Below are 109,394 nucleotides of genomic sequence, written 5' to 3'. Positions count from 1 at the left end.
AACTAATATGTACGGATCAATGCTTTAAACTACAGACACTTTGAGTGCAGAGGATTTTTTAAAATCTATCTAATTATCTGTGAATATGCAAAGTTTGGGAATTTGGACACATACAGTTTTTTTCTGTCAAGACAATAGACAGACTTTAAACCCCTGTCTTAAATGTAATGCCACAGTTACTTAACTTAATGTTCTGTATTTGCAAAACTTTATTGAAAGCCTAGTTCTGTTAAGTAAGCATTAAAGTCAAGTATATTGAGCAACACATCCAACGGCCTCCTCCCAACCAGAGTTCAGCCGCGGTGTTGAAACGTTATTTCTCTGTGTGAGCACGTCCAACACAATCTCAGTTTCCTACACGTAAGTTCCCCACTGTGCCTGTGTGTGTGTGTGTGTGTGTGTGTGTGTGTGTGTGTGCGGGTGTGTGTGTGTGTGTGTGTGTGTGTGTGTGTGTGCGAGTGTGTGTGTGGACTTTATCTGAATGTATGCATGTGTGTTAATACCAGTGTGTGTTGTTACTTTAAACAGAAAGCCAACTTCCTCACTTCTGTTCTCATTCTGCTAGTTGTCTGTAACTGACTTCAGCTCTCTCTGTCTCTCTCTCTCTCTCTCCCGTTCCTCGCTCTCTCTTTGTCCCCATGACAACTGGCTGTCACAAAGACGTCGCACCTGAGATCAGGAAGAAGGAAGTGCTTGGTCCCGCCCACACAAAACTCTTCAAGGAATTCAGGTAAGCACACGCACACACACACACATATCGGTGAATGAGAAGTGAATACAGGAGGTCTGGTCTTGAAACTGCACTGCATGATCAAACAAGTAGGATATTGTCAAAAAGAAAAGGAAATAATAAAAGTGTGTAGGGTGGAAAAGTGAAGCATTAGAAACACAGCTTTACCCAGTGTGTGTTTTAGTTTCAGTTCAGCTTTAAAGCCTCTTGAAGTTATATTATTTGACGTTCAAGTATCATATTTCATGCCTATGTCATCCTCATGCTGACAGCTAAACACAAGACTGCGTGAGTTAGTGGTTATTACTGAAAGTTGTCATTACAGAGGGATCTGTAGCTCGTACGTCAAGGCAGGGAAGACTAAAGCAAAGATGGGATGTCATCGTGACCTCAGGGATGTGTGTATTTGTGAATGAATGAAGGCTAGTGATGTGTGTGATCATCAGTAATAAGCAAGCGGTGGATGTGAATGATCATGTGGTGTGAGGTTTTGGACTAGGTGTGCAGGAAACTCCTTTAGAGGAATGTTGCTCTGGCTGCTACGATTCAGGTCTGTCTGTTTGTGCATACACACACACATTGGAGAGGGCCACAGGAGGATAGCATTTCCCATCCGGAATGATAGGAGGGAGGAGGGAGGGAGGGAGGAGGTGTGTTGGGGGTTTGGGCAGTCGGATTCTGGTTTGGTGAGTTTTAGGAGCAGGCAGGCAGTGTGTACACCATATACAGATCAAGAGGGAAAGAGAAAGAGACACAAACAAGAAGAGAGATTGACTGAAGAGGAGTCTGAACACTTGTGAGAGAAAGAGTTTGGAGTGGTCAGGTGTCGGACGGTGAAGCTCTAGCCGCAACAGCACCCGCACCTTCACTTTACATCATGCATCCTTGACTTGAGGTCCTCGTCAGCTATGATGTGCTGTAAGGAAGATTTTTATTAGGATGAATCTGTGATGTGTTTCCTGGGGTAATTAGTGTGTTGGTGTGTGCTCGGAACTTTTTTTCTTTTTTTCTCCCTCCCTCGTCTCTCTACCCCTTCTCGGTTCTGAGGAATGTGGAGCTTATGTCAGTGAGTCAGGTACAGGCTCACTAATTACCACTGCCCTCCCTCCCGCTTTACTCTCTCTCCCTCTCTAGCTCTTTCCTTCAACTCCGTCACCTCCTGCTCTCTCCTCCACTTCGAGACCTTGTGCGCTCCCCCTACTTCTCCCCCGTCTCCTGCTGTTACGTCTACAAGCACTGTCGTGACTGGAGCAGAGGAGAGGACAAACGGAGAGGATCTGAGTCAGAATCCAAAAAAACACCAAAAGGAGAACAGAAACTCTGACTTGTCCTCTCCCACAGTGTGTGTGTGTGTATACAGCATGTTGGATAGAAGTGTCTGAGGTCTCTTCTGATTGTGCTTTGGGGAACCTGTCATTGCCTTGACAGTGAACAAGTGGCCAGTGAGCACCTGACAGCGGAGGAGAGGAAAAGGAAGGGAAGATGAGAGAGTGACGAGCTGGATCTTTGCTTTGAATGGTGCAGAACCTCCAGTGACACCGTGACTTCACATCCCATCATCCTACAGGTTGGCTGGGAGCTCATCACGAGTCTCTTTTTTCTTTTCCTTTTCTTTTTTTTGTCAGTTTCACTTTTTATTCTTAACTGGTATGTTGAAAGGCTTGTTGAGGGACCTAGTGTGTTTTCTCACCTGGAGGCTACACACACACACACACACACACACACACACAGACACACACAGTGGGAATCTGGAAGGACATTTCTTCAGCTGGTCCAGTGTTCACGCTGACCCAGCTGACTGCTGTAACCTTCACTGCAAGGTTACGGGACACAGACTGGATGTTTATTTGTGTGGTGGTTTATTTGTGTGTGTGTGTGTGTGTGTGTGTGTGTGTGTATGCTACATTAGTGTCTAGTCATCTTGTGTGTGTGTTTCAGAAACTGGTTGAGCCGGGCGCCAGTTAGCCTTGGGTGTCCTGTTGTTGTACAAACGAGATTCAGTTGTGTGTGTGTGTGTGTGTGTGTGTGTAAATGCTGTACATGTGTGCACCAGTATGTGTGTAATAGTTCACATTCAGTTGACCTTTTCAAGAACAAAATCTGCTTACATTCATTTTGACATACAATTTTGGTAATATTTCCAAACTTGTGATGACTTAAATGATTTATGTTTCTATACATAACAAAATAAACGACAAGTTGCATTGTGATGGTTGTTCTCCTTAAATAGGATATCTAATCAATCTCTTGAGGAGCATGATATTTATAGTAAAATGTACTTTCAAAATGTTTTTAAAAAACAAAATACAAATGCAAAATCCAAAAGGAAACAGAGCATGAACATTATTATTAAACACGAAAAGTTTTAGTTGATATCAGGTTATACTTGTAGTTTGGTTGTGCCGCAATTTGAGAGAAAAGTTACACTTTCTGTTTCCTGTTGAGGCACCTGTTGAGATGAAGGACTTGGAAATATTGCTCTATGATTTTGTGCGTGCATGTTAAGGGTATAAAGTAGTTTATAATGCCATCATATAATGCCTCATTGAGGACATATATATATATATATATATATATATATATATATATATAATAAGCCTCCTAAAATCTTTACATTTTAAAGAATTGACACTAGCTACACAAATTTCTGTTGTACGGATACACTTCTGATGAAATGGGCTTATGATAAAAAATAGTCGATTGACAGCTTTGCAACCTTAGCTAAGCACCAAGAAAGTTCAACACAAGGATTACTTATTAAAGAGTGGCTAACCCTCGCTTAATACTATAAAAAGATGTAGCAAGTCAACTTCCTTACACAAAACAAGAATACTGATACAAATCTAACAACAGCAACTGTGTCTTTCCAACAGAGTTCTCGCAATTGACTAAAGGCTTGGTTATCCGTTTTCTTCCACAGGCAGTCTGTTTTTTTATCTTCTCAGCTTCCTCTTTAAACACCATGAGGTGCATGCTGTTCATACAGAGGATAACAACCAAGCGTCTGCTGATAGCTATAGCAGAAAACCAGTTTTGGTTTGTTCTATGTGGTGTGCAACATAGTGCTATACAGAATTATTAGTATTTTAACTTTGTTGAGATTCAGCCATTTATGTAGTAGTGGTTATAGTGAGGGTAAGTCCTTGGAAAATACAGCAAGCCACATTTTGTCCTCTGTGATGGAAACAATACTCTGTGTATGTGTGTGTCTGTGCCCGTCGTCCATCTGGCTAGACGACCGTTTCCTTGTCAGTACTGTAAATACAGGTGAGGTGTGTGAAAGGTGTGTGTGTGTGTGTTGAAATGCAGGTCAGACCTGATGAAGTGATGACGCATGCTGTCTTTATACCGCATCATGCAGCAGCTAAACCAAAAATAGAAACCAGTTCAATAGCTTAATGCATGATAGTTGTCGTACAAATGTGGCCCTCACATCTGTCTGTGTGTTTCAGTGTCAGCCAGTAGCTGTGGCTTCACTACTTGATTGTGCAAGTCAGTTCAAGAGTTGAACCATTTTCAGTATGATTCTTATCGCGTATCACATTCCACAGTTGCAAACAGGAGCAGACTATCATGTAAGACATGGATTTACATCTAGACATTTTTTTTATCAGTGTGCCCGTAGTGGTGTTGTATTTGAGGCTTCTCTAGTTTCAGAAAGAACAGACAGATTCATCAAACAGGAAAAAAAAATCTTTTGTGTTTGAAAAGCGGGAGGCTAATGGGGAATTGTTATTCACCAAACCACAAGCATACGGAAGAGAAACAGCTTAAACTGCATGAATTGTACACACACACAGCATATGGTTTTGTCACATGACTGTCACATGATCATCTCATGCTCATGATAGGGAAGCACAGGGAGTCTGTGTGGTGTGTATGTGACAAAGCTCTAAGCCTAATCCACCAACAGGGAGGCAGAAATCTAAAGCTACAGAGTAAAGCGACTACAGTAATGCAGCAAAGAGAGAGAGAAGGGAACCTGTTAGCACTATTGTGTTGTTTATGAAACACCTGTAACCAGATCTGATCAGCCTCGCTCTCCTCTCTCTCCTTTTCTTTCTGTTTGTCACAAACACACACATACCTGGGGAGCACAATGGCCACATTCTTCCCCTCTATCGGCCCCCCACCTCTCTCTCTCTCTCTTTCTGGCTCCCCTCTGATCGGGCCAAACACTGAGCAGAAGCGAGATGAGGGGAAGTTAAAACTGGTGAAAAAAAAGGGAAAGAAAAACTGGTAGCACATGCAGTACAGGTGAAAAGACCAGTGGAGAGAAGTGAACACAAATGGACACAAATGATCAGCAAGATGGACGGAAATAAGGACATTTAAGCAATATTGGGAGATCTATTTGCACAAAAGAACATATTTTCAGTATATCGACAGATCACATCGCTTTGATATAACAAATGTAATTTTTATTCTAATATGATGATGATATGACTTTTTAAGGATATTCATCATGTTTGGATCTGTCCATGATCCACTTGTAATTAGACACAGTAAACTTTATTCTTTAGCAAACAGTTGTTCAGATATTTCAAAACCTAGATTAATTAAACCATAATTATTTGCGTAGGCAGATTACACCACACTTGCAGTGTTTTTTTTCTTTTCATCGAGATGAGACATTGTGCAACTTGTCTTTTCCTCTGAGGACGTTGCAGAACTGTGTAAACAGGTGACATCCACTCACTGTGAAGGCTGGATCAACACCCCCTCCCCCTCTCCCCATTTTCCTCAGTCCTCTGCCTTCCGCTGTTCAACCTCTAACCCCCGTGTAACCCCTCCACCCCCCTCCCTCGGAGTGGTGACACTGCTGAACCCTCCATCCTCTCCTCCTATCCTACTTGCCTCCCTCCTCTGTCCTCCAAACTGCTCATGTGCTAATGCTGTTATCATGCTCCATTTCACTGCTCGGTTCCTAATCCACCTCTTGCAAGGTACAGAGGTATACAAATAGATGTGCTTATGATAATATTTTCAAATTGGATTGTAAAAAAAGTGAATGTATCTTTTCAACTTTTTTTATTTGCACACATACTGTACATGCACATTCCTTGTTAAGCATCCTGTCTCCTGTCCTCAAACAGACTTGTCTCTGCATACCTGTTGCTACGCACAATGGGCTTGTTGTCTGGACAGCAGGCCAAGAGGCAAGGTGTGTGTGTGTGTGTGTGTGCAGTGGGTTATTTTATTCTGTCAGGGCAAGGCAAGCAAAATGCAAAATATGTGTTAGTGGATGTGTGTATGTCTGTAGGTAAGAATATACAAACACTGCATAAACTCAAACAGAGTCACATTTATATTTCTTCTAAGGAAATGATATTAACCATTAAAAACCATGTATTCATGTTAAAATGTTAAGATTTACACTATGTGAACTCGCCTGGGAAAAAAAGAGTTGAACGATATCTATGTAAGCAGAACTATGTCCCCAAAAATTAAGGTGCCACACAAATACACACACACTCCCAGACCCCCGCGCTGTGCCAGAATGGAATGTTCCACGGGTTTTGTCTGATTGTGAACCCATTCACAAAACTGACACAAAGTAGCCACACCGAAGCCACACACACACACACACACATTTTTTATATCAGGTTCATCTCCCTTCCTCTTTTGTCCTTTACACATCTTCCATCTCTCGCTCCCCCTCAGTACCTTGTGAGTGTTGTGTCAGTTTCAGTACACAGCAGGTGAACAGGTTGATTACACACCACTTTAGTTTCTCAGGTTGATTTCCTTTTTCCTCATCTATAAGCCCCTGTTTCGCTGAGGTGTGCGTGACACTATTTAGCAGTTTGGCTATTGTGTGTTTAGGGATCTGTATTAAGGGGCGTTAGGTGGAGCTGACCAGTCCTACATTCCACCAGCTTTTCATTCAGCTCTTATCTGCCTGTTTTACTTTCCCTTCTCACTTTACTCATTGGTGTGTGTGTGTGTGTGTGTGTGTGTGTGTGTGTGTGTGTGTGTGTGTGTGTGTGTGTGTGTGTGTGCAGTTTTGTAGGTGTGCTTGGGAAGCCTTTGTCCTTCCAGGAAATGAAGGATGACAGAAACATAACATACATACCCACAAACGTTTTGCTAAGGTGACACTAATGGCCAAGAATTACTTTATGATTGCACATAGACACATGTCTATGCATATCGCATGCTGTGCAGCCATGTTGTTTTATAAGAGGAATTGTAGGATCAGTCAGATGCTGCGAGGGAACAGATCCAATCAGCTGTTCCTCTTTAAAGTCTATAATTCTAACCTATGGACAGACACGTAGACAATCATAAACAGTAAATGCAATGATGATGATCAGGCTCTTGGTAAGTTGGACTAATGTCGAGCAACATTAACAGGAGAGCTGACCGGCTAGGTTTTGTTTTTTTTGGGCTAGTAAGGCAAGCTCCCTCTGAGCAAGATGAGATTATATGGATCATGGTAGGATGAGCTCAATACTTTAACTATGTCTGATGATGACGAACACGAGCACTCTGATGTCCATGTGCAATGGGAATGGAAAATTATAGGCTAACAAACAAAAAACAGAACACGACAGAAACAACCATTTTCATTTGGGACTGTTGTAAGTTGTTGCAGAAATATTTGGTGGCTGTGTGGTGCCAGGGTAGAATATAGGGCTTAACTCGTAAAGCATTAGAAAGGACAGCTTTGGAGAGAAGCCAAGTGTGTGATTTAAGTTATGCACTACAGGACAAAAAGGATTATCTAGCTACTTTCCACTGATCTACTGGGTCCCTCATTGCAATTTGTGACAGTTGCAACAATGCATCTGAAGAACTATGACACCTAAATGTCAAAAATGTCTTATTGGTCACCTTAACATAAACAGTAAGTGTCCATTCCCTGTTGGTCCTGTTACAGCCATCACTTCCTCCACACAGTATTTAAATTATATTGGAGTTAAATTTGAATAGACACTTGAATAGTGTGATTTGCATAATGTGACTGATTTGTGGATTTATTTACAACCTACACTGTCGGCCTGTTTGTTTGCTCAGCTGGAGATACTGTATGGTGTCTGTGAGGCTGGTATGTTAAATATTATAATGAAGTACCATTGTCTCATCAGGTCTGCTCAGGTCTGATTTTGGCAGAATCCCTTGTTTTGTCCACATGCTGCTCACCACCTGTCACATGATGGTTAGTGTTGTTTACCACATTGACGTTATGGTGGTTGTTGGCCAGATAATAAGTGACTGCAGTGTGGTTAACAGTTGTAACAGTCATGACTCTCTGTTTCTCCTTCTGTGGTGTACTCAAGTCGCTGAGCTCGTTCAAATCTTTTTCTCATATCTCTCCCTCCACACACACACATCTCAACCTCTCTCTCTCTCTGTCTCTCTTTCTCCTTCCTTGTCTCCTTGACCTTGGCAGTGACTGCAGCGCACCTAAACACACACTGCTGCTGCTTCGCCACTGGTTAGCGACAAGCCACATGACTCGAGCGTCAGCTGACCAATTTCTAGGCAAAAGGGGAAGCTTCTTTCAACAGAGTGGAAGAAAAATGTAGGGAGTTTAATGTTAGATCCTGTGTGTGTGTGTGTGTGTGTGTGTGTGTGTGTGTGTGTGTGTGTGTGTGCGTGCGCACGCACGCATGTGCACGTGTGTGTGGAAGGACAGAGGCTCTCTTTTCGTGCTGAGTCATTTCGTTAATCATAAGTGGGAAACTAGGATTGGTTGACAATAGTTGTGGGATGTGAGGTGACCCTTAGAATGAGGAAGTGTTACAACAGAACAGACAGTTCTCCTCTTGAGCTTGAGTTTAGTCCAACCATCTGAGGAGTTCTAAGCAGAACAGCATTTTTTTCACTGTGTTGGACAGGTTTAATCCTTCTATCTCTCCACACAGACTCTTATCTACAATTCTGCATGCAAGTGCACCTCCCGCCTCCCACCACATCTCCAAAGAGTTGTGGTGGGAGGGTCAGCTAAGGATCCAAGTCAGTCCAAACTGTTGTGATCCATGCATTTCAACTTTTGGAGACATGAACTGTACAAATAACTAAGAAGATATTTTTAATTTATTAACTGGGCCAGCTTAGAGTTTTCATTTTCATTTAGTTCTGAATGACAGACTGAAAGAACTAACATGCATTTTAGTATATGCCATTTAACATGTGGCTGCCACCTCAATGTGAAGCCACAGACCAAGTCTGGTGGTAATTTTTTTGTACTTTTGTTAGTTTTGTATTTCACTGTAGGAACATAGTGGTACAACATGGTGTTCTGATGTCCTGAATTGTCACATAACACATAAGTAATATAAGTCAGATTTGATTTAAATCACATTAACAAGTTTGGTATTTGGCAAAGTCAAGACTTCTGGTTTAATTCAAGGGTCTTTGACAGAAGTTTGGCTTTGACCATTCAGGAATTTTAATACGGAGGTAGACGTGTCTTTTTTTGAAGTCTACAGTCAAGAGGTGGTTTTATGAATGTAAATACAGTGATGCAAACCACTGGTCACGCTCAGATCCAGTCCTGGGCGTGTATGTCAACTTGGTCACTAGTGTTTAGTCGGAGAGCTGACAGAAGCAGCAGGATGAATTCTAGAGTGTATAAATCTATACCAGTGCAGAGAGAGCTAAATGGGTCACAACTTCCTCAGATGGACAATGACCCAAAACATACAGTGACAGCTACCCAAGAATTTCTCTCAAAGAAATGGAACAGTCTTTACTGGCAGTTCAAAGTCTGATCTAAATCCAGTAAAGCATCATTTTTACTCACTGAAGACTAAAAGGCAGAAAACCCCACAAACAAGCAGCAGCTGAAGGCAGATGTTTAGAAGGACTGGCAAAGCATTTCAAGGGAGGAAGCTCAGTGTTTGATCACATCAATGGGTTCCAGACGTCATCGACTGATAAGGATTTTCCTCCACGTATTAAAAGTAGTCCTTATGTTGTAATTATGCTAGTTTGTTCCATTATGTATGATGACCCACCCAAAATGTGTCTGTGTGTGTGTATGTGGCCATAATTCCTGAGTGGTTAATGCCACCCTTTTGACACTGCTGACAGTGTGCTTACTGCTGGAAATATTTTCATGAGAAACAGGCACGTCATTCTGCTGAGACTACTCCATCATCTTTCACATGCCCTGTGGTGTTTTTCACACAGCTCAGCACGTGTGATTTTCTTTTTTTAAATGAACAGTGCTAAAGAGTCTAGCTTTTATACAGAATCCAAATATTGTAACCCTCTCCTCCTTGACCTGTTACACTGTTTCATTCATTGTCTCATCCTCCAAAAAATCTTTTTTTTCTCAGATAAGATAAACCCACTTGGCCTTATAAAAAAGTTATACCGAGGGTTAAGAGAGTTCTGATGCAAATTCTTTTGCTTTAAAAAGTTTACCAGAATTTTTTTTTGTAGAATGAACGTGGTCCTTCACAGAATTAAACACTGCAGTAATCATTTGACTGCATAACATGTAAGTTACAATTTATTTTCAATGTGACATGTGTCTGAAGGCTGTTAAAATAGATGTGATATTTGTCTATCAGACATTGTCTTAATGCGTTTATGTGAGTGTGTGACTGTTTGTGTGATACAGTCATAAAGTCATCTTAGTGTTTAAAACGTAGTCTCCACCCGGCCTTTTTAACCGGTTTATGGCTCTGTACAGCCATTACTCCAACCTTTTTACACGCTGCAGGATAGAGAGTGTGTGTGTAAACTTTGAACTGGCTATCTGCATAGTACACTGTGTGTGTTATGAGTGTGGGTTGCCAAAAAGGTGAGAATCAGTGATTGCATGACCTTTATTAAAAAAGTCATTTGATAATGTGTCACTTCTACAGTGGTACACACACATACATGGTTTGGAGTATTGCCCTGTTCTGCTGGTTCTTTAGGGTTATGTACACTTCCACATATTGTCAGTGTGGTGTACATCCTATTCTATATGGTCCTCTGTGTGTTTCTGGCATATGACTGGAATGTGACAGCTTTAATCTATCTGCATTCACTTTATTTTTAATGTGTTTACTAACGTTTCATAACTAAAGTGATTTTCAATTCATACTTCTGAAACCAAATCATAATGAATCTTGGTGTCAGAGGCCCATTAATGCTCCCCCTGGTCAGAAAATGAAAAAACTGGAATTTTTAAACCCACAAAAAAAAAAACACATGCAATCAGTTCAACAGTTTTATCTTAAAATGCCACAGGCCTTTAGGTAATCTGTTCTGATTTACAGTGCCATACTCACTGTTTGACCAGCCTGTATTGCCCTTAAGGCTCTTTGGTTAAAACATGCCTAAAAGTATTAAGAAGTCAACATTTGACCAAAGCCAACAGGGTCTAAAGGATGCAGAGTGAATCACAGCTAAAGTGACAGATTGTAAATGATTACTGATAATGTACTTTGGTCAGGGGTGAAGCTGCTTCTTCGTGCCACTTCCGCACTCCGCAATTTCTCCTGTGGGGCCACACAATCCTTCCTGGGTGGGTCCTCTGCCCTGCTGTACCTTGCTACCATCCAAGCTAATGCTTAAATATTTTAACTGTTTGATAGACTGCTGTTAATCATATACATTCTAAGACTTTTGCTTAAGTTCCATATTCAAGGCAAGTTGTACATTAGCTGTGCAATGCGTCTATACTCAGTTACAAGCATGCAACCTTGGTGGCTTCTTCAGTTAGTGGTCAGTTTTGTAGTGATGTTCCTCATGGCTTCTTTCAGAAATACTATATTACCCGATGACAGAGCCATAGTATGTGTGTTACATGATTTAAAGTTGTCGTCCTTGTTCCCTATCTGTAAACCCTGTCCTTTGCTCCAGGATACAGATTTTTCCTGAAAGTCCTGGCTTCCTAAATGGCTGGGCTGTAATCATGCGCTTGCCTGTCTGTTACTGTGATTGTGTTCCTGCAGCCTTAACATCAAAAAATGAACAGTTATTTATTAGTTTTGATAGTTTGGGGAGTGCATATACAGTTTAGATTTACTTTTGAAAAAAAAGTTGGCATTTAAGAATTGTTCTGAAAAGAAAAACATCCCTGTGGTGTCCATCATTCTTCTTCAGTGTCAGTTTTTTCAGATTTGATTCTGTGTGTGTGTGTGCATTAAAAAAAAAAAAAACTTACTCCAATATAAGCTCATGACTTTTCCGTGATTGTTGTCAGTCATCTGTATTTGTCACACCCTCTGCCCTTTCATCCCTTACCTTGCCTTTTGTTTGATTGCTTATCTGGTGAGTTGAAGGAGGGAGAAGGAAGGTGGGGGGGTTACCTGGACTGGATAGCCCCACCTCTCTCTTTTCTGGCCATTGAGATAGAGTAAACACTAAGCCACCTTTGCTTACCTTCACTCTCAAACACCCAGACACGGGCAGGCAAGGAGACGGCTGCAGCCTGTCAACACCAAAGGACTGTGAATGGGCACAGAGAGTGAAGATTTCAGACAGGTGTGAATGAGCAAAGTGAATCCCAGGAGCATAAACTGCTTCTTCTCCACCTCCTCTTCAATATCCTGGTTGGGGATACAGGTAAAGTGAATTTCTGTCTTTCTGAAGGTCTGTATAGTGAAAGCATAGCTAGTTTAACCCTCTTCAAAATGTGTCCCTTCTCTTTTTGTACTGCTTGTTTATTTTTTAACTTGTGTCCATGAGACACATACTGTAGTTTGACATTGCAAACCGTTGTAATACCCACCCCTTACAGTTTTTCAGGCCTGTTTTCACTCGTCATGGAGGCTGTTCACCACCTTGCTCTTGTATGAGTATGAGTTACAGTTTAGCCTGTTTCGCCACTGATTGGAAAAAGACAACAAGGCTCTCAAACCAATCAGTGATTGGAATGGAGATCAAGGTCTTTTTACATTGAAACCAGTGGAACCAGTGGAGTGGCTTGGCACTGTGTATATGTTGGGTGGGGGATTTAAAAAATGCTGTTGCGACTACACAAAGAAGCTGACGTTACCTAGCCTTCCGGGTTCTTCGTCATATAATCTGTGGACTTTTACCCTAGTGAGGTAGGCTGTTTGTTTTATGCATAAGAGAGAGAGAGAGAGAGAGAGAGAGAGAGAGGGAGGGAGGGAGAGAGGGAGGGAGAGAGAGAGAGAGAGAGAGAGAGAGATCTGTTGTTCATTCATTCAGTTAGTTTTAATAGGAAAATGTATTGATATGTATTGTGTTTGTGGGATTTGGTTAATCATTTTCAAGTGAATGTTAAAACCAGACATACTGAATCTGACATAAATTAATCGTACTGTCAGTGTGCCACAGTCTCGCTCAGGTGTGTTTGTCAACAGGGTGGGCCTGTGTGTGTGAAGGTAACTCATTTCTAAGCATGTACACTAAAAAAAATATGTGCACATTTGAGTGTGTTTTTTTTGTTTAGTGTATCAAATGAGCTGTTATAGTCACTCACTCTCAAGGAGAACCACTAGAGCATTTATCACGAGTGTGACAATGTCAGATGTAATTCTTTAAAACAATGTCAGCTATTGCCTTGAGCAGGCTAGCTGATTAGCCTGAGGAATGTGTTTGTCTAAGGAAGCAAAGCCCCTTGCGGCTACCACTATAAGGCTAAAGCAGCTCTTCTGATTAGTAATGAGGGGACGTGTGGCATTGCTGACCTTTCTACACTGTCTGTAGAGTAAAACAATTCAAAGCCCTTCTATTTCAGATGTTACTGTTCAAACTGGTGCTCTTGTTGAAAGGGATTTTTTCGTGCAGGCTTGTGTTTGACTAGAATTGTGGAGTTTTGATTGACGTTTGAGACAAATGTAGAGGTCCTGCAGGCAGTGGAGAGGGCTGAGGGGAGCTCTCGGGGTAAATGAACTGGAATCATCCCTCTGTGGTGAAGTTAGTGTGGGCTGGAGGCGGTCACTTACGCACTCTGTCTGACCTGAAATTCTTCAGGCCAGTTTCACTTTGAAGGGCTTTCTAGCACTGAGGGAGGCCTTAAAAAATTCAGTCCCCCTCCTCTCACTTTATTTTGTCTCACTCCTCTCCATTTGGTCTTTTCCTTGTCACTCTCTCGCTATTTCTTAATTTCTTCCCCCACCCCTTCGTGCTTCTACTTCTCCATCCTTCCACCCCCTCCCTGCTGCACGTCTTTGAGCTTGGGTGAACCAGAGGAATGATGGTGACAGGTACAGAGATGGGAGGAGGAAAATAGGAGGAGAAAAATGAAGAGAATAAGGCTATAGAGGACAAAAAATAACTCTGATTTTGTAATATATGGTGTCAAATTATAACAATCTTCCTTCATGCGCCACCTTGCTTCCTCCTGTCAGCATGCTGACATTTGAGCTGTTTGAACCTCGATGTGAGGACATCATGTGTCCTCAGGGGTCAGCCACAGAGCTCACTTCTCTTTCACCAAGTCTATGCTTACATTCATTTTTGGTCATCCACTGGAGCTGACATTGCTCATGTACTCCACATGTTTTCTAGTATTTGGTTTCATTATTACTAAAATCCATTTTGCTGTTCAACATTTTCAAGGATTAACACCAGATTAACAATAAGTAACTGACCAAATGTGAAACAGCTGTAGATGTTAAAAAAATCACACCAGGAAGCTGTTTCTTTTAAACTTTCCTGTCTGACCGAGAGGCTTCCAGGAACACACAGTGCGGTGTACTCCTACAGGTCATATCACTGCAGAAATAAACAGGTCTTGTGACATGCTACTCATTTACTTATATAGATGGATGTGTAATAATCAGTCAAACGGCCTTTCCAGTCAAGATACTGATTACCAGTGCTGTTTTACTGCTGAGTGGGTATGTTCCCCACTCCACACCCTGTGTGTGTGAGAGAGAGAGAGACAGAGAGACCCTGACCTTAATCAGACAGAGAGACCCTGACCTTAATCAGGAACCAGCTTATCAGAGATATCCAACAAAGTCTAAGAACCCCTATCACTCCACTTGAATACACACACTTAGTTCTAAGTAATTGTGTTCCACCCTAAACTTAATGGTTACATTGTCAATGCATGTTTATGATACTGACATTTTTTTTCACTAAATCCATTTGCAAATGATTTGGAAGTTATTCCGCCCTTTTTGTAATAGAATTGTAGTTTTAGTTCTACAGTTATAGATTGGGCTGTGAGTGAAAGTTGGATAATAACTGAAACATGCATGCAAACAATGACTTGGTGAATGTTGAATGATTGAGAGGACGACCAGTGTTTTTCGTCCATCTCGCCGGTCATGCTGTAGACTTTAATGGTTAACTGTTGACCTGATGATGAGCTGATGGTGTTGTGCGGTCACTAGAACACCTAAACTGGCTCCCACTAATGGCTGACAGTTAATCTTTGTTTTAGACTGACCTCCTGGCCAGCTATACCAATTCACTTGGCAAAAATTCTCTCTGTGAAATGGGGCCGGAATCCCTCCCCTTCACAGCCATTTGTAACCATTATCTGAAGTCGTGTGGACTTTATGCAATGACTTGCTGCTTGCCTTATTAAAATTTGCAAAATTTGCTAATAACACCATGGATTTTTAAGTTGTTATAGCAAAACAACACATAGTGGAATCCTCAAAGACTAGACTAATTCTTGGTATAGAACAGAAAAAGGATTAGGACAGCTGGCTACTTTAAAATGAAGACGCAGGTTTACTGATCCTTCTTCTAGCCTTTGCATACACACATGTATTCAGTTGAAATGCCATTTCTCTCTGCAGCTCTCTGCGTATTCTTATTTGAGTATCCATCACTCTTTATGCTAAATAGACTTTCCTCTCACATGTTAAGCTAGTCGTTAAGGGGCAGGCTGATTTCAATAGCAGCTGAAACTGACCACACACTGTGACTTTCATCTCTCTCTCTCACCATTCCTGACTCCCTCTCTTCAGGGCACTTAGAGGAGTTTTTTTAGACAGAAACTCTCAAAATACATAAGCCTCCTTTGGCTGTTTTTTTTCTCTCTGTCTCGGATCTGCTCTCTTGACTGCCCAGGAAGGTGTGTATTGTTTGCTTAAGTTAAGCCGTGCTAGGAACACATTCACCGTTGTTACATACAAAAAAACACACACACGGATGCAGAATACACACACACTTACACACAGTTACAGTCCTGTGCTGACATGACGTAAATTACTGGTAACTCCCAGTAGGAATAGTTTCTGCCTTTTTACCTATTTCTGCAACTCTAAGCAGAAAACTCTTAAAACAAACCCCATTAAAAATACATTTCCCATCATGCTTCTCTGTCTTCTAACGTCACCTGCTTTGCGTTCTTTACCTTCTCTACATATTGCAACTATATCTGACATTGTTAATGTATGGTATATCTGAAGTAACCCCCTGTAACCTAAGCTTTTTTCTTTAATTGAAGGAGATACAATAGGGAAAATCTTTTTACACTTCAGGGTGAAAAGGGTGCATATGTAATGCAGGATAATAATTAATGAGTATTCCATTGTTTGCAGTGGAAATGCCCATCTAAAGCACAATGACAAAACAGCGTAGTTAGTTACTGTCCACAAAAAACAATTGTGTACATCTTCTGGTAACAGTAAAACTAGGATCTACACATAAACACTCTCCTTACACTAGTACCTGTATTAGCTCCGCCCTCAGCAGCTCTTATCCTCTCAGCTTTGACTCTCACTGTGTGTATGTGTGTATTTATGTGTGTGTGTGTGTGTAGAGGAGGCTGGACTCTGTGCTTAGTGCCCTGCTGTACCTGTCTCTCATGGAGGTGGACTAACACTCCCTGAGCAGGCGGCCAAGCAGTGGAGCGCTGTGAAGCAACAGGGTAGCTATCCTCCACTCTCTGCTTCTGCTTCTGCTTCCTCTTCTCTTTTCCACCACCATCCTTCTGCTGTGATCAAACTTTCTACTGTGTCTACAGTCTCACTTCTCTCAATGTCAAGCTGCTTTTATTTACTGTCTTTGAAGGACAGTCTTCTTTAACTGAAGACTGTGTCAAGCTTGTTTTCTCTCCACGAATCTGTCTCAGATATGAAACATGGCTTAGATGGTATTTGCAAAAGTCATTTCTTATTCCATCTGCTGTTATCTGTGTGTGTGTTTGTGTGTGTAAAAACAGCAGGACTTGTTTAAGTGTAGGTGTTTCCTTGATAACATTCTGCTGCCTTATGTCCCTGTTGTTAGGGGTTACTGTGAATCATTTGCCTCCATGTGTCCGTGTGTGTGCATACAGCTAAGATGGCAGCTTCCTCCAGCCTGTTTTCTTCAGTGCACTGCATCACTGTCACTCATGACACACAGCACACTGAGGGAGGCATTGTTCCTTGGCTGTTGAACTCACTCTTTGCTCCATAATCTTCATTAAATTCGTAAAAACTCTGTTGATTTAACATTACGTCTGTGACATAACAAGTCAAATATTCTTCCTCTTTATAGCTGTGAGGAACTACACTGCACAGATACTGCCACGGCTCATTTACTTAAGGGGAAAATGTTTTTTTCTGGCAGCTGTAGATCTGTGTTTATGATGTGATCAAAACGAAGCCTGTAAAGGCTGTTTTGTCTCATCATCAGGTGCTTCTGTCAATCATAAACACAATGTAATGGACAATCTCCACTGAAAACACTTACCCAATCAAATCTTTGCTTTTTAACTTCCTTCACTCGCCTTCCATCCTGCTCTGCTGCTCTGAGTTCATGATCTTTGACCAGATGAACTCTGTGTCTGAGCGTCAGCATGGATTATGTTTAACCTGACAAAGTTAGAAAATCAGAACAGAAGACTTGCACCTAAGTGCTTGTAACTTTCTAAAATTGCTTTGTTTACTTGGCGAGACCTCGTCTGTAAATCTTTATGCTCTCTGTGAATAAAAACTGTGATTTGTGTTCACCGTGGTTAATTATCTACCTGTTCAGCCTCAGGTTACTTACTTTCTCTGTTTCACTCACACACGTGATTGCACCAATATATATATATATAAAAAGTTAGAGCTGCAAATCTGCAGACACATTTTCCTACTTGGCTTTTTTATGTTGTGTTGTATCTGTTCAATTACCTCTGGTTATCTTTTTTTAGTAGATACTATTGTCATTGACATTTCAGAGAAAGGCTGCATGCATACTGAACAGAATCTTTATTGTGACTGAACACAGTTTGTTGAATTGTGTGAATAGTTTTCACGGTAAGCAAAGGAAGAGAGATTATAACAGACCATCTGAGTTTCGCTTCACTTCTGACACAGTCAGCACTGAGGAAGTTAGGAATATCTCCAAGTGGCCAAAAGCAGGAAGCAAAAGGCAACCCCACACTGAGAATGAAGTTTTGACCCCTGCATACACACACTCGTGCACACAGACAGACACACTAAGGATCTCCAAAAACAAAAAAAAAATGCCTTCGGTATGCTACACACAATGTCAACCTCACAGTGTTACAGAGCTTTGTTTTATCACCTTGCAGAACTCCCAGAGTGAATATTGTCCTCCCTTTGTCATCAGTCCAGCGAGATAAGGCTGATAAGAGATGGAGTCATGTTAGCACTTCACACGATAGAAGCAGGAGAGGGAGGGAGCCTCGAGCACAGACACATAAAAATAGCAAGATGTTAAAATGTAGCTTGCTTGCTCGACAACCTTGTGGTATATGGTTTGGCACTAATTTGTTATAGTGGATACTAATGTCATGCTGACCAAATCCTGACTAAAAATAGAGGAGGAAAAAGGCCTCTTCTGTTTTTTACATTGTGTTTAAAAACAATAAATTAAATCTATTTACCTAACATTTGTTATTTTTTGTTTTTATAATTTAAAACTACTACAACAGTATTTTTCATCCCTGTGTGAGCTAGCTTGTGGTAAATCTAAGCCCTCCAGCCTTGGGCAAACTAACAGGTGAACAGGTGTGTGTTTGTGTGTGTAGGAGAGTGGGATATTGGGTCAGGTCAAATGAGTGTGCATGTTACCATGGTTGCTTGGCTTTGTAGTGTTTTACCTTTGTTGGCTGCCTCGCCTATCTCTGTCAAGGTCTGAGCAATCTTATGACGCACAAAAAACACGAGCACCACACAGGGACGCACGCTGCCTGTCTGTCTCACTGAATGACAATTTGTTTTAATTTGGTTGCATGACATTTTAGTCAGAGCGAAAGAAGTGTTGTGGTCTGCTTTGATTGAACACATGCAGCGTTGGAGATTTGAGGATTTAAAGAGCTGTGGATTTTTACGTTCTGAATGCTGCCTGTGTTGGAAAATAACAGAGTAAGAGGTTTACGCTTGGGAAGCCGATTTCTGATTGTTCTCTGTTCCTCTTTTAGGGCTGCACCCTTAATGAGAGGACACACACATACACATACACACATTAAAAGCTGGTCCACACACTGTATTACATTCATATTGATAAGGAGACTGAAAGTCCAATGCTGTCTTGTGGTGTGGGTCTGTGTTTGTGCAGCTTTTCATCACAGCATGGGGTTATATTTTACACAGAATTCCTCATATAGCTTAACTCCCAACTTTTTTTTCTGACACACGCTCTCTGAGCATGTGACCTAGTCATACCCGGTGAACCTTGAGCTGGTGTTTTCAGGGTTTACAGCCCTTCATCCTCTCTGATAGGGGTCACAGGTCAGCATGGGATCTGAGGGACTCAACAAAACAAGCTTGTAAAACCACTGATAGGGGACAGCGCCCCGAGGATTTATAGATGCTGTATTTCCACTGTTGTGTCCAGGTCACATAATGTGTCTTGGTTTGGTTTGCTAGATAGGCAATCTTGAGTGCAAACTGTTAATCATTTTGCTTTACCCCATCAAGCAGCCATATCTTCTGTTGGTTACACATCCTGGGCCTAATGATCATTATCTTGTTTCCTACCTAATTGTATTTGTTTTTCTTAGTTTTAGCAGAAGTGATTGGCACACCTAAATGCAATTTAACAATCCTGTCTGTCTTTATCCCTTTTTAGGCTCCAAATCTGATTGGATGGTTTTGTCAGAATGACAGCTGAAGACCCTGCTTCCTCTTCGACCATGAGCAATAACACTGTCCCCTCCAAACCCTCTGCCACCTCTCACCACTCCCTCCATGGACAGATCAGCATCCCTGAAGGTGTTGCAGGAGCTCCCAATGAGGCAGCACTGGTGGCCCTAATGGAGCGCACTGGCTACGGTATGGTCCAAGAAAATGGGCAGCGAAAATATGGCCCCCCACCTGGTTGGAGTGGTCCTTCTCCACCTCGAGGGTGTGAAATCTTTGTTGGCAAGATCCCCAGGGATGTGTATGAGGATGAGTTGGTCCCTGTTTTTGAGTCTGTAGGACGCATCTATGAGATGCGCCTGATGATGGACTTTGATGGGAAGAACAGAGGGTATGCTTTTGTGATGTACACAGAGAAACATGAGGCCAAGAGGGCCGTGCGGGAGCTCAATAACTATGAGGTGCGGCCTGGGCGGCTGCTGGGCGTCTGCTCTTCTGTGGACAACTGCCGTCTTTTCATTGGTGGCATTCCCAAGACCAAGAAGCGTGAGGAGATCCTGGAGGAGGTCTCCAAGGTGACAGAAGGCGTTTTAGACGTGATAGTTTATGCCAGCGCCGCAGACAAGATGAAGAATCGTGGCTTTGCCTTTGTAGAGTATGAGTCTCACCGTGCAGCTGCCATGGCTCGCAGGAAGTTGATGCCTGGACGTATTCAACTGTGGGGCCACCAGATTGCAGTGGACTGGGCTGAGCCAGAGATCGACGTAGATGAAGACGTGATGGAGACAGTAAAGATTCTCTATGTCAGAAATCTAATGATGGAGACGAGCGAGGAGACAATTAGACAGGTGGGAATGACTTTTCAGTTTACAGGGTTCAGATTCTGACAGTTCAGTCACCTTTAGCTAAGTGTTTTCTTCCTTTGTCCACCAGGTCTTTAGTCAGTGGAACCCCGGATGTGTAGAACGTGTGAAGAAAATTCGTGACTACGCTTTTGTCCACTTTACTTCCCGGGATGATGCTGTGTTGGCAATGGACCACCTCAACGGCACAGAGGTGGAAGGATCCTGCATCGAGGTGACACTTGCCAAGCCAGTTGATAAAGAGCAGTACTCACGGCAGAAGGCCTCCAAAGGGGGAGTTCCTGCCACTCCGGAGGCAGCTCAGCAGAACTACGTCTACCAGTGTGACCCCTACACGCTGGCTTACTATGGCTATCCCTACAACACTCTCATTGGCCCCAACAGGGATTACTTTGTTAAAGGTTAGAATGAACTTTTCTGCTTTTTTTGTATCAGTTGTGATGAGTCAGTTGTGAAGCCAGCTGTTTCTGATGTTACTGTAAGAGCAATGACAGTCATGGATGCTATGATTTTTAAACGTCCACCAAGACTTAGACATTAATGATTAAATCTTTGTTGACAGGAATTAACTAAAGTTTTGATGAGGGTTTGTGTCTTAAAATCAGAGACTTGTTGTTGTTAAAAAACAAAGACAAAACAAGCTGATGGACCAATGAATGCTAATCCCATCACCTTTAATGATTGATTGAATATGGTCTTGGGTGTTAGCAGGAAAATCTATTTAACTTTCAACAATCATTGTTTTTTGGTTTTCTCTCCAAAGGATCCTCAATGATACAGAGCAATGGTAATCTCTCACATCCTTACTCTTACTCATTTCTTCAATGAACAATGAGCTTTCCTGCCATGTGACAAACTATTCTAACACCATCCTTTTCCTGCTGTGCTGTCAACTCCTATTTCATGCTGGGTTATTATAGAACTCTTGAAGCTGCAGACACCTTAAAATACTTGTTCACAGAGATGTCAACTTGCATAACTGCATCTGCAACAGTCAGAATAGTGCTCTGGAATGAGACCAAACTTGACCTAAGAAAAAAAAATCCCAAAATTCTTGAGCAAATACGGCAGCGAAACTTCCAGGAACATGAGCAGACTATTTCCTGAAATTAGAGCTACATGATCTACTTATCTTGTGTGTTAAAACCCATCATAAAACTCTGCCCAGGCTCCTAAACCACAACCCCTGTCATCACATTAATTGTATTTCAAGCAGGTACTGTGCGAGGTCGTGGTCGTGGTGCTTCAGGTAACCGTACCCCTGGACCACGGGGGTCGTACCTCGGGGGTTACTCTGCCGGTCGTGGCATCTACAGCCGCTACCATGAGGGCAAGACCAAGCAGCCCGAAAAGCCCTATGAGCTGATGCCCAGTCTGGAGCTTGCTGCCTCCGTCAACCCAGTTGCCATCAAACCTGGCACAAGTCAGTGAGATAGAGATATCCTTGCCCATCTCAAAAGCCTGTACTAAACCTTCCCGCCCCCTTCCCGCCTACTTTCTCTCCTGTGTGTGATTTGAGAATCCTTCATAATCAAGTTCATAGTTGTTGCTGGATGGTCATGTAAGGACTTTGTATCTCTCTTTACTGTCAAAAATACATGTTCAAAACATATCCGTCCTTTCAAAGATGACCAGAAAGCAACTGCTATAGTTTATATTTTTCCTCATTCTTTCATTCTTCTTTCACATCAGTAATTTGTCTTTCTGGGTGCTCAGACTGAAAACAGTGCTAATTTTAAATTAGATAAATTCCACATAGAGATGCCAGTAAGGTAGCGGGTGTGTCCACATAGTATTTTCCTGTGGTAGAAAAGGGTCCTGTGGAGTGTTTCATTCCAAACATGCACCATTCTCACCATACTTTTGATTTTGATTTTTAGATTTTGTTTCTATAAAAACATATGACTCACCAGCAACAACCAGATTCAGCTGATCTGATCCCAAAATATTGATTTTCGTGTTGCTGTAATTTTACAGCTTGGGAGAGACAGCCAGAACAAGCTTCTCTTCCTTTTGATTGGATATGACTGTTCACTTAAAAATACATCTGGTAAAAAATGCTATGTGGAAAAATTAGCAATAGAATAGAAGAGAATAGAATAGAATTACTTTATTTATTCCAACAACTACAAGGCAACAGACTATAAAACCAACTCTGTGTTCCCTGGTCACTTAATCTACATAGAAGGTGTTTGATTGGCTAATTTAGATGTCTTGTGACAAAAATGCTAATCTCAGTGCAGCAGCTTTGTTAAAAGTAATCAAGCAGCTGTGTTTTACATACAGCACTGTAATCGGTCTGAATGCTTCTGTCCTGTCATGATCACATCTTAAAAATGCATCTCAACTCTAACTTTGATAAAATAGTTGATTGTATTGTGTTGATTGTATTTGCAAAACAAATACAACACACACAACAATACTTCTTGCTTCACTGTTAGTATTGGCACAGTTTAGCTGAAATGCATACTTAAATGATGAAACTAAAGATTATTGTGCCCGCTCTCACTCCCATGATCACTTAAAGGATAATACCAGTGTTGCAAAGAATCACATCAAAGTTGTTTTCCTAGTGAAAGATTCAATTTCCTTCTTTCTACCAGCTTTCCTGAGAGTAATAAGATATGAACATATAAAAGAAATCCCATGTACTTAAAGACACAACAAAAAGAACCTATTACACAATATAAGAAAGAGGTGAAGGTAATAAAAACCCTGGCATTATTCTTTAGTCTTTAACTTTGCTACTAAAGCTACTAAAACTGTCTTTGTCAACATTAAATTTAACCTGTTTTTTTGTCATGAGCTGTGGTTTTAAAAAGTGGTCTTCTGTAATGTTCCTTGTGCATCGAGTTGACCTCAATCTGGTCTCAGTTCCAGTCTGTGTGGACTCACAGGATCAACACCAGATTGAAAAGACCTTTGTCCATCTGAAACAATGACTGATGTTGTGCTTGCACGCGTGTGTTTGAGTGAGTGTGGGGGCACTGGGGTTAATCCACAGTTGAGCACCATCATAATCCGAATCACACCCCAACGCCAGTTTGTGTAACTTACTTTTCCCTTCTTGACTAAATTGCATCCCTCATTCTTTCTTGCTATTATCTTTGTCTGTGTCATATTTCATCTTATAAAATTACTTCCTGATCAATGTATGTCCGTGTGTGTTGAAGCATGTATTTGCATCTTGTGTAGTGTTAGCATGTTCACCGTGCCTTCATCCAGTCTGTTATCCAAGCTTTTATATGCGTGTCTCTCTGTGTACAGTGGCTTTGCCGACTCTGGGTGCACAGTACCCAGTGTTCAGCGCCGGTCCTGCAGCCAAGCTGGTCGAGGAGGGGAAGGTGCACACAGTGGAGCATCTTATCAACCCTCTGGCCATGCAACACCCTGAACACACCACTGCTACTGCTGCTGCTGCCACCGTTCTACCTTCAGTCTCTACCCCTCCACCCTTCCAGGTGTGTGATTTTTTTTACTTGTCTCACTTTAAAACATAATTAAGCAGCAGTTTAACATCTTTACCTTTTTCTACTCTTGGATCTTGAACGTCTCAAGGCGACTTAGAGATGAGACTCCATTATTGTAATGTGTGTATAATATGTAGTCATTGAGATGTGCCTTATTTCTTCCAGGGTCGTCCCATCACTCCCGTCTATGCCATGGCCCATAATGTCCAGCGCATCCCAACTGCTGGAGGCCTGTACGGAGCTGGCTATGTCCCCATTACAAACTACGCTGCCAACACAGCAGCTCTGGCTGCTCTGCAGAAAAACGCTGCCGTAGCAGCTGCAGCCTACGGAGGCTATGCCGGCTATGCCGTACCACAGGCCTTCCCTGCTACAGCCTTCCAGCTACCCATCCATGATGTCTACCAGACATACTGAGTCAGAGGCTCAGCGATCCTGCCTGTGACTGAGTGACATCTCAACACTGTCCTGTGGTATAGAAACATCTCCTCCTGAACTTGAGCTCTAAAAGACTTTGTAGCAACCAATGAGAGTTCAGACAGCCTGCCATCTCACATTCCCATCCCTATCAGCCTTAGCTGGATGAAATGCAACTTCATGACGTCCTTAATAACAGCATTAACATAGAACACTCAACAATAACTCATAGTAACACCATTCATTTCCTCTCTCCCATGCTGTTTGACCCTCTCAAACATCTTGTTGCTATGGCAATGTATACACTGAAGGTACGTTCGAGTATGTATAAAGAAAAGATGCATATTTTAAGGTCTTATGCTCTTTATTTTGCAGGGGTGGCAGAAAAGGTGTCTGAAGTGTAAAAAGAGTTTAAGTGTAATTGACCGAATGTACAACAGGAACTATTGATAACTGAATATACCACTGAAGACGGCTGTCTGGACATACTAATGTATGTATTTAGTTGTATTTTTTTCATTAATAGTATTTTTTAGCCTATAATACATGCTGTAGGTGATGTTGTCCATCCACGCTGGTTGAATGTGTACGCTTGCCTGTTTGGTACTTGTTGGTTTATTTCATTTTTATGTATTTTGGCCATTTTAAATGAAGGTTCTAGGTATTTTAGGCGTGTTTGTAATTTAGTTTTTCTGTCCCATTGTAACCTTTTTTTGGTATGTGTTAAGATTAATAATGTTGTTCTGAAAGATTTTTTCTTAGGGGAACAAATAATTAAGAAAGACAGGCAGACGTCACATGCAGTGAGAAGTCTCCCATCCTAAGAAATTGTGCTGACAGGGGACTAAGACTGAATAGTTGATAGTTGTATTTTTCTCATTTATATATGTTTTTATTGTTGTTTTTTGAATTGTAAGGTGAACAAACAAGGACAGAAATGAGAGGCGTGTTTCTATATGGACTGGAGCACTTGAACAGCTCCTGCGTTTGGCAATGCAAACCAAAAAAAGACAAAAAAGAAAAAAGACAAAAATGCCACATACACTCCAGTCTGATGACTTTAGAAAGACTCTCTGTGCCTGTCTCCAGTGCCTTACATCTGCTACTGTATCCGATGCTTTCCATTGTGCCTTTCTCCAACAAAGCTAAGGCTGTGTGGTTGCCGCTAAGAGGACATCCATCAGTGCATTGCAATACAAGTTCATATTTCCCATCAAGCTGATTTGTGGTGAGACGAGCAGGTCTCACCCACTCTCCTGTGGAGCCAGATGTGACAAGGCTACCTCCATCCTGTAGTCAGAATGCTCCTGCAGCAACACTCCATCTCCTTATTTACTTCCTGTCCACCAAACTGTGCTGGCCCAAGGTGCACTTATTTATAAAAAGGCAAGAGATTATTGCCTGTGTCAGATGAAGAGATATTAATATGCTGAGCTTGAATTCAGCATGAACTGGACTAGTTTATGGCTATTTTTTAGTGTTTGTATGTGAGACACATTTTTTTTATTCAAACTAAAACCCTCCTGAACACTTAAGTGGGCACTTTTAAATTAAGTGATATTGGACTCGGGGGATAACTGGAGCAATACCTCACACTGAAATATGCAAGTAGCCATGCAATGTGTGTACAACACTCCAAGCAGCTGCTGTTCATGAAGTCACACTCCACAGCAGCAAGATGCCAAACGTGTTTATGTCGGCTTTCATTTTGTAAGCCACATTTTTTTATTCTTCTTATGTTTTGATAACACACAAAGTAGTTAGACATATTTTTTGGGATGTCCTGGATTTTAAGATAAGTTATTAGTCCATGAGTTTAAGTAGTCCACATTTGTATAAGCCCACTCCTTTGCTTGCAATTTACTTCTCTTTCCTATGAAACTGGATTTAACTGCTGTTAACTTCTGTTATTATTTTTCTGTAAGATGACAATGAGTCAGGATATATTTAATATATGCATTACGTGTGTTGTGTATTAAGTGAGAAGAAAAGGTATAATATATTATGAAACATATTTCTTTTCTTTATTTACACTTTGTTTAGGGATAAAAGTCAGTCAGAGTAACAAAAGTAGAAAAAAAAAGTGTTTTTTTTTTCTTGCCAAAGTGTCCATTAGATTTTTAAACATTCAAAGTTATTGTGTTTTGTTTTTTCATGTTATGGATAACATTACTGGATTTGTTGCCATGGTTGGGAACACAAAGACCTTTTAGCTCCAGCAAATGTAAATTGCTGAATTGTGTGATGACCCATTGGCTCTTTGAACTGGTGGCGTTTCCACACCTGCTTTAATCTCTTTATTATTACCTGCATTTCACTCACACAGCAGCAGCAGCAGGATGGACTCCTTCTGTGTCGTCTGTCATGTGGAGCTACAGTGCATATGCCTAGTTTAACATAGGTGTTACCATTTTAACTCCTCCTAGTGTGTGCCTTATTGCCAAGATGTGCTCTTTGCTATACCTTTGTAGTGTGTGCAGACTCCCTTCTGTCAGAAGGTTTGTTAAACAACTTGTTCTGCATTGTCATATTTATAGCGAAAAGTAGTTAAATAAAGCATTTTTGAAAAGAAGCACTGCTGTTGTCTTTATTATTTTTTTGGTTAAAGAGCTAAGAGGGTCAGACGTTTCTTCGTGGAAGAGGACTTTGACTCCTGTGAATGGAAACCCGGACCTAACCTCATACATGAGCTATTATGAAGCAATGGTGGTGAGAGGAGCACAGTGTTTCATAAGCTGCTCAGTCGCAGATCAACTCTGCTCCAGAAACATGTTGTACCCCAGCGAGAGGTTGATGGCGATTTCTCTGAGGTTTTATTCCACACAGCGTCACCATTTGTCTAACCATAAGAAAGGGTATAAAGCCAGTGTCTTAGCCTCAGACTGTGATGTTTACACCGACCCAGCGAGAGTAGCTTAACGTCTTCAGAAAAAAAGCTATGAGTTCAGTTACCTTGATTTAAAGTCATGGACATAAATGACCTGAATAATTGAGAACATCCACAAACATAAGAGCCAGCCTATAGTATATGATGTAGGTCATGAGTTTTACCATAAAAAGCCAAAACAGAAGAAACATGACTTATTTGAGAAGCAAAACTGAGTGTCTAGTATTAAAATATCACCATTATCATGAATACTTGTGTATTCTTGTCTATTACTGGTGGGCAGAATGACACAGAAAGCATTGATGCTACTGATAACAACACTTTTGTGCACTCCCAAGAGGTGAGAGGGTATTAAATGTAGTAGTACCATGCTCTTAAAAAATCAAAGTTACATTACAGATGCTAATATTTGTAGAATGCATGCAAACTACTCTGTGATTTCTCAACATTATCAGGTATTGCTCCAATTCCACACTGTGTCTCAACGCTGCTGTGTTTTCATGATTGGTGCATGACCAACAAAACCGTTCTTAGTTTATGCCTGATTTTTATTTCCCATGATCATTCTGCATTTATAAACACAACAGCAGCAGGCCTGCTCCATCATTCTGAATGATGACAGACAAGAGCTAGACTTTGGGGCTGTGTGTGCTACAATGTTGCCATCTAGTGGTAAAACCACTGCATCACAGCAGCCTGCAGCATTCCAACTGCTCAGACCAGTCAGTGCAGGTTTTTTAGTGGCAGCCATGTTAGCTCCACAGTCATCAGTCAGCAGATTAGAGTGCACACAAAAATCACGTAAACAGGAGAGTCAACACACAGTTGATATGTTGAGTAAAATAAATCTAATTTTTTGTATGTATATTTTCGCATATTTTCACTTGTTATATAGGACATATGTTCCAACAGCCTATTAACATTGTGTGTGTTTTTTCACATTATAAAAATTCAATCCTTCTGCTAATAGACCCATCTCTATCTAAAACATGACAGAAATATCCTTAAAACAAAATACAAGCTGCATTGATGTAATCTTCACTACAATTCCCATGATGCATCGGCAGCTTTCTGTGCGCGCTGCCTTTTGTAGATTTATAAACAAGCTGCTAGGCCGAGTCGATCTGCGAAAAGCAGAGTGAGTAAATCCAGATGGTTTTATCAGCAGCGCAGATGCGCCGCCGCTGCTGAACGTACACTCGGTTTATATTTGGCTTAAAGGAGACGCAACAAAGCGCACAAAATGGATGTGCTCAAGGCCCGGGCGAATAAGTAGGTTTACTATAGCTTTAAGAACGAGAAAATAGTGTCTGCTTCTTTAAAATTATATCGGTTTATTGCTGAATAGATAATTAAGAAAAGTTTTCAATTTATAATCAATAAATATATGCATTTAATTTGCGACGAAGACAAGAGAAAATGCACCACTGTTGGATAAGGGCCGCTTGCTATCAAAACGTCTTTAAAGCAGATGTGGTCAGTTTTTCCTCAATTTGTAACTAAACCTGTCTGACTTTAAGCGAAATCTGAGGTCGGCTGAAGTGTCCTCACGGTGATGGAACCGGCCGAAGACCGAGCCGGGGATGTAAATACAGGAGAGCATTTAACGGAGGGCAAGGCCGCAGAGCAGACCTCGGCCACCAGTACGACCGGTACACCGCGGAGGGCGCTTAGAGATCGGGGTGCAGGCCGTCCTAGGTCCGGCGTCTCTGCTTCAGTAACGGATCTTAATGGAGCGGCGTCGAGCCCGCAGACCTCAGGACGGGTTTTAAGAGACAGGTCAACAAGGACAGTACCAGCCTGGCTGAAGGACACCAAGAGTGACGACGACGAAGACGAACTGAACCCCGACACCGGTGCAGCCAAGCGGAGGAAAGTTTCCAACTCCAGGCGAAAGAAAATTTCAGAACCTGCGGGTTGTTCTGAAGCTGGAGGGGGTGTCGTAGGAAACAGCCTTCAAGGCACAGAGTAAGTTTTTAATAACACACAGCTACCTGCAGAAGACAGTAACAATTGTTTGTAATGAGCCTGCTCAGACTTTCAACGTGTGTCAGTGGGGTCAGTTCCTGTCAAAAGCACGCCTTCAGCGTGGCTCGTCCCCTTTCTGCTGTCTGCCTGGGAAGGGTGGAGTAAAACTTACCTGGCTTTAAAAAGTTACATTTAATAAAATACAAAAGTTTTTATTTACTGCTACAATTCCTGTCTGCATTATCTAATGATGTTGCTCTGCAGCTAGAGAAAATGTAAGATGTCAGTATTTTTCCTTCTTTCTGCAGTTCAGAGGATCCTAAGAAACCTGCCGTAGATGCTCAAGGTAATTACTGTGTTAAATACCTTATTGCTAAATTAATAATCATGTTAAATCTGCGTTAGACTATTATTAGATGTGTCTAATTCAGGCAGAGCTGGTGTGTGTCATTGTATCAGTCTTCACAGCATACACTGTGTTTTGATTAATACTTCTGCTCCCTCGCTGCAGCACTTCCCTCCAGACGCCCCTCAGCCCAGACTCGTGCCAAGCCCCCATCTGGCAGGGCCGCCCGTGGCTTTGCCAAGCCTGTGTGTAAGACCGAACCTGGAATGGAGAATCCAGCTGGTGAGCAACCTGTTGACAGTGAGCGGCTTATGTTTCAGCATGTGGGCAAAGAGTAGTGTTGTGTCGGCGTAGACGCAGAGGAACTGAAACATCACAATGAACTGTCAGTGACCACTTGATCTACATATGAGGGCACACCCTGTCCTTAATACCTCCATCATGTGCCTACATAAAATGGAAGAGTGCAAACCAAGCCCTGGTGCACTTTGAGGAAGATCTCCCAGCTGGTTACAGATAGAGATCTATGTTCCATCCCATAGAATGGTGGTTTTCTCTTATGATCTATTCTATTGAGAAGTTTGTAATGATAATGATGATGATTTAATTCTTATTATAAATATGTATATAAGGGTTTGTATAAACACTTAATGGCTTTCAAACTGACACTGTCTCTCTTCATCATGCAGCAGTGGAAGGAGAGGTGAACAATAAGGAAAAGTTTGAAATGTAAGTGTATTTAAATTTCTTACATGCTTGATGAAATCTATAGAAAATATCCATAGCATGGTAAAAAAAATACATGTTACTTCTGTCTTACTTAACAATTGTTTGACTGAGAGTTTTGATGACTGCTGTTTTTTTTCTGCTTTGTCAGAGAAAAGAAAGAGGAGGAAAGTGAAGATGCAGCTAGACAAGTCTTGGATGATGAAGACCCTCCATTTCAAGATGACCTGAACGACCTCACCTTCCAGCCGCAGACTCAGAGGTACACTTGTCTTGAGCAGTCCACTCACCTCTCTGCGGAAAGCGTGAAATATATTTTGAAGTGATTTGTTGCTTTGCTTTTAGTGGCGTGGAGGAGGAAGATAGTCTTAGCAGTGATGAAGATGCTCCCTTTACAGACGACTTAAATGACCAGAGCTACGACCCAAAGGCTGAAAGGTTTGTATCTGTCCGTTATTCATCTATATTCAGACATTATTAGACTTAAGAAACTGTATTTCACTTTGCTTAGCAAATTGATATTTTTTTTCTTAGGGACATCCCAAAGCCAAAGCGTAGAGCTCCTTCCAGACAGAAAGAGAAAAAAGAAAAAGAGAAGGCGCCTAAAAAAGAGAGAGAGGTTGCAGAGATAAAAGTAGAAGGATCAGACAACTCAGAGAGTGTGCCAGAAGAAGTGAAGCTGGAAGACGAGACAGTAGAAGATCCTGACGGGCCAAGGAAGTGAGTGCAGCACTCATCAGGGTTTTTAAGTAAAAAAAATGTTACCAGTCATAGGACCCTGACTACACATGTCATTCTTCTTTAGGAGAGGCCGACGGAAAAAAGATGACAAAACCCCGCGGCTGCCAAAGAGAAGGTGAAGCTGATGTCAAGATTTAATTGATCATAATGAAACAAATTATTACAAAAAATGAGTACATGATAGTAATTGATAATATGAACAATGGGTTTGTGTATGTTAAATATTTTATATTTGGCTTCACTGTTGTGATGTACTTCTTTCACACAGGAAGAAGCCTCCGGTGCAGTATGTGCGCTGTGAAATGGAAGGATGTGGGACAGTGCTAGCTCATCCTCGCTACCTTCAGGTTGCTCTCAGTTGTTTGCAGATTTTTGGCCTGTGTTGACAGATACAGTTTGAATGCAGTTATATTCATAGTGCTGTTTTGAGCCTTGGATCCAGCTAATTGTCTGCTCTATGTTTTACACACCAGCACCATATAAAATACCAGCACTTACTCAAGAAGAAGTACGTTTGTCCTCACCCTTCTTGTGGAAGGCTTTTCCGCCTGCAGAAGCAGCTGCTGCGTCATGCAAAGCACCACACAGGTATGGACACATAAAACATGCATTAGGTTTGATCTTTCATCATTTCTTGTTGTAATTAATAATGAAAGTATGTGAAGAACACATCTATATTTGAGTGTTTTGCAATTCTAGACCAGCGGGACTACATCTGTGAGTTCTGTGCTCGTGCCTTCAAAAGCTCCCACAACCTGGCTGTGCACCGCATGATTCACACTGGAGAGAAGCCTCTTCAGTTAGTACTGCTCTGTTTTTTTACCCATTGATTTATTCTACTCGGTTTCTATACATTTTTTTTAATCATATTTATTTTTGCTCTCTCTCATTAAAAGGTGTGAGATCTGTGGCTTTACATGTCGCCAGAAGGCATCTCTCAACTGGCACATGAAGAAGCATGACGCTGATGCCACCTATCAGTTCTCCTGTTCCATTTGTGGCAAGAAGTTTGAAAAAAAGGACTGTGTGGTGGCCCATAAGGCCAAGAGTCACCCGGAGGTGCTAATCGCAGAGGCGCTGGCAGCTAATGCTGGTGCCCTCATCACAACCCCTGCTTCTCTGCTGGAGCTGCCGGGAAACCCCATGCAAGCAGAGGTCACAGGTCTGGATGTGAGTCAAGTTGGTCATGATGCCCAGGTGGACCAGCTGGGCCAGGATGGGCAGCATGTGGCTCAGATGTCCCAGGTGGGTCATGTGACCCAACAAGTCAGCCACCAGGTGGTTTTACTGGGACAAGATCAGAGCCTTCATACCATGCAGGTGCCAGTGACAATTGCCCTGTCCCCCATTGACCCCCCTTCGCCAGCTGACAACCAACAGCAGACTCACCTCCATCTCCAGATGCCCGTCCAGTTTGTGCAGGCTGCTCAGCAGCCACAGCAGTCCCAAATCCAACAACTGACCCTCCATTCCAGCTCAGTGGTGACCCAGCATCAGCCCCAGCTCCAGCCCCTTCAGTCATATTCTTCACAGCAGCAGAGCCAGGGGCAGACACAAATCCTACAGATGACCTTCCAGCCTGTCAACCAGTCACAGACCCACATTCAGCAGATCCCCATTCTGGCAACCCCTCAACAGCTTCAGACCCTGCAGACAACTACTCCAAGCCCTCCTCTCCTGTCCACACCTCAGTCAGGGGATTCAGCCTCTACCAATAGGGACAGCTTTATTCTGGACAACACGGTGCTCTCATCCTCCTCTCCCTCAGCCAGCTCCCTTCAGCAAACAGAAGTGGTGGGGGAGGACACTGTGGTCTGGGAGCATGCAGGACAGGGGGACGTTCTCACTGATGGCACTGAGAAACATGTGCAGCAGGTCCTCATGTAAAACAGGGACGGTGCACACAAAACAGAAGACAAAGGCAGAGTATGTCTCTAGTGACCCAACATAATGTATTAAAATGTTTGAGGTAAATGTAGGATCACCAATATATAATGTACTGTTCACCCATTGTCATATTTGGTAGCTTTTTAGAATATCTCTATCAGGGAAGATATGTGTTTGTATGTGTGTGTTGTTGCCTTTGTAACTACCCATTCATGTTATGTGTATATTGATGAGGTTATGTTGCAAATATGCAATAATATAACATACCTCTGTGATATACACCACATCAAATGCCTGATTTGTGGCATTAACAGAGCTCCTACTAGACAGAATCCATTTAATTTATATAGTGGCTTAATCCAGAAACACATTAGGAAAAAAATTAGAATTCAGTTTTGTTCAAAACACTGGGCAGCCATTAATTTATTGTCCAGCTGCACTGTGAAACCTTTATTTAACAAGGTTAAAATGAAAGAAATGCCTGTAAAAAGTTGCAATATTTGCTTATTTTAGAGAAGTTGTCAATGTCATTAAACCTGTTTCGATGACATTTGTGCAGCTGTTTGTTACACTTTGTTTTTCATAGACTTTGATGGAACAATATCCCACATAGTTTTATTCTCACTGACGTCTTCAATCACTTTAGGTAATAATAGCTGGATGCTGCAAATCACTTACAAACGTGTGATGTAACAGCAAGCACAGACACTGATTTTGTTTTTTTATGTCAATAACCTCTGACGTTTAATGTAATTTGATAAGCAGAGCAATGTAGAAACCCCATAATATGTCACCACCTCTGATCTTTCACATAGTGTTAGCTGAATAAAAATAATGCATTTATAAGATGTAAATAAATGTCTAAACACTTTAAAGTGCATGGATTTTTTTTACGGGGGGGTCCAGCAGGGAAAGCAGCAGAAGAGCCTTTGAAACACAATCTAACAATTCTAAAACTCTAGCCTTAATGCTCATTTTTAATATACAACTGCAGGAATGCACATAACCTAAATTTTAAAATCTATCAGGACATGTTAATGTGCTCGATGTCAATTTGCACTGTTTCATTGCTCTTTTAGGAGGAATCAAGAGGTTACTTAGTCCAACTATCCTCTTTTATACTTGGTGCTCTTCCACCTCCTCCACTGCTGGAGTCACAGACAGCAGTTTCTTGCTTGCAGGTGGATGACAGTCACTGGGGTCTGGAGATCACTGTCTTAAGCAAACTTGCATTTGATCCCAAACCTTTACCTTCTGTCTGCATGCCACGCACATGTGTTACCTCCTAGGTGGACATGTTTCTGCAGGATGCTGAGTTTTTTTGCAGGCATTTAGGTGAGGGGAGGAAAGTTTGTTAGGCTCTCCTTGGCAAGGTGTGGGCTGGCAGGCTGCAGAGAATGTAAAGGTGGTGGTGGTGGTGGTGGTGATGATGTGGATGGCTCTGCATCTTCATCCTCTGACTCACTGACTGAATCACTGGAAGCTGCAGACAGCCACTAATGAAGTGTATCCCCCTTGCCTTCAGAACTGCCTCAATTCTTCATGGCAAAGATGCTCAGTTGGTACTTAGGGGCCAAGAAAATAGCCCCTCTCCATAACACCACCAGCAGCCGACTGAACCGTTGATACAAGGAAGAATCAGAAGGATCTGTGCTTATGTTGTTTATGCCAAATCAAGACATTTTTCCAATCTTCTGTTGAGCCTGTTTAGCTTGTAGCCTCAGTTTCCAGTGTTTAGCTGACAGGAGGAGGTCTTCTGCAGCTGTAATCCATCTGCTTCAAGGTTCAAAGGGTTCAAATCAGTTAATCACAATATATTCATACCGGTCACTTTAAAAAGCTGATTTGCACTGCTACTTCTTTCCATTCTTAATTCTTTTAGATATTTTACCTGTGCCCTGCCAAGAGCTGCTGAACAAAATGTCATTGAGCCTTACATAATGACAATAAAGATTCTTGATAGATTCTCTCAGATTAATCAGGTATCATAGCCTTTAAATTCAGTCCTTCATTTTGTTTGTTTACCAGCAAAAAAAAAACAATATACACATTACACAGAGTGGCCATGTTACACTATTGGATCAATATTAGTGATGGAGAAGTGGGCAATAGTTAGGAAGTTGGTCGTGTGTAGATGTGATGGACTTTTTCAACTTTTTATCATAAGAATGCTCGTGTCTTTGGAGTCAGTGTGGAACCGTCCAAGCTGCATCCTGCTTAAATTTAGACCATCTTTGCTCTTGTGACTACCAGTAAATCAGATAAGCTCCTCATGAATAAGTTGATGAGCTCCTCCCTCCTCCACCTCTCCGCCCCTGCTTGTCCAGTTAAATTCCTCCTGCCTGGCATCAGGTTCCCGGGGGAAAGGGCGGAGAGTTGGACACCAGCTATGTAACATAAGTAACCAGCAGAGAGCTCGGACAAACTGGGAAACTCGTTTTACCGAAACTCTAGAGAAGAGAAGCGCGCTGGCTCTAATTAACACAGCAGTGAGCGGAAGGGCAGGCTGAAAATGAACCGTGACCGGGAATCCGGTGTTGTCGGGATGAGGCAGGCGCTCACGGGCGTATATTAGGGGCTGATCTGTATCTCCTACTCCCAGTACGCGTTCACTGTGTGTTCCAGCCCGAGGTCCCATGGCAACGAGGCGGACCAGAGGTATGACCGGCTCGGATGTGAGCAGATCCACGTCGGCCCGGGCTGCTGCCATAGCCGAGCAGCTGCACCATGAGTGCTCCATCTTACTTGAAATCTATGTGAGTAGAAGAGCTTATTTTTTTCCACTGGCAGCAACCTGTCAAGAACTGTGTGTGTGTGTGTGTGAGGACAGAGAGAGTTTCAGAGAAGTAGGCCAAGGTTAAATGGAAAATTAATAGACTTTTGTGTGTGTGTGTGTGTTAGGAGTGTATGTGTGCGTGCGTGCATGAATGAATGCTTATAACTTTGTGCACATGTGAAAATGTTGTGTGTATTTGAAAGTTCTTGGCCAAAGTGTGTGTGTGTGTGTTTGAAGAGAGGGAGTGGGAGAGAGAGAACACAAAGGAATGATGAAAGGGATGCGTGCAAGAGCTTGATAAGGAGGGAGAGAGAGTGTGTGTGTGTGTGTGTGTGTGTGTGTGTATGAGAGAAATAGAAATTATGCCTAGGACAGTGGGGGGTAAGAATGCAGTGGAGGGTGGTGGTGGGGGGTGCGGGGTGAACTCAGTTGGAATGACAGAGGTGGGCGTTTTTCTGGCACACAGTCCTCCATGCTCAGGCACGCAGCCTTCATCACAGTCTCATTGCCTATAGGTGTGAGAGCTGCTGGTTATTAAAACTTCCTGGTTTACTGCCAGTTCACTGCCTCATCCTTCCTTTCATGTGTCTCGCTAGGAGCAAGGGAGCGGCCTGACTTTATAACTTCACATCCACTGGCATCCACTGGCAGGATTTTTGACCCTCTATTCCTTCCTCTATTCTTCATGTCTTCCTTAATTTTCCACCTCCTGATGCACGAGCCTGTCAAAGACAATTTTATAGCTTTTTTTTTTTAGAGGAATCTTTGGCACATTTGTCTCAACTGACCCAAATACAGATAGTGTTATTGTTTCCCAGCAGTGAGTCCCTGTTCAATTCCTTGGGTGGGAACACACTGACATCCGTTTCCTAGCCCTCTTAGATCATTTTTAAATCTTATCATAATTCACATCACTCCATCAGATTATTGTTTCTGGCTGCACAATCACTTCCACATCTGCCTGAATTAAAAAACCCTGAGCTGTAAACCACCCCCCCCCCCCCTCTGACGTTCACAGTACACAGGTCACATCAGGCCACTCTGTCAGACTGGTACTAACTTGCACAAGGGGTTCAACATTAGCACCTCAGTATAATGTCACATTTGAAGAGGCCTCACCCCAACAACAACTACCATGGTGCCTGTAAAGTGGTCTGACAATACATCTGCCAAATCAGAATGTCAGATTTGACGTAGCTCAGTGAGCTATATACCTTTACATTATAATATACATACTATATAATATAGAGTTAATGGTCCCAGAGTCCTTCCCCTTCAAAGGTGCAGTGAATGAGTCAGTAGAAAATCCGTTTTGCATCGTTGACCTTCAGCATAGGGTCAAATTGAGATCAGAATCTGAAAGCTGACATCAATGTGGTCTTGAGTCTTTAAATTTCAGCCCCTTACTCTTTTTTTAAAATGTCTGTTGAAGCATTTCTCTTTTCCCTTTTTCTTTCTGCCTTCCTTCAGAAAAAGAAGGAGAGCTTCTCTGCAGACGTGGCTGACAGTCGTCTAGTGACTGTCCCTCCTCCCTCCTCCCAGCTGGACGCCAAAGACAAGCTGTGGCGCCTTCACTCTGCTTTGCTACAATGCCGCAGCTTGCTGGAGAGAGCCATTGCCAAAGAGGAAGAGGAGCTTGGTGACGGGAAGAAGGGTGACTATGAGAACCAGAGGAAGATTGTGAAGGACAGACTGTCCCTACTGCTTGCCAGCACTGGAGAACTCCTCAAAGCTGCTGATGGGGCCGCCATCTTGACTCCTAGTACAGAGGGCTTAGAGGTAGGTACTAAAGTTGATGTCGCAAGAGATTAAAAATGAAGAAGACAATAGAATACAAAGCTTTTAGGCTAATACAATAATACAAACTAGTCATACTGCTCTCCTCTTTCTCCTGACCTGACATGTCAGTTTTACCAGACCAGAGCTCTCTTACAGCCCTTTGCCTTGTAACATGTCAGTAGCTTGAACCTTACCGCTCTTCATGCTCTGCCCTGCCGCTCTGACTCAAGCTTAACTTAACTCTCTACCTGCAGCAGTGCCCCCTATGCCAAGAGCCGGCTCTGGTTGAACAGAAGCAAAATATTGTCTCATCTGTTGTCATTGACAGCTAGATGGTCCGACCATCCTGTTCGAGTTGAAGGTTTGGGTGTACAGGATCTTCAGAGAGGTGGACTACTGGACCAAGACGGCCATCACCACCTTGCAAGGCCTGCCCGCAGTCACCGCAAAGGACCAGGCGAGGACCAGACGGGTCAGGAGGAGCACTCGGAGATGAGATGGGTGCGTGTGATGAGGAATAAAGAAAGATGTCATCTTTGGGATGACAAAAAGAGAGGCGAGACACCGGTCACTTCTGCCACAGTGACACACTGACACACTCATCTTAGCACTGATCGGAAAACATCTTTGTATTTATTCTATACAATCTGCATTCAGTGTTAAAACAACAAAGTTTCTTTGAATGTACTACACACTCCCATTTCACACAGCAGAGGTTTTATTACTTTAAACACAGCATTCGAATGCATGCGTGTATTTTTCACTGCTGTTGCTATTGCCTGGGGATATTGTGGACATGGAGGAAAACAATATATGTAACAGCACCCTCTAGTGTTTACATAGTGCTATTACTTACATTCCTTCCTTCCTCTCTTTCTTGATTAACCCCTGCAAACATCTCAAAATATCCTGTGCTCTCGTGTGTGATGACACTTTATTAGCAATGAAAGAAACAAACAGTATGACTAGTCCAGCCTATGAGTGGGCTCATAATGGGAATGTAGCAAAAAAAAACTTTTTCTCTACATCTTGATCTAGCTTCAGTTATCTGATTGTTTAAATAATTATATCATACATCAGAACAGTCAACAGAGATTTGAGGGAGCACAGCTCTTTTTGTAACATCGTCTGAGTTCTGGTAGTTGAAGCACTGATCTTTGTTAAGTGATCCATAATACATCTATTGTAGAATAATCAACACAGCGTTTGGTTAAACTCCGAAATGAGCTTCTCTTACCTGTCAGTCTAACGAGGGCTGCAGTGCTAATTAAATTAGCCTTAGCCAAAGACTCCGATTGTCTTTAAAAATGCATGAAGCTTTGGGGTAACAAGAAGAGAATGTAAATGAAGTTGTGTCTGTATAGTCTTGGCTAAATCGGCAGTAAGACTGGTGATAATGTGGAGCACAAAGCAGGTTGTCAATTTTTTAATGTAAAAGCTTTTAAAACTTTGCATTTTTAGAAAAGAGGGGACAATTTATTTAAGCACATTATTGTTTTATTCACTATGTGTATATGTCTTGTAACATTGGCTGTTGAATTGTTGGTAGGCGCACTGGGAGTATAAAGAAGCCTGTATGATATTAGAGGGTCGCAGGGTCCTTCAAACTGTTTCCAGGCTGCAGAACACTGAGTGCTGTTACAGGATGGAGACATAAATGTTTTTGGTCACTTTGTTGCCATTATTCATTTTAAAGATTAAACCCCTGTAAACATCAGAGCTACTGAACATGTTATTTACTTTATTTCTAAAGTTTGCACTAATAAACATGTGTGTAGCACCCTTCAGTGTGATTCACAGTAAATGCACTGTGGCATGCTTGGCATTTGCTGCTCTGTATATAAGTTGGGGGGTTGGATTGTCTTCAGAATTGAGATGGTTGGGTTTGAACATCTGCAGTTCTGACTGATAAATTTGGGGAAGGGTGTGTTGTGCAGTTCAGCCACAGACTGAAAATAAAGATGGATGAACTTTTTGTGACAAAGGGACAAATAAAACCATTTACAGTTACATTTAATTCCTAACTTTTTTGTACCCAGCTGTCATCATATTTGTTTCTGCTGTTAATGTGGTCATTTTAACACTGAGATCTGTGGGGATTGACTTACTGTTGGAACCAGCCCCAAGAGGTCTTGCCTTCCCTTGATATGTTACCCTATAAGAGTTCTGGCTCTTCCTCAAGATGAAGAGGAAGCTTAGTGGTCACCATGCTGCGAAAAAAAAGGTTGTAACCTCGAATCAACTGAGAGGTAACTCATGGATGTTACAAAATATTTTATAGTTACAGTCAGAGATGGAGCTAGATTCAGATAGTTGAGATTCAGAATTATATTGATAGTTCAGCAAGACACATTAAAGTGTGAACAGAAGTGCTTGTGAGTCATCCATCATTGGCTCAGACCCTGCCTTCTGTAATATAACACACTCCCCTCTTACCTGCACAGCTCTCTCAGCTCTCTCTAACTCTTACACTGTTGTAAGACCTGCACAAGCTCACCGTCTGATTTGAGACTTTTTTTGTAAATCACATTAAACACATGTAATTCTTTCTACAGTGCAAAGAAAAACATTTTAGTGGATGTAATTCAACACAAAGATGTGTGTGACAGGATTTTCGCTGCTGTTTTGCAGTTGTGTGTGTGTGAGAGTGCATCCGGAAAGTATTCACAGCGCTTTACGTTTTCCACATTTGGTCATGCTACAGCCCTTTTTCCAAATTGTAATAAATTAATATCTTACCTCAACATTCTACACACAATACCCCATTAGGACAATGTTTTTTTACATTTTTTGAATTTATTAAAAATAGAAAACTAAACAAAATCCCATTTACATAAGTATTCACAGCCTTTGCTTAATACTTTGTTGATCCACCTTTGGCAGCAATTACAGCCTCAAGTCTTTTTGAATATGATGCCACAAGCTTAGCGCACCTGTCTTTAGGCAGTCTTGCCTATTCTTCTTTGCACTAATTCTCAAGCTCCATCAGGTTGGATGGGAGAGGTTTGTGTACAGACATTTTCAGGTTTCTCCAGATATGTTCAATCGGATTCAAGTCTGGACTCTGGCTGGGCCACTCCAGGACATTCACAGAGTGGTTCTGAAGCCAGTCCTTTGAGATCTTGGCTATGTGCTTTGGGTTGTTGTCCTGCTGAACAATGAACCTTCGCCCCAGTCTGAGGTCATCTAGGATATCTCTGTATATTGCTGAATTCATTTTTCCTTCTATCCTGACTATTCTGCCAGTTCCTGCTGCTGAAAAACATCCCCATAGCATGATGCTGCCACCACCATGCTTCACTGTAGGGATGGTATTGGCCTGGTGATGAGCGGTGCCTGGTTTCCCGATTGATGGATTGCTGCAGAGATGGTTGTCCTTCTGGAAGGTTGTCCTCTCTTCACAGAAGAATGCTGGAGTGACCATCGGGTTCTTGGTCACCTCCCTGACTAAGGCCCTTCTCCCCCAGCTCTAGGAAGAGTCCTGGTGGTTCCAAACGTCTTCCACTTATGAATAATGGAGGCCAACTGTGTTCATTGGGACCTTCAAAGCAGCAGAAATGTTTCTGTATCCTTCCCCAGATTTGTGCCTCAAGACAATCCTGTCTCGCAGTCTATAGACAATTCCTTTGACTTCATGCTTGGTGTTTGTGCTCTGACATGCACGGTCAACTGTGGGACCTTAAATAGACAGGTGTATGCCTTTTCAAATCATGTCCAATCAACTGAATTTACTGCAGGTGGACTCCAATTAAGCTGTAGAAACATCTCAAGGATGATCAGTGGAAAAAAGAATGCAACTGAGCTCAATTTGAGCTTTATTGCAAAGGCTATGAATACGTATGTAAATGTGATTTCCTAGTTTTCTTTTTTTAAATTTTACAATACCCCACATTGTCATAATGGGGTATTGTGTGTAGAATTTTGAGGTAAGAGATTCCTTTAATACAATTTGGAATGAGGCTGTAACATGACAAAATGTGGAAAAAGTGAAGTGCTGTGAATACTTTCTGGATGCCCTGTATATACACACACACACACTCATCCAACCAGTTCTGTCAATTTTTTTTAATTCTACTTTTCAACTGTGTTTATACTACTTTCTACAGTGCAGATAACATGAGAAGTAATACCACCAACTAATTTTTTAAGTGGAAGGAGAACCAGAAAAGAGAGTTGTGGGTAGTGAGTAGTGTTTCAAGGTAAATGTATTGTGTGAGGTGAGACAGCAACGTTCTGTTAATCTTATGTGGAGGAAGATCCATTGATCAAAGTTAACTGAAGACACATTTGTACAAAGTAAAATCTATGCCTTAGTGGATTTTAGTCAAATGTGAGCTGACATAAAAACAAAGCTTCACATGCCATTCTATGAGTAAAGGCTTTAAACACCACAAGCACACTTTGGATGGACATGCAGCAGCAATAGGAGCATGTTTTCAGTCTATTTCGCAACATTCTAAATACAAAGTCAAAGTTATGCAGTCTTTTTGAAACTTTTTGAAACTGGTTTGTCCTTAGGGCAAATGAATGGATAACCGAGGATGTACTTGTGAGTTGAATAAATTGATCCTGGCTATAAATAGAGTTGTCTCAAACAGAGTGACACACTGGTGATGAATGGTGTGTGTATGTACTTTATATTTTGAGTTTGAATTTCATAATGTGTGTTTAGAAGGATGTTTGTGTGTGTGTGTGTGTGCATGTTTGTTTTATATGTGTTTATGTGTGTGTGTGTGTGCATCTTTTGTTGCATGTGTGTGTGGTTGTTAGGGAAGGAGTGGCAGCCAGGATGCCTGTGGAAGAGGGGGGAGGTGTGTGTGTGTGTGAGAGAGAGAGAGAGAGAGAGAGAGAGAGAGTGTGTGTGTGAGTGTGTGTGTGTGAGAGAGAGAGTGAGAGAGAGTGTGCGTGTGTGTGAGTGTGTGTGTGTCTGGGTGTGAGTGTAAGTGCGGCAAGGAAAGGAGTGTGTGTGTGTGTGTGTGTTACAGAGAAAAAGAGACTGAGAGAGAAAATGGGTGTGTGTGCTTGTGCGCATGTGTCTCTGTGTACTTGCACATTGGTGTAGATGTGGGTGTATGTGTGTCTGAGAGACAGTGAGATGAAAAAAGAGAAGGGAAGAGAGGGCAGTCTGTGTGTGTGTGTGTGTGTGTGTGTGTGTGTGTGTGTGTGTGAGAGAGAGAGAGAGAGAGAGAAACAGACAGACAGAGAGAGACAGACAGAGAGACAGTGAGAGGGAGGGGTGAGAGAGCAAGCTGGAGACAGAGTGTGTGTGTGTTTGTGTGTATGTGTGTGTCTGTGTGTGTGTGCCTGTGTGTGTCTGTGTCTGTCTGTGTATGCCTGTGTGTGCCTGTGTGTGTGTGTGTGTCTGTGTGCGCCTGTGTGTGTCTGTGTGTGTGCGCCTGTGTGTGTCTGTGTGTCTGTGTGTGTGTGCCTGTGTGTGCCTGTGTCTGTGTGCCTGTGTCTGTGTGTGTATGCCTGTGTGTGTGTGTCTGTATGTGTGTGCCTGTGTGTGTGTCTGGGTGTGTGTCTGTGAGCGAGTAAAAGAAGCAGAGCAGTAGAGGGAATGTGTGTGTGTGTATGTGAGTGAGTGAGTGAGTGAGTGAGTGAGTGAGTGAGTGAGTGAGGAAGAGAGACAGAGGACATGTAGATGTGCGTATGTGTGTGTGACAGAGAGTGGGGGAAGGGTGTTCAAGGGAGATGCGTGTGAGTGTGTGTGTTTGTGTTTGTGTGAAAGGAAAAAGGGAATGTGTGTGGTTGTGTGCGTGTGTTTGTGTCAGAGAGTGCGCCTGCGTAGGAGGGAATGTACACGCACTTGTGTGTGTTTGTGTGACTGTGTGTGTGTGTCTGACAGAGATAGGGAGGGGGAGGGGTGTGTGTGGGGAGAGCTAGGAGCAAGCTCTGCAAATCGTGTGTGTGTCTGTGTGTGTGTGTGTGTGCGTGTGTGTGTGTGTGTGTGTTTCAGCAGCACAATATGTGCCTGTGCTGAATGAAAGGGAAATGAATGCAGTGTGTATGTGTGTGTGTGTGCTGTGGAAGAGGATGCGTGTCCTTTATTGAAACTGTGTGTGTGTGTGTGTAGTTTGTATAACTATGTGTTGCTGCACATGTGCACAGCTTACACGTGCATGTAGATGTTTGTCTTCAGTAAAGATTGTGCGTCAGTTTGTGGATGTGCATGCATATGTATACACATGTTGGTGTGTACGTGGATACACACATACACACACACACAGACATGCACTTATTGGGGGTATTGGTGCGGGTGATGAAGTGCTCATGATAGTGTGCACACAAACAGAGCAGAATTACAATTAAACTGAAGTCATTCAGCAGCTCTCAGATCTCCATACATTTTCTCTGTCTTATCTCCGCTCTGCGTCATGTTGACGACTGTTGTGTCCTCCTGTGTCTGTCAGCAATGCACTAATTGCCAAGTGGCTACATATTCCACATGTGCAGGATCTTCTTCATTTAATTGAACTTTTCTTTTAGTGAAAAATATGTGGCGAGCATGCGGCAACAGTTGGCAGCCAGGTTCAGCCAAAGGCCGGTTCATTGTGGTGCTGGGTGCAGGTTAACAGGTGCAGCAGGGAGACACAGCTGGTTTCAACTTCTTGTGTTTGCTGGAATCTAATCAAAAATAAAGCAACTATATGTGACTTTGGTGCAAGTCACAGCCTGGGCAGTAGGCCAGCACAGAACTGTAACATATACTGTGACTGGCGGAAGTATCAGATATTATCAATTGATTAGGCTGGCTGTCCAGCAGCATCCATCACAGAGAGCAAGCACTTCAAAAATGTATAAAAGCGTAATCATGAATGAAAACAGGGGTTTCAGCTGGAGTCCTCCACGCTGCGCTTCAAATCCGACCCATGAGCCACAGAGGGTTTCTCCATCTTTATTATATATAGCCTATGCCTATCAGACAATTAATAATCTAGTATGGAGGCCCATGCACTTACTGTGTTATGACCTGGCCATGTATGGTGACATGCCTGGACATAATCACAAAAAAGGGGTGGTCATTAGCATCACGTAGTGTCATATGCTGCACTCAGTATTCATTTACTGGCAGTGGTGTGCCTGTAGTTATAGTGGTTGGGTCATGGCTGATCTGTATATGTTTGATTAAACGTTTAGTTTATCAGCCCTGGCAAGGTCGAAATTTATCAATATATATAAAAAATAGTACCAGTTTGTTGATGTTATGGTTTCTGAAAATGTTTCACTACAGCCCTATAAAGTTCCACATAGAATGTGCTGTTTTTTTTAAATATACATTGTACATTCCCATACCTCATACATGTAGCATACTGATCTGTGAGACCTGATTTTAAAGTTTAATTTCTTGTTACCCTGAGATTCACTGGCCTTGGCTCATTTTCTGGGAGTGGAACATGTACTCACTGAGTGTACATTGCTATATATTACATATGTGGTGTTTGGTCCATGGGGTTTGTGGGTTATGAAAGTTCAGGAATTGCAGTGTTGTGTAAAAATGTAAGAAAATGTTTTCTGTGTGCTGCACTTAATGTGTGTGTGTATCAGGTTGATGTGCAGTTCTAAGAACAGGTAAATAAACCCAAGATGCATTGCGCACATGTGATGGTCCCATCCTTTTTGCACTGTGTATGTTAAATGTGTAAAGGGTTGGTGCTGAAATTGCTTCGGCTGCTGGTTGGGTTTGAAATGAGCCAATCTGTAATGTTCTTATTTCTTAAATTTGATTTATATATACATTCGCAAATCTGCCATGCTTCAACAAGTAGCTTTTCTGTTTATGGCTGCTGAACAGAGCACATCATGTTGCAATGGAGCTAATAACAGATGGCAAATTATCAAATGAAAACTGTTATGACGTTTGTATTTATTATAGAGAGTGAGATCTGATCACAATTGATAACTGAAGACACACGTTTAAGTGCTAGGTATGAACAGGGGCTGTTAGAGTGTTAGTGTGGAGCCAAGGACGTGAAGACACAGAACACAGTACATGCAAATATAAGAATACAGTATATACATACATATATCAAATAACAGGCACACCCCTATGTCCGTCCTTGTGTGTCGTACAGATAGACATGAATATGTGTTCATTCCACTCTCTACAAACCACAGACAGAAGTTTCAGGTCTGTTGATGTCTAACAGCATTGGTGTGATTGTTTGTGTTTGTATTTATATGGGAACTAGACTGTTTATAATGTGTTTAATGTCTGGGTCTAAGAGAAATTAGGAAGACACATAAATAATAATGATCAGGACATGTCAAATGTTTAGATGTCTCCATGCCTTCTACTTCCTTCTATATTATTAATGGACCTTTCAGAGCATCGATGGAGAAGTTTGACTGTTCAATATGCCCCGAGAAATACGTTAGGTTGTCTATGAAATGAAATGAATAGTTTAGATCAAAGTCTATACTAAATCTTGTTTTTTCATAAATTCATTTTAGGAACTCAACAGTGATTTTTAATGCAACTGCTTTAAAACTGTTAACTCGTTCAATGTAATGTTCTTAAATTATACAATTCTTAAATGAAGCAATTTCCCTCTGGGATTAATAAAGTGTTTTTTGACTCTGATTAATAAATGTAATCAATATTTATAATCACCGCTGAATTATGTGACACCATTAACTGTATTATCTGTAACAAGGGAAGTGAAACAAATGATATGACACCATAGCAACACAGATTCTTGTAATACTTCTCTGCTACTCTCCCACTGTTTACTTACTGAACCATAGATTTTACATAGTAATTTGCAATTCTAGCTGAGATCTCAGTTAACAGATAAAAATTATATGCAATCAGAAGTACTGAATAGGATGGTGCAAAAACATATATGATTCCTGTATTAAAGGAAAAGTGACTGAATTGTCTTTATTATTGGTACAACGGACAATATATGTGTGCACTGAGAGTAGCAGCCTACTCTAGAAATCCACAAAAACATCTATGTAAATCAGAAGTGAAGAAAATGGCCAATTAGTGTTAATTGCAATATGCTTTCCCCACCTATTAGCCTTTAGCTGGAAAAACTTCTGGAACATAATGAGCATGTTTACATGAGTGCATGAGTAATCTGGGTAGGGTTAGGGTATCATGGCTATGCTCTCTGCAAGTAAACACATTTTTAAGACCTTATATCCATCTTATGAGAATTATGGTTATACTACCATGAGTAGGAACTAGGAAAGTCACACATATACACACCTTATCCAGATTAATGAATACATAGTGGCACACCTGTATACAGATGTTCAGAAAGAGTGGATGCTGTTGTGATTATCTATGTAACTAGAATATGATCAAAACCAGGACATGACATGTAACCTGCATCCTGATGCACTAGCAGTCATTGCAATGTATAGCATGTGGCACATGTAAAACTTCATATCAATTCATGCCTTACTTATTAATCAGTATGCAAAGTAGATTATATTAATTGAAATGCATGAAAATACATGGCTCTGTGTAAAAAAAAACAAAAAAAAAACAATGGTGATTTATATGAGGGCAGAGGAGAGTCTCCTATAAATACAGACCTAATATAAATTCAATAACTGAAAAAAGAACTAAAAAAAAATGCAGACACTTAAGAGTTTATATTATATTATTATTTCATCTATGTTTTTCTTATAGTCTGTAAAGGAACTTAAGAATAAAACAAATCACATAACATATAACAGGTTAACATGACACTGAGTTGACCTGTTGATAAAATAAGAATAAATCGTTTTAAATGGTGTACTAGTTCAAAATGTTCCTAAACTTTCATTTTATATTCTTCAGTTTAAAAGACAAAACGCGTCCTGTTCTTTTTTTCTACATATTATTTTATATTTTACAGTTTTCTTCTCTTGGTTAGCAGGCTAATCACTCTTCTTAGAAACGGTCTACTTTTTCATCTGCTTGCTGAGCGCATCCATTTCTCTGCGGGGTGGCAGACATTAATGCAATCTACCAAAAGTGGGCCAGCGCCTTTTATTACTCCACTATCGTGAGAGCATTAAATATTGTTTTTAAAGCACATTTTCGTCCGGTGTTTGATGAGTGAGGCGACACTTTAAACGGCAGTATGGAGTATTTCGTCGCCTGCATCACGCTGCACCCCTCCGTTGAGGCGCGGTGGGAGAGGCTGGAATAACCTTGGTGTGAGCCAGTTGAGCGGCTGGAGAGAAGAGCGAGAGGTCTGAACGGTGTAGGCGGGCGGAAGATCAGCGATTGCTGGCGTGAAGATGGCGGAGACCGTACGCTCGCTCTTCGAGTACCGGGACCCACACAGCCTGAACAGCGAGGGAGAGGGCGCCAAACCAACACCGCCTCTACGAGGGTGAGATAACCCGTTCAACATAGGATTGTGGTGTAAAACTGTTGGATGATAGTGTTTCCTGCCCAATGACAGCCAGACTCGGGTGGGTGTGTGCGCGCATGTATGTGTGAGGCTGTTTTTGATGGAACTAAAGTTAATACCTACACGTATTTGTAAAGTTTGTCAGTGAGCAAATGTCCAGTTGTGGGAAATCGATTTGAGAAACTCGTCCGTTAGGTTCAGGCTAGCTGTTTTTTTTAACTGTTAAGTCCACCTTACAAAGCAGCTCCGAAAAGGTGTGTGCGCGCGTGCGTGACTTTGCGTCTGTTGTGTCTGACAACTGAATTTACCTACTGAGCAGGCTGTTGTGTGTGACAGGTCAACAAATGACCAAACACACACAGATTTCCGCAACAATACCATGTCACCCACCACACACTTGTTACTTTATCGGGTAAACCCAAAAATCTGGGGTTTAATAACGATGTGTTGGGTCTGAAACTACAAATAACAAAGTTTTCAGCACCCGGATACAACCGTTCAGTTCACAAACTTATAAAATGTTGGGATCAATATACTGTCACAGCTGCTGTCTCTCTCTCTCTCTCTCTCTCTCTCTGTCTCTGTAAGTGCGCGCCTCTGCTTGTGTGTGGTGCGCGCACTCGCGCGCGTGTGTGTGTGTGTGTGTGTGAGAGAGAGAGATTGTGTGAGAGTGGGAGAGACACACACACAGGGAGGGGAGAGCGTGAGAGAAAGGAGCAGCTCTGTGTGTGCGTGTGTGTGTGTGTGTGTGTGTGTGTGTGTGTGTGTGTGAGAGAGAGGGAGGGTGAGTGGTGTGTGTGTGTCTCTGTGTGTGTATGTCTGTGTGTGCTAGAGCAGAGGAAGAAGGAGGGTGTGTGTGTGTGTGTGTGTGTGTGAGAGAGAGGGATGGGAGGGGGAGAGTGTGTGTGTGTGAGAGAGAGAGAGAGAGAGAGAGGGATGGGAGGGGGAGTGTGTGTGTGTGTGTGTGTGTGTGTGTGTGTGTGTGGGGGGGATGGGAGGGGAGAGAGTGTGTGCGTGACAGTGTGTGTGTGTGAGTGAGAGAGAGATGAGGAGAGGGAGGGGAGCACAGTGTGCAAGGAGTGTGACAAAGAGAACAGGAGTGTGTGTGTGTGTGTGTGTGTGTGTGGTTCTCTGAGTTTGTGTGTGGTTGGGAGAATGAGTAAGTGTGTGTATGTTGGGAAGGGATTGTGTTAGAGAGAAGAGATGTGTTTTAAATGTGTTTTTCAGAAAGAGAGTTCGTATTCATGCCTGATGTTGTTTGTGAGTGTGTCTGTGTGAGAGATGGAGAGAATAAAATAAAAAAGAAACAAATTTTATGTGTGTGAAAAGATAGTGGAGAATAAAGGTGTTTTACTATAAGGCAGGAGAGAGAGAGATTGTGAGAGACTGAAGGACGTGTGTGTGTGTGTGTGTGTGTGTGTGTGTGTGTGTGTGTGTGTGTATGTATGTGAGAGAGAGAGAGAGAGAAGGAACATAAAAAGTGCATGTGTGTTTGTGTGTGTGTGAGAGAGAGAGAGAGAGACAGATAGAGGGGAAGTGTGTTAGAGGCACGGGGAGGGGAGTGTGTTTGCGCATACGTGTGTGTTAGGAGAGTGGGGGAGGGAATGTGAGTGTTTGTTTGTGTGTGCGTGTGTGTGTTACAGAGAGAGAGAGGGATAGTGGGAGGGAAGTGTGTGTCTACATGTGAGTATGGACCCTGTTTATGTGTGACCGAGTGGTTTGTGGGTTCCAGTCTGATTTTACTAGACATGATAATCAATTGTATGATTGATAAAGAGTGTGTGTGTGTATGTGCGTGTGTTACTTTGGTTTGTGTTAACTGTGTATGTTGTCTTATAAGTAAACATTGTCTTCTGGGTGTGTGAAAGATGGCACTGTAGAAGCAATGCAGAAAGTGTGGAAGGAAAAAGTGTGTGTCTGTCTTTAAGAAACCTGGAGGTGTGTGTGTGGATGTGTTGAACAGAGGGGGAAGGTTTTGTGTGTGTGTGTGTGTATACACCACAGAGTGTGTGTGTGTGTGTGTGTGTGTACACCACATAGTGTGTGTGTACACCACATAGTGTGTGTGTACACCACATAGTGTGTGTGTGTGTGAAAAGGAAGAGAGCAAGAGATGGAGGGTGTGTGTGTGTGTGTGTGTGTGTGTGTGTGTGTGTGTGTGTGTGTGTGTGTGTGTGTGTGTGTGTGTGTGTTGCAGAGGGAGGGAGGGAGAGAGAGAAGAGAGAGAGCACATAGTGTGTGTGTGTGGGTGTGTGTTTAAGAGAGAGTGGGAGAGAGAGGAAAAGAGAAGGGAGGGTGTGTGACAGAGGGTGAGGATGTGCGTGTGTGTCTGAGTGTGTGTTCCTTTACTTGCATGCGTGCAAGCTTTTGAAACAGAAGGGGAGGGTGAGTGTGTGTGTGTGTGTGTGTGTCTTGGAAACTGCAAAAGAAGGCTTGGTAGCTAGTGCATATGCTGTGTGTGTGTTGTTCTGGAAGGAAGTGTGTGTGTACTGTGTGAGTGTGTGTGTCTGTCTGTCTGTGTGTGTGTGTGTGTGTGTGTGTTTGTTCTGCAGTCAGTAAGAAAAGGAGGGGTGTGTGTGAAGGGGGGAGACAGACACAAGGTTTGTGTGTGTGTGTGTGTGTTGTAGCTCCTAGACAAGGGCAGTGCGGTTGTGTGTGTGTCATATAGAGGGAAGGAGAGTGTTTATGCATCTACTTTGTTTATGAAAGAGGAAAGGACAGTGTGTGTGTGAGTGTGTATGCATGCTAAAAGGAAAAGTGTGTGTGTATGTGCTCACTGGATGTGGGTGATAAGGTGTGTGTGTGTTTCTGTTTTATTATTGAGGATTCTATGAGTGTTTGTGTGTGAGAGGGAACGTTCTGCATGAAGGACACAGTATATGTCAGCCTTATTGAGTGAACGTGTGTGCCTTGTGTGTTTGTGTGCGATTAAGATATTGTAATGTGTGTAAACCAAATGTATGTGAACTGAGCGGTAGAAACACTTGCGTGACAAGAAGTTGTGTCCGTGTGTGTTTGTTTGTACCCTTCAGCATGTATAATGTTTGCTTGTTTGTGGACGGGAAAGAATAATTGTGTTTGATGGAACATGTGTGTATGCATGCAAATACAGTGGAGGAGAGAATACACTGTAGTAGGTATGCATGAGTCTGAAAATCTGTAATGTGCAGATTGAATACGTGCATGCTTGCCTTTGTGTGTGTATAAATGAGGGGAAAAAGTGTGTGTGTGTGTGTCTGTCAGGGATGGAACATGAGACTGTGGGTTTGGTTATTTGAGCGAGAGAGAGAGAGAGAGAGGAGAGAGAGAGAGAGAGAGAGAGAGAGAGAGTGTGTGTGCTTGAGTGAGCTTTCCTATGTGTGTGTACGCATGTGAGCTTTTCGGGGAGGGGGGGGGGGGCGTGCATGTGAGCTTGGCTTGAGAGAGGATATTTGTGTGTACTGTGTGTGTGTGTCAGTTAGTGTGTTTGCGTGCCTGTAAGCCGGAGAGGGAGGGGGGTGTGTGTGAGTGAGCGCCTGTTTGCATGCCTCTATGTGTGTGTGGGTGTGTGTGTTTGTGTATGCATGTGGGCCTGGGAGGGGGAGGGATGTGTGTGTGTGTGTGTGTGTATGCACATGTGGACTCTGTGAGCTTTGTGTGTCTGTATGTGTGCTCACGCATATGTGGGTCTTGAGTATGGACTTGTTTGTGTATTTGTGCATGCATGTGGGTTGGCAGGAGGGGGTTGTGTGTGTGTTTGTGTGTGTTTGTGTGTGTGTGTTGTAAAGAAGGGAGTGAAATGTTCAGAGAGAGAAGAATGAGAGAATCGATCGAGAAGGTGAGACAGGAATGGAGGGGGGTATTCAGGGGTCTGCTCAGTGAAGAAATGGAAGTGAGACAGATTTAGTTGGCAAGAAAGTTCCCAGAAACTCATTGAACCAGAACTGAATACACAGCCAGACACACAGAAGACCTAAAATAATCTGGCAAAATATAAACTCTGAGAATAACTGTGTGTTTGTCTGAGAAAAGCTAACCTGTTGGGAAGTATAGGTCAGGGCAGTAAGCCAAGCCCGTCTGTGTAAGCATGTATGTACCGTAAGTACAGGTGACTCCATATCTCAGCACCAGTCATTGAAGGTCTAATTATAAATGACTCCATCATTTGTAGTTTTATGGATTTTATTATTTTGCCGCAGCTTGGTTTATATTTATCTTCTTGTCAACCAAGTAGGTGCAGAAGTAAAAAGTAAATGTATGCATACTCACCGCAAACTGTTTGATGCAGGGTGTTCAGTGTGGTCCACTCTGTAGGGCAAGCATTTACTGTATTTCTAAAAAGCAAGTTCCACCTAGAAAACTTTCAGTTTTCAGTTCGCCAGTTGTTGACCGTCAGCTGTGTTATAGCATGCTAATAGGGTTAGCCTTTACAGCTGGGCAGGCGCTGCTATTTCTGTGCCTTCTTGCACAGACAAAGCAGGTGAATTTTCTGCAGTTGTACAGCTACCACTGGATGTAAGGCCGGATCATACTTATGTGTATGTGACATGGTGTCTAAGCTGTTGACAACAGTGATGTGTAGGGGTTCATAATATGAGACTTTCAAATTCACCTGGAGTCTACCTGCAGAAGGCATTCCAAATGTGTACAGTGGCTAGACATCTAAAGGATCGAAATGGCTGTACTGTTTTTCCTCAATCTGGGCAGTTGTACAATGTATAGAGCCAAAAAACGTACACATCCTGCTAAAAAACCAAAACAATACCTGAAAGTGCACACATCAACAAAGAAACCGGTAGCATGCAGCTTTGTGCACTTCCGATTCACTGTGTTTTTTTTTTTATAAATCTATTCATCAGATTAACCTTTCAGTCTTCATTTAACACTGTAAACGTTGTCATTATTTTGATGACCCCGCTGATCAACCCCGCTTTTTAAATACACAAACATAAAACTAAGGTACATAAATGTGCAACATACACCAGAATCTCAGCACTGTCTGCTTCAGCTTCTGTGTGTTGTTGAAGGATGCTTGAGTCCACAGAGGATATTATCAGTGTATTGTCTGTTTGGCTATGATATGGCCATGTGACTTTTACACTGTAAGGCAGTTGACAACTTTGGCCTTTTTTGTCCTGTTGTGGTGAAAATACTTTAATTAATGTTTTCGTTAATGTGAAATTGTGTAAAATGTAGTTTTATTTTCTACCATTTTTGTGGTTTGTTGTCACAGAGGAAAGCTTTACAGGAGAAAAGAAGTCTGTACATATGTGAGCACAAATGCAGGCACACACTGTGTGCTCACTTAAACACACAGAGACACACACGAACAGTATCACGAGTCCAAATGGGAGTGGAGTGGATCAATAGAAAGACAGTGGGTCTGGTTGATATCGCTGCTGAATGAGTGTCTCTCTTTCTCTCTGTCTGTGTTTTTTTTTTTTTTTTTTTTTTTTTTTTTTTTTTTTGCTTTTTGCTCCTTTTCCCTGTTTTTCTTCTTCTCTCACTTTTTTTTTCGTTTTTTCCCCTCCTAACCCTTTTCTTCTTTCACTTTCAAACACACACACACACACACACAGCCACAACCACACACACACACACACATACTAACAGACAGTAATGAACACTTCAAAATCCAAAGCACGATCTTTCTATGGCCTAGTTTTAAGAGCCTCCAATGTCATGTGAGTAAAAAATAGACTGACAGAAAACAATATTGAGATCTGTAGAACTAGCCCAGATCCAGCAGAGGCAGGGTCAGTTCGGCTCTTTGGAGTGTGGCTGTTTTGGCATGGACTTAGTCTGAAGACGGTAATCTCGCTTTGAGATTCTGGGCTCACACAGGTGGCTGCATTCAAGCTCTCTGGGTAATGGCACACTCCTTAGTGGTGATCCAGGGGTCACAGTGCTCAAGTATAAACACTAACTGGAGTGCACCATCTCACTGATTACTGGGTTAGTCACTATTCCTAAGTTACTGTTCATATTAGGAGAGTGCCTTTTCTTGTCATTAATTATTATAATTATCTTGTGTCAGTTGTGTATTTTTCCTTACTTCAGGTCAGTTAAAAGGGTTTCTGATTTTAAGGTACACTCTGATATTTTGACCTCTAATAGTGCGATGAGATGTTTTTTTTATGGTTTGTCTGGTGGATATACGAGGACACACATGCACTTCCATGTTACTTTCATAGGTTATTTTCTGATAATGTTAGATCTCTAAATGTTACTCTTAGTTGATTTTTATTTCTGCGTTATTGATGCTGTAGATGTGCTGTAGGTACACGGGGCCCATATGTCATAGCCTGATGTGCATCTTGCAAGAAATGAACAGAACCTTTTTTGACTGAGCCCCTCCAGGTGGTCGCAGAATGTGTAAAACCTAATTTGAAATAACATTATTTACTGTTTTTTTTAACTGTATGGGAGGGGAAACCCATAATTTGTATGGATCCATTAGGTAGCCATCAGCTTATTGATCACTCTAACCTGATTGATGTGAAGTTTGGCCCATTGGCCAATTGATTAAATGATAATTGTGTTCTTGTGCGTGTCTGTGTGTATTTCAGCAGGCGTGGCTGTGGAAGGAAAGGAAAGGGACACCCGTAAAAGTATTCGTTACAAACACTGTGGAAGAGAGCGCGGCTGAACACAGCTTCAACGCAGGTGTGTGTTACATCTGTATGTCATATCTTACAGCCATCAGCTGTGCACTGTGTGTGCACACAACAGTGTGTCTGTGCATGTGCATCTGTCTGTGATTCGTATGGGGGTGGAGCATGTGTGAGTGTGTGTGACCTACTTTTGTGCATGTGCCTCCCTAGCCTATGTGCGTTGTGTGTTATGTGCTCCTGTGTGTGTGCGTGGCTCGTGTGCGTGTTCTTGCGTGTGTTCTGTATGCGTGTGTGTGCGCTCTTCTAGAGATTGGGTGATGACCTTTGTGTGTGCGTGTGTGCTTGTGTCCCTCCATACTCATTTGTAATCCATTTATACTGACTGTTGCTGTTCTCTCAGGTGATCGAAAGGAAGCAGGAGAGAATAAACAGCCCATGCTGGACGGGCCTTTCTACAACACTGAGCCTGCCCCTCACAACTGGTGAGTGTAAATTAGTGGTTTTATTAATTGCTTTAACTTTTATTCTAATCAGAAGAAATAGTTGCTGACCTAAACTCAACACTCAATGACAGATTAGTCTAAAACCAGCACCTTTGAATCCTAGTCCTCCAGTTTCAGCTTATCCACATAATCAACTTGAGATGTAGAATGCAGAACTGCAACAGAATAATAGAGGTAAAATAAAATCAACCCCAGTTATTGGATGTCAGCCTGAGGTAGTCAGGTATACTTCTGATCCTCCAACCTTTTGCCTTCTAGCGGTCCATCGGAGCAGACACACAATAAAGTCTCCACTGGATCCAAGACCAGCTCCTGCTCAGCCTCCACACCAGCTCCATCTCCAGCTGCTTCTTCTGCCCCAACCCCAGTCCCTGCACCAGCTCCTGCCATGGCCACTGCATCTTCAGCTCAGGCCCCATCTTTGACCCCTGCGTCCACAGCTCCAGCTGCCCCGACAGCCTCCGCTCCAGCACCTACAGCCAGCTCCTTCCCTCCCTCCCCCAACTGCCGTATACGAGAGGTGCACTGTGGCAGCCAGGTGCGGTTGGTCGTTATCGCCATCCGAGACATCACCAAGGGGGAGGAGATCACTGTGGACTACAGCCTAACAGAGTGGGGGGAGAATCTGGTCAGTGCTGTGAGAAACAAATTGTACATATGTGTGGCAATGCATGTTCTTCTTGCTGATATTAGCCAAATACAGACAAGTCTTGGAAGAGGCAGAAGTTAAATGCTGGAAAGAAGTCCTTCAGGGAGAAAGTAGTTGTAAAAAAGGAAAATACTATGCACAAGTCTCACCAAGTTGCACCAGCAATAATTTAAATAGATCACAACACAATGCAGCTATTGGACATATATTTAATATGATGATAGCTACCTATGTTTGCCCCCAGTTTTAAATCGAATCCCACTATTAAGTATTCTTTATCTCCATGTTTCTTGTCCTCATAAGTACAGAAATACACTGTCAATCTGTCTGATAGGCAACCATATGTATATTCACACATTGCTGATCAGCTTCACACACTCATTGTCTGTGACACACACACACACTTTCATACTACTCGCTGCACATGGTGCCATGCTGCACACACACACACACACACATACTAAGCAAGGCATGGGGTTACCATGGTGATGGCTGAGCTCCAGCTCTCTCTCTACCTATAGTGCTTTAGCAACAGTAACCATGGTTATTACATGACATCTGTTCCTTTAATGGATCTCATTAGATTGGATCAATTTACTCAACAAAAAGATGATACCAGAATCAATTTAAGAAAATTAAATTGACGAACTTGAGAAATTGACATCATGTAGAATGGGAACTGAGGTTGCACTTAGTTCCTTCCAGTTTTAAACATTTTGCTGATGTACACAGTTTTAAGGCTCCTGCTGGTGGATGAATCTGTTTTTGGCCATGTATATCCACCTGAGTGACCCTGAGTGTCTTATCTTAATAGCTTACAGAAGTGTTGGAAATCATACTCCTTTTCCCCTTTCTTTGTTTGGCTTGTTAGTGAGAGATTTGGAGTTATAATCAACCCCTGTGCTTACGGCCAACTGTGGAGGGGTGTCCTCCTTCTCTTTGAATGACAGCTGAGGCTGATTGTGATGAGCAATGTGCTGGCTGTTTTAATGTGAGTGCTCTGTATCCCACAGGGTTTTCGTGGTACTGTGTCTCCATCGCAACATGACTGTAACTCCGACACAGAAAATAACACCAGTATCAAAAAGGTAAAGGAAAAATACAATCAATTTGTCAAAATCACACAGTGACACTGACAAAAAAAGCTATAACAATATTAAAGTTTACTGTGTCTCCAGCCTTACAAACCTTGCTGCTAATTCAGTATCAGGTTGGATAGGACTCAGCAGCTGTGCAACACTGAAGAGTTGTGAATTGACCAGTTTCACCTTCATAGAAACACTCCCAAAGTTCATGGGTAATATAGTTTTCAGGCCCCTTTGAGAAAGTAAGTAACTCAGTAACTTAGATAAAGGCCATGTGGCAATGGTATAAAATATTTAGTTGCAGTGAGTCCCGTGTTTTTGTGAGGAGTGATGTTATTTGTTGTTAAAAGAAAAATGGAATGAGAACACAAAATGGAGAAGTCAACCCTTTACAACTCTAACCTTACACTACCTACCTTACACTCTGTGATACAGGGAACACAAAGAAACTGTAACCCCAAAAATTATCTTCATGTGGTTTCTTAGAGCAGCGGTCCCCAACCTTTTTTGCACCACGGACCGGTATCATGTAAAACAATACTTTCACGGACCGGCACAGAAAAAAAAAAAAAAACAAAGTGCATAAACAGACAACTTACTCTTATGCTTAATTAGTGGGAGCCTTTGAGCTTTCCCAGCAATGAGGCGGTCCCATCTGGGGATAATGGGAGACATGACACCCGAAGTGTGTTTCTTATGTCCAGTCCACTCCGTAATTTTGTTTTGGCCGTCATTAATTGCTTCAGTCGTTCTTGTTCATGTTTTCTTCCATGGCTTGTCTTTTAATGCAGGGTGCTCGGTCTCGCAGTTTTGAAGGCTTCGTTGCCTCATTTGCGAGTCTGTCGCCACATATCACTCAGAGCGGACTTGGTGTGTGAGAATCACCTGTTGCAATAAATCCGTATTTTAAATAGGACTCCTGATATAGTCTTTTAAATGCGGGTTTCTTTTTCTTTGAAGGGGTAGGCTCCTCTTCTTCTGTCCCCTCGTTAGGCCTTTTCCCCTTTCCGAAGAAGCTCTCCAAAGACGTTGTTTTTTATTTATTTTTGCTGCTTGTGGGCTTAATTTTGGGGTTCCGTATCCCGTGACCGAGACAAGCGTCTGGGCAGGTGCTTAAAGGCACAGGCGGATTAATCTGATCGATTTTTAAATGAAACAGCTGTCAGACTCAGATAATGAATAATATATGTTTTGCTCAGTCTTTCTGTGCGGCCCGGTACCAAATGACCCACGGACCGGTACCGGTCCCCGGCCCGGTGGTTGGGGACCACTGTCTTAGAGGATAAGGACCTAGAAAAACATGTAAGATTGACAGAAGTTTAATTGTATGAGGGACGTTTTGTTAATAGGTTTCATCTGATACTTAATTCTGCTCTGTATTTCTGACACCCCACAGAGAACTACTGAGCAAATGTTGATGTGGTCATAATGCACTACTGTGCCTGTAGATACTCACCTGTCTGGATGTGGGTACACAACACTGATGTTAGACTCAATATACCGTAATCATTGTCATAAAGTCTTCCTCCCCCACACCTGGATAATTGTTTCATTATGTATAGTAACACAACACGTCATTGAGTTTAACTCAACAGCATAAGTAGCACTCACTGATTATGCTCATTGTCTGTTGTCTCTCTATGTTAAGTGGAGAAGTTTCCAATTGGGAAACATTACAGGAGTAGTCACTCTGATCACCTCTTTACAGTAGTACTCTGATCATCCTCTTGCCAGTGACACCCTTTGGTTTTTCACATTTAATATCCCTCCTGACTGTGGATCTAATTGGATTAACATGTTAAACATGTTCTTAATCTTAGTTTTTTAATGTAAGCAAATGCATTACAACTTCACTGGTAAGATGAAGGATAGCAACACTGTAGTACAGTAAAAAATACTAGTGACAGCTATTGTGGACAGCTGTAACTTTATGATCCCAATGAGCGAGCATTGCTGCTTGTGTATTAAAAGCATCGTGGGCATGCAGGTAGTTTTTTCCCCTGCACATACTGATCCTAAGGTCTTATCAGTCTTGTTCATTATTCATTTAATAAATTATCATTTACATTTTTAGTGCAGGAAAACAAATAATGAAATGCAAGACCTTCAAGATCTAGGAAGATTTATTCAGACAATATAACAACAGCAAAACAACACATACGTTTAAGGCTTCTGACAGAAGTCTGACAGAAGGACATCTTTTCATAAGAGACCACAAGAATCTGATATTACCACAAAACCTTAACTTAATTTGAATGTGCCAAACATTTAACCACAAACCTACCTACAATTGTATTACTATCATTATATTACTACCACAATCTGGACATGTCTCAGGACACTCTGTCACTGTCTTTCACTTTCAGGAGGATGAACCTCTCTCAATGACAGCCCAGCAGCGACAACAGCAGCAACAACAGCAGGAATATGTCACCCCCTCTTGGTCCCTCTCCCCCTCCTCCTCTCCCATCTCCCACTCTGATGCCAGTGATTCAGAAGCCGGAGATGAGGACAACTCTAGCCCACGTGGACGTGCACTTCGCCGGCGTAAGAAACGTCGCGGCACTCCTTCAAAGAAAAAGACTCCTCATCGGACACCACCTGGGCGGCCGCTGCCGACTTCCCCCTCCAGTGTTTCTCATCAGAACCGTCCACTTCCTTCATCCCATTCTGCAGCACAGTCCTCCCCTCCATGCTCATCTTCCTCCACCTCTTCTTCAGCTAAGCCTGTGTTCAAATCTCCAGCACCATTGACCTCCAACAACTCAAGCAACATCATGTCAAATGTCCCCAGAGGAGCAGTCTCCATAGACTCCATGCGCCAAACCTGCGAGTACTGTGGACGCCACTTCCGCTCACTGGGCCGCCACTTAGACAAACACCATGCCCACCAGCCTGACGTGTGCTCTGCCCTTGTTGAGCGCTACACACAGATGCCCCGTCACAACACAAACCCTTCCACAGCTCTCACACACACTCAGCAACACTCAAAGTTGTCGCACACTGCAGGACACGGCCGGAGTTCAGATCATACACAAAGTGTTGTCCAAGACCTCTCCGTGTCTCCACCCACTCTCACAACAGGCAGTCTATCCCCTGCCTCCTCTGGAAGGAACTCTACACCTCCTATGCTGACCCCCCCACGAGGACAGAATGCAGTGCCCGTGTCCGTCTTAAAGAGGAGCCCACCACCTGTGGGTATGACCCCATCCAGGAAAAGTGCAATGAGGGGGAATAAGAAAGAAAGACAGGTGGATGAAGAGGATGAGGAGGAAGAAGATGAGGAAGATGTTGAGGTCGTAGAGGTCAAAAGGCCCAAAGAGGAGGAGGATGTAGAGCTTGTTTGTCCTCAGTCGTACAGCAGCAAGACGCCCAAAGAGATGAAGATACCAAAAGACGAGGAAGATGAGGAGGATGAGGAAGATGAGGAGGAGGAGAACGGAGTAATGGAGGTGGAAGATGAGAGTGGGACAGAAGATAAAGACAAAGACTTGCTGAGGTAACTTAATGCAATTTATTTTTTACTTTGTTAGATAACGTTGATGAAGATTCTCAGACATCCAGGTCATTCATTCAGAAGGTTGAAGCGAGGCAGCTGGATTTGTAGACTTTGTTAGGTATGATTTAATAAAATGTTTTATAGATGTCATAGATAGACAAATGTGTTCTCAGCTAAAGCCTTAAGTATATTTGTGTATGTCAGACAAGTTAAATTGTAATAAATAGTTGAGTCACTCCATGAGAGAGTGTTGAGGTGTTAAGGACCAAATCTAATCATGTGTGTAAATACTTGGTAATTTAATATTAGACCCTTTTTAGTCACAGCTGCTTGTTGCAGGCCTCCTAATTGCACAGGGGAGGCAGAATTTTCAATATTGTAAAGAATCAGTTTGTTGTTAAAATAACAGTAGATCTTTTATAATAAAGTGGTTCTAATAAAATGTAAAAAAATAAGAATTTATCACATAGAAGTCACTTCCTATCACTTCTCAATGTATTCAAGGAACGTTTAGTCAATTTTGAGTCCCATGATTCCACAGTGTATTTTTGGCAGTTAACAAATGATTTTAAAGCCACTAATTAATGCTGTGCTTCAGAGGGTCAAAGATAAAAAGGGAGAACAAGGCAACAAAACACAGTGAATACTTAAGGTTTGCTTACTTCTAGTACAACGTTTCAGAGACAATACAATGAGGCCAACATATTGGCACTGACAGATAACAAACTGGAGCAGTGTATGTGCTAATTGGACTTAAATTATATAGTTGGAATGTTGTATATTTTCTGGCATTAAGGTATGCCATTTGTGGCAAACATTTAAAAAATGTGGAATGTAAGGTTTTGTAATTGATACATTTAAAACAACTGAAGTTTTAGTTTCTACTACTACAATAATTTTTTTGAAAAATTTAAATACTCAATGCTCTTGGTGACATTTTTGGACTATCTTTTAGGACACTCACTCTACACACTAACTAGGAAACTCCCTTTTTTTCAGCTCGGGACGTCACCACATGCTGCCTCTCCTCTCATCCCTGTCATCCTTGGTGTTGTACCTCCGCCGGCTTCAGCACTCGGCCTTCTTGTCTCTATCTCGGCAGCTTCAGTCTGCCGAGGCCTGGCGCCTTCTCTGTCACTCCAGCCTGGCAATCCTCATTCTATACAACCGACGACGTGAGTGTGAGGTATCAAAGCTGTCCATCGCTGAATATCATGCTCGCATTACTCCACAGTGCCCTGTTCCTGTCCCACCTGGTGCTCCTCCAGCTCTCACGCCACTGGAGGCCTCCCTCTCTCCATTTGAGCGCCTGGTGCTTCCTCATCTGCCTAGAGTTGGGGTCCAGGGTAAGCGTGGACGTGTGCAACCACTCATCCTTCCCCCGCACTGTGAGCCATGCCTGGAACTTCTGCTGCAGACACGGCAGGATGTAGGAGTTGACCCCACAAACCCCTATGTCTTTGCCCGGCCCTACCACTCACCTGCTACACCGCTGCGCGGCACTGACCTGCTACGCAGCCTGGCTCGCTCCAGTGGTACCCGCAATCCACGTGCTCTGACCCAGACGAGAGTTCGCCGACAGGTAGCAATCCTAACACAGCTGCTGCTCCTAGGAGAGGGAGAGGAACCCGGACAGCCAGGAGGAAGTGCTGTGGAGAGGCTGGAGCACTTCCTCGAGAGAGAGTACCATGTGACGCAGAATTGTGCCGGAATTGGCCAAGACCCAGGCCTGATGGGGAGAGTGGGCCGAGTCGTGCTGTGTGGAGAGAGAGATGGAGTGCTTTTCAGGGGAATGAGCTTGAACCACATCTGTTTGGAACTAGACGGTGAGATGAATGAACGAGTGGAACTCAGTTGTTGTGTTGTCTGAGGCAAGCTGTCAGATGTCCTCTTGTGACCCCACTTTATAGCTTCTGTGAACATTTCAGTGTCTGTGGTGGAGTTTTTAGAAACTGTTATACCACAAATTGATTGAAGTTCACTCTTTCTTTCCTCCTCTCTAGTCATGTCAGGAAACTCGGCAGACTCGTACTCAGAGGGAGAGTCTGAAGGGGAGCAGGTGAAGGAGAAGCCTGAACTGATTGCCCCTGTTCCTTCTCAGAACCCTACGCCTACCCTCCTGTATGTCAGGAAGGGCAAGAACAACGGGAGAGTGGGACGACCCAAGAAGCTCAAAAACACCCAGCCACCACTTTTGCTGTCACCATCACCACAGCCAACCATGAACCGCAGGAGGGGCTCAGGTCAGCCTTCATCAGGTTTGTTTGTGTGTCAAGTGTGTGTACCTGCACAATTTCAAGAAAGAAAGACACACACATCAGTGTCTTCATGATTGTTTAGTCATCTGTGCAGACCTAATTTACCATTTGATGACAAAATGTATGTCACACTGACCTGAGTCCCAGTCATGGAAAGTAGCACATGTTAATTAAAACTATGACTGACTGCAAGCAGTCATGATTACTGACTGATGTAATTCCTTTACTAGTCCTAACCTAAATGTTAGAGCTGCACAGCGGTTTTGTTTTTAATTTTTAAAGTTTGTGTGTGAGACATGATTAATTTTAAGACAAAACTGTTACAGGGCAGCTGACAGCAAGAATGAACATTGTAGGCTTATTCATGCAAAGGAAGTGTATACAAATCACTTTTCTGCATTGACCACCCACTCCAAAACAGCCAATCACACAATAGTTCCCGGACACAACAAACAAAAACAGTTCTGCCTATATGATGTGTCGAGAACAAGCCGCAAGACCTCCCAAACCAGCGCTTCAACAAGAAAGGGATATCATTTTCTTCTTGGAGCGCTGAGAGCCAGAACAAGTTTGTCTGTTCTCGTGGAGTATGTAACAAGCTTTAGTCTTTGATCAGCTGACCAAAACCAACTTGAATCTGAAAAGTAAAAAAAACATCAGGTGCTTGTGTTAGACTCGCAATGTGTGGCTGATCCATTTTTCAAAGATAAAAAATATGTTTTTTGCCTCAGTGCTTTTTTCTTGGTGCAGCACCTGTTTCTTTTGGATCAATGCAACTTCTAAAGTAGTAATGAAGTTGACTGTTTAATGAAGACATACTTCCAGTGACCGTGCTTCAGTTCATTCTTGGCATTGATGAGAGTTTAAAAGCCACACAAGGTTACGGTTGTCATTAAGTTATTTAGAATGTCACTATATGTTAAATGAATGAACTTTAACGATCATTGTGGGAGTGTTTGTTGGTCGCTTCTGTTTTGTTGGCTATTAAAACACACACTTTGTTCCTCTGTTGTAGGAAAGCGAGGTGTACTGAAGCGTCCTTGGTCCGAGGCGGAGCGTGCCGCAGTTGAGGAGCACCTGACCCAGAACATCAACGAGCTTCGAGTTCCCGCCAAAGCTGACTGCGAGCGCTGCCTGCAGCAGTGCCCCCTGCTGGTCAACAACCACCGTGACTGGCGAGCAATCAAGTTCTACTGCCACAACCGCATTCAGCTGCTGAAGAAAAATCAGCGTCGTGAAAACGATCCACAACCGCTCACTGTCTGCTGAGTGGGGTTAGAGGTCAGAAAGGTGTTTGATTCACTGCAGCTGAGCAGAATCTCAAATGGTACCCTGCTGCCCATGAAATGCACTAATTATGAGAGGATGGTCCTAAATTTCTCCCCACTCTCTGGTAGCGTGGTGTGTCTTTGACATTGCTTTTAATTTGAAACCTAATGAGATAACTATTTTGGACTGAACAGGAATTTTTTGCTGCTTTACTTTAAGGTCTTAAAAATACACTAGTGTTTATGGCTGTCTAGTTTTTGACAGTTTCAGTCGAGTCTTGTCAAAAGCAGTATACCTTGATGGGTGCCGTTTGAGACAGGCCTCGAGGGACTCCAGAGACATGGCACTGGCTGCAGCCTGCGTCATGTTGTATATGGACATGTTCTTTTCCTTCCACAATAAATACACTAAACGGAAATGTAAACAAGGGAGTTGACTGATCCCTACAGTGTTGTTACATGAACGTTGTGAAGTAGCATTAGTGTTTTATGCACTTGGAGATGTTATTAGGACAAATGGCCTGTGCTTTGGCCACACTTTCATAGCAGCTTTATTATTAGATTAGGCCTAACTACTGCTGAGAAGAATAGCCAGATCTTTCCTCAAAACAAGCTAGTGCTTCTTTTTATTCAGACTGTGCAATTCATGATATTTGGACCTTAATTCATGTGTTAGGTACTACATGAGTGCTCTTGCAGTTACTATGAAGGTTTTTAATTATTAAAATGAAACATCTTTATGATGGAGATAATTTTCGAGCGGACAATTTAATGGCCTCTGAATGTTGTAAAGTTAACTTTGGATACCGAAGATGTTTTAAATTCAGTTTAAGTCGAGAAACATACAACAAACTGTTGTCTTATTGTTGTCGAAATCTGTTGTCTCCTGTCTGCTCTGCTGAATAGATTCACTCAGCAGCTACAATTCTCCCCTGAGCAACAGTATGTTCATGTTTCCTGTTTTGTTTTTGTTTGCCTGTTGCACATTTGTTATTCAAAGCAGTAAAAAGGTGCTATAGGCCATTAAGCTGGATATCACTTTATGTGTGGAGAGAAAAGTTTCCCTCCATTGTGTTAAAGGTTACTTCCAAAGTGGGCATTTATCAGAGAAGTGATTATTCTGCTGCACCACTTTTTGTTGCATTGTCTGTGTTGTGTTTTCCAATGGATATAGCTCCTCCTGTATTATCCCAGCCACACTACACACTTTGCAGCTCAACCAGATTTTTGGTTCATCTTGAGTGTTGCTGGAAATCTGCATCTGTCGGATTAAAACCTCCATGAAACCTCGAGACAGATACTTGAAGTTATTTAAACCTTTTCCAGAATCTTTACGTTCTCTTTTGCTCTAGCTATACCAGTTACATTGTACATAACAAATATATTATCATTATGCTAACTGGTTGTTTGTGCTAGACAGTATGTAGCTTTCTCCATTTCTGAGTTCTTGCGTTCTTGTACATACGCCTGTTTTGTAAATACTCCTCAGAGAAACAAAGAAAAAACACAATGTATGACATGCATTGGTTATTGTGTTATGTTTTTTCTTTTTTATAAGTCTTATAAAAACTTAAACTTCTGTGTTTTGTCCTGTGGTTATTTGTGCAGTTAACATTTTTTTATATACGGTAAATGATGGCCACATTATTTACAGCATGCTCTCCAACATGCAGTTTACGTTTTATGACACTAGATGGAGCTGTTGTTCCATAAACAGATATATTGAGGTGACCACATCATCAGAATTCATCCATCCCTCCATCACCTGAACCCGGTTTGTCCTGCAGTGCAGGGTCACAGGGCCTGGAGCTTATCCCAGTGATAACTACTGCACCACCTGACCACACATAAGAACTGAGAAGTCAAAACGTCTTAGTCCAGTACTTTTTCAAGAGATCAAAGATCCCCATGACCCCCTTCATGACACCTGTGCCTGGATTTATTAGGATGTGAATTTCAGCTGTGAGTCTGTTACTGAGTCCTCATCACATCCAGAGGTCAGTACAGTTACAGTGAATACAAATTGCATCTTCAAAAACAAACTTAAAGGACAGTCTGAGCACCAGATCAAGCACAGTCAACTGAATCTACAGAGTCTCAGGGGATTGTAGGAAGTCCTCTCCAAGTCCCTGTACTCACTATACACTGACCAGTTCCAGAAGAAAGCCAGTCACTTTTCTGCATCCCACACACCCAGACACTCATGGACAGACCACTGGACCCCTGCATACACACACACACACACACAAATTGTCAAATTTTCAAATGCACAGCACTTTACAGTTACACTGAGCAATGAAATTCTTACTTTGTGAGTTCCCTTTACATGACTTTGTACACAACTAAACTAAGAAAAAGACAATAGACATTAAAGTTCACATTTAGGGGGCATCTGGATCCAGATCAGCACAGAGCTGCACTTTATAACATGCTGCTGACTGGACCATGTCTTTGTTTTCACTTTTACTTTGTACATAACTAACTTGTATAAACACCAGACAAATATCTCAAAAATATATACAAAATACAGTTAGGTGAGTCAATGATGTATTAGTAGGCAAGAAGTGCATACATATAAAGGTTCAGGCCCCTGTGATACAAAATTCTCTTTCTATATAAGTTTCATAAGGGCAGATTTATCAATGAAACAGACAGTTACCAGGTCTATTGTTATGTAGGAGTTCAAATTAGACCCAAATGCATCCAAGGCAAGGTAACCAACTAACAGTGAGCTTTATTTAATAAAACCAACCACCGTCGGCAAGTCAGGCGGTCCAAAAATGTCCAAAAAAAACCAGGAGAACCAAACTTGTAGAAAAAAAAACAAGATACAAACTAAAAAGCAAAAGGAACTAGAAAAGCATTTCCTGAAGGAAATGTAAGTTTGATTGCTGCAGCTGAAGCTTTGGTACTGCCATGACCATGAGGACTACCTGAAAAGCTGGTACTACCAGGTCTGCCAAGCTAAGCAGGACAGTCCAAACTCCCAGGGCAGCCGGGACTACAAGGGCAGCCGGGACTACAAAGGGAGTCTAGACCACCAGGACCGATACAGCCAGGGCAAAACGAAGTTTAGGGATAATTGTAGAAGACAGATAGAAGATACTGAAGTAGACGTGCTGTCTCTTTCATTAAGTCTACCTCTCAGCATTATTTGTAAATACAGTTAGCCAATAAAAACATAATCAAACATCTGCCTGTGTTGCCATGTTTTTACGTATTTACATTAAAGGTCATCTGATTAATGCCCGTTTAAGGTCATGTGATTAATGCCTGTTTAAATACCTTGCAGCCTTGCAGCAATCAAACTAATAACCAAAAACCAGCCACAAAAGAAGAAGATGACAACTCACAGGAGAAGACACAACAGCAACACAGGAATAACCGAGGGCAAGATCACAGTTAAATCACCATACAGATGCAAAGGAAGCACAAGACTTAAATACATGAAGGTTAACCAGACACAGGTGAAACATAATCAACAAGCAGGGAAAAACAAGAAGAAGTAGAGCACACGGGAATACACAGGGTAGACAAGTCTTTCAAAATAAAACAGGAAATACAAGGACTACTTACAACAACAAGAAACTCAATACAAAAAAAAACAACTGAGATAATTAAAGGGTTCCAAAAAAAACACACGACAGACTTCAGATCATGACAACTAAAGCGATGGACTCACTTCTGGCTTCAGCCTCACATGACAACTTGAGGAACTGCAGTTTTTTTACCAAATCCCTATTGAGTATTAATGGCACTGGCAGGGAAGACACAACCGACCATCAGAGAGGCTTATGGGCAGCCCATGTACACAGTTAATTTAATTAACATTTAACAAAAATGTAGTTAAAGCTTTTAGCCTGTCAATTTCATAAACAGACTGATTGCAACAACAGTAATGGCCGTGCTCTGTCCTTTAAATACAGGTCTTTGTGTGCAGGAAGCAGTTCACTGCATTTTGAGCTGCACAGATGGAGCAAGACATCTCTTCTATTATCTGCATCTGTTTTTGTGAAATACTCACATCCTGTCAACAAGATGCACAAGAAAGCAAACTTAGGGCTGCAGCAGACACAGATCTGTGTTAGGCGTGCGCAGCATCAAGCTGTAATAACTGTCAGAACTACAACAATAGGTTTGAATCTTAAAAGCGCTCAAGAGATTCATGCCTGTCTCATTTGTTGCAGAGAGAGGTTTATTTCAAACCATTACTGCTTTCTATATGGTCCTTTCATTATTACAACAGTAGGGGAAGAATTCAGAAAATGCAGGAGAGGATGCTGTTTTCTCGTTATCCAGGAGAGGGCGGTAAAGAGACAAAGTGAGCGTCTCATTTTATATGTGGAAAAGAAAGTGTGGGTTTGTATTTATCTGGCCTGCACTGACATTTAACATGCATCACATGCAAGAGTTTAAATGTAGAACAATTATCCTCATAATTAACATAATTTACATGCAACATTATCAAGCATGACAGCTGGAAGCTCAGAAGTTGTATACTCAGGTGACACAGGGTCGGTCAGCAGCGGAAGCAGGTAGAGATCCACACAAGAGCCTCAGCATCTGAGGAATATTCAAGGACACATATATATAATATGTGGATGCCATGTTTTACGTATACCATGAGAGCAACAACACAACATCCTGTGCAAAGAATTGAAGCAGAAGTGTAAGTGCAGCTCCTCACATGGCCATTTGAAGCTACTCCTAAAGTACCTCAACAAAAGCTTTAAAGTGCTGTTATCTAACGTGAACTTGTGGTACCCACTGCCTTTTCATGTGCACATGACACACAGAGGAGTAACTAACTGTGGTTTGGACATGAAGTGTTATGATGTCTCAGTTGTCAAGGGTAAGAAGTTCCAGCTGATGATGGACGACCTGGGCAGACCCTCGATGCCGAGAGGCAATGCATGTGTCCTTGTGTCAGATCAAAGCAGACACAAAACCACAGTAAAAAAGTCCTTGACCAGGACCAGCTCTTTGGATGACAATTAAAAACTGCCTGTAGGTGTGAATGCGTTTGCTCACGGTGCTGTCCAGGGGATCACTTCCACATCCACTAATGTGCATTTTGCAATGATAAAACCTAATATTTTATAATAATGCTGGTAAAATATATGTGAGGGATACAAACCCAGATCTGCCAAGATCATGCACCAACAATAAAACAAGTCCACATATGTTTAAGAAGTAAAAACAAACTGATTAGTTTCCATTTCACATTATGATATGTTTATCTCACAGTGGAAATCTGCCTGAAATCCTGATCATTGAACGGGATGTTTTCTATTGAAAACAGCTGGATAATGAATATTGATGGAGAACACTGCTGTTGTGATGATAAGCCCAGCTGGATGGATTAGTTGGCGAGTCCCACACAGTACATTATGCACGCTTCAGTTTGGTAATGAGACAGAATTTAATAAATTTTGGGTACTTTTAAGCTCCAGGCTCTGCAGTGTGTTTTGGTCACTTCTACCCATGTGTCAGCATGCTAATGGAGCTCAGCACAAGTTCAATCAATAATCAGACCTTCTCACTTCCTGTAGCTTTCCTGGGTCAATCACTCCTTCCCCCTCTCTCCCTTTTTATCACTCTAATCAGCTGAATAATATAAGCACCTTCTTCTTTTATCAGTGACCATGTCTTTGCTCATGCAGCCAATCAGATTTAAGCTCTGTCCTCTCTGCTGTCAGTGTTCTTCTCAGATTGAACCCTCAGCTCTCCTCCACCCCAGGCACCACCAGTCAGAAGGCCAGGCCAGGTCAGCCACCAGGTCTAGACCCTGGGGGAGAAGTATTTTGTCAGCTTCACATTCCTTTTCTTCCTCTATCCTGGACGATGTCACATACGCCTAAACACACTCTATTTGTTTGTCCTTATTACTCAGGCTCTCCTGATTGAAACGAAAATCTGACATGAGAAATATTTACAAGGTGGGTCTTCTTCTCCCTTATTCCCTCAAGTGATACCCTTGTATAACACCCCCTTATTTTTGCTGTGCTTAATCTAACTTTTTTTTTCCCAACACCTTCAGCTGGAGTTATTAAGCATCTGGGATTTTCTCAACTGATAAGAGCTCTTAAGAGGTTACATAGGAGGCGGATGGAGAGAGAACATCTCATGTCCTGAAACACACTTACGCTTAAAAAGCCTCTATGCTGCATTTTTTTTTCTGTTCACTAGTTTTTCTTGGAAACTGACAGGAGCTCTTAAGAGATGCTGTGGTCAACACAACATTAACATAAGTAAGTGCATAAAGAAATGCTCACAATTAAAGAAGCTCTGCGCTGCCATATAGGTCAGAAATCCTGAAGATAGTCCCTGAAGATAGAAGACTGACTGCTGTGGGAGGCAAAGCACTGAACTATGACGAGCAGATACAATACATATTCCTATATAATGTGTCAGAGGAGTTTCCACTTTGTTTTTATACTGGTGCAAGGGCTTGTCAAAATTATATTTCAGTTCAATTTGATTGGACAAGCCAGTGTAACATTACTGGGTCAGAAGAGGACCTTAACATGTCGCCCCTGGAGAAGAGAGCTGTGCTTGTCTCTGCACCTTTAATATTCAATTTTTAGACAATGTTATTCCTCAGCAGAGTTTCAAGGCTAATGTAAAAGTTTAAATTATTACATTAGATGCAAAACTTGGATGACATTTCCATCAAACCCGGCTGCAGGTTTAATATATGATATATGAGTCACAGCTCTGTGAATAACAGCCTGAGCAGGAGGACTGAGCAGTCTGTGTAAACATGATGTGAAGTGCACACACACTGCAGTTCTAATGTCTCATAAAATGAACTTTCCCTTTACTGGGGAATTGTTTTTCTTAATTAAGAAAAGGCCAGGCAGGATTTTCAAGAGAATAAATTAGACCTATGCCCGTCATATTTTAATTTCTATGTACAAATGCTCATCACATTTTATATCACTTATCCACCTCGGCTTTCCAGGCTTTTCTATTTGCCTTTTCATCAGTCTACTTCTGCACCTTTAACAAACACGACACACAATACATGATCAATTAACTGCAGCCTTGAAAGGAGCTGCCTCTAAAAATAAGGCTGGCCAAGCTTTACCGACACGTAACAAGATTAAAAAAAAAGCTTTGTATTATATTTGTATCTCATAACTCTTATAGCCTAACAAATTAATTAAAATTAATAAAGTGTATCTTTCTATAATCTAGATCATATAAATCTATTTACTCACATGTTTAAGTCAGGGTTAAAAATGCAGCTGAATCATATCCCACAGCATCCTGTTGGCCACAAACAAGCAACATATTGATTATTTCCTTTAAATAATTCAAAACAATGTATACACCCAGAAGTCCAATAATTAACAAACAGCACAGCAAACACTACAGTAACTGCGGAACACTGTGGAATTTCTGAATAAACCTGACTTAAATCATAAGTCCTGAAAGTAGCTTTCCACCTCACAGATTGTCTCATTGTCCTGCATGAAGAAATACACACACATTACACCAGTTCCAATGTTCTATTGAGTTCTCATTGTCTACTTTCAGGACTTGTGTGAAAATCCAATGATGGTTTGACTCATGATTTATGCAAAATGATGTCAGTCAAAAATCCAGAGAAAAAAACATGAAGCAATCACAAAGGTAAGTTTTAGCACAGAGGTAATCACCACAAACTTGTGAGGAGGTCAATCAGCCAGGAGCAGGGAGAAGCCACCCAGAAACCAAACCCAACACACACAGTTTTTGTTACTCACTCTGCTTCTGCATTGATTTTATTAACATCAGAAAACAGAACTAGATTCAGCGCCGTATCGACTAACATACTGTGTGTTCTTTTGAATAGACCTGATGCATGGACTCTATACACATCACTGCTTCTGAGCCACTTTGTGTCAGACGTGCTGACATATACAATGAAACGACTTCTTACTGCTTTGTGTCGCTCAGACTAATTACCATTTAACAAGCTTTGTGGTGTCGGTCATATAAGGCTATAATGGAGCTACATTATTGATTCCACTGAAGCTTCTTTCTCCTCCTCACACTGAAAATGGAGCTCAAATTGAATGCATAATAACCATTTTCTCTCTTTGTTTATTCAAGGTCCAGTTAATTATTGCACCAACACTGTTTTCAGTTATAAAAACTACAAAAAATAATTAAAACTGTATTTAATGAAGAATGCTTTAGAGATAAGTACTGTACCTATCTGCTTCTATACAATAAGAAGAATAACATCAATGTATTGATGGACTTATTTGTTGTAATGCAGGGTCGGGTTTGGTCCTTCTTCTCGTCTGGTTCCAAGAAGTTAGGTGGAAACTACACTGACATTCGTACCAGGTCTGTGGGGACTGACAGCAGATCAGCCTGGCCAATCAAAGACCTGTATCCAGTGCTGGAGGAAGTACTGAAGCTTGGTACTTGAGTAAAAGTACAATAACCAATTACAATTACTTAAAGTATTAGAAGTAAAAGTACTCTCACAGTGAGTTGTCTCTGAATATCTAGGTGCTGCCATTTTGATACAGAATGCAGATACAGCTCCTGGTAATACTCCTGCCTCTACAGATGTCACAGCTAGTAAATCCCTGCCAGCAGCTCTTTTCTTTGAGGCAGACACAGAATGCTCTGATATATCCATGAATCATTTTTGGGCCCATAACTATTAAATACGCCCACGGGTGGCTCAATTCAGTGAAGGCTGCCTCTGGATCCATGTTCAATGGTAAGGTTAGCTGCAGAGGACAAGAGGCCAGTGACAGTCCATCCGCTGTGCTAAGATAAGAAAATACAGTGTTAAAAGAGTTAGGAGGAGAACATTAATCCCAACACAACAACACAACCTTATTTCCTCTACTGCCACAAGTCCTTTGTTTAGCCAAAAGAAGGACCATGGTCAGAAGATTCTTTCTGGAGTCCTGCAGAGCCAAAGAGCAGCTCTCCTGCAGGGTAAACATGAAAAAGCTATCCTGAACTGGCCGCTCTGAAGGAGAAGAAGCTGGGAGCAGGAGTGACGTGAGAGCTGGCAGTTAGCAATAACTAACGCTGAGCTGGAAAACTGAACAAACAGAAACATGAGGTCACCCAGCTGCAACAATCTGTGGACATGAAGGTCAGAGAAAACCAAACGATCCGAACAGAGTCTCAGGCAATCATCCAAGTTTCTGCTGAGAATGAGACACTGAAGAAAACTTGGGTCAGCTCAAAGAGTCTTCAGCTATGGAGAGCCTGGAATTATAGGCTGTCAAGTGTGAGCAGCTTTTCAGTGAATTTTCCACAAAAGAAAAAGATGGAAATCAAAATGCATCAACCACCGATCTGACAGGAGAGAAGACGCTAGAAGGTCAACTGAGAAGCGAGCAACAGGCTAAAGAGGACGGCCTACAGAAAATGCAGTAATTGCTTCAAGACCCGGAAGAGCAGGTGCAGCTCCTGAAACAGGATAACTGCCAGCTGTACTCAGACATATAAGAGCAGAAGACTCTTAACTTCTTACTGACCACTGAAAACACCACCCTCCAACAACAACTGAGGGATAGCACAGAATCTGTGAGTCTCACAGACAGCAAGGAGGAAACTAAAACCAGAGTACTCACTCTGGAAGATCAGCTGAGGCACAAAGGCCAGAGTGTGAAGACCAGCCAGCAGCTCCTGCAAATGATGGAGGAGGCCAGACTGCTGAACGAAAAACAGTGAAGCAGCCGCGTCAGAGAAAAACAGGCTGAGAAGAAGCTGCTGAAAGAGAAAGGGACAAAAGAGAAAAGGATGAGAAAAAGGAAAGAGACATGAAAGAACCAGAGAAAGAAAGAAAACATGCTGCTGTCTGTGCCTCACTAATCACACTAACCTACACTTCAAATCAAATCAAGCCAAAAAACAAAAAGAATGAATTAAGATTAAGCAAGTAGAAAAACAATAAGCAGAGGAAGGACGCCAGGTGACATCAGATATCAGACAGTGGGCTTAAACTTCCACCTTCACCGTCCTCTTCACCAAAAAAACAAACAAACTATACAAACTCAAACCAAATAAAAAATATCCAGTCAGTAAAGAAACAGGGCTGCCAGTGTCATGTGCAGTGCGGAAATAGGACCCAAACGCAGACAAAAGGTTAAACAAAAGGTGAGCTTTAATGAAAGCCAAACAGTACAGAGGACAAAAAAATAACTAAACTAAACTTAGTCCAGAACAATTCAAAATCAGGTAAGACAACAAGCACGGCACGGGGAGTGACAAACAATGAAGTGACAAAGTCAAATGGGAGCGCAGGACTTATATAGGGGCTGAGACGAGACACAGGTGAGAACAATCAGGGAGGAGCAAGCAATCACAAAGGAGGGAAAAACTAGGAAGTAGAGACACAACAGGAAGAAACAGGGAACAAAGGACTACAAATCAAGACAGAACTACAAAGCGCACCAGAGAACAGGAGGGAAGAAGGACAGCAGAAAGGACAGGAGGGGAAGAGAAGAAAGAAGATGACAGAAGGGAGAGAGAGGAAAGAAAATGCTAAATAATAATAAATAAGAGGAAGGAATATAGTAAAAATCTAAAAAATGACAAGCAAAAGCAAAATGAATACAAAACAATGATCAGAACACAGGCTCATGACAGCCAGCCCCTCCTGCATCATACACTGGGACTCTGACTCTTGAATTGTAAAGCTGATACTCAACCCTTGTAAAGACTGTATGCGTACACAGTGTGTAGACTCTCTTTCTCTGAGCTCAGCATTCAAGAAGCACGAGTTCTGGATTAACTGTAGGTGACTTATTCTGCTGCTTGTCCTGCTTTTCATAAACGCTGGTTCATTAGTGTCTCAGAGGAGCTCAGAATGAAAAAGGGACATCATTAAAAAGCTGTGATTCAAATGATAACACGCTGTTTTTGTGCTGCCATACACTTGAACTTTAAAAGTTAAACATTTTAAATAGGTGGGGTGAGCAAATCAGCCTCACTGATTAAATGTTAATCCATTCATCATTCAGTCTCTTTTTTTAAATATGTAATTACTCAAACATATCTCATCATTGGCCCATTATGTACACACATTACAGCCGCGCAGGTGCATGGAGGGTACAGAGGGATGGAGGCCATAATTACCAACCTGAGACACGGCAAATGGATGGCACGTACTGTATATACTGAAGGAATAATACATAATGGGCATTTTATGGACATACAGCCGCACGGACTGATGGGACTGTGACTGTCACCTAGGACACTGGAGTGTGTGTCCTCCATTGAACTGTTACTTTCTTCTATTCAAGGGCTTCAGGTGTCACTTTTTTGTTTCCACACAAGGTTGCAATATGTTTCCACTCATGGTTGGGGTCAGGCAGTATAATTTCAATTAAACATCATAGATTGAGGTAAAGCAGCTGGAGGGGAAAAAAGGCAAATGTCACTGCATGTACGTAGGTTTAATAATAATTAATAATAATTGAAACCTTTATTAGTCCCACAATGGGGAAATTGCTCAAGGCAGCCCAGCAAAGAGTGCCATACACCAGTGAGTACACTGGAGGCTAGGTAAAGTGTCTTGCCCAAGGACACACAACAGTGACTAGGACAACCCTGCTATACCGCTGCGCCACTGCTGCCCAGCATACTTGGTTAGGTTTAAGAAAACATTTTGACCTTTTCACACCACGGTTGAAGACATTTTGCACAAGCCCAAAGGTGACAGACGGTGTGAGGTGACATTATACAAGGTCTGTTCATATTTTTAATTGTCTATAGTCATATCACAATGGAGGAAAAGACACATTGTCCACCAGTGTCCAAAGAAGACTTAATGAACAAGCGATGAATGAATGAGAAAGATTTTTTTAGAAAAGACTTTTTCCTGTTAAAAAAGGACAGTGACATAAAGACAGCCAGTCCATTCACTGGAGTCCTGCTGAACACTAATCAGACACATTTTAATTAAATCTCACAGATTTGGCAGAGTTTGGTGGAGGCAAACAATTGTGCTTTTTTTTAACATGCTCTTATGGTTTTATTACATAAACACTATGCCAGCGTTTTTTTAAACCCTGCGCTCTTAATGGATTGCAGCTTTTACATGCACGTTGCGTAGCTGTTAGTAACCAGGTTTGAGCAGCACTACTCAGTGAAATTGCAGGAGGCACTAGTGATAAACTCACATGTAATTAACTCAAGCAGCTGTTTACAGAAAAAACGCTTGTGTCGTTCCAAAACCTGCAGAATCAAAAATACACAGCCAACACCCATCCATCCATCCACTCATCATCTGAACCCGCTTTGTCACAGGGGGCTGGAGCCTATCCCAGCTATCTACGGCTGAGAGGTCACCAGTTCATCACAGGGCAACGTACAGAGAAAAACAACCAATCATAATTACACCTATGGGCAATATAGAGTGACCAACTGACCTAACATGCACGTCTTTAGAATGTCGGAGGAAGATGCAGAGCCCGGAGAAAACCCACGCAGGCACGGGGAGAACGTGCAAACTCCACACAGAAAAGCCAGAGTCAGAACCAGGAACCTTCTTGCTTTAGGCCACAGTGCTAATCACTGCACCCCCATGCCACCCCTACAGCTGACATAATGCAGCTAAAAGCATTTGTGTGTTGTTATTGTTGACTTAGGACCCCGTCTGTGTTGTTACAAACATCAATGCAGTGTATTTATTACTTTTATACAGTGTAACCCTCAAACAAAGCTGTCACTGAACTCTAGAATAAGACTATTATTTCCATACATGCAGACCCCCAAAAAGTCAAACGCAAAATAAGTCATTGACTGTTCATGAAATTCAGTTCAAAAGTTTAACTCTTAGTGTAAAGAAAAAAAGATCAGGGAGACCATGTCTGAAACTTTTCACAGTAATTATAACTTTTCATATATTTTTTTACTTTACCAGTTCAATTAACAAGCTGAAAGAAGAATCTACAATTATCAGATGAAACCTGAAAAAAAAACTTGAAATTACTTTGTAATTTGGTGCTGAGCATGATAAATTAATTTTCTCTTCTGTTGTTAAAGGGCTGTTCATTTTTTTAGTCCAATTCCCTCGAGGAGAAAGTTAATATTGCACAGATTGAAAAAAAGAAAAATAAAGATCTTGATTTGCTTGAATTTGAGTATAATGACCACAGCACATCACACCTTAAATAACAGCTCTGCATCAGTAATAAAATAAAAACATCTTGATATGTTCTCTGCAATTGGGTAAAAAAAAAAAAAGTTAATGTATTAGCATCAGCAAGGACAATATGGACACACACGTTATCAGCACATGTAATAATGTGTGTCCATATAGATGATTAACCTACAATTTCAGAGAAAATATGTTTTATGTGTTGTTTGTTGAGCTGGATGCTGCAAACCAGCAGTGACCTTGCCCTCAGTGTGAGGCCTGAGCTCATGTATTCAGACTAAGCAGTCCGTAAATGCAGGAAAATATAGATAAGCACAAGGTTTTGCTGTCATGCTGTCATAAATGTCACCTCACCCTGTGACTGAGTTTTCTGGTTGCTTCAAATTAATACTAAATATCTGTGTGCCTGCAGTGACCTGTGAATCACGAGTCCCACTGAACAGAACACTGCGGGCACCTTCCATTTACAGAGAAAGACCCGAACGGCAAAACCTCACCACATCACTGTTGACGCTGACATGTTCCCACATGTGTGGGCCAGTAAACAATGTCATCATACCCTGTTTCTATGGCTGTCTGATGAAGAGAGCTGCAGGGACCGCACACCTCCACAGACAGACAGACAGACAGACATTCAACCAAACATGTCTGTGGACATGAGTGAGCAGATAAATCAGTTGAAACCTTAAAAGGTTTCAAGTTTAGGAGGATTTTTTGTTTTCAGTGTTCTATTTATCTTCTATATATTAAAAAAACATTCTAAGATAAAGCAAAAACTACAGAAGAGGATTAGTGCCACTGAAATTCTGACTTTTTTCAGAATTCTGAGAAAATTAGTTTTTATTTCTTCAGTGGCCCTAATCCTCTTCCATAAAAAACAAACTCATGTGATTATGACATTCTTCTAATCAGTATTTATAATGAAAATCATATAATCAGCTGTATGTACATAGTGTATTCAGTGATTCTATTTTTCCCCTGTATTGTGGCCTGCTTCATACACAACAATCTACAAAGCATAAAAACCTTGTGAAATTGTACATATTCCATCTCCAGAGCAGTGTGAACCTAATTTAGACCGCTGCAGGTTATAATCAATTAAATCAATATCAAGTTTCAAAACCATCTAAACTAACTCGCCAGCTTTCAAAGGAAAAACGTTTACCTGGACTCTGAGGTTGTGACATTCATGTATGAGTACACAACATTTTCTCTTCAAAGGATACAAATTATTGTTCATGAGTGTTTATTTTAAACCTGCTCAGCTTGAGCAGGTCTATTCCTCTTAAATACCCACAGGCGGTTTATCTGGAGCTTGTCCTTGTAAACAGTTTTAGAAAGAACGGATGCTTTCAGCTGGGTACTTGGCTGATATTTTAATGAACTTAGTCCATAAAAAGTGAACCTACACATGTAGCTCTCACGTAAGTTCAGTCATGAAGACTCTATTTCACATCACCCACCTCTTATCTCTATCTGCTTCCCTTTCCCTCTTCACCATCCTTGCACTCTCTTTCACTGCGCTGCACTCCCTCTAGTGACCTCGCACATAGTCAGGTGTTTAATAGATGGCATCTCCCTCACCAATCAGCTGTTGATCCATCCCTCTCTTGCCCAATCATAGCGTTGCAAGAAATTTAAAAGCCTCTGTCTCATCTCCAGCTGTCTCTTGATCAAATCTGGCAACCCTCCTCCACCCCAAGCACCTCCCGATCCATGCAGTTCAAGGTCTCCCCTCTTATACTCATACTCACAAATCGGTCTGAACCACCGAGAGTTTAGACACAAGGACTTAAGTCTGGCACATTGGAAATGAGAGGGTTAATAATCTCATGAACACTTTCAAACTCCAGCAGCATCACAAGGTAAATGCTGCCTGTCAAACTGTTAACATCGTAGCATAATTTTTGCCTTTATGATTGGAAATGGCAATTTCTCATATCTATCTGAGCATGTCAGAGCATGAATGCAAACCATTATGTGAGTGGGTGGCTCAAGCTGAAGGTTATTAGTCAAGTCTCAAAATAAGGGCTGTCTGTCTGTCTGTGTGTGTGTGTGTGTGTGTGGATCTGAGGCAACAGATTCCCCTTTCTCCTCTGAGGCTAACCTGAGTGATTGAATGACAGGGGTCACATATGACACAGTACAATTATTACTTATTATTATATGACAAATACATTGATGCAGAAATCTAAACACTTGAGAGGGATTCTAGCTGTGACGTCTGTTTCTTAATGTTTGCTTTAAGAATGTCACACAAGCAATTGGCAAGCAATTAAAGGAAATCCCAAGGCAAAGTCTTTTCATAGCGGTCAAAAAATTTTGTAAAATGGGTACCCAGCAATGTCGTCAGTCCCTGAACCAGTGTGCATCAGTAGCTCAGAGAGACGGGTTGTGATATAAGGAAGTGTAATTACAAGAAATGTCAGACTAAGAACTGTTGCTATTAGATATGACAGTCATTTATTGTGATGCTTAATAGAAAATATATCCATGAACAGCAACACATACAAAATATGCACAATTTGAATTTTTATGTCCCTCCTGTCTCCAGCCTCTATTCTTCACCATCCACCAAGCTCAAGTGGGTGCTTGACATGCCAGGACAGAACAGACCAAGCTTGTGAAGAAGAAGGCAGCCTCTCTAGCACCTTTTGTTTTTTAACAGGATCATAGAGGTTTTTTTCATGCAGTCGGTACCACACTGACACAGTCTTCAACCATTTCAAAGAGAAAATGATGTGGTCCACTTCGTCGGGCCACCTCGCCGGCTGTCTCCCCACTGCTGCTGCGGAGACCCGGCTTCAGGTGTCGCTGAGAGAGGAGCAGCTCCAAGGTGTGTGCAGAGTCTGCTTTTGAGGAGCTGGTGCAGGAAGCGGCCAGGTGCAGCGGCGTGAGCCCGCCATTAGTCTGGGCATTTAGGTCAGCTCCGTGCTGCAGGAGATGACTCACCACAGTGACACGGTTCCAGCGACAAGCACTGTGAAGGGGCGTCCAGCCATCAACAGTACGAGGGTTGACCATGGAGCCGTTGGCAAGTAGAGCAGAAACAACTTCAACATGGCCACTGTATGCTGCACGGTGCAGTGGACTGTAACCATCTTCATCACAGCTGTGCACCAGTGAGGGGTCAGCAGTTAACAAACCGTGGACTGTTGAAAGCTGAAAAGTCAGAAAATGACAAAGGCGACATCTGAAATTTTATAGGTGATCTCAATCCATACTACAGAGCTGAAAAAGACACTGGTAAAAAAAAACATGACTAACATAACATGTTGTTTCTCAAGTTCCTTCTAAGTAAAGTCCCCCACTCAACAGACATAGCACATTGTCAAACAGGTGTCTGAAATACCTGGCTTCTTTCCTTGTATGTGTTGTGACAATGCTGAGGAAATCCAATAAATTAAATCTTTCCTCAACATCAGGAAAGTTCTTCAGTAGGATTTAAAGATGAAGCATTCTAGAAAAGACTAATGCACACACAAACACATCAATACTGCTCAGTCTAAATGTAAAAGGTCAGAACTTCATGAAGTGCTCACATAATGTTATGCCTGTTGCTATGCAAAGGTTTGCGTGGATGAAGTTTCCGTGGATGAAGAGACAAGTAAACTGCGCTGCACTTGTAAAATCAGCAGAGCGCCAATTCTAATGTTATAAAAAAGACTGAATCATGGTCTCTTGCAGAGTTAAGCTTACAGCTGCACAGGTTATTTAGAACACCCCGCAGTGAGGCATATACTTCAACCTATGGCAGAGAGCAGTGATATACTATATAATATATCATGAGGTGGTCAGGTTAAGGTGCCCTACTGAACACAGAAAGCAACAACAGACTTGGTAAGAGGCTTCTGCTGAATGTGAGTTATGTTAGTGATGCACAACACTTAGCCAGTATAAGTTCAAAAAAGAAAAGATTGATTGAAGAAAGGGAAACAATTAACTGTGATGATTAAGCTTCACTTTTAATTAGTTTAATTGTCCTCAGGCTGCATTGTTTTTCAGAGCTTAGTTTTAGAGTGTATAAAAAGCATCCATGCTCTGTTTCCCTCTTTGTCATTCATTGCCTTGCCATATGCAAAGTCACATTTTTCCATTTTCACTAAATCTTGTGTTCATTAAGAGTTAAATGTTGACCTTACTGCCAGTCACAGTGCCTTATAATGGGTTTTTTCCACTTCTGGCTTGTTTTGTGTTAAAAAAAACAACAACTTCAATTTCAGTTAAATTTGATTTAAATAATCGAAATTGTCTCTGAGAACTACACAGAAACACAGCATGTTAGCCCTGAGCAGACAGATAAGGCAACAATGGCAAGGGAAGAAGAACAGAAGAAGAAGAAGATGGCCGGCTGCATAAGGGAACGGAGGGGCCGATGAACTCAACATTCTTTCATATTTCCCCTCAGGGATCAATTAAGTATCTATAATTGTGTGTGTTGTTTAAAAAATGGCAATGTACAATGCAAGACACTAAGTATAGGAACTAATCGAAATGAACAAAGCACATGTGTCCTTGTTATTGAAAAGTAAGAAATGATTACAGCTTATTCATGATGACATTTTTTCATAAATCACACTCAAAGAAAAAAACCCAACAAAACTGTTAGCCAACACCCGGTACAGCTGGGTGTTCTTATTACACTGCTTTTTGAGGCCTTTTCTTGTTTTTGTGTGTGTCCATGGGCTTGCTCCTATATCTACAGAATGTAAATTAAGCATGCATGTTCACTATTGCCTCAGTGATGCCTGGCTGCTTGCTTAAACTAGTCATTAGGGGGTTGTAAAACAATCAGATTTGTCACAGTAATGGACACATCTGCACTTTAAGCTTTAATAAATTCGCAGTCAGTGCTGCAGATCCCACTGAAATTTTTAAGATTAAGATTAAGATTAAGAAACCTTTATTAGTCCCACAATGGGGAAATTGCATTTTTGCAACAGCATACAGACAGCAAGGGATAAGTTAGGAAAAAGATATATACAATATAAAATAGGCTACCAATAAAAGATATATACATTATAAACAGTTTACATATTTAACAGTTATTGCACAAAAAGGAAAAATAATGAGAAGGAAGACAAGACTAGAGGAATAAGCAGATATAACTGAACATGAATATGTCCCATTATGACAGTATGACAGAGACTAGAGAAAAAGAATGTTTTTCTAGCTAAAAGTTCATAGAGTTGAAGGCTTTGAGACATAGCAGCATAAAAAAACTACAGCTACTATACAAAATTGAACCTTGAGAAACAGTTTGACCTGCATGAGATACTACATTGATACTGTTACAATTATCCAAACCCTTGGATTTATATAACCCTGGGATATTGGTAAACAACAAGAAAAAAAAAAGAACTTACACGATTTTTTTCTGCCGCCCACAGAAGGAGCTCCTGTGGTTGACTTTTGAGAGCTTTCTCCTTTTCTAGATACCACTCCTCACTGCGGTCACCCTCCTCTGCCTCCTCTTCTTCCTCAGCATCCTTGCTTCCAGCCCAGAGGCTGCTGGCCCCTCGGGGGATTAGGTGTCCATGTGTGTCCAGGAGTTCAAGCTGGTTGAAATCTTCAGGAAACTCCATCATTGGCTGCTTTTATCAAAGAAAAAGACGACAGATTAGACATGCTAGAATACACTCACCAAAGGGATTGAGATGCACAAAAAGGCAATGTGTTGCAATAATAATCATCAATTAGTGTAACATTGTTCATCTAAACAATCAGAGGAATGTTGTTGCTCATGTATAGAAGTAGTGCCGTGGGCACCATGTATCGCTGATCAATGCAGTCTGCTCATTAAGGTGTTCCAACCAGAGCGCTGTGTAAAACTGAAATCCCTAAAAACTGAACTGCCTCAGGGTATTTCTTCCAGCCAGTTGGCATTCGTCACATAAATACGACCAGAAAAATGTTTATTAACAGTCCAGGTACTGTGGAGCTTATTTATGAGAAGAAGATGGTTATGCACATGCCTGTCAGAAGACTCACGTAAACAGAAACACACCCGACTGCTGGACTTGTTCGGACAAATACTGTTTTATTTTCCATTCGTTTAAATAATTGAATTTGGACAGATGCTTGTGTAATTATGTTCTGTAATTGTTTTACTGTTTAGAACTGAATATGTTCACGCTTCAAGAGGAGACACATAATTACTCTACATACTGTCTGGACCGTTTTCTCATGTAATGAGTATTTATGTAATTGTGGTAGATTCAGTAAGCATGAATGCATTGTCAGTTTTATACAAATACTGATTGGATTCCATCACTGTGCTGCTGCTGTGCTCTCACAGTGTTGGATATTTTGTCTGTGCTGGCTGCCTGCACCAAATGTTCTGCTTCTGTCTTTTAAAATACAGAATATTTCATCTGACAATCTGGAAACACCAAAAGTATATTTTACACACTCCCTTTTCTTTTCTCCACACTGCATAAGGACCCTGATTTAAGGTTCTAAATATATGAATGTGAAGACAGTGGTTAAGTGAACTGCAGTCAGGACCTTTTATTCATGCCCGATTATGTAATCTAAACTAGTTTAGGAGATTAACATTAGCAAGTGTGGCATGCAGGTTTAGACAACATGTTCACACACTGGCAATTAAACATCTAACAACATCCTTCACTTTGGTTCAGGTATTTTATTTTAGTTTATTTTGTAATGAATTTATCCCAGAATGGCCTGTTTGTATTGCTGTTTTTGGTTTAATACGAACACAAATTCCCTGCACATGTTAGCATTTTTGCATTCTTCCTTAAACGACTCCTGTACAGTTACAAAGATCCAGATCCAGTGTATAACCCCTGCAGCACCACCCTGTTGTAGTGTTTGTTTCCTGTGCTAATAGCTAACCAGATAACAAGCGCGTCTTTTACTTCCGTCAACCACACCACAATATGACGATATCAAAAATAAACATAACAGGTTGTTGTAGTAGCGTAGCATTTAACGAATAATTTGTAAATTCACTATAAAACTGTATATACATATATCAAATATGACAGTGCATACCACAGACATGTAGGATAAAATACCTGTACAGTTTTGGGTGCAGTTACGAAGGCTGAGGTCAGTGGGCCATTTACGGTGCAAACGATGCTAACAGCTACATATTTAAAACGTGCGTTTTTCAGAAACAAGAAGATTTAACGGCGTTAATGACTGGAAGCGGATAAAATACGCTCTCCCCGAAGTTAAACAAACCAAACATGTGTAGCGAGACTCATGGGATATGTAGTTGCTTACGAATTTAGCACGAGAGCGATAGACCTTTAAAAGACGACATTACCCACAAGCCCCCGCCGCCGTTTACTTCTTCATTGATTTAAATGTTGCCTGCTTGGAAGCTGCTTCCGCATGATATGTCACCTATCGGCCATTGTTTGCATTGAGCTAATCGGTTGGATTTGCAGTTACCATGTTAACTATTTGTGGATGTCTTTTGACACGCATATATACTTGTAAGATAATACTTATAATACATAATCTGCTGTATAGACTTAAAATTATCACATCAAGCTATTAATGTGAGTGCATACATTTACAACACATGCCCACTGTACGGTTAAAAAACACCCTCTGCTGAAGGGGGTGAGAGGATTTGTATGGTGCATAGTTAAATCCAGCAAATAAAGAGAAAGGGAACACAGGCACAGGCTCAGGCTCTAATTAGACAGAATTAGAATGCATTAGCATCAGGTGGATAGACTGCCTGGCTTTACTTGTTTCATTTTTGTCAGAAAAGTGACAACAAAATCATATTTTAGGAGCTCTGTGTCATTCATGTATTTTTGTGTGCAGTACTCAATGTGCATACACATGCAGGTCAATCTGAGACTATGGTGTGACTTCACACTTTCTACTTCCTTTATAACAAACAATTATGCAAAGTCATAATCAATGTGTATGTCAAACAGTTTATTAATTCTTTAAAAGACGTGGCATAAATTGTAACTAATGGCCATGTCTGCAGTGAATCCGGGACTCTTAAGTAAACCATTTTATTATTCAAATCATGTTCTTATTTTCCACAGTTTGTAGCAAGCCGGCAAGTGTCTGTCGTAGATAATCCTTTCCTTTGGTTATTAATATGTTTCTACTTTCTAGCTAAACTTGTGAAGTTAAAAAGATTCAAGGAACATTTAATTTTAAAAATTCCTTTTCTTCCATTACAAATTGTGACAGCCTTCAGTTCTTAAAACACAAGCGATACATGATTTGAAATAAAAAAAAATTCTCTTTGTATTTTTCCTTTATGCATGAGTGCACAAATTATTCAAGTCCTGTCATGGCTCGTTCTATTCATTCCTTGATTGCAGCCACCTGTTCCCAGAGCAGCATACCGCAGCATATTTCATATATGTGCTTAGTTGTCAAGCCTTTGCAGGATTTATAGAGGCTTCTGGCTGAGTGACATAACCCTGGAAATTGTTAATATTACTTTGCAAAACAACTCAGACCTGTAATGGTTGAATAGTTTTGGTAGTTCCTGTGATTGAAAAACACCATTTGGGCTCAACATTGCAGCTCCTTTGTGGTGAAACACCCTTTGGGTTCTGCAGTTAAAAAACAGGGCTGCATTAATTAATGTGTTACATCATGACAGTAGATTGGATGTTGGAGCAAATTTAAGTGTAATCTATATGGAGATAATTCATGATCACTAAACCAACAAGTTCAATGGCTACATGCAATCTGCAAAGGAGATGGTATCAGATTTGATATCAGCCAATATACAAAGCACAGCGATCTGTATCAATATTGAGTCACATAGAACCATGAATGGGGAAAAGAGTCAGGACTAATGACTCATGAGTGCTTGCTAGCTTAGGGGGCCACCAATTCCACCACGTACAGAGCAATATTGATGCATTACAACCTTTTGAACTTAGAAAAGGTGAAGGAGAATTCAGCTGACTGTGAACAATTGTGCAATCTCACATCATTTATAACCCCTCCATTAGTCTTTTCTGCACCAGGGACCTAAAGAATTTTTTGTCCATGTGTTTGCATCCTCTCTACACAGCTGTCACATTATGGTTAATGTAATTTGTAGTTTTGCTAATGAAGAAAAAGAACTTACAGCTCTGGCTCTGCTGAAGTGCCACGTTACTCATCAGGAGCAGCTTCCTGCTGAACCTGAGGCTGCTAGTGATCCATCCACCACTGTATAAACCCTGACAGGTGGTAAGGGACATGCACTTTAAATTATTACATAAGCTGAATTGAATCCTTATTTAAAGGATTAAAAATGCACGTCTGCCTGAAGGCGAATCCATCCATAGGCTGAATTTTCCTCATCCAACAGCACTTGATCACAGAAAAGGCAGAAAGCAGCTGTGTCCTGGACAAATTAAATCCAATTAGATGGTGTGTGTCTGCAAAAAAAATCCCAGCGGTTCAGTCTGCGACTTGAATGAGACATGGGTCATATTTGAGCTCCTGCAGACTCTCTGGGGAGGGAGCAGCATTTGATTTTCTAAACAGACATCTTCTTAAGTGCTAATCAATAAGCAGTGGACAACAAGTGGATGTGTGGACATGTAAGGTGTGTCACCACACCTCACCTCACCGTCATCGTTGCAAGTCAAATAAGTAAGTGTAAGTGTATGTGTGTGTAGACAGACATATTTGTCATTGGAAAAAATATCTGTTTTATCTCTTGTAATGCTCGACTACAGGAGCAATCTCAAAGTCCTCTCATGAGAGTTTTCTGAAGTAAAAGGTCATGACAAGATTCTCAGTTTGTCCTCTTGTTGCTGTTTACTTACTAGTGAGTAACCCGTGTTGCTTTTCCTATGTTAACTACAGGCCACTATACTTTGGACACATCTGTGCATCCAATGGTTTTTCTTTATTTGTATTATTTTCTACATTGTACACGAATGGTAGCTGCCTTTTGCTCTGATAGCAGCTTGGAATCTTGACAATAGCTTTCACCTGTACAGATTTCCAGACTTGTTGAGCACCTGTTGGCTGTTTTGCCTTCACTGTGCAGTCCAACTCATTCCAAACCTTCTCTGTTTGGGTTTAGGTTGTGATTCTGCCAGGTCATCTTACACAGCACTCTGCAGCTTGGTACTTAGCCTGGAGGTGTTTGGGGTCATTGTCCTGACGGAAAAACAAATAATGTAAGCAGAAACCAGATGGGATATGTCACTGTAGAACACTGTGGTAGCCATGCTGTGAAAGCGTCCCTTGAATTTGGAATAAATCACCATCAGTGTCATCAGCAGACCATAGCATCAAATACCAAACAAGCACCTGGGGCTCCATACTTCTGTGGACTCTCTCTCTCTCACACACACACACTCTCTTACACACACGCACACACTCCCGCGCGCCAGCACACCTTTGCGCTGCCGAGTCTCATCACACAACTTGTTGCTCATGCTTTCACACCTCTGCACCACCTCTCAGTGTCCGTGGCGGAGCAGCAGCAGCAGCAGCAGCAGCTCACAGTCCCGCAGCTGATTCACTGAAACGGGCGCAGACTGATACAATGCGCGCAGTGTGTGTTTGGGTGTCGGTGGTCCTCTGGATGAGCAGTCCTGACAGGGCAGCAGCAGCGGGACGTCGACTTAATGACTCCTCACTGCTGGGAGAGGGGATCTACACTTACACGGAGCGCCTACTTAATGTGTCGGGGCAGTTGACAAACCGCACTTCTAGATTTTTTCTACTGGACTTTGATGAGGGGATGCTGGAGGACTGGCGGTCCTTGGCCAGTAAAAAGAGCAGCAGAGGGGAGTCACAGGACGGCGGCGTGAAGGCGCTGCTCGTGGCCGCCTACTCTCTGATCATCGTGGTGTCCCTGTTCGGAAACACTCTGGTGTGCCATGTGGTGGTCAAAAACAAACGCACCCAGTCCGCCACCAGTCTGTTTATTTTGAACCTTGCAGTGGCTGACATCTTCATCACGGTCCTTAATACACCTTTTACTCTGGTAAGATCAGCTGTTTGTTTGGAAACTGCTGCGAGTGTGTGCGTGTGTGTGATTTATAATACAGTAACCTACAACTCAAATAGTCAGGCAATCTCCGTTTTCAAAGTTCCCTGACTATTTGTTCGGAATTTACATTTAGGCTACCTCAAAATACACTTATTTAATAAAAACTTGATCTTTAAATTTTGGCAGATGCATTGACTAATTCCCACAGAGAGCGAGAGAAAGAAGGAGGTCTAGCGCCATCTGTTGGTGTCAAAGATGTGCACAGTAAATGAAAATGAAAAACAAATATATATGTTTTGTAGGCTACTAAAAGGCATGATTTGATCCAAACATAGTTCAGAGTTTGAGATAGTGTTGACCCTTCTTCCCAGACTCAGAAACTCATCAATCATCATCATCATCCATATCAGGCTGACTTTGAAGAAACAAATATTGTAATCATGATCTCAGGATGGAATTGAGTGGAATAAAGCCAGCTACACACAAGAGGAGTTTTAAATCTGAACTGATTTTATAAATGTTGGAGACAATTTTTAAATGAATGAAGGCACACACTACTGGATTCAGCTAAGACTTAGGGGGGACTTATAAAACTCCATGTTCCCCAAGTTGTGTTGACATTTTTGGTTGCTGTCAGCTGTGGTTGGTCACACTTCCTGGTCTTTCTGATCTAACTGACTTATTGTGGCAGCTGCTGTCCAACCAGGAGATGTAAATATTTGATATTTACTGTTCAAGACTGCGGCGGCTCTGACTTACACAGGAGCAGTAAAATAATCATACTGACACCAAACACTTGAAAATGATTTGGACAGATAATCAGTCATGACAAGCCTAAAGACACAAATCATGTATACAATCCTCTAGTGTGTGTGTAGCCAGCCCAAGTGTAGTCAGTAACAGAGGTGAGGAGAGAGGGGCCACTTCCCTCAGAGCTTCATCTGAGAGAAGATTCACAGTCTCTAATAACCCCTGGTACATGCTTCAGACATGTAGTGGTGAACCTAATGGTCATTACGCTTGGATGAGAAATGATGGCTGGGTGAGATGAGCTCGTTCAGTTGATGCATGACCTGACCTGACGTGTGTGTGTGCTCTTTCTCAGGTCCGTTTTGTGAACAGTACCTGGGTGTTTGGAAGGACAATGTGTCACATCAGTCGATTTGTGCAGTACTGCTCGCTGCACGTGTCCACCCTCACGCTCACTGCCATCGCGCTGGACCGCCGTCAGGTTTGTCTGTCCTCGGAAAGTGTCTCGGTTTTATTTTTCCGATTTCCGGTGATTCATGGAGCACTCCTCTGGTCCCTGAGAGGAATTCATTCCTTGGCGCCTTGGTGCTATGTGCATAAAGGGAATAAAAGATGAATGTCAGAGGACCTCAAAGTTTCAGACCACCTTTGTTGATTTTAAATACATTTAAAAGGCTTACAGGCAAAATACATTTTTTTTATCCATGAATAGGAATGGTGTGTCAATTCAGGCTCCTTTTTGCATGCCAATATATGTTCCTCTACACACATTATAACTCGGCATGCTAACTTACACAGAGGTGAAGGATGCCATGCTGCAAAAGCATAACCACTATTTCAATCATGAGAGACTCAGCGAACTGAATGAGAAAGAATTTATTAATACAATAATTGTGAATGTGCATTGGCGTCCTAGACCCCGTCGTGAGGACCACATCCGAAAGGGGGGAAAGCTCGAGCGGAGAGGCCACTGATCCGAAGACCCCCCCGGGTCTAGACCTGGTGGTGGTGTAGAAGCAGGAGAAGGGAGACCTTGAACTGCGAGGATGGGGAGGTGCTTGGGGTGGAGGAGGGTTGCTGGATTCGATCGGGAGACAGCTGGAGAAGAGACAGAGACTTTTAAATCTCTTGCTACGTTATGATTGGGCAGGAGAGGGACAGATCGACAGCTGATTGGTGAGGGAGGTGCCATCTATTAAACACCTGACTATGTGGGAGGTCACTAGACGGAGTGCAGTGCAGTGAAGGAGAGTGCTAGGATGGTGAAGAGGGAAGGGGATAGAGATAAGAGGTGGATGATGTGGAATAGAGTCTTCATGACTGAACTTACGCTGAGAGCTACATTTATGAACTGATGACAACGGATATGTGTCATTTCTATTCTATTAAAATTCCTCCTCATTTTACAATTCAAACAATGCAGAGAGAGCTGCAAAGTCAACAAGTGGGTGCATGAAGTTAGGCTTCAAGCAGCCACGTGAATAGAAACCACCTCTGCACTAAAATCTAATTTCAGTTGTTCAAAAACAACCTAATAATATTAAAAACTGCGACAATGTGATGTGATATGATGTGTGATGAGGTGTGCGATGAGGTGTGTTTAGTGTGGATCTCATTATTTAATCTAATCAATAGCCAGCAAAAGAGTACCTCTGCAGTCCAATCAAAAGAGATGTTATACATTAAGACATGGACAGATTTGGTGCACATCTGCTCACATCTGCCTGAATTGTAACAAAAGACAAAGCAAAGAGGAGAACAATGTCTTAAAATGTCAGGCTGCTATCGGAACATTACATGTTATCTTCTAAGATCAATAATGTTGTATATTCCTGTTTGCTCTGGTCTCCCAAAAAATCAAATAAACAACATTACTTGAGCAGCCTTACATAATGCATGATTAACTAGAGAGAAGTACAGAGATGTGAAGAAGCTCTGATGGAGGCATTGAAGGACATCATTTCTGCTCAGACATGTATTTTAGCACTGAGAACAATAAGGGCTAATAAAAAAAGGCTCTTTAGCTTTTCTGCTGTAATGGCATGTCAGTGCAATCATGCATGTTTTGGTCATCTAACCAGGGTTGGCCTGTTTTTGCTGCAGTAGAGTAGAGCCCACTTAAAGAAGCCATTTCAATCTATTGTTTCATCCACATTGACACAAATCATCCTTTTTGTCTGCAAAATAGTTTTTTCCCCCAAAAACATTGTGCTTCATCCCAGGAGTCCCTCATGGCACCATCGCTTTATTGTGACGTGCTTCATTGCCGTCATGAATGTCACTCCCATCTCATTTTCCAACTTGCTGAGTTACAGTACAACAATTAGCAGAAAAACGGGTGCTGCAGGCATTAAACACAATTCCAATTGAAATCTTTTAGTTTGACGTATGCTGGTTGTCACGAAGCAGGAAAATTTGTTTCACTGCACTCAAAATTACTCCATTATTTTACATTTCGGGATTAGATAGGCTCTTTGAAGATGGGTTTGTGAAATGGAAATCTAAAGTGCTATCATAATGCTCCTTTTAATAGAAGATAAATTGAACATTTTTCAGCAACACTTAGCTGCATTTGAAAGCAACAATAAAGCTGTGAAAACACCCTCCTATTCTCCTCGCTGCTCTAACCGCAAGAAGCTGCAGCTTATTATAAGCAGCTACATCTAAGGCCACCGTGCAGGTATAGACTGGATCATTTTACAGAAGCATCTACAATGGGCTCCTTTCCTCATTGATGTCACCCTTCACAAAGAGATGCCAGAAAAACAAATTAAGAGTAATTGTATACGCACCAGTCCCCATAGATTTGTGTAAACCACAGTGAACAGTATAGAAAAGTATCTGTTTGTCGCTCTACTGCTGTTTCTGTTGTGATCTAACCTCGGATTTATACCGGCGGCCGTGTTTTTGTTGCGTCTTCAGTGCGACATCAATCCCCACCAGACAATCTGAGGTATCGGTTATCAGTGCGTATGTCACAAGCTCCTGTGAGATTCACAAAATCACGTAGTAATCTACCTGTTTAACTAATGGTTAATGTCCTGTCTACATGTATCAGGCTAGGTTACAGAGCACATTACTTAAAACTCTGATTACTCCATCAACACACATACATACAGGGCAGCTTCCCAACTTCCACTCTGAAAACAGTTGCTGCTTCTCACCCTGCCTTTTCCTTTCGGATGTTGTCGATTAAAAAGCATGTTATATTAATTAAAATGCTGTCACTCTACTTTCAAAATGAATCTCTCCTCATACATGGCTGTGGCTGTGTTTCTCTGCCAATTGCTGTGTTAAACGAGTGAGAGTTCGCTCATGGTGTTTAAAAAATTCTCTCTGGTGTTCTGCTGCCTGACCTTCCACCCGCTTGATCTGTTCGGTGCAAATTGACGCGCCTTGGGCACTACACAGCTTCAAAATAGAACCAGTGTGTATCTTTGGCGGAGCTTCTAGGACGCTTCTGATCTACACATCTGGTGTAAATACTATCTAACTAAAATGGAAGCGTTTCACAGCAGCTGTTGCTACGTTTATGTTACGCAGCCGGTGTAAATCAGACGTCAGAGGGTAAAACAAAGTAACGCTAAGTAACAGTTTTTTTTATCAACAGATGACCAATGTTTGTTTGTTCTTTAACCATCAGTGATGACCCCTCCAGTCCTATAGTAAATTGCATTGTGGGAGACTAGTGTCCATCACAATCATCTCACACGGTGGAATCTGTGCTTCAGACTGCTGAATTTGAAGGCAGAGGCTGTACTGCAGTGAAGTGGAATGAAATAATACACACTTGTGTAAGCATCCCATGATACCAGACATGTAGGATGCACCGGTGACTGTCAATATGCAGCTTACATAAAGGCTTTTATCTTATCAGGTAAAGAAGCAAGGGACACAGCTGTGACTGGAAAATGCTTGTGTTTTAGTACTGAATGTCATTGTAGGACAGCCATCACTGCTGGGTTCTGGTTCTGCACCTTCTCTCCTGCAAAATAAAATGACACAAGGCTCAAAGTCTTAAACATCAACAAATGAATAAATCTACTCGAGCACACACATGACAAATTCCACAGTCTCCATCCTTTTTTCTGCTCTTTCCCCTATTATACTTTTATGATGGCTGCCATCTAAAAGGGAAGCAGTCAGTCTAATCTGATCAAGTACTCTGTGAGCTGCATAATTTTCTCTGATGTTCCCCAGCTTTTTTCTACGTACTCATGCTCTGTATGCTGCTGCCTCGAAGAATCCATTATCATCCCGGTTTTTTTTTTAGCCCTACAAGGTTGTCTTATTAACACCAACTGGTGATGAGGTAAATGTAGCCAATCATCATACAGTGCCATGGTTAATACATGCACATATTATTGAAATAATCCGCAACAAACTCCAAATGTCCACGGTGTCAGCTCATTGAGTCACCTTGGGTCTGAAGTGGAAGTGGCTTTAGGACATGCCAGGAGATAATATGCAGTTTGTATGACCAGACATCATGGATAAGACCTGAGCTCACCCCTATCAAAAAAAAATCTGTAAGGTCTACAGCCTTACAGAGGTGACATTATCTGTCTTGTCCAAGACTAATGGACTAAGTGTAAATGTAGGAAAGAAGTGTGAGGCCATGAACTTATCAATCATTCCCTTCAGAACTTATGTATCTCAAACAAGGTGAATGAATGCTTGATCAAATACCAGAATAAAGTGACTAACAGAATATAACAGAATAATATAACTACTATGAGCAGGTTAACATGCAGCTCAACTCCTCTCAAACCAAACCACTTTGTGCAAACCACCTTCATCTATGTCAATCCCTCAGGGACTGAGCAGTAAGAGGACAGGTGCACATTTTCACCTTCAAAAAGAGTGGGACTTCAGACAGATTCTAATTGAATTACAAAGAATGAAGAATAAATCAAACTAGCAAACAAATGTGCCCTTAAAAGAAGACAACAAAATATATACCATACTCAAAATAAGGCAAAAGGAATGAGGAAGACAGACCTAACAACTAAGACAATAGGAGAACATATAAATTGGCTTGATCAAACCATTACACCCACCCTTCTCAGCCCAGGAAGTAATGACAAGTCAAAGACAAAGAAAAGGCGTTACGTATAACCAATAACAATTCAATGCGCACCTCATTTAGAGCACAGTGCACTGCCAAAACAACAAACACAAATAATGTGAAACTAAAGCAAAGAGAATGAAACTAAAATTACCATAATTCGGTGTGGCTTTGCACAGCCATCACACATTCCCTCATCCACTACTAACTTATCTAGATTCTGCTGTAAACTTGAGAGGGATCTCATCAGACCACAATATCAATAAGCCCAGCTGCATATCAGAAAATTCACTGTAAGACAGCACCCCATGCTCTGCTTCTACTCAGCATGTTTTATCAGTGACAGCCTGGTACAGCAGAGATGAAAAAAATACACCAGCAGACTGTCAGTATGTCAAAAATCACAGGTTTCCCACTGGCTCCTGTAATAACATCCCCATCCGAACACTGAAAGGGAAATGTAACAGGAGCACTTAAAATATTTCAGCTTTTAAAACAAAGACAGTCTCATATACTGTCTCCTCCGGGGACATTACTAGTACCTCTATAAACCTGTATATTGGAACACTTATGTGTAAATGTTGAACATATGCTGTATAGAGTGCTCTCCATGCGTCATTACAGTAAGCTGAATTCAGTGCAGCCTCACAGAAGTGCAATGGAAACATAGTTGTCCATCATGACGTATAGAGAGCCAATCATCATGCAAATGATCACGATTAATTATTAGAACAACAACAAGATGATAATGATGTCAACATTTCACCGAATGGATACAATGTAACTTCGGTTATGACTGTTCTAATGAGACTTGTGCTACTGGAACCAAATCTAACATTTTTTATAACCTTTGGTTAATCGTCTTTATCTTTTAATGAAATGCATTTTAAAATGTCAGCTGTGTTTTCTCCATCAGTGTAGCAATGATTGCACGGGTCAGATGTTGGGACACACTTACTGATCCAAGAAGACCAAGCTGGTGTTTTTCACATTTTAGAACAATCCTGAAGACATCAGCATTAAAGGGTGCATTTACATCCATGTACCGGTAATGAGAAAAAAAAAAAACATTTATTCTAGGCCAGCTCCATTTGTGCAGAAACCAGTTTCATCATGTGCCTGCGCTTTTTTTCAGTCTGTCATATGTTGAACTGGCTGCCTTTAGGATGTGGCTTTGTTTTTTTTGTCTTTATTTCGTTAAAATATAGAACCCTAAAGAGAGAAACATTGAGCTTAAAGTGACAAACTTCAGATGGACTAACTCGTACATTTGCAATAGTGATTTATATAATAGACGCATTGCTATGAAACACATCTTGTTGGTATGACACAACCATACATTGATAAGGCAGTGAACACACACATGCTTCCATTAATTCCTCCACTCACAGGGTGCACGTCAGTCTATTACTGTGTTGTTGAGATGGTTGTTGAAACTGAAAAATAGATTGCTGCTAGCTGAATGGTGGTGGTGAAGAGCTCTGACCTTCACAGGTTTCTGGTTTGAATCTCTACCTATGGAGCCTTTCTGTGCGGAGTCTGCATGTTCTTGCCTGGGGCTGTGTGGTCACCCTGTGACAGACTTGCAATTTGTCCCAGCCTCTCGCCCACTGACTGCTGGGAGCGGCTTCAGTGACCCCGTAGCACAGGACAGAACAGCTTAAGACAATGGATGGCTGGGTGTTGCACAATATAAGTGACTATTTGTGTGGCCTACAACCTGAGTATTGTCGCCTTATTTACACACTCACAATGACTCTCGTAGAGTTTTCACCACCTGTTTGTGAATTTCTCCTGTGGGGGACTAATAAAGCATTAACTCTCTTTGTGTATCTTCTTTTAATGAATCATAATTTATTGAGATAAAGGCAAATCTTCTCACCCGATTGGCTAAATTTTAATCACACATCTTGGAATCAGCTGAGAAAGAAAATACATCTAATGAACTGAAAGTGTTTTTTTTTATCAAGTATTTGATCTTGTTATTGTGGAGAGGAGCACTATGCTTGAGTTAATCTTCTCTCTCATTATACTCAGGGAAACGAGAAGATTGTGACTCAGTTGCTTGAACAATCAGTACCTTCAGTACAGCAGTGTGATTAAAAGTGTCATTCACAGTGAACAAGTGCACCCTTGCTAACATTTAATCATTTTTGTAAGAATAGGTTGTTGTTTTCTTATGCAGGTCAATAAACAGCACTTTAAAGATAACATACACTGGCTGCACTAACAGTGGATGAAAAATTCAATAAATTAAATAAATGATCGTTCTCTCTGATAAACATGTTTCAGAGATTATTGCTGTTGATCCGTATTGTGTGTTTTTCTCAGGTGATTTTGCATCCTTTGAGACCTCGCATGTCTCCAGCACAAGGAGGTGTTTGGGTCACTGTTATCTGGATAATGGCCAGCTGCTTCTCCCTCCCACATGCCATCTACCAAAAGCTCCTGACTTTTACATACAGGTAATAAGGAGGAGAGGTGTAATGAAGTTAGTGACTGAGACATTCCACTCTCTCATCTGTTTTCTTATCCTCACCAGTAACGAGAAGGAGCGGAGCCTGTGTGTCCCAGACTTCCCAGAGCCGTCAGACGTTTATTGGCAGTACATTGACCTCCTGACCTTCATATTGCTTTACATGCTTCCACTCCTCATTATCACCGCCTCCTACACCACAGTAGCCCATCGGCTGTGGCGCCACAATGCCATCGGTGACACCACAACGGCTCAGCACGCCACCCAGAGAAGAAAGCGGCGGCGAACGCTGGCCATGTTGCTTGTGGTAGTAGGAGTATTTGCGGTCTGCTGGTTCCCCCTTAACTGTTATGTGGTGCTGCTGTCCAGTCAGGCTATCCAGTCGTCTAACGCCCTGTACTTCTGCTTTCACTGGCTGGCTATGAGCTCCACCTGCTACAACCCTTTCATCTACTGCTGCCTGAACCCCACATTCCGCCAGGAACTCCGGCTCCTCTTCAACAGGTGCAGGAGGATACGGAGGCCAGAGGTCGGGTTGGAGCCAGAGCGCCGTCCTGCCGTCGCATGCGCTCCCTGTCACAGAACTGCTTGGCCTGATAGCAACCATTCCTCGAGGCCGAGGCATGCTTTATCTCACTCGGGTCAGGCCTCCTTACAGCGGAGTAACGCTTCCTCCAGTCAGTCCCACAACATGAAAGATGCACATGTGCTCTTCACCGCAAGGCAGGCCTTAACAGGGCGGACTGACATCCTCTCTGTGGAGCCTATTGTGGCAGTGAGCTGACTGGAGACAGCTATTCTGATTGAGAGCTGTTAATTGTTTGGAGGATATCATCCTGATCCACAGAGAGATGTTTAGCTGGGCCAATACAGGATTTTTTAATAGAGCGGAGAAGGCTCATAATACTGCAACTACATGGTCATGGCTTCTATTCCCTTTGGGGAAACTATTCCCTATTTGGAGCTTTGATCTTTTTCATGTGGACTTTTGAAATATTGAATATTAAAGGACTCTCATTCTCATGAAAAATAAAAGGTTTATTTTTAGCATACAGAAGGATATTTGAACGAACTGAAAGACTCATTTATTGCCACACAACAGGACATGAATTCTAAAAATCATGTTGAAACGTCTGGCTGTGTTATCGATTTCTACAACTGTGTGTCTTTTAACAACCTTCACAGACAGGGCAGTCGCATTGTTAATTGATTCTCATTCATAATTTCTGTGAAAAAACTGTGGAAACAAAACTGTGAAATGTTTCTATGAAAAAAAAAAAACAAAAAAACTGAATCTACTCACCGAAACTGTCTTTATAATTTTTGTGAATCATTCTGCACACAATGGACCAGATTTTCAGTAGTTTATTTACCCAGTAAAAATACAATCATCTTTTCACATGTGTCTGCATGTTGTTTCAAACCTATTACACCGCCCATACTATTAAATCATTTACCCAGAGGATTTATAGTGTGCACAGAAAAAAGAAAGGACATGTTGTGTCCTTGGTGTCCCTGGCGCAGTATTTGAAAGCAGGCACAGTTAAATACTACCATTAGAGTACATGTTTGTCTCCTGTGTAGGTGGGCTTTGTGCTGTATGATGTAGATGTATGATTTTACTTTGCAGCTAAAAAAGTGTTCACATGAAGTACAGCGTCTGGTGACAGACTGGGTTGAAGCACTGCAGGATGGTAACCTGCAGCTGGGACCTCCATGGCTGGAAAAATGAAGCCACAAGTCCCAAAAACTGCTGTTCAGTGAGAGGCCACTGGAGGCTCGCTTGTAAAAAGGATCCAATGTAAACTCACATGGCAGAAAACACCATGTTGTCTTTATAAATAAATCCTGTTGACCCTTGGTGACCTTTGCTCGGAAGCCTCTGGGATTATAAATGTCTGTGAGGACTCTCAGTCATTCAGGAATTAAGTGTATCTAAGTGCTAAAACGAACATCTTGCTGTGTGGATGCAGCTACAAGCTTCAAGGCAACGATTAAGAACCGATACATGGACCAATGCAGCAAGTGACAAGTGCCAATTTCTGGACTATTCAGAAAAGTACTATCACACACAAACCAAATCAAAGCAGGTAGAAGCAGCTGTGACTCCCCTGTAGAATGTTTACTGTATTTATCAAACACAAGAGCTCTCATATACCATTTATATGTAGATTATAGAGATGATTCATCACACATTCATCACATATGACATCTTCTCAGGGGTGACAGATGGTCAAAAGGAAATGAAAGAATATATAATATATATAATATGTATTGCAAATAACAACTGTGAGTTATTTATTCGTTCAGGAAGCAGAAAGTGTTTTGTTTGGCATCAGGTTAACATTTTCGAGAGCACATGCAGAATGAATACAACCATCTTTTTAAATACGTATTTCAGTCAGATAAAATGTAAGTAAAATATCTTTGATTGTTGATTTTATACAAAAAGGAACCAGCATTTTAATATGTGCCCATAGGAGTTACCAATATAAGAAAAAGCTTGGAGAGCTCTGCATGCTAAAGACATATAAACTACTCACATACCAGTTTTCCACCTTATTCTGTAGGCCTATAACAACTGTAAAAAGCTTGCAGATCAAACAACAAGCCTGATTTTTTTGCCGTGACATGCGGATTCTCTGCTCAGGCATGGCTGTTGAGTGCAGATTTTCTTTTTCTGTCTATATCTCAGGTTACAAGAATAAGCCCACTGTCTCTGCAGACATTTTTAAGAATGTGTGCAACAATTTCTGAGACTTCTTTTCAAAGGCAGAACCACAAAAGACTCAAGTGAAAGACTGCCATTTGTGTGTCTGTACAAATGTTCTGGCCTTTTTTCATGTGTTTACAGGCTTACTTGTACTGGTAGGATCCCTCGATCAATATATAAATGTGTTTTTGGACGCAACGGGAACATAATGTACTCTGTCTGCTTGTCATCTCCACCATTATTGTACAATGTCATGGTATCACAACAGCAATGACAAAAGTGTATTTATATATATTTATATATAGAAGAGTTTTGTGACCTGTTGTCATGACAATCGACAGTTCAGTAAAAGTGTGAATGGCAGTGAAACATACTGAGGTAATAATAACATCATTGTGTTTTATGTAAATTAAAAAAGGTAATGATGATAAAATAATATACATTTATAGCTATGTGTTTGTGGGTGATGGTGACTGTAAATAATAAGTTTGAAAAAAATAAAATCTTGATGTCTCCTAATAATCTCGTCAGGTGATGTTTAAAGATGTATTTTTCATTGTCAGTCTCTTAGTTTCTTGCTGTTTCAATGACACCTTTTTCATCTCCAAGATAAAAATCAAGGAAAAAATGCAATTAAATGTAATCGTAAACAATTGCTTTTAGGTTCAGTTTTGTCTTCTTCCTTTCTTTGCTTGCTGATTGAAGAGTAACAGCTTGGATTATTGACGCATTCATAACGCTGAACAAAGAAAGTCAGCTGTTCAAACACTGATGCACTTTCAAACAGAAAGAACAATACCCTTTGTGGTTCAACAGAATCAAAATTATGTACACAAACAACTTATTCTACATTGAAATAAATGTCTATTGTTTTGTTATATAGCTCAGAAATCATCCCTTTCACTCAACATCTTTGAACACAGTCTTACGTTTGGTCTGACTGCTTTGTCTGTACTTTTTGTTATGGGTTACAGCAGGAAATTACTGTTAGAAAAAAACCTCTAAAACCTGTGTTTACGCCTCTTTAATTCAGATTATTGTGTCCTGCTTTAACCCAACAGGTAGTTAGGCAGTGTATTAGAAAACAAAGAGAAGGAGAGATTTACTTTCACACTTCTTTCAGTCAGTAATTGTAACAGTTGAGGCAGCCAATGGTGTTTCACTCCAAAACTGGGAAACAATCCAATCTGACTACTACTTACAATAAGACAGTGAAAGAAAAAAGGTTGGGCTTTTTTTAGGCACTTAAGGCTATTGCAAAATTGAAAAGGGATATTTCTCACAGTTGTATTTTAATTGTAGATTTTTTATTCATGAGCAAGACACTAATCTCACAACCCCAGAAAGTAAGAGGCGGCAGAAGAAGAAAGAAGAAGAAAATCCAACAACAGTTTCCACACTATTTATATCCACATTGAATATTGTGAAAGAAGCGTTGTACACAGACCTCCCTTTTTTTGAGGAAAGCTGGAAGTTCATTTGTACGGAGCCCCTCTGATGACATGGTCAAAAAACAAATAAATCGTGACCACAAAATATGTATAACATGTGCACGAAATACTAATAACAATACAATAACAATACTAATTCATGGCCACGAACTAGTACTTCGTGCACATGTTACACATATTTCGTGGCCACGATTTAGTTATTTTTTTACCACGTCATTAGAGGGGCTCCGTACATTTGGATCTCAACAGCGCTGCATGACAAACTGACAGCACACCACTAATGCTGGAGGTTGGTAATTGCACTTGCAAAACTAATTATACACTCTTCATTTAGAACTCTGGCTCTGAAGCAGGAAGCAGAGTTCAGTTTGTGTGACAGTAGATGACTTTGTGCTGTATCTAAGGGCCGCTTCAAGCATCGAGATGCATTGGCCGCCATGAAGCGTGCTTGCTTCACAAAATGTGTGAAGATAAAATAGGGCGAGGAGGCTGCTAGCCCCTGTTGCACGAGCAATGTATTGCATTTTACGAGTTGCCCGGCTCGCTTGCGTTCAATGTGTTGACTACGAAAGGAAATGTGTCACTCGTGTGCGTCACTCGATGACCTCTGCCATAAGCCTAAGATGTTACCAGTAATGCTCAACAGTTGACTTTTGCTGCCAATGTTTGGGTGGACAATCCACGGGATTGAAGTCGTAAGAGAGCTGAGCCGGCCTGCGGGCTGTACTTTGCCCATGTTTCTTTTAGACTTTATGACATGAATTTAATGTCTAAATATGAGCTGTAAACGTAGCCTTCACACAAAAAGCAAACTGAGCTTTTTTATATTGACTTGCATTTGATCCAAAATCCAGGTAAATCAGTCAGTTTTTATTACAGTCCAGCTGAGACTTTTTCTCTTTAAAGTGCTTTTCTGAGTTTTGTAACAATTCAGGGGAACCAACTGTTTTATATTGTTTTTATTGTAGAGCCGACATGACAGGGCTATTGTATCTATTGGAAACTGTAACAAAAGCATCCATGAATTTAAAGACTCATCTACTTTTAAACGCAGCGCAGGAGCTTCTGCTTATCTTTCTTTCAGCAACAACAAATAAAGTTTTCAATGACTATGATACTAAGAAGTCTTTTCATCCACACTGTAACATCAAGCAAACGCTTTAAATGTGAGATAAGTGTAATAGAAAAATATCTATTCCACTATGCTAGGAACTGAATGTAACTGAGACTGTACCCACCCATGTATGCATCCCATACACCAGCAGCAGCATCACACTCTAGGGGTTGCGTTTAGATCTTGTTATGCAATGTTTATCCTGTAAGAAAAATAACACGTGATAAGATTTTATAATCAACTAAAGGGTCTTTGCACATGAACTAAAGGGTGTTTAGTGTTCGTACACTTTAAGTTGATCCACTTTTGGGGACCCAAAACCCCAATGTATGCAGCTCAACAGCATTCTGGATATCAGGATCAAAGGGAAACAGGCACCACAGCATGGTCCCACGATGTCACCTGGCAGCCTCCAGGGTTTTATGCCAAAACTATATATACTTGTATTTTTCAAAGGAGCTTTATAACATAATGTTGGACTTTCAAGGCTAAGCAGAGGACAGTGCATAGGAATAAGACGTGACCTCGCAACAGACAGATAGCTGGATTCTGTCTGCTGTGGCTTTTCTTTTATTTTGGGACTGTACACATAAGCTTTAGGCCACCGATGAAGAAGGCTGGATACAAGCTCCTTAATCCTTAATCACAACACAAAAGGAAAAGGAAAACAGTAAGCACCCACTGGGCAAACAGATGTAGCAGTGAACAATTGACACAGACCTTGTTTGTTGTTTGCTGGTGTTATTGGCATTTGAATCAGGGGTGAACAAGATACGAGAATGTACAAATTCGATTGAATATAACAGAATGTGCTAATCATCCGAAAGGGGAAGAAAGGATGGTGAATCTGATGAAAGAGATTTCCCCCTAGGGTCTAGACCTGGTAGAGGTGGAGAGGAGCTGGATGAAGAGGAGCATAAGAAGCTGAACTGACCTAGAGGAGGACTGAGGGTTCGATCTGAAAGGAACTCTGACAGCAGAGAGGACAGAGAGGCTGCATAAGCAAGGACATGGTCACTGATAGGAGAAGGAGGTGCTTCTATTAATCGGCTGACTAGAGTGATAGAAGGGGAGAGTGAGAGTAAAAAAAACAAACATTCGTCTTAGATACTATTTTTAAATGTTCAAAACATGAAGCAGAACTATGGGGTGGGGGATACATGCAGCATCTATGTGTATGATACATGCGAGCTGACAGTTCACAGAGCCCCGCAGTATGAATTATAGAACAACTTTGAGGGTGTGCACATAAGTGACTGTTGGCATAAAATATCAATATAGGCTGTTCCAGAAGCAGCTTTATGCTTTAAAAACTCCATAAACAAATGTATTCTATTACTACTATGTTCATTTTGTATCACTACATAGTCAGGGCTTTACTTTAATGTGACTGCTCATCAGAGTGATGCCATTTTCTTATCATAGCAATTGTGTAAGAGAAGTGCAAGGAGCAGTGACACTTATTCCATTAGCCTCTTTTCAGGAGATCACATCACACACACACGCACACATTTCTGGCAGTGTAATAAAAGTGTTTTTTGCCTCTTTGACATTAGACTGTGGGTTGTCTACCATTCAGGATCTGACATTGTTGGATGGATTGAAAAAATACGAATTGGATTGCACAAAAGCAGCTGCAGGTGTGTTACTTGCACAACGCACTGACCTGCATTACAGGTGGCTATTATGAAAATACCACAACCTACATCTTTTGTCTGTGTAATAATAGAGGCAAAAAATATTTTGGAAGATTTACAGCAGCATATTAATTTAACACAATTTACTCTCCTGGCTTTCTCTCAATGCTTTTCATATCTTAACACCCGTGAGCCCTCACAGTTGAGTATGGAATGGTTATTTATTACATTTAACTCTATTATGACTGTTTTTTTTAAAGCCAAAAAACTCTCAACTCTGTAGTTGGCCTGCTGTACATGTGGGTTGAGATCGAAACTTTAGGCAGGGTCAGGCATTCCGGGTCTACATTAGACTTATAGTCCCGGATTTAGTCAGCACTGACCATTTTTTTAGCATCTTCACTCATACTACATCAACTAACATCACCCCTGCTTGGCCATACGCTGTGCATGTGAAGCTCTCCATCTACTAAGAGCATTAAGAAGAATGTAGACACACTGGCTGCAGGGTCCTTTTCTGCAGGGGTGTAGCAAGCTTTATAAAAGTGTGGGGGATGAGGTTTCGGATGCAGGTATCTGAGCAAGACTGAAGCTGAACGTAACTAAATGTGTTTGACACACCTCTCTTGTGACATATAGACTTCACCAGGACACTAAATGTTCTGCTCACTATCACTATCAGTGCATGCAGCTATAGCTTAGTGTTTCTAAATCACACTGCATTATCTACATATATCTACACTTTCCAATATGTCTGACCTTGATCAACGCTGTAAGCCATTTATGCCACTCACTCATTGTTACAATTCACCTACATTTTTTTCAGTACACCCCTGATTCATAAGTTGAAGAAATATATTCAGTGTATTAAGGGATTCTGAAAAAATCATTTTTTCTGCAACTTAATACTGCATGGTAAAAACAACAGTGGTGGTGAACGTAGCTCCATCACAGGATTTTGAGACCGCTAAAAAGATAGCCGATCATACATCTCCCTAACTAACTTTGTTAACAACATAGCTGCTGAGGTGGTGATGAGGGTACACGATGGATATGAACTATGTATCTGCAGATATTACATTGTGGCAGCAAGTGGCTTCACTAATTCACTGCGATGCAGTGTTCTTACATTTACTGCCTCACTTTCAGACCTGCTCCTTTCCAGATAGCGTTCTCTACACCAGATCCTTAGCTGTCTCTAGTCCTCCTAGATGTTGGCGTAGTGATTTATATATCTGTGATTTATGTTTCGATCTTACCCTGCTAATCTGGCGGGTTCGCTGTGATTGGCTGTATGGTCTGTCACTCAAGCTAACTTGACTAATGTGTGTTGCCTACTGTATGTGTATACAGTCAGAGACAGAGAGAGAGAGAGCGAGTGAGAGTCTTCTCTACCGCTCCGTGGGATCGTTCATTTCCTTTCATAGACGTCATTCTGTGTACATCAGCTGTTTAGTTATGTTAAGTCTCCAAAAACTGTGGGGGATGAAATGTAATTTTAGAAAAATATGGGTGTTACATCCCCCACATCCCCCACGGCTGCGACGCCCATGCTTTTCTGCCATCCAACATTTAATTGTCTGTAACCTGAGTGACCACCAAAGTCATTGTTACCGAAGCTATTTGTAAAATGGATTTAAAAAAAACTTGTGAGGAATGCTATGCATGCTATGATAAGCAGCCAGCCAACCACAGACCATGTGTCTTGCCTGACACAAGTGACCAAGGAAGTGGTGTGCGGGGAAATGAAGTCTAGTAAGTGGCTGTAAGTAAGTTGTCTTCACAGCAGGTGCACATGGCTCAGAGATGGCACCATTACGATTGATGGGCTCATCTTGTGTGGTGCCAGCATTGATGAAGGTACCAGTGTGAAAAAGACTGCTGTTGTAGCTAGTCTCTTTACATCAGCTCAGGTCTAGTTTCTAGTTAATTCTTTAACCAGAGGAGTAAGGATTACACCAACGTAAGAGCTCACATCGTACAATACTCCTACTTATTCTGCTCACACATTATGACAGTAACTTCAATACCCCAGGGCTATTCGACAGAAATGACACCTGTTCTAGGAAAAATATACTTTGCACTTGTGCATTCATTTATAGGCTGCAGTGGAATGCCACAGAGCAACATTTGGCATTGAGCTCTTTTACAGTAGACAGCCTGTTATCTGCGCGTCATTTCTGACATGAAGATTCTAACAATTTTTTTTTTCACTGGCTGTTTTCAATCAAAATATAAATAATTTGACAAATGATCAGTTGCCACTTGAAATTAGCTGTCACTTTACAGAGTCAATGTTATTATTATTATCCTATTTTTACTACTACTGTATTCGTGCTGTTGCAACAGTGCAATTTCCCCATTGTGGGACAAATGAAGGTTTTCTTTTCAATCGCTAACAAGCGCTTAGCCATTCTTCAGATACTTTTTCTAAACTCTTAACACAGATACACACCTACAAAACACAATCGGCCAAGGGTTAATTTTATTCTCAAAAACATATACAAAACATATTTTGTCAAATAAATGCTAACTCTTCGTTTCAAAATTCAATACATCTTTCACTAACACACTAACCTTAACAAAACACTGGAAATCAGACTGAAAATGAAATTATTCTTTCACATAAAAACATGTGTTTTCAGTTCACAAGGTACATGCAGTCAATCAAAGTGCACCAGGCTTAAAAATACTGTTAGCATTACAAAAACTGCATAGACTTTCATGTTTCAGTTTTACATGTATTTGCATCCACCGTTTTTACACTACATTTCTTGGTTGGGAACTGTATGTCCACATGTAATGTTCACATTCTAAAGCATTCCAGTAAAAAGTCTGGCTCAGATTGGGGGGGGGGGCATACAGTTCCCAACCAAGAAATGTAGTGTAAAAATGGTGGATGCAAATACCTGTAAAACTGAAACATAAAAGTCTATGCAGCTTTTGTGATTGGGGGACGGATCCATGCTTGGCAGTCTTCAACTGCAGTGTCCCTGCAGGCAGCATCCATGGCATCAAGGAGTGACATGTGGCTGACCTCCATGAAGAAAAAAAACTCCTCTATGGGATTGAGAACAGGTGACTAAGGAGGAAGAAAGAGACGGACCAGTCTTGGGTGGACTGGAAACCATGTTGTGATGGCTTGAGAGTGATGGAAAGCCACATTGTCCCAGGTGATGACAAAGATCCTCATGTTCTCTCCCTCCTGATCCTGCTCTGGAACCAGGTGCTATGGTGAACGTCATTCTAAAAGGCAAGAAGGCGCTCGGTATTGTAGGTCCAATCTGACATCTATGATGGATCAACCCAGTATTTCCAAGTGCTGCACACATTGTGATGTTTACCCTCTCGGTCCTGGCACTTCAGCTGTGGCCCTTTTACCTATAACTTTCCGTCCTCGCTGACGCCTTTTGGCCAGATTGAACCCTCGTCCAGACATTATTTTGTTTGTCTTTTCATGTGTACGCTCCCAAAAAACATCACCCCTCAAGGTCCTCCTTTATGTGTCAATTTCATTGAAGAATCCTCAGAACCTGCCTCTGCAATCCATTCTACAATCAGCTGTGGTTGGCCCAATTTATCCAACAAAAATGAGCTGTATGTCAATTTTTTAACTGTTTGTTAATTATCAGCTTATTTTTGAGCTGATGTGTTGTTTTTCAGCTGACATTGTTGTAGAAGTAAAGGTTTTATACTGTAGCTACGGTTTGGAATGTTGTTGTTTTTATTGTGGTGTGTTGTGTGCTAACATTTGTAAAAAAGAAAAAAATGATCCATCATTTTGGTGGTGGGTATAGCTTGTCTGTTAAGAAAATGTAAGCATTGTAGAAATGTGTTTACTGACTGCATATTGTGTGAAAACGTCATGAAATTTGTGAATGGTATGGTCACAACACACCGATGCTGTGCACGTTGTATTAAGAGTTCTGAAAATGTGACCCTTGTTTGGACAAATGCTTGTTAGCGACTGAAAAAAATTGTAATTTAATACACAAAATGCTTTGCCAGGATGTTTTTTTTAGTATTACAGCATCTAATCTTGCACTTGTGTTCTTTGAACATACAGACTGTGAAGTAATAAAGGACTACAACCCTTTAGCAGGATGGCATCAAGGTTACAAGGAAAAAAAGGTAATCAGCTTTCCAGGCTGATTGTCTGTGATCTCACACAAAATGAAAGCTTGGTGATGATTCACAATTTTATGTCCACAGGATGACCCCATGTTCTCATCAGATTCTGCAGGCTTGTGGCTGTGTAGCAGGAAAAGAGTGTAATTACAGTAATGGCTGAATTAAATGTTACAAGTCAGGAGAACAGAAATTGGTGGATACAGCCAGATGTTTTGTTGTTTATGGCCTGCCTTTCATCACACGTGATCTACGAAGAGCACACATATTGTTTCTGCTTTTGTTATGCAGAATTAATGGGCTGTTACTGACTGGAGAGTAAAAAAGAGAATTAAGAACAGTTTTCAGAAAATGTGCCTCTGTGGTCAAAGCAGCTGCCAATATAGTTTCCCCTTATAATGAATAACAATGAGTGTCTGTGCAGCTGTGAAGAAGGGGACATTTAATTTTTATTCAAACCCTGTGCCTTTTACATGTAGGGCAAATAAGCCTCTTTCTTTCCAGCTTTCTGTAGTTACACTTTTAGTGTTAAAGTCCTGTAGTGAGCTGGTTCAAACGGAAGGAAAATAAAAATAGAATCAATCAGTTTTCTCAGAAGGACGAGTACAAGAGGAAAGCAACTGGAAATTAGTGTGGAACCCTGAGCTGGATTGTGGCGCAATCACAATGTCATAGACCTTTTTCAAGTGGATATTGTACTTGTGCACATTTTTTCCCCTCAGCTGGGGTCTCTAAAGGCAGAGGTAGGCCTCATCCTCAGGACATGTATTTTTATTTTTCTATCATGTGTTATGTCTTTTTCTAGCCCAACAACAACTCCATCTTTGTCAAATGTTGCTTTTCTTTTTTCATTTTCTACCATTCAGCATCACATTGATCCTACCCTTGCTTCAATAAAAGGAGATTTTAAAACTTATTTCACTCAAACATAACACAGGTTTAGTCTCTCTGGTATTGATTTGTTTTCTTCATCTCAGCTGTAAAAAGCAGACTGTAAGCAAGTAGTAGCACTAGTAGGATGTGAATTGCTAGAAGAAAAAAAACATCCTAATGTAAATGATTTAAAATTTGATGAAATGTGCTGTCTATAGCAAGGTCAAAGAAGAAAAGCAAGCACACACAGAGTTCTTTAAGGAATGGCATTGTGTTTATATACCTGGCAGCTCCACAGTTTGCACTGCAGCTTGTTGTTGAAGAACACCCTGCACAGAGGCAAAATACAGTGAGTGCAGTGGCTGTTCAAGAGCAAATGCCTCCTTGGGAAAAGCTTTTTGCAGACACTTAAAACCTCTGGGGTTTGCAGTAGCTCATACTGAGCTACTGAAAAATAATGAATTTGCTTTGTATTTTGATCTCCTCTTAATAAAGCGATCTCAGAAGCCTGCTGTCTATTCAGCCTACATATCTTTGAGGGTTATGTGCCTTTTTGTTGTTTTGTTCCTACCTGTCAGGTAATCCTGGTTCTGAACCAAAACGCTTCTTTGCTGCATGATGCTGCTAGCTGTGTCTCTTGAAATTTGTTTCTTTTTTTTAGACTAACTTTTGGTACAATAAAATAATTTTACTGTTACTGAGACAGTCAATTCAAGAACCCCTTATGAAGCGAATGTCAGCAATTGTCATTACGTCGCCCAGTATGGCGCAGCTGGGGCCCCACCCTGAAGCCAGGCCCAGGGTTAGGGCTTGAATGCGAGCACCTCTGAACAAGTGACATGGGGCCGACCTCCTGTGGGTGGAGGCAGGAGTCGAAGGCAGTGGCCTCGGCGACCCGATCGCTGGATATGGAGACTGGCTCTGAGGACATGGACCTGGACACCTCCCTGGGGAGGTGTTCTGGGCATGTCCCTCGGGGGAGACCTTGGGGGAGACCCAGGACATGGTGGAGAGACTATGTCTCTCGGCTGGCCTGGGAACGCCTTTTTTTGTGGTAGTAAGACAGTTGCTTGGAATCTTAAAGGAGTTAAAGATCTTAAAGTTGGTACAGCAGCATAAATCATGCCTATGCTGATGTTTCTGAAAGAAAGTTTCACAGCCAAAACGATCAACCTTGAACTCCTTGGATAACTTGAAGTATTACCAGGACTCTGATTGGACTCCAGCAAAACTTGACATTTTCTGCCTCCACTGAATCCAAAAACTATACAAAAGAAGCCCTTTAGAAATGGTTGCATTTGTATAATAGATGCAGCCTGGTCTCAGTGGAGTGAACTCCAGGGTGGAAAGCCTTTGTTGACAGAAGAAATAGAGTGTGATGAATAGCTTTAAACCA

General features: G+C 41.6%; 5 protein-coding genes across 17 annotated transcripts; 4 read left to right on the top strand and 1 right to left on the bottom strand.

The window, feature by feature from the left end:
- The first annotated feature begins 343 nt into the window (after positions 1-343).
- On the top strand, positions 344-26,489 carry rbm47 (RNA binding motif protein 47). Of its 11 annotated transcripts, XM_028412208.1 has the most exons (10): positions 344-360; positions 661-730; positions 2,159-2,297; positions 12,082-12,244; positions 19,619-20,477; positions 20,563-20,893; positions 21,256-21,279; positions 21,706-21,915; positions 23,760-23,953; positions 24,128-26,489. In XM_028412208.1, exons 5-10 carry the CDS (start codon positions 19,650-19,652, stop codon positions 24,377-24,379), a joined length of 1,839 nt encoding a protein of 612 aa, XP_028268009.1. In that variant the 5' UTR covers positions 344-360; positions 661-730; positions 2,159-2,297; positions 12,082-12,244; positions 19,619-19,649; the 3' UTR covers positions 24,380-26,489. The 11 variants fall into 11 exon arrangements, with proteins under 11 accessions (XP_028268009.1, XP_028267935.1, XP_028268097.1 ...); XM_028412134.1 differs by lacking the exon at positions 344-360 and having other exon boundaries at positions 551-730; XM_028412445.1 differs by lacking the exons at positions 344-360; positions 661-730 and adding an exon at positions 1,433-1,648 and having other exon boundaries at positions 21,709-21,915.
- Positions 26,490-28,447: 1,958 nt separating this feature from the next.
- Positions 28,448-33,487, top strand: zfp91 (ZFP91 zinc finger protein, atypical E3 ubiquitin ligase). 2 transcript variants are annotated; one of them, XM_028416908.1, is made up of 13 exons: positions 28,448-28,538; positions 28,787-29,234; positions 29,543-29,580; positions 29,746-29,862; positions 30,270-30,309; positions 30,458-30,568; positions 30,652-30,744; positions 30,841-31,026; positions 31,112-31,162; positions 31,316-31,394; positions 31,521-31,635; positions 31,747-31,846; positions 31,944-33,487. In XM_028416908.1, the coding sequence occupies exons 2-13, from the start codon at positions 28,822-28,824 to the stop codon at positions 32,932-32,934; spliced, it is 2,334 nt and encodes a 777-aa protein (XP_028272709.1). In that variant the 5' UTR covers positions 28,448-28,538; positions 28,787-28,821; the 3' UTR covers positions 32,935-33,487. The 2 variants fall into 2 exon arrangements, with proteins under 2 accessions (XP_028272709.1, XP_028272703.1); XM_028416902.1 differs by having other exon boundaries at positions 28,468-29,234.
- A 14,185-nt stretch (positions 33,488-47,672) lies between these two features.
- LOC114441494 (uncharacterized) lies at positions 47,673-65,281 on the top strand. Its single transcript, XM_028414458.1, has 9 exons — positions 47,673-47,826; positions 54,396-54,492; positions 54,841-54,922; positions 55,202-55,571; positions 56,606-56,680; positions 59,044-60,176; positions 61,176-62,002; positions 62,180-62,434; positions 63,450-65,281. The coding sequence occupies exons 3-9, from the start codon at positions 54,876-54,878 to the stop codon at positions 63,701-63,703; spliced, it is 2,961 nt and encodes a 986-aa protein (XP_028270259.1). The 5' UTR covers positions 47,673-47,826; positions 54,396-54,492; positions 54,841-54,875; the 3' UTR covers positions 63,704-65,281.
- Positions 65,282-78,567: 13,286 nt separating this feature from the next.
- On the bottom strand, positions 78,568-84,050 carry ankrd49 (ankyrin repeat domain 49). 2 transcript variants are annotated; one of them, XM_028404867.1, is made up of 3 exons: positions 83,872-84,050; positions 82,198-82,425; positions 78,568-79,993 (listed from the first exon to the last, which is right to left on the bottom strand). In XM_028404867.1, exons 2-3 carry the CDS (start codon positions 82,417-82,419, stop codon positions 79,517-79,519), a joined length of 699 nt encoding a protein of 232 aa, XP_028260668.1. In that variant the 5' UTR covers positions 82,420-82,425; positions 83,872-84,050; the 3' UTR covers positions 78,568-79,516. The 2 variants fall into 2 exon arrangements, with proteins under 2 accessions (XP_028260668.1, XP_028260660.1); XM_028404859.1 differs by having other exon boundaries at positions 82,198-82,422.
- Positions 84,051-87,536: 3,486 nt separating this feature from the next.
- gpr83 (G protein-coupled receptor 83) lies at positions 87,537-96,866 on the top strand. Its single transcript, XM_028414316.1, has 5 exons — positions 87,537-87,782; positions 88,894-89,019; positions 95,938-96,071; positions 96,149-96,739; positions 96,806-96,866. The coding sequence occupies exons 1-5, from the start codon at positions 87,537-87,539 to the stop codon at positions 96,864-96,866; spliced, it is 1,158 nt and encodes a 385-aa protein (XP_028270117.1).
- Positions 96,867-109,394: the final 12,528 nt, after the last annotated feature.

Source organism: Parambassis ranga, chromosome 1 (genome assembly GCF_900634625.1).
Source record: "Parambassis ranga chromosome 1, fParRan2.1, whole genome shotgun sequence".
Classification (NCBI taxonomy): Eukaryota; Metazoa; Chordata; class Actinopteri; family Ambassidae; genus Parambassis; species Parambassis ranga.
This window is presented reverse-complemented; position numbering and strand designations above follow the sequence as displayed.

Coding starts and splice junctions, on each gene's coding strand:
- gpr83 (XM_028414316.1), top strand. CDS start 87,537: ATGCTGGAGGACTGGCGGTCCTTGGCCAGTAAAAAGAGCAGCAGAGGG. Junction 96,072..96,148: donor CTCCTGACTTTTACATACAG/GTAATAAGGAGG, acceptor TATCCTCACCAG/TAACGAGAAGGAGCGGAGCC. Junction 96,740..96,805: donor TCGGGTCAGGCCTCCTTACA/GCGGAGTAACGC, acceptor CTTCACCGCAAG/GCAGGCCTTAACAGGGCGGA.
- LOC114441494 (XM_028414458.1), top strand. CDS start 54,876: ATGCTGGACGGGCCTTTCTACAACACTGAGCCTGCCCCTCACAACTG. Junction 55,572..56,605: donor CAGAGTGGGGGGAGAATCTG/GTCAGTGCTGTG, acceptor TGTATCCCACAG/GGTTTTCGTGGTACTGTGTC. Junction 62,003..62,179: donor CATCTGTTTGGAACTAGACG/GTGAGATGAATG, acceptor CCTCCTCTCTAG/TCATGTCAGGAAACTCGGCA.
- zfp91 (XM_028416908.1), top strand. CDS start 28,822: ATGGAACCGGCCGAAGACCGAGCCGGGGATGTAAATACAGGAGAGCAT. Junction 29,581..29,745: donor ACCTGCCGTAGATGCTCAAG/GTAATTACTGTG, acceptor CCCTCGCTGCAG/CACTTCCCTCCAGACGCCCC. Junction 31,163..31,315: donor CCGCGGCTGCCAAAGAGAAG/GTGAAGCTGATG, acceptor TCTTTCACACAG/GAAGAAGCCTCCGGTGCAGT.
- rbm47 (XM_028412208.1), top strand. CDS start 19,650: ATGACAGCTGAAGACCCTGCTTCCTCTTCGACCATGAGCAATAACACT. Junction 21,916..23,759: donor TGCCATCAAACCTGGCACAA/GTCAGTGAGATA, acceptor CTCTGTGTACAG/TGGCTTTGCCGACTCTGGGT. Junction 23,954..24,127: donor CTACCCCTCCACCCTTCCAG/GTGTGTGATTTT, acceptor TATTTCTTCCAG/GGTCGTCCCATCACTCCCGT.
- ankrd49 (XM_028404867.1), bottom strand. CDS start 82,419: ATGATGGAGTTTCCTGAAGATTTCAACCAGCTTGAACTCCTGGACACA. Junction 79,994..82,197: donor GGGCGGCAGAAAAAAATCGT/GTAAGTTCTTTT, acceptor CTGACTTTTCAG/CTTTCAACAGTCCACGGTTT.